This window comes from Lygodium microphyllum, chromosome 5 (assembly GCF_053477565.2).
Source record: "Lygodium microphyllum isolate KBCC chromosome 5, Lygodium_microphyllum_v1.1.10, whole genome shotgun sequence".
In the NCBI taxonomy this organism is placed as follows: domain Eukaryota; kingdom Viridiplantae; phylum Streptophyta; class Polypodiopsida; order Schizaeales; family Lygodiaceae; genus Lygodium; species Lygodium microphyllum.
This window is the reverse complement of record NC_141139.1, coordinates 146035767-146179945: the sequence shown is the minus strand read 5'-3', so window position 1 is coordinate 146179945 and position 144179 is coordinate 146035767.

Below are 144179 nucleotides of genomic sequence, written 5' to 3'. Positions count from 1 at the left end.
ATTCAAAAAAGCATTTTTAACATCCATCTGCCACAATTTCCAACCCTTAGACACTGCCAATGCAATTACCATTCTCATTGTTGCCATCTTGGCAACTAGACTAAAAGTCTCTTCATAATCCAAGTTGTACTACTATGCATATTCCTTTGCAACTAGACTAGCTTTATACCATTCTAGTGAACCATCTGACTTGCATTTTACTTTGTAGACCCATTTGCAGTCAATGGGTACTTTGCCTTCAGTAAACTTGACCAAATCCCATGTTTCATTTTCAGTGACTGCTACATATTCTTCATCCATGGCAACACATTAATTCGCATCTACAACTGCATCATCAAACTTCATAGGTTCTTTGAAACATGTTACTCTAGTCATATAAGCATAATGACGGGCTGAATATCCACTATATGTCAACCTATCAACTGGTTTTATGGCTCCTTCAAACCTTCTTAACTGCGGTTCACTCTAAGCTTGAGGCAGCACATACCTGCTATGCCTTATACCAGGCATCATAACTGAAGGTATTCCCAACACATTATCCAAACTATCACTGCCAGATGACTTGTATCTTGTTGTAAATGGACTAGTTACATCATCAAACATCTTTTCATTTCCTTTATCCAATCTTCCCCTCACTGGCATATCCATGTCAGTGGATGTAGGAGTACGATTACGCAATCATCCTATCCAAGGACTAACCATAGATGAACCATCACCTGTAGGACCACTTATAGAAGTTGAATTTTCAGCATTAGTCGTGCTAAAACTGGTCCATCAAAAACCACTACAATAGGATTACCATACCATGAAGACCGTTTGTCAAAAATTGCATCTCTATTAATCAAGGTCTCAAGATTGGATGGTACATAACATTTGTAAGCCTTCCTATCTTGTGCATAACCCAAAAAAACACTCTTGATAGCTTTTGGATCCAATTTCTTCCTCTTTTCATCAGGAATATGCACGTAAGCAATGTAGCCAAAACACCTTAAGATGCCCAATGTCAGGCTTGTGCCCATACAACTTGTCATAGGGAGTTATATCATGAATCCTGGTTGTAGGAGCTCTATTTAGCACATAAATAGTAGTAACCACTGCTTCAGCCCAATAAGCATTTGGCAAACTCTTTTCATTAAGCATTGTCCTTGTTGATTCCATAAGCACACATTTTTTCCTCTCTGCTACACCATTATTTTGCTATGGTGTATAATTGCAAGTAAGTTGTGTTTTTATACCACATTTGGCAAGATACATGTCAAACTCTCTGGATACATATTCTCCACCTCCATCTAATCTTAAACATGAGATATAACATTCTAGTTCATTTTCAACATGCTTTTTGAAGTCTTTAAAAGCATCAAACACCTCATCTTTTTGTTTCATAATGTACAACCATGTGTATCTGCTGAAATCATCAATGAAAGAGACATAATATCGAGCACCACCAAAATAAGCATTATGAGATAGACCCCATACATCCGAGTGTACTAACTGCAATGGATAAGAACTGTTCTAAGATCATTGTATTTGAACTTAGGTAACCCAAGTATAACCTCTTTTTGTTGCATAGATTTCAAGTCTTAAACATTTACATGGTCAATATATTTATGCCAAATTTCAGTGATGGCCTTTGGGTTATGCAATGCGCCTGGGCCTTGGCAATGTAGAGTTGATAAGACTTTTGATGACATCTCCCCAGAGGAGTTAAAAGTCTTCATTAATGATCTAGGGGTAGCCACCACAAGGGAGAGACAACTTATTATTTTAGAAAAATATTTTGAGCATTGCAGACAGTTCTGCATTGCTCTTAATCCATGAAAGTGCATCTATGGGTGGGGTTCCCTATGGGGGTTGTTATTGGGCCATGTGGTTAGCTCAATGAGGATCAGGACTAACCCTGAAAAGATAAAGATTATAGTCTCTAAGAGTCCACCACACACTCCAAAAGAGGTACACAAATTTTTGTCATTAGTGGGATATTATTGGAGATTTATCAATGTACTGGTAGAAATAGCATTACCATTGACGAACTTGTTATCTTCTAATTGTTTGTTTAATTGGAGCGAAGTATATCAAGTATCCTTTGAGGATGTGAAGCAGGAACTAGCAAAAGCGCCAATCCTAAAAGCACCGGAAGAGGTAAAGTTTTCTATATATTTTCAGTAGCAACAATTTATAGTATCCGCTTCGTTTAGCCCAAATTTGAAAAGAGAAATGGTATCATCAAATTGCCTTTGCTAGTTGTAAATTGGAGATATTTGAAGTCAACTATACTTACATGGAGAAATTGTGCCTTGGAATGGTTTTCGCGACAAAGAAATTTAGGCACTATATTCTCTTTGAGAAGGTGGTATTTTTTACAAAGGTTGAGGGACTTAGACTGTTGATGAACAAGTTGCACCCACACTTGATCATTTAGCAAAGTGGTTAATTACTTTGTAGGAGCCTGATTATGAGATTAAGAGTAAGCCATCGAAGCTATGTGGCATTGTGTAATGTCTTGTGGATTTCAGGGAGCCAAAGGAAATTTTGGTTGAAGGGAGTGACATCGAAGGTCTATTCAAAATTGATACAGCTTCCATCTCTTCCTCCTCTGCAGTTATAACACATTATCTATCTACAGGGGGATTTGGGGCTACTCTATCATAGCTTAAGAAGAGAAAGATTAGGCAGCAAGCACTATGTTTTTTTAATATAGCAAGTGCCTTGTATCGGAAAGGTGTGTACAAGATTTATCGCCAATGTGTAATACCTAATGAGATACAATTATGTCTTGTGAGGAATGCCATTATTTACCATGTGGAAAACATTTTGCTAGATGGTTTACTACCTAGAGAGCTCTCTGTGCTAGATATTGGTGGCCATCAATTTTTCAGAATGTTTTCTGTTACATTAAGCATTGTGATGTCTGCCAAAGACACTGCCAAGGAGAATCATAAACGGCTACTAAACCCTATTTTAGTTATGTTGCCCTTCGAAAAATGGGATATCTATTTTGTTTGACCAATATACCCTTCATCAACTATGCGGAAGCATTATATCATTGTAGTAACAGACTACTTTACAAAGTGGCTTGAAGCTTAAGCAATGATAAAAGATAATGCTAAGGAAATGTTGAGTTTTATTATGGAGCTTTATTCATGATTCTTCTTTAACTTGTAGTAAATACCAAGATGACCAAATGTGAAGAATCATTCCTTATCTTGAGCATCTGTATTTAGGGCAATGTCACCACCAAGGTCGAGTGATCTAATAACGTAAAGGTTATCATGTTATTGAGTGGCAAGATGGATCTTTCATGTGGGATATTAAGGCCTACTGAAATAAAAGTGAGCAAAACAAAAAAAGATTGAAGTGTTGCCTTGCGAGGGCTTAGTGTGTTAAAAGGAAATATATGTTGACCAAGCTATAGGAGTCCTCATCTAGGAGTTCATGGTCTAGTTGTCCTAAGTTGGGTAGGTAGTTCAAGCCACCATCTAGGATGACTTCTTTGATGGTTCTTTTTAGTCAGTCTGTGTTGGAGCAGTTGGTTAGTGACTCGTTTTGGATTTCTATCAAATTATGTTCTGCCTATCCCTTGAGGATTTTCATACCTTGATTTTATCAAGGGGTAGGTTGATATATTTTCGTGTGCTTTATTAATTAATTTGTTTTGTGGCAAAATTTCCTGCTCGATCTCACAGAATGGCTACCCAAATGAAATTTTGAGTTTTTAGTCTTTCTCTCTCCTCTCTCCTACTATTGTGTGTTTCCACGGTTGATTTTATGGAGAAGGGGGTGGGATGAGATACAATATTTTGATCGTGGGATTATGCTAGAGCATGAAGGAGCATAGATTGAGGTTGGGAGGAGTGTTACAACATTTGGTACTTGGATCATAGATAAGTGACTTGAGGGGTAGACATTTTTTATCTGACTTCCGATGCTCCCCCTCAAATGGCGATCTAAAAGTGAACTACTTGTTTGGCCTAACACAAAGTCAATGAAGATGCCTGGCTAGTTTATCAATTCCAAGAGCCTTGGTAAATATCTTGGTGCAATTTTCATTAATGTTATATCTCCACTTTTCCTTCCTCAATGAGCTCCTGCACATACTGGTACTCTATATATATGTATATATATATATATATCTATATATATATATATATATATGTATATATATACATATATATATATATATATATGGGTGAAGGGGAGGGGAGGGGGAAGAGGGTCACTCAAAATATATAAGCATATCATGAGGGTTCAAAGAAAGGGGTTTTTGCATTTCATTTTTAATGTATTTTTTACTTACAAAATGGTATCATTTAAAGGGGGCACTCATAATTTGAATTGAAAAAGTGTATGTTTTATGCATAGAAAATTCACAAATAAGGGGTTTGTTTAATAGGCCTTGAACACACGGGATATAGAGGTTTTACATGTCATGAATTGCCATATCACATGGGTTCAAAGAAAGGGGTTTTTACATTTCATTTTTAATGCATTTTTTACTTACAAAAGGGTATCACTTAAAGGGAGCACTCATAAATTGAATTGAAAAAGTGTATGTTTTATGCATAGAAAATTCAAAAATAAGGGGTTTGTTTAATAGGCCTTGAACACACTGGATATAGAGGTTTTTACATGTCATGAACTGCTGAGATCTCTCTCTCTCTCTCTCTCTCCCTCTCTCTCTCTCTCTCAAAATATCCCTCCTCATTCTCTCACCTATGCTCTCTATCCCCCTCTCATTTACTCTCTTTCTTTCCTTTACTCTGTCCCTCTCTTAAGGATTAAAACTTGGTCATGGGAATTATAGTTATGTACATAATATCCTATTACTTGGGATTATTATCCAAGTGAATCCTGAATACTCAAATTTGCAAGCACATGTAATCGCTTCCTTGTATAATCATTTTATTATTGATGGTCTTGGGTTGTATCTAGTAAAAGAAGATGAGTCTTTACAAAATTCAATCAAAATGTAAGAACATTTTTAAAGACCTTCAAATCCAATCCATAATTTTTTTTAATATGAGTATCTAAGCTCATTTAGTAACTTGCCAAAGACCAAGCCACTTTTAACCAGGTTGTCAAGCCAACTCCTAGGAGTTGTTGCACTAAATAGGTGATATTGATAGCTAATTTCTATGATTTATTCTAGCCTTCCTCAATAGTTACAACACTCTTTCGTAGTAGTCCAACTAATCTAATATCGAGAATTTAATAAATCGGTATATTCTCGCACTTCGTCTCTATCTCTGGTACTAGACACTAAAATACTAAACCTAGGATTTTTATCCCTTCGAGAATTAACTTCAGACCGTAAATCCTATAGTTCTATCTAATTCCTTTTAATATCAAATCAACTAACATTCCTCAGACCCATAAACTCTAATTTTCTTTTAAAAATATTTTCCTTATTCCATATTAGTATAACTTAATACCTCGTCAACACTTTTAATTTGCATAAAGTTAGACACATCATATTTTATAATAATAATGTTCAAAGTAATAACATCGAATTAATTTTCTTTTTCTCTAAGCCCAAGAACATTTCATAAAAGATCCAAAATTATATTCTCTTATTTTCTATACAATGTCCTATTTTATCAATTTAAAAATATAATTTTATCAAAAAATACTGTAATTATATATATAATAATTTTTTAATTTTTAAGGCATATTAAAAATATTCCAAAAAAATTGGATTTTTTTAAAAAAATACTTTCAATAGTATATCCTTTATTTTAAAAATATCACATGTCATAATTGTTTAACAAAATCTTTTATAAAAAATTATCTATATCATTTTTAAGCCATTTTAAAGCATTTTTAACTATTTTTTATTTTTAAAATATAAACTCAAACCTTCATAAATTTTAACAACTATCCAAAGTTGAAAATGAGGTTCAAATACATTTTATAAAAAATCCAAACCAAAGAAATATTTATGCGGAATTACTTTTTTCTATTAAACGAGTTAAGGCACTTACATAAAATATGAGAATCATAATTGCATCTTTGGAAGCCATGTCCTTTGCAGTCCAGTGAAGGGGAGTCTATCCAGTTGTTCTCAACAACGAGCTCATCATTTTCCACTTCCTTGAGTTTTCATTTTCGAATTGCCTTGTTCCCATAGGAATAGTCACTTGTAACTCTTTTAAGACATAATCCTAATTAATTTCAAGCTTAAGAGCCTAGCCTTCATAGTTTCATGTTGACGACTAAGAGGGGGGAGGAGAGTAATGCAATATCTCCATCATCTGTTCATGGAATCAGGAGCGAACTAGAGCAATTGAAAGGCAATAGAGAATTCTCCTACCCTATCACCAGAAGAAGGGGATACATTGAAGCTCCAAATTTGAGATTAGAGAAGAAGACATGTTGATCTTCACGGGAGAGGCATTGGTTTCAATTCTCTCCTCTTGCCCTCTCCAACTACAATTTCCTTGCAATCTTCCTAGTTTTGATGGCTTGGAAAGCCTCTTATCTCTCTCCCTTTCTCCAATTGATGGCACCCCAGGAAGATGATGGCACCCTCCTCTTCTTCAATGAACTCCCCTTGAATTGACAATAAAAGGCATATGATAGTGGTGCGAAAGTGAGAATTTATGTGATGATCAAAAATGCAGGGCAAGGAGGAGGAGGAGGATGATGATGATGGTGATGGTGATGCAAGAAGCAGCAATGCTTGTTGTAGATGATTATGACAGTTCTTTCTCTCTCTCTCTCTCTCTCTCTCTCTCTCTCTCTCTCTGAAAACATTTATAGTATTTTGCTATGATAACTCATTCAATTATTTTCTATTCCATAAGATAACATCACTATTTGTAGCATTTCTATTAGCATCGCTCTATACCAATGCTAATGGTAATATCTACAACAATGAATAGCAACACTTATAACAGTTCTAGTAGCAACACTGATAAAAAATCATCACTACCAAGTATCATTGTATCTTTATTCTCTTTTAGTGTAGTAGTAGTTGTCGCAAGTGTAATAAATCTACTTTTAAGTTTATTCACATTAAGTGATGCAAAAGCTTGAATCCTATCTATACAACTAACTTTGTGTATGTATTTTGTAACATGTGATGAATACATGCATTGTCAAAGATAGCAACAAGAGCTATAGAGATAATTTTTGGCACACTTCAAACTACAGAGGCTCTCTTACTATAGAACAATAGAGTGATAGATTAGAAGATACCTCTAGACTAGTCTGAGGTGGAGGAGCTCAATGACTTGGTTCTAGTTTTAGATATGCATGACACTCAAAAAGCAAAACCACAAACTTTTTACCATTAATGTATACATAACTTGAATGTTTTTGTGATTCTTGTGTCTCCATCTCTTGATTTGCTAACTCTCATGTGTACAATTTTCACTAATAGAATATTATTGAATTATACCATTGCATTGTTATATAAAAAGCTATGTTCTAATTACATCATTGCATTTTTACATAGAAATCCATTTTTTCATAATAGCATTCTATGTTTATAACATTGCATTATCACACAAACAACTATATTTTCTAAATGATATTATATGATTGTTAGTTCTTGAAATCTGACATTGAATCTATTAAGTGAGCTATTTTGGGCACACTTGGACCTGCCTTCATCAGAGTAGCAAACATGTCATTTTGTGATTGTGTTACCTATATTCTTAATTCATTCGTGAGATGCAAGCTTAGTATTTCCTTATTCTAATATGGCATTGCATGCTAATAGTTCCTCCACACTTTTTAATTATAATGCTAGTGTTGCTCCTTGTGTTGCCATCTCTATTATGTGCTCATATTCTTTAGGGATCAACACAACATGTCTCTTTCTTGGTGGTTGTGCAACTTACTACTCAAGGTCTATGTATAACCCATATATTTTCACAATTAGAATATCCATGCACATGGGGTGCTATGGACAAAAGTGATAACAATCCCTTTATTATGGGCCTTACCATAGAAACCTTATCTAAACACATTCTAACATATATCTAGAATGGGCTACATATTTGTATCTTATGCTCCAATCCCTTCTAGAAGTCTCAAATACAATATATAACACAAGAAACACAAAGTTGGAATCCATTTCTAGAGTGCGAGGCAAGCTTCTATAAAATGTAGAAATTGATAATTTATTACTTATTGTTAATGTTGTTTTGATTGTGAGTACATGTCTTTAACACAACACAACATAAGTGACTAATTTGAATATCCATTTTTTAGAGTGCAAGGTATGCCTCTAAGGCACATACAAAGGAAAATAAAATCTAAAGAATACTATGAAGTCTGAGGTAAACCTCTAAAACATAAATGCATCATTGAAGAGATACAAAGCAAGATTGGTTGCAAAGGGTTATGTACCAATATATGGATTAGACTATGAAGAAATATTGAGTCTAGTTGCAAAGATGACTACATTTAGATCCTTGGCTTTGACTTATGGCTAAAATTTCTATCAACAAGATATTAAGAATGCTTTCTTCAATGGAACTTTGAAGAGGAAGCATATATGGAACAACATGAATTGTATTTGCACCCCAAGTATCTACATTATGTATGCAAGCTAAGGAAGGTACTATATGGGTTAAAGCAAGCACTTAGAGCTTGATGTGAAAGGATTAGCAGGTTTTTATGCAACATGGGATTTCAGCAAAGCATGGCTAATTTTCTATGTTAGATACATAGAAGCTAGAATGCTGGTTGTTGTCATCTATATTTGTGATATTATTATAATAGGTACTCTTGAAAGAATGATTATTGAAGTAAAGCATGGTCTACACAAGGAGCTTGACATCAAAGATCTTGAACAGGTACTTTCTAGATATTTAATTGGCACTCGACATGGAATTTAGTTGCTACAAAGTCAATATTCCTTGAAAATGTTAGATAAGTATGGAATGACAACATGTAAGCCAATCGATACACCATTGGATCCAAGCATAAAGGCAATTGATGATGGATAGTATGTTGAGAAGTATGGAATGACAACATGTAAGCCAATTGATACATCATTGGTTCCAAGCATAAAGATGGTTGATGATAGATAGTATGTTGATGATATTACCAAGTCACACTTGGATACAATGAGGATAATATTGAGATATGTCAAGAAGACAGTTAGTTATGGCTTGTTTTATGAAAATGGGATTAAGTCGACATTGTTTGGATATACAAATATAGACTAGGCAAAAAGTGTTATGAATAGGAGATACACCAGTGGTTATGTTTTTTCATTTGGTTTAGCCATGCTGATTTGGAGTAGCAAGAAGCAACCCATAGTTTCTTTGTAAAGTAAGGAAGTAGAGTATAAAGGAATAGCATTGGCAACATGTTAAGACTAATTTTATGTGGCATAGGGATTGAGATAGATGCTAAAGTTATTATGTGTTATGATAATGCCAATAGCACTATGCTTGTAAAGATCCCATTCTATCATGCAAGAACAAAACACATTGAAGTGCACTATCATTTCATTGGAGAGAAAGTCATGGATGGAGAGATAGACTTGGTACATGTCAAAACCAATGACCAAGTTGTGGATATCTTTATCAAAGCATTAGGTAAAAATAAGTTTGAGTACTTTAGAAGTGTACTTTGAGTATTATGTCTGTAAGCTCATTCTAAGCTTGAGTGGGAGTGTTAAGAAATATAACATAGGTTAAGTCATATCCTATGGTTATATGAAAATGAAAAAGAGACTGTATGTAAAGTGTCCTTAAGTCAAAAGTATCTATCTACTTTGGGAGATACTCATGGTGTGAGAATGTAGAAAAGAGAAGAATGAAGAAGAAGAAGAAGAAGAAGAAGAAGAAGATGGATAGAACCTCTATATCTTTTACCATCCCCCTTATGTTGCACATCTAAATCAAATCCTTTCAAACCCTTCAGGCGGGAGGCATCTACTAGAGCATGGTAGCCTTTCAAGTAATCCATGCTTCTAGTTCTTTTTGGACACTCAATTATTTTCAAGGATTCCCATATTTTGAAATGTAATTGTGCTACGCCAGTGGCATAGACTGGCAGCACTTCTTCCATCTTGACCAATGCACTTCTTCCATCTTGACCAATGGCATAGACTGGCAGCACTTCTTCCATCTTGACCAGTGCAGTAACCCATTTGTGATTTGGGTCTTTCAAATTTTTACATTAAAATTTATTGAGCCTGGTATGGACCCCTATCACCACTCCTCTACTACCGCTCTCGTGTTCAATTTAAAGATAGACAAGTGATTTCTTTGGAGGGGTTCACCCTGGGTTCTAACCTCTTGTATACAGAGAAAGTCTGGGGAGATTACTTCATGCTTCAACCAATTAGGTGTGATTATTTCTCTTAAAGGGTCAATCAACCCTTTTGAGCTGTATGAAAGTACTTTTAAGGATCTATTTACCATTTTTTGTTGAGTCTAAACACATTTCCTTTACCTTAGAACTCTTTCCTAAACTAACATGCCTAGCTTAGTCAATATCTACCTTGGATAGCCTTGTCTGTTAACTCCAATGACACTATTGAGCAGTGGGGGTGTACATGAAGTAGGATCAAATTTCCCTCTAACATGCAAGGTATCCTTGGCCTAAGGAAGGGATTCCTCTTCATCCTGCTATCCATGGCTTCTAAATTGCCAGCGTCCTCATCTAGAGGCTTATTGAGATCGTAATCATTGATCTCCTTTTCAAATCCCTCTTTATCCATTATGGCATGCTCAAAGATGTGTGTGTCATTGTGACAAACTATTCTTTCTCTATCTCTTCTTATTAATTGTCTGATGATGGTTGTTTTCCTTCATCCCTAGAACTAGTAGGATGTCTTCAATGTTACTTAAGAGGTATGCATATTGATTCATAATCTTTCTCTTAGAGGTATTTTGTTCTTTGTTAGAAGCCCCTTTAGTTCCCTTATTGTAACCCTTGGAAGACCAAGACAGAAAATCTAGAAAATCGGAAGCAAAAGATAGTGTCCCAAGGCAAGAGGAAGATGGAGGACAAAGGCACACTAAGGAGAATTTGTAAGAAGCTGGGAATACTTAGAATACTAATAATATGCCATGTCACATTGACACTGGTATATAAGGAGAGAAGTTGTAATTTTTCACATCTTTTGACATATCAATACATTTACAATCTTTCTCTCCCTTCTTGCCTCAAGCTTCCATGGCTTCTACATCTTTCCTGTCTTTCTCTCACCAATTCTAGTCTTTCTCTCTCCTCTACAGTCTTTCTCTCTCCTCTTTCTCTCTCCCTAGTTCTCTCTCTGACAAGTGGTATCAGAGCTTCAGTCTTTGATCCATTATTTTCTTCCATTTTCACTCCTATTTTCCTATTTCAAAACCAATTTCAGACAAAAATGGTACAAGACAGTGACTAGTGGAGTGCTGCAGGACAACTACAGTTAGCAATGACTACATCTGGAGTTATCCAAGGTCAGATATGGCGGGTAAAGGCTTAAATGGCTGGACATCATCAAATTTTATGCAAAAATGGAGGTTCAGCCCCAAGATCTGATCATATCTCTCTTACCTCTGATCTTCCTGACCTACAATCACCTGGAATAGAAGCCTTTCAGCATGAGCTTCAAGTTGAGCACCTACTTGCTCAAGATTGAGCAGGTATACAGGCCAGAAACAGCCCCGAAAATTGCGGCGTAATTTTCGGGCTGATTCCAGCCCTGCCCTGCTCCAAGCTTGCTTTCCCTCAGCCTTGGCACTCTTCTTCATCCATTCCAGGCATTAATCTTCAGCTACATTCAGATTCTCAGCAACATTTGAAGACTCCTCAACTCACTTGAACCCTAGGTGAACAGTCCATGGGCAGCCATGAAAGCTTCAGCCCAAGCTTCCATTTCTTGACAATTTCTTGAAGATTCTTCATCCTTTTGGCCCGTGGAATCATTTCAGCAAGGATTCTTCAACAAATTGCAAGGATTAAGCATGGGATGGCTTAAGATTGAAGATCAAGAGCTTCTATGGAGCAAAAATTTGGGGGAAACGGGTTTAATGCTTCAATTTCAAGCATTTGAAGCCTCAAGATTGGTCTCTACCATCAGATAAGCAAGCTTCTTGGATTATTTTGCTAACATTGGACAACCGGGAGCCCTATCAAGCATTTGGCAAGTTATTTTCAGCCATGTCAAGGTATTTCTCTTCAATTTTTAATCTCTCTCATTAATCCAATTGCTGAGCTTAAGCCATTTGACTGAGAGATTAAAGAATTGAACATTTTCATCCAATTCTCAGCCAACCTTTGCTTGAATTCATCTATTCATGAATGCAATGCTTGTCTAATGCATATTAGTTTCAATCAGTGAATGAAGGGCCTTAATCTGAGATTTCAGCATAACATTTGAATCCTATGGACTGAATACATTGATTGATTCCTTTGCTTACTCTAATCCAATTGATTGGTTGATTCTCTTTTGCCTAAATTGGAAAATTGTAAAGGGTAAGTACTAGCAATCAGTGAGTCACTGAATTGCATAGGTAAAACCCTTCTCCCATCTCAAGTTCTTTTATCTCAATCAATTGCATCTCATGAAAGGCTGAATGAATATTTTCCAAATACATATCATGCTGATTGCTTAGTACACTAGCCTCTGCCATGTTGATATTCCCACCGAGGAAAAAGGTGGATGCCGGGGGAGATAGTGGGACAAAAGAGAGGTGACCCTCCCTCACTATCGAAGATCCCGAAGGGGTGCAACCAACCGACCCGGGGGGAACTTTGCCCACCTCCCGGTGATTCGGAGCCCGTGTAGGGAGCCCGTCCTACCGTTTTATCCCTCACACAGGTATAGCGAGTGGAGAATTGAAGATTGAAGACTTTCCAACGACTCAAGTACCTATTGGAGTAAAACAGGGTAAAACAGGGCATTTTCAGGTTACCCACAGGGTATTTACAGGTGGATACAGGTACACCCTTTGATACTGAAGTACAGGTGCAGGTACTACAGGGTACCCACAGGTCCTATATACCCCTTTGCAGGGTTTAGTAGCCTTTGGAGGTTACTTTCTTGCATTACAGGGTCAAAACAGGGCACTTACAGGTCTAAACAGGGTGCATGACTGGACAGTTCAGACTCTGAAAGACAGTTACAGAATTTTCTGTCCTAAACCTGTTATAGCGTGCTATAGCTCATCTCGAAGAGGGCATTGTAAGCTTCGATTCGCACAAAAAAGTTTTGCAATCGGAGTTTTCTAGCCAAAGTTATAGCCGTTTTACTGACAGGGGGTACTGCAGGACTGCACTAGTATGGCAGGGCATAAAGGCAAAAATAAGGTCCAGGAGGACTATGCACAGCAAATCAGGGATTCTATGATGGAAAGCACACTTCAAGAGAACCCTGAAGAGCCTCAACAAGGAGAGATTAGTATTCTCAATGACGCTTTGTGTGCCCATGAACTAAGACATAAGGAACGTCATGAAGCTATTTTGTCAGTAATGGAGCATATGATTTTATCATTTGGTCAAAGAAAGTCTACAATGGAACAAATGGTTTTATCTCATGGACAAACGAAGTCTACGCTTGATAAGTTGATGGAATCAACTACCCAAACCAAGGCTTCCATTGATAAATTAGTAGAATCCAATGCTCAGCTTATGGCAAAATTTTCTCAATTGATGCCATCGCAAACAGGATCAAAAGAAACTAATGAGAAGGCTTGTTCAAACAATGACCCTTCAGTCCCACTTCAGCCATCCAACCAAAATGGTTATGGAGATGGAATCATTGGAAGAAGAGGTATTCCCAATAGTCAGTATGAAGTAGGAGAAGCTTCATAAAGGCATGATGACTATTTGGGCAGTTTGAACGGCGCCAATACTCAAGCTTTTGGACTACATACTCAGCATTCTAGGGGTGCTTTACCAACAGGAAGATTACAGGGTAATTCTCAGCCACCTGTTGGAAGATTTCAATCTCATTTTGGGGGTTCTGTACTTAGAAATTCCGATCAGCTAGTTTTGGGACAACAACCTTTCCATGATAGAGAATTCAAGGATAAAATTGTTTTATCCAAATTCAATGGCCAGTCATCTTCACCATCAGAATTAGAGGAATGGACTTCTAAGATGGAGTCTTATTTCGACATATTTCCTAAAACTGATGACATGAAGATACATTTTGCCTCCCTCCACTTAGAAGGATTTGCTCACACTTGGTGGAGGTATATCAAGAAAGAGAATGTACTTATTGAGAATTGGGAAGCTTTCAAGGCACTTATGGCTGAAGTCTTTGTTTCACCTCTTGAAAAAGAGAAGTTAGAACGAAGATGGTATAACTTGGAACAAAGGAGCCTAAGTGTAAGAGAATATACAAACCAATTCCTCAACTTGACCATGTATGTGGAAAACATCAGTGATGAGGCCAAGTTACACAAGTTCATGTATGGTTTAGAACCATCCTTGTCAGCTGATGTTATGGCGCAGAATCCTACTTCACTTTTCAAGGCTATTGAGCTTGCAGAGCGCTTTGGAAGGAAGTATAGGAAAGGGTCTTCATTTCAGCCAAGTTATGGACAGCCAAGGACTGTTTTAAAGCAAGGGCAAGTTGGTAACAATTATGGCAGCAACCATATGCCTAGTGGGAGCTTACGGATACCAACTTATCCCCCATTTAATGCTTCTAGGCTTCAAGGCAATTTCAGGACAGCAAACAGTCCAAAGGTTGAATTTAAGCAAGGTGACAATAAGCCTAAGTCTACTTCAGCCAATACAAATTCCAAAAATATTCCCATGGATCTTTATAAGGAAAGAAAGGACAAAGGCTTATGCTTCAAGTGTGGAGAAAAGTATACTCCTGACCATGCTTCAAAGTGTGTATACAAAAATGCCAAGCCAAAAATTCAGAGTATGCTAGTTCTTGAGGACCTTGAAAATGACATAGATGAAGTGAATGCAATCCCAATCAATGCTAAAAATGAAGATTTCGAGGATGATGGTGGACAGGAGTACTTCTATGATCCATCTGATTCTTTTTCTTTTGATCCAGGCGGTGATATCCCATTTGATCCTGGTGGATTTTGTAATGAGTTGCTTGCTGCCACTAATTCTTCTATCTCTATGGATGCTTGGACGGGATCTAAGAACCCTAATACACTTCATATGAAGGGAAGCATATGTGGAAAGCCAGTGTTCATCCTGATAGATAGTGGCAGTACTCACAGTTTTGTCAATAAATCCATTTTGTACAAGTTGAATTGTGTTCCCACCGACTTACAGCAGCCCATTAGAGTACAAGTGGCTAATGGTGAAGAGGAAATCAGCACACAGATTTGTCCACAGGTTTCTTTGCAGATGGCTGAAAATTTTGAAGTCAAAGTAAACCTGATCACTTTGGAAATGGGGCCCATAGATATTGTACTTGGTTGTGACTGGTTGATGACCTTAGGCAGGATTACTATGGATTTCTCACAGTTATATATAGAGTTTTTCTCCAATGGACAGCTCATCCGTTTACAGGGGATCCCTAGTAAATCTGATTTTCAGCTTATCACCATTCAACAACTCAAGAAAGAGTACAAGAAGCGCTCACAGATATTTGTATTGCATTTGAACAAAGAAACACAGGATCAGCCCAATAATTCAGCAAACCATCCAGCCTTGACAGCTCTTCTTGAGGAGTACAGAGATCTATTTGAAGTACCTACTTCATTGCCTCCTAAGAGAGCGGTGGATCACCCCATTGATTTGGAACCCAACTCAAAGACGATCAATAAGCCACCTTACAGACTATCAAAATGTGAACGAGAGGAAGTAGCCAAGCAAATCAAAGAGCTTCTTGAAATGGGATTCATTGAACCAAGTTCTTCACCGTATGCATCCCCAGTCTTGTTAGTCAAAAATAAAGATGGATCTTTCAGAATGTGCATTGACTACAGGGATCTTAACAAGATAACAGTGAAGAACAGGTATCCTATACCTAGGATAGATGATTTGCTTGATGAGCTTAAGGGGGCTCGATTCTTCACGAAGATTGATTTGAGATCAGGGTATCATCAGATTCGCATGAGAGAGGGTGATGAGGTCAAGACTGCTTTTAGGACTGATCGTGGGCTTTACCATTTCTTGGTGATGCCATTCGGCCTTACAAACGCTCCAGCTACCTTTCAAAGCCTGATGAATAAGATTCTACAACCTTTCCTCTTTCAGTTTGTTTTGGTGTTCTTCGATGACATTTTGATCTACAGCAAGACTTTTCAGGATCATTTGTCGCATATGAGGAAGGTTTTTGATGTGTTGAGACATCATAGGCTTTTTGCTAAGGAGAAGAAGTGTTCTTTCATGCAGACTGAAGTGGAATACTTGGGACATATAGTCAGTGAAAAAGGAATACAGGCTCATCCCAAGAAGGTGCAATGCATAAAAGATTGGCCAACGCCTACTACTACTACCTCTCTTAGAGGATTTCTTGGTCTATCTTCATTCTATCGCAGATTTATAAAGCATTATGCGGCAATTGCAGCCCCTTTAACTAACAAGTTGAAGAAAGAAGCTTTCTTTTGGGATTCTCTTGCAGATAGCAGCTTCAACCAGTTAAAGGAATTACTTACCTCCGCTCCTATTCTTGTATGCCCGGATTTCTCTAAAGAGTTTACTATACAATGTGATGCTAGTGGCCGTGGCATTGGGGTTGTTTTGCTTCAGGAGCATGGAGTAATTGCATTTGAAAGCCGTAAGCTTACTGATAAGGAGATGACCATGAATGTTTATGATCAGGAAATGTTGGCTATTCTGCATGCAATTAAGAAATGGCACCATTACTTATATGGCAGCCGATTCAGAGTGCATAGTGATCATCGCGTACTCAAGTATTTCCTTACTCAGTCAAATCTTACTCCAAAGCAACGACGATGGGTAGCAACATTACAAAATTATGACTTTGACATCACTCATACAAGGGGCAAAGATAACATAGTGGCTGATTCTCTCTCTCGTATGTGGGCCTACAAAGTATCAGCCATGACGGAATTACATAGTGATTGGATTGAAGAGCTACAAGAGGCATATCTCTTAGATGAGGAATTCATCCAAATCTTTCAGAAATTACAGCAAGGTCTCATGGAAGAAAACTCGCACTACCAGCTTAAAAATGGTCTTATTTGGTGGAAGGGCAAGATTGTTATTCCCTCTACTTCTTCTTTCAAGCGAAAAATTATGGAGGAGATGAATTCTTCGCCTTTAGCTGGACACTTGGGAGTTTTCAAGACTTATGACAGGATCAGCAAGAGCTTTTATTGGAAAGGACTGTGGAAAGATGTCAAGGACTTCGTTATGAAGTGTATGCCTTGTCAGCAAAATAAGGATAGCACCCATAAGCCAGGGGGTTTATTGCAGCCATTGCCTATTCCTACGGGTAAATGGACTCATATTACTATGGACTTTATCACTGGCTTACCTACTACCAAGAAGGGGTGGAATAGTATTTATGTGGTGGTTGACAGACTCACCAAAGCAGCTCATTTTATTCCAACAAAAATTCAGTTTACTGCTTCTCAGGTGGCCAACCAGTTTATGGAGCATATTTTCAGATTGCATGGATTACCACAGGTGATTGTCCATGATAGGGACTCAAAATTTATGAGTAACTTTTGGCAAGCGGTATTTACATCTATGGGTACCAAGTTGGCTCCATCTACGGCTTATCATCCCCAAACTGATGGACAGACAGAGAGAGTTAATAAATGGTTGGAGACTTATCTTCGCCATTTTTGCTATGATGTCCAAACCTCATGGGATTCTTGGTTACACCTGGCTGAGTTTGCCTATAATAATTCCACTCATGCGAGCATAGGAGTTTCACCTTTTGAGGCTTTGTATGGTTACATGGTGCCCCTACCCACAGTCATTTTTAACGAAAAGATCAACCCTCATGGGAAGGAAGAGTTGGATAGAATGTAGACCCTTCTTCAGCAATGCAAGGTGAATCTAAGGAAGGCTCAAGATCAGATGAAGATGTATGCTGATGAGAAGAGGAGGCCTTTAGAGTTCCAGGAAGGAGAGCTGGTTTTGTTGAAGGTGCCCAAATCCAAGTATTCTTCATTGAAAGATGGATCCAGTAATAAGCTTGCCCACAGATTCTATGGCCCTTACAGGATCCTTAAGCGGATTGGAGATTTGGCATACAGACTAGAGCTTCCCTCTTCTACAAAGATTCATAACGTCTTCCATGTTAGTCAGCTCAATCCCTATTATGGTGATCCAGTGGATTTAGTTGATGAGCTGCCACCTATTGATGAAGATGGTATTGTTCAGTACATCCCAGAGGCTGTTATAGGTCAGCGTGAAAAGAAGCTTCGATCACGTTCTATTGTGGAATATTTGATTAAATGGAGAGGTTTACCCTCTGAAGAGGCTTCTTGGAGACCTGATTCAATATTGGATGAGTATCCATACTTGAAGGATACATTGATGGCTGAAGCCTATTGCTTATGGAGCTAGTATTGGTGCAAACTGGTTCAGGACAGCACGCTGTTTTAGAACAGTTTTTATCGTACTTCATTTTCAGAATTGAGCTATCTACATAACCTTAAAGTACTCTTCAAGAGCTTCGTTTTGATATGTGGTACACTTCATTTGGACACTTCTATCAAAAGTTATGGCTGATTTGGTCCAGCAGGGACTGTTATTCCAGCAAGCTGTCTACTTTCTTCTGGAACTATTTGTTGAAGATTCTATGGCTCCAATGGCTTCTAAGGTTCTTCAAATCATGTATATAGCAGGGTCCACTTTCCGTACTTCAAATTCAGCCCTTGTAATGATAAATTCTTCACTCATTCCCTATTTGTAAAGCTGTAAAACAGAGTAGTACTCTGTTCTATCCATCTTTTTTTTAGCGTGCAGCTATGTGAGAGGTAACCATAGCTCTCATCTTAAAACGCTTGAAGCAATAAGCGGTCCATGGGTCTTGGCAATGTGCTCTCATGAGAGTGTCGATATTTTGATTTTATTGTTGGAACCAACAAATTCAAGGTTGAGTGTTTGCATGCTCCAAATCGAGTGACAGAGTAGGAGTTCATCTCTAAAATTACACTTGGTTTAGGTAGAAAGCAAGGGTATCAGAGGCTATTCGATCTCCTTTTCTTGATAATTTAGGTGTTGGAAGATTTAGGAACATTAGTTAGATCAGTGATATGTTGTTTTTTGTGAGTAGGATGCATCAAGGTTTGGGAAATAAGGAAAAAAGAAGAAAAAGATAAGTCTTTGTAACAACCAAGAAACATGAAACAAAGAAAGAAAGGGAAAAAAAATGAAACCTGGAAAGAATAGGAATAAAGAAAATGAAAGAAAGAAACAAAAGGTGAGAAATGGGGAAGAGAGAGCTCATTTGGACACTAAGATATTGAAAGAGAGAGAAATAAGTCGAGGGAGAGCAGCAGGCCAAAGGACCAACAAAGATCTAGGTATCTTTCCCTCGGAGGTTCTAGGTATGATCAGATCTATTGTGCTGAACGGGGATAGGATCATAATTATTCAGGTGTGTAGTTGAGTAAAGCATTATCATCATTTAGTATGTTTTTTCGCCACTTAGATGGCATTTCCAAGACTTGGATGTCGAATGCTCATCGGCTCTCGAACAATCAAGTCCACTCAAACTCAGACAACCGAGTCACCTTAGTCCATTCAGACACTCAGACGGACAAGGTCTACTCAGACTCGAACCAGTTTTGGGCCTCGAATGGCTGACCCACAAGCCTTGGATGGTAGACTCAGACAGTCAAACGAGCATCCCTCATCCAAGTCCGAGTCTAACCACTCAAACTATCACAAAGCCCACTCAAACAGCCAAGTCTAAAACTCAAATGAGCAAATTGTTACTCGGATGGATTGTCTAGAAACAATTCTTGACAATTTTGATCACTCTAGGACCTGTTAAAGCCAACATCTAGCTACCCAATAATCCAAGTTGAAACTTAGACTTGTAGATCTGAGTCCATAGAGCTAATTGTCACCATAAATTTAACCTAATAGTTCAAGAGTTACTGAAATTACTAACCACCAACTACTTATCATTGGTAGAGACTCAATTTGACTGTCTGGGCTGATCACCCATCAAACCACCTATCAAAACCTATGCGGGACCAAACATCTTAGGAGTAATTAGGATTCATATGAAAAAAATGCAACTATATGGAATTGATTGATAAAAGTGTGGATGTGTTTGATTTCATCAAAGGTTACACCTTGCATCATAGACACTTAAGTGCTTGTGAAAACTAGAAAGCCTAATTTCACACAACTCACTTAAAGTCGCACCACTCAAGCATGTAAGCATGTGTACACTTGCAGATTGATTAGATTAACAATGAACACACTAAAGGGGATTAAGCTAAGAAAAAAATCCACCAATAGGAGTGCAACCCTAAAAATCAAACGAGTGACCCAAGACACCAGAGAGAAAGATCTAGGGAAGACAAAACCATCAAACCATTGAGGGAAGAAGGACTAACCAAGATTAAAGACACATCTTTAGCTGGCCTAGTCAACCTCTTAGAAATACTAGTTGGTCAAGAGACAATCACCATGGCAAGTACTAGTTTGAATGAGAATGATCTCCACCTTAACCTTGACCTTAACATATCAGGGTACCCGAATGATATCTAATGACTTATCACATAGTATGATCAACACACAAGGATAACACATGATGGAAGACTTGTAGCCAATATCATAGCCATATTTTGAGGAGGGAAGGAGGCTCATTGCAATGCATAGCGAGCTATAACCAAGAGCAACGCGCTTAGAGGTCATGCCAGGAGAGAGAGCTCAACAAGGTTCACAGGATCATAGCCATCTCAACCAGAAATAGAGCAAGAGGAAATACCAATAGGGAGAGAGTCTTAGAAGTAGATATTATAGTGAATGAGCTACTCATGAAGCGATTGCTAGACAACACCAATGCCGATAAAAATGGAGTAGCCTTGGTAGCATCATTGCTAGCTGGGTTGGTACTCACCCCAAATACCATGAGCCAAAAAAAGATATCCATATTTTCCAAGAAACTCAATAGATAACAAGCAAGCAACGACCCTTATAGCTTCATTGAGTAGTTTAAGCATGTGTGCAAGGTTTACAACCTCATGGACTCCACTCAATAGGCACAAGCATTCAATCTATGCTTAGGATACAAGGGACGGGACTTGATTTACCAGTCTAGATAATACCAAATGCAATAGTTTCAACGATCTAAAGGATCTCTTCATCAAGAGATTCTCAGAGATAGGATACTTTGACAACCTCATCATTAATCTAATGAATGTCAACCAAAAAGACAAAGAGGACACATAAGGCTACATCAATCATGTGAGGAGTCTCTACAAGAGGATAGCTGCACAGTTGAATGACCCAATGAGAGAGTGGTCTCCACTGTATTCATCAATGGGATTTGCAATGAAGAGCTCTATAAGGCCTTAGTGAGCAACTGGAACTTGCAAAGGGATGTGTTGGCAAGAGTCTTTGAGGAGGCTATACGAGTGGATGACTTTCTCAGAGAGAGAAGCTCTAGGGCTACACAGTAAGAGAGTAATATATTTAGAAATGATGAGAAAATCACAGCACTTAGCAAACAATCAGTCCTTAGTAGCGAGCAAGATAAAGGAAAAAATATCGACCATGTTGGGGGTAAAGGCACCTCTGCCTAGCCATCCGTGTATTACTACATTGACAGTCACCGCCACTGCATTGCAGGTGGCGGGCGCCCGTCACCGTCACTTTATTCTTTTCTTTTAGTGACAGTTTGAATAAAGGAAGGCATGGTCACACATTGTGACCGTTGGAGTTCCCATTTCTAGTCTCTCCCTTTCTTGCTCTTACTCTCCCGCCATAGCTCTCGAGTCCAACCTTTGATCTCTCACTCCCTTTCAACTGGTATCAAAACTTTGCTTTCTGACTCTTGAGCTTGGTTCATGGCATTCTCAGCATCCCATCGATTCCCTACTTGCATTGGGTCTCCTTCCCGGCAACCATATCCGACTCCTTCGAGCTCCCATCACTCCCCGGCTTCCCGAGCACCTTCCCGGTATTGTTGGGCACCTTCAAGGCATTACATCAGAGGTATTTGATCATTTTCTTTAGGGTTTACTTCAGTTTTTAGGTCTCACAGGCTGTCAACAAGTTGTGGGCAGCCATAACTCACACCTCTTGGAGCTTCCTTCACATGGATCTTGCTTCCAGCCTATCAAGACTTGCTGAGGCTTAGTGTAGGCCTGCTTTGGCCCTCATTTGTACCCCCTTTGGGGCCCATTGTTGATGCGTGGGACAGCAGACCCCCCCAGCTAGCTCACGTTTTTTTTTGCGCCTGTTTCAAAATCTGGCCCAAAAATTACTCTTTTTGTCATATCTCGGGCATTCGGAACCCGATTCAGGCAAGGTAAGAGTCTAAGTTGGGGTTTTGGCATGCTTCGGACGCGATGGTGATGTCAGCTTTGCCAAATTTTGATGATAGAATCTTCTGCAAAATAGATTTCAGGTGTGAGACAGCATGTATTTGAATGTCTATGCTTGTTTGGGCATGACTACATAACCGGTTTGATACCTATTGCATCCCGATTGATTGGGGGATTGAAGCTACATGTAATGCTATGATTTTGGCCTGATTTTGGGGCTAGAAATACACAGTTTATAATAGTAAATGCACGCTGAATACTTTGTGCTGAAGCTATCTTTCATGCTTTGACATATGCCTATTGGTTTCGGATGTATGTCTTGGGTTATGCTATGATGTATTGATCATCGAGGGACGACTTTGAGCTTGTCATTGAATCAGGATGCTTTTGGAAGCTTGAGATTATTTCAGCCCACACTTATTGACATTGGTATATGCTTTGATAGTGATGCTTCTTGGGTTTATGCATACCCATTGCCTACGGCTTGATGCTCATGTCACGGTTGATTACCCTATGCATACGTTGAGCTTGAGTGCTCATTGAAGCTCCACCTTGAATGCATTTTGGATTATCTGGAGTAGTCTTGGATGTTACTTGGCTTGTCAGAGTTTGGATTGGGATGTATTTGATGTCTTACATGCTTACGGATGCTACATATGGATGCTCTACCGCCTACATGTTCGGGATGTACTATTGATGTATTGTCTTGGACTTATGTCATTGGCACTGTGTCTTGCCTTGGCTTGAGCTCTTGAGCTTGTACATACGACTTTTGTGCCAGTGGGAGCATTCTTGAATGCTTATCAGACATTGAACAGGTGGTACTTTTATGCATTGAGCCGTTACATGCCATTGAGCAGTTACAGACACTTGAGACTTTGGGACTTCTTACCTTTTGGGATGATACATTATATGTCTTGGTTCACTGTATGCTTATAAACTAAGTCTCAGTTTTAAAAAAATGTATCTTTGTGAACTAACACCTACTTGTGTCAAGTTTTGGTAGTGGCATGACCACTTTGCCCCGTTGACTAGGGGGTGTGCCTATTGGCAGATGTTTGTATGACATACTTGGGTGTTGGATTCATGCTTATCGACCGTCATATGCTTATGCTATGCCCGCATGATGCCGGCTTTGGTCTTGGAAGTATTTGATTGCCTTAGGATCCGATTTTAGCAATATTAGCTCTCTTTTATTGAAATCTGAAATTTATTGCAGCAAGCATATATGTATGGACTGACATGGATTTTTCGTGCTAAAACAATCTAAAATGATGTACTTTCACTAGTTCTTGGTGGGCAGCAGCTTTGGTTCCACTTTCTTTGCCATTTTTCCTTGATTTTGGTGATTTTTTAGTCATTTTTTGTAGTAAACAGCAAGCAATTTTAAACTGTCTACAGTCTTCCAGCTTGCATTATGGCGAGTTCATCCACTGATCATGCTATTTTCAACATCACTAAGCTTGATGGTATGAATTAATCTTATTTGAAGAGCCAAATTTGGCAGGTGTTGGTGCAGAAATCGCAGATCAAACCTTTGAGGTTAAGCACGCATCGGCCTGCAACTATGCTAGATGAGGAATGGCTTGAGCTTGATGAGTTATGCAAGTCCACTATTGTATTGTCTCTCACAGAACATGCTCACTATAATGTATTTGAGGAGAAACAGAGTGCATGGTAGTTGTGGGATAAAATCAAGAACCTCTATGACAAGAAAAGTCCAACGAGTCAAATGTATTGGCTAAAGCAGCTTATTGATCTGGGCATGAAGGAGAATGTGATTATGTCTACTCACTTGAGCTAGTTCCATGCTAGACTCAAGAACTTGACTTCGTAGGACATCACTTTTGTAGAGGATGTCACTAGTCTTTTCTTGCTTGGTACTCTTAATGAGTCACGGGATGTATTCCACACTGCATTATGTGCCTCTACTGCTACCTTGAAATTATTTGATGTTGAGAGTGCTCTTCTGCAAGAAGAGGTTAGCCATAAGAATTTGCATGCCTCTCGTGTGTTGCATGCTATGACAGTTAGAGGCAGGAATGATGGATATGGAAAGCATGGCAGTGGCAGTGGCCGTGGACGCAATTCTCAAAAATCTCGGTCCAAATCTCGTGGGAAGTCACGTAGCAAATCCCGTGGCAGGAATGCAGATGTTACTTGTCACCATTGTGGGAAAAAGGGCCCTATTAGGCCACAATGCCATGAATTGTGCAATGAAAGGCGCAAAGATAAGGGGAAAGACAAAGTGCATGATAAGTCTTCTGATCGCAGCATAGTGCCTGCAAAGTCCATTGTTAAAATTGAAGAGATCAATGTTATGCAACCTGAGGATGTTGATGATGATGATTATATCCTTGCAACTTCTTCTAGTACTTTGCAAATGACAGATACACACTCTATGTATGCATAGTATTGGCTCTTGGACTCAGGTGCATCCTTTCATGTGACACCTTGCCGAGAGTGGTTTCATTCATACCGTACTATTTTGGGTACTGTGCGCTTGGGTGATGACAGCTCTCTTGATATTGTGGGCATTGGTGATGTTAGGCTGCAATTTTCTTCTAGTAACAGTTTTGTTATGCAGGATGTATGTCATGTACCTGCTTTAACATGCGGTCTCATGTCAGCTGGAAAGCTTGATGATGCAAGTTATCATGTATCTTTTGGAGACTCTGCATGGAAGATCACTCATGGCAGACTTGTGATTGCGAGAGGTGCCAAGGCTGGCAGTCTCTACCCCTTGATTGTATCATCTTCTTCCCTTGATCATGTTTTGTCTGTGGATTCTATCCCACATGTATCTCTTTGGCATGCCCATTTGGGCCATATGTCTTTGAAGGGAATGAAAATGCTTTCTGGTTTGCAATACTTACCGCCCCTTGATTATGCATGTTTTGATTCATGTGAGCATTGTCTTTATGGCAGGCAGACTAGGTCTACGCATAAGATGTTTGGTAGGCCACACATGAGTGAGCCCTTGGCATTGGTACATTCGGATATTTGTGGGCCCATGCCTTGTCAGTCTATGGGTGGTGCAAAGTATTTTGTTACAGTCATAGATGATTTTTCACGCAAAGTTTGGTCTTATCCCATTAAGCTGAAATCCAATGTCTTGGTTGTGTTTGAGAGATGGCTTACATTGGTTGAGAACCTGTCTGGGTATAGGCTAAAATGCCTAAGCACAGATAATAGGGGTGAGTATATCTCATGTGCTTTTGAGCAGTTTTGTGATGAGAGGGGTATTAAGCGTCAGTTGACCACCCCCTACACCCTCCCAAAATGGTCTGGCTGAGTGGATGAATAGAACCATCCAGGAGTGTGTACACAGTATGCTTAGCCATACAGACCTACCATAGAGCTTTTGGGCTGAGGCAGTTAGTACAGTTATGCATGTCATAAATAGATCGCCTTCTAGTGGTTTGGATTTCCAGGTTGCAGAGGAAGTATGGAGGTTGCAGAGGAAGTATGGACTGGAAAACCCCCTCTTATACGCATCTTTGTGTCTTTAGATGTGAGGCATTTTGCCATGTTCCCGGGGACAAGAGAAGTAAGCTAGATCCCAAGAGTGTCAAATGCATTTTCCTTGGTTATGGGGATGTAGGCGAGATGGGTTACCATCTCTAGAATCCGCAGGTGCAGAAAGTCATCCGTAGTCATGATGTAGTCTTCCATGAAGACAAGATGCATAGGTAGCCTGAGAGAGTTGTTGAGATCCGCATGGTCATATTCCAAGAGGAGCTGAGAGCTCCCACACAACCAGTTGGACAGCCTACAACGCAGTAGATGCTCATGGTCAGGGCATTAGACAGGTAGCTGGGCAGGCAACAGAGCCTGCTGTGAGACGGTCTACTAGAGGCAGACGTCCACTAGATAGATTTTAGCCCTCGATGTATTATGTCTTGGTTACAGATGCAGGAGAGCCTTTCACTTATGATGAGGCTATGCGCAGGGGTGACAGTCACTCCTGGGAGAGGGCTATGCAGTCTGAGATAGACTCCCTGCATAAGAATGACACTTGAGATTTGGTTTCCTTACCTACGAGCAAGAAGGCTTTGCCATGCAAGTGGATGTATAAGCTAAAAAGCACCCCTGGACACCCCAAGCCAGCATACAAGGCTAGATTGGTAGCAAAGGGTTTTAAGCAGGAGCATGGTGTGGACTTTGATGAGGTCTTTTCTCCTGTGGTTAAGATGACCACCCTGCGCTTAGTCTTGGCTTTGGTTGCTTAGCTTGACTTGGATTTATACCAGATGGATGTCAAGACGGCTTTCTTACGTGGAGACTTGTATGATGAGATTTATATGGAGTAACCTAAGGGCTTTGCAGAACCTGGTAGGGAGCACCTAGTGTGCAAATTGAAGAAAATTCTTTATGGCTTGAAATGGGCACCTAGGGAGTGGTATCATAAGTTTGATGCCTTTATGCAATCACAGGGCTACAGCAGGAGTACTATGGATCTGTGTCTTTACATGAAGAAAGCTCGTGATGGTTCTTTATTGATTTTGGTACTCTATGTGGATGATATGTTGATAGCAGGAAAAGCTCATGATGAGCTAGATGCTCTTAAGGCTCAACTCAAGAAAAGCTTTGAGATGAAAGATCTGGGACAGACCGCTCACATACTTGGTATGCACATTACATGTGATAGGCATCAGGGACTCCTCTACTTGTCACAGAGGGAGTACATTCATAAAGTCCTTGAGCGCTTCAACATGCAGGACATAAAGCCTATTGGCTGTCCATTGCCTTCTTATGTGAAGGTATCACAGGTTGATTGTCCGTAGACAGATGAGTAGAGGGCCGAGATGGCCAAGATTCCCTATGCATCCACAGTGGGTAGGTGTTTTTTCTTGGATGTCTAGGGTGCATAAATGCACGGCCCTTTCTACTACAGAGGCCGAGTATGTTGCAGCCAAACCACTGAGGCTTGCAAGGAGGCCATTTGGTTGGATCGTTTGGTTGTTGACCTTGGTATTGATGTTATCCCTGCACTGCATTCGGATTCTATGAGTGCTATTCAGTTAGCCAAGAATCCAGTCTTCCATGCGAAGACGAAACACATTGAGGTGAGGTATCACTTCATATGTGGGGTCATTGAGGACAAGTCTGTTGACCTTGTCAAGATTTCGACTAACCAAAATCCTGCACATCTGCTCACAAAAAGCCTCTCTATAGAGCGCTTTGCCTTCCTCAAGAGGTTGATGGGTGTGGGATGAGATGACGTCTTTCCTCATCCTGTTGTACATGTGTACATGTTGTACTGCCTTTTTTCTTTTTCTTTTCACTCCTCACTGGGGTAGATTCGCCTTTAAGTGGGAGGTTGTTGGGTGTAAAGGTGCCTCTGCCTAGCCGCCCATGTATTACTACACTGACAGTCACAGCTACTACACACTGCAGGTGGCGAGCACCCATCACTGTCACTTTATTCTTTATTCTTTTAGTGACAGTTTGAATAAAGGAAGGCCTGGTCACACATTGTGACTGTTGGGATTCCCATTTCTAGTCTCTCCCTTTCTTGCTCTTGCTCTCCCGCCATAGCTCTCGAGTCCAACCTTCAATCCGTCGCTCCCTTTCAGACCAAACTCAAGTGATAATCTAAAGTCAAGCTGACCAAGCCACTTGCTCCAAGGATCGATATCAATCCAACAAGAATTCCTAGACCACTAGCACCTATGCTGACCTATCCATCAAGTGATGCTCAGGTCTATCCATCAAGTGATGCTCAAGTGTACTTTCTAGAGGAACCACTAAAGGAAGACTCATACATGAACCCTTATGTCTCTTATAATAAGGAGGGTAATCCCATACTGATGGACTTTATTTTTGTGCCAGTTATGTCTTTAGGTAGAGGGAGAGATAGAGACATAGGATGAGGTCAGAACCATGAGGCCAACATGTTGGACGTGTGGCCACCAAGGCATATCTCATCCCACTGCCCTGAAAAAGAGCAAGCAAATAGAGAGAAGGACAACTTGAGGTGTTCGAAATGCAAAGTCACACATCTATTTGTCAATTTCCCTAGGTGGAAACCCTCCATTAATCTAGCAATCATGCCATCTATGCTGCTCGGACTCTTTTGTGTCAAGTCACCCTGAAAACAATGCCATACCCATCCCCATAAATGTCATGGCATGAGCCCAAACGAAGAAAGCTGGTATTTCATCACCTAGCAACTTGGATGTAGTCTCTATAGGAAAGAAGAGCTGGAAAAGGAGAAGAAAGACGAGTGATGCAGAAATAACACTCAAAATAGAGAACATGGCCACTTTAACAAAGGAAAAGCAAGTTATTGATGCAAAAGCAAAAACATCTACTCCTAAGATGAAGGATAAGGAAAGTGCTAAGCTTGGAGAGTTCCCCAACCCCAACCAGCACAACTAAAGGTTGTGGATAAGGTTAAAGAATGGATAAGAGAAGAATAAGCTCACTTGTAAGGTGTTGAGCCTATCATTGTGAGGACAAGATCAATGAACTCTCAACCATCAGCCCACCAATCTCTCCCCCCATGTACTTGAGAGTGGGAGAGCAACATCACCACATGCACAATCACATAGATAGAGCATGGATGCTATGAATAGACAAACTATCCAAGAGCATTGGTAGGAAGCCCATGAAGTGAAGGAGAGAAAGACGGTTAGAAATTTACTCACCACACTTATGTCAACTCGTGTAACACTGCCACTAGGAGAATTGCTTAGGCAAAACCCTGCACTATGGCAAGTGTTGAAGCAATGGGTAGAACAAACTGATAGAGACACGAGCCACAAGACTTGTTCAACCATGACACTATGATACACATACCAAGTCTAACACTGAACTCAATTTTAAGTCCCCACAAGTGAATGCCTTTTAGGAAGTCACTGAGATGCATGTAGTCTTACATGTCATTGCCCTAGGAGAGAGACAACGTGAAAGGGGATAGTAGACACAAGAGGAGTTAGTGTACTTAGCCATGCAATCATGCAAGCTTGGAAAAATCCACCGATAGAAACTACACATTTCAATGTTATTTTAGCAAATGGAGTGAAGGGCAGACTCTTGGGAGTTCTTGAAGGATTGGCCTTTAAAGATGGAATAAATTCAATTCTTCATGAAAGGAGTAGATTGTGATATCCTATTAGGCAGAGGAATGCTCAAGTTATAGAAGATTGGGGTAATGGCCTAATATTATTAGGCAATAGATCAAAAGCAATCCAAGTATAGATGGACACTTGGAAAACCTCACCAGTGGACCTAGATGCCATCTCTGCCATGTTGAAGGGTGACTCAAAGGCCAGAAGTGATTATGGACCTCTAACTAAGTACATTCATTGTCCTGATGAGGATGAGCGTGACTAGATGCATGTCTTCAAAACCATTGATTTGCCATTCTCAAATGATGAGGATGAATATAGGCAAGTTTTAGACTCAACTAGCAAACCCAATAAAGCAACAACTTCTAACCTACCCATAGTGCCCCTATGCATGATAGCTAGGAGTTCCATCAATAGACCAAGACCAATCACTTATCATGTCCCAAATCAAATTGGAACTCCATAGAATCCTCAAGCACTTATCAAGTGAGCTAGTTGGCAGCCCACCAACTACAAACCTAAAGCCTTGCCCCTCAAGGATCTCATGGAGAGTAAGGAGTGGTGATGGACTAAGGTGCATGACTTAAACATATTATACAATTGGGCTCTCATTACAAGTGAGAAAAAACTTGAGGACATGAACCTTGAAAACAACGCACAGTCTGAGTATGAGGATTCCAATAATAGTACGAAGACTACTGTTCCATCAATGAGAGAAGCAAAGAGGAAGTGGAGAACATAGAATATGACATGGATGGAAGAGTGGTTAAGAAATTAGAGTAGACTCTAAACCTTGAGAGGCCAACACTTTTAGAGTGAACAAAGGAGTTGTCAAGGTAGATTGCGATTGAACTTGGCTAGAATACCTAGAGTTAGTAGATTATGAGCAAGCAAATTTACTCCAGCCTAGCACCACATCGTTCATTAGGGGAGTTTTGAGGTCTCAAAAATGCCTTTTAGGAGATAGAGGGAGGGTGCTCTAGACCAGTAAGCGCAAAGCCTCTACTGGAAGTTCTATTTCAAAAAGTACAAAAAATCATTTTACAAAAAGATATATAATAATAATAATAATAATATGACTTTGTATTATCAATATCTATTTTTAGCCTCTTATATTCGTGATTATGACATTCTTTGCATTAATGATATACAGTCCCCACCACTTTTATTTAATAATATATTTAAATTAATAAAGAGCTTGCTACTTTTATTCAATAATATATTTGGATTAATGATAATGGCATGTTTAATCTAAATTCAAATTAATAAAGAGCTTGGCACTTATTTTTTCCCCTCCTTTCTTTTATCCCTCTCGTGTTTTTCCCTGCTTTCTTGTGGTAGCTTAGTCCTCTCTCTCTCTCTCTCTCTGTCTCTCTCTCTCTCTCTCTCTCTCTCTCTCTCTCTCTCTCTCTCTCTCATATGGATACAAAAAATTGACCTTCAACAAGGTGTCCAAGCTCCCAAATCACATCCATATCAGTGTTTAACTCATTCCAAAAAGATGGAAGATGGATTCCTACAATCATTAGCAAAGGCAATTGGATCACCACGCAACAGGAAAAACGTGGGAAAAGGCAAAGATATGAGAGCTTGTTCATCTCTGCCTTGAAAGGGTAGAATCCGAGATTTCAAGCTTGGATTAAATAAGAATAGCATAAAAGAAGTTCTAGTGCAACATGTGTTTATGCATATAGAGCTATATTTGAAACGTGGGAGTTCAAATCTTCCAATGCATAATCCAAATTGTAAGAATTTGATTCTTAAAGTCTTTCTTTTATTGAACTTGGTCTAAGGTTTTCTATTAAAACATTTTTTCATTTGTCTTGTATATGTCTATCCCTCTAATCTTGAGGAATGGCAACCGATCGAGTCTATTGTTGATTTCATTGATGTGATACATGGCTTGATTGGAGAAAAAATGTACAAAGGTAGAAAGAAGACAGAGCTTTCAGAGAATGAAATATTCTTCTATGAACATTCTTATATTGTCCCCATGCAGCGTAGCCAATGGGGATCAATATCCCCCTTCCTTTGCCCGATTTTTCAAGCTTTGAGTAACCTTTGCTAGCTACCAATTAGGGCTATAGATGTAAAATATTTTTTGAGATGTAGAGAGCATCAAAACCTAGTATCTCAAGTAGGCTAAACCACTTTGTTCATACCTATTAATATATTTGTTGATTTCTTTACTAATGTTAAGATAAGAAGATCAAAGTCCATGCTTTCAATGAAGAGACTAGCATATGATCATGTTATATAATTTGTTGATGAGGGATGGGACACTAGGACAAAAGGAAAAATTATACGTAAGATAGATCAAGACTCTATAGCTTGTAAATATATGATTACTACTTAAATTTTCATCCTTAATTTTTATTATAGTAGATGGCATTATGTTGGTGGTAGTCTGGTTGCTTTAGACCAAAATCTTGATACTTTAAGCAAAGATCCTATAGTGGATCTTGATGTTTGGTACAATGAAAACATTATTGCAATCCTAAAGGTTAGATCATCATGTACGCTAAATCAAGTGAGGATGGATTTACAGAATGAAGATATTGAACTACCATACTTATTTATGTTTCAACTTAATAACAAATGAGTAAGTTTTTATATCATATTATATCCAGTTAGGTATAACTATCATCGTGATGAGGACACTGCAATCAACAATATAAACTAAAACTATGAAACTTATTTATGGTAGTTTTTAGAATAAATTTTCTTAGTATATTCCAACCATATTAATAAAGACCTTACCTGCAACTTGTCTATATTGCATTGTTGCAAGTAAGTCAGAAGGCATAGGAGGCCTTTTCTCTAGCACTTCAATCAACCTTCTTATGGCTCTATACCAAAAAGGTAATATTTTAGAGTAACTACAAAAGAAAGATCAAAATATTTAGAGTATCTACAACAAAAAGATCAAAATATCAAGGAGACCCTAGATTATATAACTTACAACTTTCCATTTCCATGGCTTCCTTTTATAAAATTGATGAGAAAAAAATGCCTCTCCACACAGTCTATTCCAATCACACTCCAGTGAGAATTGAAAACAAAAATATTTTAATAATCTAGCAAAAAAAGATCTCATAAAATCTAACAAAATATCAAATTACTTACTTTTCATTGTATGGAATTAGAAGAAGCTCCAAAGTTTTAAAGTCAATTGAATTGAACCAATGGTCAAATGCACTTGCATCAAGCTCACTCCTTATATAATATGAGATAGATGGATCAAGAACCTCAATCTTTTGTTGTATATCAATGGGGAGCTCATGCATTACACACCTAGCAAAGGAATGGAGATGGTGAGCATCAACATGAAAGTCTATTGCTAGAAAAATATAGTGAGTAAAAATAAATTTTTGTATACTATACCTCATCTCAGTAAGAAGAATAGAGCCATTTACTTCTCTCACTTTATTCTTGAGAATTTTAACATAGTCAGAGTCCAAAAATACCATATCAGATCTTTTGTTAATATCACCAAGTAAAAAGAAAAAAACATTAAAGTCCTTAGGGTTAGCCCTTTCAAGAAGGGTAGATAACTCCTTTTTAAAATATGGGAGTTATTCTGCTTCCTTTTCTTCTTCCTTCTTTCTTTTATACTCTCTCCATTTATCTGTCTATTCTTCTGTGGCCTTTTCCTCTTTCTCATATTGTCTTGTGTCCTTTTCATGGGTGACATCTTCAACCTTAAGACTTGGATCATTTTTCTTCTTTCTATATGGAGGCACATTTAAAATATTGAAAGCCTTCACATTAGAAAGGGGGGCTAGCTCAAGAACCTTTGAAAACATGTATCTCAATCTCCTAAGAATTATCCTTTCTTTATCCATAAGTGTAATCCTATGTGCATGAGCATCACATATATAAGAATCTTGGAAAAACTCAATCAAAAAATCTTTTGTAGCCTCCTGAATACAGTTGCGAGCTATGCTAGTCCATCTAAAACTATCAAGACTATGTGTCGGGACTGAAAAACAAGCCCAACACTGGCTACAGGCACTAGTCGAGCCTCTCTGACACTCACAAGACAACCTCACACAGCCTGGTGGTGACGGCCATGAGCATCCAAGGGAAACACTACCCTAACCTAATGTGCATCTTGTGTTTGTTTTAAGTTGTAGTCCAATGATTTCACTTTCCTTACTCCTTAGAGAGAGATCCCACACATGTTGGTGTAGTACACCAATGTAATATAAACATAAAGGAGGCACCCCTCTTGCTAAATGTCATGGCCCCACTGCAACTCTCCTACACCTTAGGGATTGGCCCCAAGATGCGCTGCACTAACACAAAGCACATACGAACACACTCTACTCATATTTATCTCAAACATTCTAGGGTATTAAATTTTCTCACCTGACAATTATCCAAAGATTTGATTGTCTAGCCTACAGCTTGGGTTTCCTCACAACTCAGCGTAGGTCGTGTATCAATTGCTATACATCCAGTACTTACTATGTGATATGCATAATGCAATTGTGGATTACACACCTTGTGCTCAAGTATTTTATGATAAAAAAACCAATCACATGAGGTGCAAAACTAATCCTTTAATGATTTCCAAGCTACTCGTAATTGTGACGTTGCTAGAGACTAGCACTGAGTTTCCTCGTGCTACTAGTCTCTCTGACATTTAAATGGTGATCGGCCTGTATGGTATGCATAATCAAATAAATCAAAGTTTAAAATATTTTCAGCAACCACTCACTTTTACAATCCCTCTTCCCTCCTACCGTTTAGGTTTCGTATTTGTTGGGTAGGTATAATGTTCATTTTTATATAGTTTTTCATGTAAAAATCGATAAAAACATACTCTAACATAAAAACAAGGCTCTAGCCTTGTTATACATTCACAAACATAAAACATATTTTTTCTTAATTTTTAGGTGCAAAAACTTTTTTCCTTATTTTCTCTCATTTATTTGTTCATAAAAATGTGGTATTTGCTTATTTATGTGTCTTAACGGATCATATTTGACTGAACATTGGTTTTTATCAAATTTTCATCCCATGTGAACTTCATTCTCCAACCCGAAAACAGAAGAAACCCTCATTTTTCCTCTTAAAATACACATTTTGGGTTTTTAATTTATTAATAACTACTATGTACGGCTATACAAGTTCTACATTTTATTATGTGCAGCCCTCAAACATACTTCAAACATGATTCATACAAATTTCATTTCCATGTACACATCATTTAAGCCATCAAACATCAAAACAATGAAATTTTCTTTGTAAAATTGAGCATACCACTTATTTGCGTATTGTGTGGTCTTTTAAATGGTTTTGGGCAGCCAAGGAACCCCTCATTAGTTCGGATAGCATTGGGCATTGGCTCTCATCCTCCTTTTGATCTTGGAGCAATCCGGTCCATGCCGGACAAGCATCCTTCATTTCCCTTCCTTCTTAATTTTCTACGTGTGATCAACCCCTTAGAAGAGAGAGGAGGAGGAGAGAGAAAGGATGAATTCTGTGCTCTTCAACCTGGCAACCATTGCGCGAGTGGAGATTGGCGATTGGAGATGAGAAAATGCTGGAGTTCATTGTTGTGATCAATTTGTGGAGTTGCTTTCATGCCCACAATGGCCTCCATCTCCAAATCTCCACGTGAAGAAGGGAGGCAGCATTTGCACGTTGCACCGTTTTGAAAAATCCCCCCCCCCCCCACAAATCGATTTTTTTAAGGGGCCTAAGGTACCCCGCAATGCCCAATTTGTCTTAAAACTTGGCCCATTTCCTTTTGGCTCTGCCCAACTTCATTTCTCAATTGTCTGACTTCTGTTTCAAGTTGTAAAAAATCCCGCCTGATCAGCTCGACATCCCGAATGGTTGGGAAGTTGCTCTAGCTCGATCTAGTGTTTGGAAAATTATGAAAAATCTACAAGTGCTCATAATTTTCAGAGGTTATTGTACATATGTCTTTAAAGGTTAAGTGTTGATTAATGCTTGTTATGAAAAGTGAAACTCTATTTAAAGGATCGGTAAGTCATCTCATTAAGTTATTGGCATAATATATTTCTTTAAGGAATTTCACTTATGTTGGGTAAGATAGCCCAAATGGAAAATTCATGCCTTGCTTAACATGTTGTAAGGAATGTACTTAACACTTCTTTATGGGGAGGAGAATCCTCATTAGAATGTAAGGTTACCTTAGGATATGGTCTACCTTGGCTATAGAAGCTGTGAGCTATACGATGGTGTGATTGCCATTGCATCATTTGATATACTTTTGAAATGATTGTTTGTGTTTTCTAGAATCTAGATCTCTGATTGAAAATATAGAAAAAAAAAAAGAAAGGATCACGTTAGGCTACCCCCAAGCTAGTTGCGAAACCCTACTCCAAGAGGGTCATGGTTATCACTACGAGAGGCTTAGACCGGCTCTCTAGGTGAAACGTCTATCTTTGTAGGGATAGTCTCGAGCAGTAGGGAATGTGGGTGCTAGGGGGGCCTCTAGTTGTAAATCCTGCATTACTCCTAGAATCTAACAAGACCCTTCACGACCCAAGATGGGATAGTGGAACCCTAAATACTAGTTACGAGGGTGGAATCTTGGTGGACAGAATACCCTCGTGGAATTCCGTGTATGTTCTGTAGGATTGAAATGATGGAAATTTCAATAAGCTTCCAATATAATAAAGGAATTTGTTTTATTCAAGGATTGTTTGAATTGTATGTGTGTTCGTGAGATAAATTCATGAAGGAATATGTGAGTCAGTGGACTAATTAAGGAAGCTAGTTGTGTATGTTCCAATAAATGTGATGTAGGTAATTAGAAAACTAAAGATGATTCCCTCATTAAAGGAAAGCGGGTGGGTGCCCGCCGACAGGTCCACCATCCAATGGTAGGGTGGTCATGGTTAGCTGGGAGCTTTTCTAAATCAGCAATAGAAATAGAAAGATGATAAATTGCCAACTAGTCATTAGGTAGAACCGAATTGCATTGTTTTAGGGGACTGGAATGTAATTTTGCCTTATGGGTAGGAGGGTTGACATATCCCACTCCCCTCCGTCTCCCATTTTCTTTGAACCAAGTGCAATGGCAAGTCCTCTTCAGATTAAGTAATCCTATAGAAGTGAAAACTCAAAATTATTGACACTAGCTGGCTACTAGGAGACCCATCTAATTTTAGGAACCCAAAAATTCAAGACGATCCTAGTGGATTTGGCCAAAACACTTCTGTTGTGATGTAGACTCAATGGGGTATAAGTGACAAACCTTGTGATGTTCCAAGGGAACACTGGGGTAGCCTCATTTGGAAAACCTACTGATGGACTATAAAAAGGTGCGCCTTGGAATGAGCCTAGCGGACACCTCACAACATGTTATTACTTTGGCAATAGCCAAATCTTGGAGTTTGTAGCAAATGGATGTAACAAATGCCTTCATGTATGGTGAATTTCAAAAATATATTTATATGGTGTAGCTAGTAGATAATGGGGATTTAAGCATACCACATATATGTGCAAGTTAAAGAAGGTGCTTTATAGCCAAAGCCAAGCACCTAGAGTATGGTCTGACAAGATTGGAGAGTAGATCGGAGAATATCTTATCAACATTTGATTTTATGGTTTTGATGCTTATCACTCACTTTATGTGAGAAAGGGAGATGTAGACTTGGTTACCATAGTGATCTATGTGAATGATTTAATTATTATAGGTAACATTGACACTAGGATTGTTGAAGTTAAGGACCTCTTGAAGAAGAATTTTGAGATGAAGGATTTGGGTGAGTTGAGGTACTTACTTGGTATTAAGGTGATCAGATGTGATAATGGTATATGGCTCTCCCAATGGCAAATGGCTTGGATGTGTTATCCAAGTATGGCATGAAAACATGTAAGCCTCTATCAATACCATTGGAGAAAAATATAAATTTGAGTACTGAGTTTGAGGAGTGATAGAAGACCCTATATATTCAGGAGGATAGTAGGATAGTATGGCACAATTTGGGGAGAGATACAAGACCCCATATATTGCCAAACTTGAGTTATGCTATTGACCTTGTCAATCAATTTATGTAGATACATGGAAAGCCTCATTTGGATGCAGTTAGATGCATACTGAGATATGTGAAGTCCACTTTGCATTATAGAATTCTTTATGAGGCAAGTAAGGATATACGTGTATTTGGATACACATATGAAAATTGGATTGGTAGCATGTCTAACAGAAGATCTTCTAGCAAATTCATGTTTTTCCTTACTAATGTAATATAGTTATGTGGAGCAGCAAAAAGAAACCTACAATTGCTTTATCAAGTACAGAGGCTGAGTACATAGGTGCTGTTATGGTAGCACGTGAGGTGTTGTGACTGCCCAAAAGTTATTTGGTGATTTAGATATGTAGGGAAATGATCAACTACTTATTCACTGTGATGACATGAGTAGTATACAATTAGCTGGGAACCTAGTATTTCAAGTTAGAATAGAAAAACTTGAGGTGCATTACCACTTTGTGAGAGAGAAGGCAGTTATAGGAGAGAATGACTTGGTATATCAGCACACAAGATCAAATAGTTGACATTTTCACAAAAGAAATTGGGCATAGAGAAGCTTCAACAATTTTAACGCTTACTTTGAGTTGCAAAGATAAAATTTGAGCTTGAGACGGAGTGTTGAGATGGCAAGCTCAATATGTGTAGACATTGATGATGGACCACCTGGTTAGATGGGTCCATACATCTACACTTAGTACATTGGTGGTCATTGTGATCCTCACATGGCCTATGACTTATTACTTATTATAATTACTTTGTTGCACCTACATAGAGCCTAAAAGTTATAGCACCAATCAATTAGTATAGTTAGTTATGCACGGTTTGAGTTAATAGGCCACTTTCCTTTATGTTGTATCTTATCTATACTATGTATATTGTGTGTGAAAGAAGAAGGAAAAAGCCTGTAAGAAAACCTTTTGGCCTCAATCTCTCTTCTTATTTTCTTGAGTGAGATTCCTCTTGTGTGTATGGTATGTGTTTGGCGTAGCATCTCAAGTAGCTTCCCCACCACATGATTCTTGATAGAAGAGGAATACATAAATTCCTTTGTCTAATAAGACAAAGAAAGGCATCTAGTCCTTATGGATTATCAACTAGTTCCTATTATGATGCTACGACAAGGCCTTGGGTGAGGGATAACCCCCACCAAAGATCCTAATCATGGTGCCCACAAAGGCAAGAGAAAGTAAAAGGAAATGATGGAAATCAACACTGCCCAGAATGTGGAATTTCACATATGTATTCCAACTGTCCATAGCATAAGGTTGATAGTGGAAAGGCCATTATGCCATTTTCCCCCCTAAGCTCATTCTCACTGTGGAAATGATTAAGGAAAAATACTATATTCTCATTATTGTCCATGTGCAATTGCTTGTGATCAAAGCAAAGCAAGAGGAATCAATCTTGAGGGGCCAACAACCTTGAATGGATTAGTTATTAGCAAGAAAAGTGCCAAGAAATAGAGAAGCGCTAAAATCAAATTAAAAAGTGAAGGCCTCTCCTCATTATCACCTATTATCAGTATCTCAAGCCCCAAAAGTGCCACATAGCACCATGTACCGAAAACAAGGCGCTAGCAAAGGACTGTTGGGGGTAAAGGCGCCTCCCCCTAGCCGTCCGTGTATTACTACACTGATAGTACCCGCCACTACACACTGCAGGTGTGGTGGGTGCCTATCACAGTCACTTATTCTTTATTCTTTTAGTGACAGTTTGAATAAAGGAAGGCCTGGCCACACATTGTGGTTGTTTGAGTTCCCAGTTTTGAGTCTCTCTCTCTCTTGGCTCTTGCTCTCCATCCACCATAGCTCTAACTGCCAAGATTCTTCCTCCTGGGTTCCACTTCCCTTTCAATTGGTATCAGAGCAAAGGCATCAAAGCTTTCTTGACATTCTCTTCAGCCCAGATTTGAAGAGCTTCAACTCGAGCTTCAATGGTAGCCATGGCACCTCTAGTGATGCCCAGATGTTATGGGATGCTATGTCTATGCTTTGGGACTAATTTGGAGCAGATTTGAGCATTGTTTGAGCTTCATTTAACACTAAATTGCTTGTTGTAATACAATGGGCTGAAGCTCATTTACTTGGCTTATGCATTGGTTCATGGATATAGGGTGCTTACTAGGGGTTTTGAATGATCATACCGATGTATTTGGAGGTTGTCAAATACTTCTTCTTGGTTCCAAAATTATTTTGAGATTGGATTAGGCTTTGACTTGGTCGTCCTTCACTAGCATTTGGCTTCAATTGGCATGCTTTGTATCAGTTTATGCCTATTGTCATTGCTTAACATTTAGGCTTCTTGCATTCATGTTTTGGTCAAATATGGATGCCATTTGGTTTGCCCATGCTTGACAGTTACTTGGAGCTTCATCTTCAGACGTATTTGAGCATTTTGGATCTATAGGGCATTACATTTGGTTTTCAGTTACATGCTCTTTGAATGCTTTCAGGCTTATGCTTTACGGGGCTTGGGATTTATGCTCCAGATGTATCCTACTGGGATTTGGCATGTCTGATGCTATGTATTTGATGTATTGGAGAGTTGCTTACTCTCTTTGCATGTGACTTCACTTCCAGTGGGAGCCTCTTGGTATATTTGGATGTACACTGAGTCTTATTTATAGATGAGCTTGAGCTTGTGGGACAATTACATGCATTTGCTCTCTTGAGAGCTTTATGTATGTAGTTTGTCTGTAGTGGGCTGATTTGATATGCCTATTGGAGCAGGCACCTATCTCTCTCATAGGTTTTTCAGTTTTGTATGCATCTTGGATGGTTATGTATTGAGATTCTTGCTCTATTATTTGTGCTTGTGCTTGGTCTCTTCTCTTACCCCGAGACCCATTACATGCATGACTTCTAGACCTATGAGATATCTCTTACCTGACAGGTGATTGGTTTGACAGTTCTTGGTACCTTCTTGCCCCTAGAAACTCACTGTTGGATGTATCTTGCTACATGGAAATTGCAATGACATATGTATCAGCCAATAAAGCACTCTCAACATCTCTGATTTCGAGCCCATCAAGCTTGTTTATGCATATGGAAATTGCACTTCTATGAGGGTAATGCTTACTATTTGATGTTATCTTGGTAATATTTGGGGATAGGTGCTTCTCTTGGTGAAATCCACCCTTTCAACCAGTTTTAGCAGTGGTTTCAGTGCATTTTTTGCTAAATACAGCAACTTGTAATTTTGCTTTTTTGCTTTGATTTGGGACAGTATGGCTGATCATCTGAAAGATACAACACTCTTTAACATTGCCAAGTTGGATGGTACTAACTATGGGTATTGGAAGTCCCAAATATGGCATGTTTTGGTGCAGAAGTTGCAGATTAAACCCTTGCATTTCAAGGGTGTTAAACTTGAAGATATGGATGATGATGTTTGGATGGAAGTTAATGAGTTATGCAAGTCTACCATTATTTTGTTACTCTCAGAAGAGGTCCATCATAATGTTGTTGAAGATGAGAATTAGAGTGCATAGGATATATGGGAGAAGATTCAGGAGCTCTATGCGCAACAGAGTCCTGCGTCACAGATGTATTGGCCGAAGCAGTTAATGGACCTTCGCATTAAGGAGGGGACCTCCCTTTCATCTCATTTCAGTCAGTTTCATGATATCATGAAGAGTTTGCTGTCACAGGGTATTGAGTTCAAAGACAACTTGCACCTATTCTTTCTGCTTGGCACCTTGCTTGAATCATGGGATGTCTTTCATACTGCCATATGTACAAACAAGCTTGATGGGCTAGAAATCAGAGATGTTGAGAGTGCTTTATTGGTTGAGAAAATCAACAGGAGAAACAATGATGCTTCCCGCTCTTCACATGCATTGACCGTTAGAGGTGGCAGGCATGGCAAGCATGATAATGATCATAAGGGCACAAACTCTCAGTTCAAATCACGTGGTCGCACTAAGTCCTATGGATGGAAGTCTGATCTTACCTGTCATTATTGTGGAAAATCAGGACATATTAGGCTGTAGTGCCATAAAATGCGCGATGATAAGCACAAAGAAAATGGAAAAGAAAAATTGTAGGAAAATTTTTCTAAGCGCATTACTATACCTGCAAAGTCCAGTGTGAAGATAGAAGAGGTTAATGTCATACAGGACATTGATTCAGATGATGATTACATACTTGTCGCTTCTTCATGCAATGCCTTACATACTTCCAAGATACATTCTATGTATGCACAGTGCTAGCTCTTGGATTCGCGTGCATCCTTTCATGTGATACCCTCCTGTAGAGATTGGTTTCATACCTATTGTACCATGTCTGGTTCTGTGCCTCTTGGGTGATGACATGTCTCTTGACATTGTGGGCCTTGGAGATGTTAGGCTACAGTTTCCTTTTGGTAGTTATTTTGTTTTGCATGATGTATGCCATGTACTTGCATTGACTTGCAGCCTTATATATCAGCTGGATAGCTTGATGATGTAGGATATTTTTTGTATTTTGGAGACTGTGCATGGATGATTACTCGTGGCAGGCTTGTGCTTGCAAGAGGTGCCAAGTCTGGCAACCTCTATCCCTTACTTCTATCTGGAGCTACATTGGATCATGTTTTGTCTGTGGATTCTATTCCCCATGTATCCCTTTGGCATGCTCATTTGGGGTATATGTCTCTTAAAGGAATGAAAATGCTCCGTGCTTTGCAATATCTTCCACCTTTTGACTCTTTGCATTTTGATTTTTGTGATCATTGTTTGTATGGTAGGCAGACTAGAAATATGCATAAAAAGTCTAGTAAGAAACTCATGGGTGAGCCCTTGGCTCTTGTGCACTTAGATGTATGTGGGCCCATGCCCTGTTAGTCACTTGGTGGAACAAAGTACTTTGTTACTTTGATAGGTGATTACTCATGTGAGGTTTGGGCTTATCCCATAAAGAGAAAATTTGATGTCTTAGACACGTTTCAACGTTGGCTTGCATTGGCAGAGAACCAGTCTGGGAAAAGGCTCAAATGCCTAAGGTCAGATAATGGGGGTGAGTATGTATCACGTGCTTTTGAGAAATTTTGTGATGAGTGGGGTATTAAGCATCAGTTGACCGCCCCTTATACCCCACCCCAGAATGGTATGGCTGAATGCATGAATAGGACCATTTAGAAAAGGGTCCCTAGCATACTCAGCCAAGTTGGCTCACAGCATCACTTTTGGGCTAAGGCAGTTACTACTACAGTGCATCTCATTAATAGGTCGCCTAGCAGTAGCATTGACTTTCAGGTTGTAGAGGAGGTATGGGCAGGCAAGCCCCCCTCTTATGATCATTTGTGTGTCTTTGGATGTGAGGCATTTTTCCATGTGCCCAAGGACAAACGCAATAAGCTGGATCCTAAAAGTGTCAAATGCATTTTCATTGGCTATGGAGATGTAGGAGAGATAGCTTGCTATCTATGGGATCCACAGGCATGGAAAGTGATCCACAACCATGATGTCATCTTTCATGAGGAAAAAATGCATATGCAGCCATAGAAAGTAGTTGAGGTATGCAAAGTTATCTTTCCAGAGGAGCCACCTACTCCCATTCAGTTTGCTCCACGGTTAGCCAGACAATGTGCAATATCACCTGATGCTCATGGCCCAGATGTTAGACATGTTGATGTTATATAGGATGTTGGTCAGGCAGCAGCAGAGCCTGGATTGACGCATTCTACTAGAGATAGTCGACCTCGTGACCGTTTTGCATCCTCTATGGATTATGTGCTGGTTATAGATGCAGGAGAGTCTCTCACTTATGATGAGGCTATGCATAGGGGTGATTGTCACTCTTGGGAGAGGGCTATGTAGTTTGAGCTTAACTCATTGCATAAGAATCAGACTTGGGATTTGGTTTCCTTGCCTCAAGGTAAGAAGGCTTTGCCATGCAAGTGGGTGTATAAGTTGAAAAATACCCATGGATACCCCAAGCCAGCATACAAGGCTCGATTGGTTGCTAAGGGTTTTAAGCAAGAGCATGGTGTTGACTTTGATGAAGTCTTTTCTCCAGTGATCAAGATGACCACCCTACGCTTAGTCTTGGCCTTGGTTGCACAGCTTGACCTGGACTTGTACCAGATGGATGTCAAGATGGATTTTTTACATGGGGACTTGAATGATGAGATTTAAACGAACCACGTTCCCTAAAAGGCTTAATTAATGAAGCTGACTTTAAGTGTCACACATAAATGTGGTAGGACCTAGTTAAAAAACTAAAGATATTAAGGGAAGTGGGTGGGCGAAACCCCTGACGGGTCTGTCCTACGGCGGCAGGGTGGTCCCAGAGAATTGGGAGGCTTTTCACAATATTTTACCGTCGTTTGACCTTTAGGTATTTTTAGGTTAGAACCTGATTCATGCCGTTTTAGGGGACTGAAATGGGACTATGCCCTACAGGTAGAGAGGTTGAGCTACCCATCCCTCTCATTTCCCATTTTCTTTGAACTAAGTGCGGCATGGGTTTGCTTCGGATTGGGAATCTCTGCGTAAAGTAGGATGTCTAGGATTTGACATTAAAATGCTGTTAGGAGACCTTGGCCACTAGGAGCCCAAATGCATCCAACAAACTTGAAATGTCTTCAACGGACCTCCGTGGCCCCCAACGTCTAGGCATGTTGGGAGATCCTATTCTACATAAAGAATTGAATTTGTGGTACCATGAGATTTGGACCAGTTACTTTTGCAAGGAAAAAGAGACTTCTATTGGACAGAAGGGATACATAATTTCTCCTGTATGGGTGGGAGACAAAGATTAACTTGAAGATAAGTTAAGGAATTTGTTTGAACTTGTTTGTCAATAGATTGCTTTGCTATGTTTTCATGTCTGTGCTATAAGTTATGCAAGCAAACCTTGCTCCCTAAAAGGCTTAATTAATGAAGTTGAATTTAAGTGTCGCACATAAATGTGGTAGGACCTAATTAGAAAACTAAAGCTATTAAGGGAAGCAGGTGGGTGGAACCCCCAACAGGTGTGTTCTACGGCAGGGTGGTCCCAAAGAATTGGGAGGCTTCTCACAAGATTTTACCATCGTTCAACCTTTAGGTATTGTTAGGTTAGAACTTGATTCATGTCATTTTGGGGGACCAGAATGGGACTATGCCCTACGGGTAGAGAGTTTGAGTAGCATATCCCTCTCATTTCCCATTCTCTTTGAACCAAGTGCGGCATGGGTCTGCTTCGGCTTGGGAATCTCTACGTAAAGTAGGATGTCCAAGATCCGACGTTAGAATGCTATTAAGAGACCTTGGCCACTAGGAGCCCAAATTTCAGGTTGATCCTAGTGGGTTTGGTCGTGAACGTTCTATTGTAAGGAGGATTCGAGAAACCCTAGGCAACAAAACTCGGAACATTCCCTGGGAGTGCCAAGAAGCAACACTTAGATTCGTTTCTTGATAGACTGCTAAAAGCATGCCTGGACAGCCGATGGGCGGATACCTCACACTCAGGGAGTTCTATATTTTAAGCTCTTGGTCCTAAGCACTTGAGGATCTTGTAGGGTCCACAATATCTTGGACTTAGCTTCTTAAATTCTCCTGAAGACAAAGAACTCTTCTTTGGATGGACACGAATGAAGACCATGTCTCCCTCTTTGAAGATTCACTCTTACCTTTTCATATCAGCATACGCCTTTTGTTGATCCTTGGTTGCTTGAATAATCTTGATTTGATCATCCATTTCTTCTAACATTTTTCTCGAAGCTTCTACCCTTAGAGTAGGATCAAAAAAATTAAGTGGCATACGGAAATCTTGACCATATAGTGCTTGAAATGGAGTCATCTGAATAATTTGATGATAGAAGGAATTATAAGCAAGTTCCATAAGGGTAGATATTGAATCCACCTTTTAGGTTCCTTGCTACAATATGCACATAAAATAATCCTCAATCATCTGGTAAACTCATTTTGTCTACCATCAATTTGTGGATGATAAGTAGTGCTAAAACAAAGTTGGATTCCAATGGCTTCAAATAAACTTTTCTAGAAATGTGATATGAAAAGAGAATCATGGTCACACTAATGATCCTTTTAGACAACTCATGTAACCTAAAAATCTATTTTACAAAAAATCTTGCAATATCTGAAGCTTTGTAATTGGTTTTTGTTGGAATAAGATGAGAAAACTTTGTTAGCATATCTATTATCATCATCAATGAGTTATATCCTCTTTGCACAGAAGGTAACCCAACTACAAAGTCCATGCTAATAAACTCCCATTTTATTTGGGGAATGTTAAGTGGCTGGAGTTTTCCTGGTAACTTGACATGTTCAAATTTTACCCTTTGGCAATTTAGACATTCAGTGATATACTTAAGTACATCACCCTTGAGTATTTGCCAGTAATAGCTTTTCTTGACAACATTAAGAGTTTTTGCATACCTCAAGTGTCCTGAAAAAGGAGAGCCATGTGCTTTCCAAAGTATCCTTCTCTTGAGAGTCTGACTTTGAAGGAATGCATAGTCTCATTCTGAAATTAACAAATCCTTTATCCTTATTAGTTGAGAATTCTTGATACTTCATCTTGAATTTGTGATCTTGTTCCTTATTCTTAACTTCCCAAAACAATTCTTGATAGTCTCGGTCCTTATTTACTTCATCCTTAGTCAACTCAATGATAGGATTAGTCGGCATTGATAACATTGTAGCCAAAGTTTCTGCCCTAATTGGTTCTTCAATGATAACAGCATTAAGAAAGGCTTTACGACTAAGGGCATCTGCTACTACATTTTCTTTACCAGGTCTGAACTTAATTTCAAAGTCATACTCATGCAAAATTTTCATCCACCGTTGTTGCCTCATATTAAGATCAAGCTGAGTAACAATCCACTTAAGAATTTTATGATCTATGACTAAGGAAAACTATTTCCAAGCAAGTAATGTCTCCATAATTTGAGAGTGTGAATCACAACTAACAACTCCAGGTCATGAGTAGCATAACTCTTTTCATGGGCTTTCAACTTTCTTGAAGAGTAAGCTATAGGATGATCTTCCTACATTAGTATGCATCCCAATGCAAGAGAGCTGGCATATGTGACAACTTCAAATTCCTTGCTTAAGTCAGGTAGCCTTAAGATAGGAGCAGTTATCAAATTATGCTTTAGTTTCTCAAAGCTAGATTGTTTAATTAGCATCCAAATAATGGCAACTTGGTTTTTCAGTAGGTCTGTAAGATGCACTGCAATTTGAGCATTGTTTCTTATGAATATCCTATACCATCCTGTTAGACGTAGAAAACTTATCACTTCCTTCATAGTGGTCGGGGGGGGCCAATCTTGAACATCTTTGGCCTTGGCAGGATCTATAGATATACCTTCAATAGACACTATGAATCCCAAGTATTCAATCTTCCTTTTGAAGAAGGCACACTTCTTCTTCTTCTTGGCATACAACTTGTGTGTTCTCATTGTGTTTAGGACAATGAGAAGATGTGGTTCATGATCTTCTTCATCCTTAGAATAAGTTAGGACATCATCAAAGAATACAAGAAAAAAATCATCGAGATGAGGTCTAAAAATGTCTTGCATTAACCTATTGAAGGTGGCTGGGGCATTTGTCAACTCAAATGACATCACAATGAATTCAAAATGAACGTATCTTGGGTTGAGGGCGGTTTTAGGAATATCTTGATTCTAATCTGATAATATCATGACCAAAGACGATCTTAGAAAAGATCCTTACTTCTTGTAGATGATCAAAAAGCTCGTCTATCCTTGGGATCTTATTCCTCACTATTACATCGCCCTCAGTAGTGGATACAAAGACGGAGAGTTCCATCTTTCTTCATTTACAATAATATTGGGGCTCCCCACAGTAAACTACTTGGACGAATATACCCTTGTTATAGCAATTGTTTGAGTTGCTCTTTTAGTTTGATGGCTTCAAGAATCCTGAGGAGGTTACTTATTATAAATATATGTATGTATCACGTGGGTTAAACATAAGGGATTTTTAAAATACCATTTTTACACATTTTTTACATATAGAAGTGTCCCATATAAAGGTGTTACTTACAGATTGAATAGAAAAGGGTTATATTTTATCAAGGGAAATTTCACAAATAAGGATATTTATAAATAGGCCTTAAACACACATAATATAGAGAGTATACATATAGTGAATTACTCACGTTAGGAATAGACATTTTGTAAAGTCCTTTTGCAACTGGAGCGGCTCCTAGAACAAGTTTCATCTCATGATTGACTTCTCTTTCCGAAGGTAGCTCAATTAGCTCTTCACGAAATACGTCAGTGTATTCTTTTAACCAGGATGGTTCTTCTTCTATCTGATCATCTTGATTTACCTTGTTAAGCTTGATCAAGTAAACATGTAATCCTTTCTGCATATCTTTCACAATTTGAGAAGCTTTTGCTAATTGAACCTTAGGTTTCCCTATTTCACCTTGGGTAGTTTCTATTTCATTGTTCAAATCCTGAAATGTGACTTGACCTTTTCCACAATTGATATGAGTATCATTGGGAATCAACCAATCCATTCCCAATAAACATTCATAAGTTCCTAAGTTCATTACTCTGAACCTCATACTTGAAAGGTTTCCTTCTAGGTTAAACTCTACCTTGACAGTTTGCTATGTAGAAAGTACTTCCTTTCCATTTACTAATTCCACAAGCAGTTTTGATGCATTTATTGTATCTATTCCCAACTTCTTATTACACTTGGGTGAAATAAATGAGTGTATACTTTCACAACCAATCAAAACTTTAAATGATTTGCCTTGGTGACCAGCTGGTGTCTATATTATCGAATATTGAAGATTTGGACCCTTGTTGTGGAATGCCACATGAACAATTTGCTTTTTCAATATCTTCTTCCATAATAGGGTTTTCCTCCTTATTAATCTCTTTAAGGGTAATATTTGACATTCTTTCTCTTGCCATAGCTATTTGACCACAGCCTTGGAGAGCCTTGGCTTTACCTCGAAACTGGCCTTAGCAATGGTTTCCACCAAGTTTTAGACAATCTCTCTTAAAATTTCTTGGCTCATTATAGTGAAAGCACCTAAGAGTATCCATGTTTTCTTGGGTAGGAAAAAATTTGCCAACTACATTGGATTTTGCATTTTTCTTCTAACTTTAGTGAAATTGACCTTGGGTTCTTTTGGCTTAACCTTTGAAACCTCCTTTGTTCTGGTTATTGTAGCTCTAGAACTTATTATTTTTAGGCTTTGATTGTACTTCCCGCACAACAAGAGCAGCTCGAATTAACGCATCTTGGATATCTATTGGGTTCATTGATTCCAAACAAGTGTTCAGAGGTGAATTTAGCCCATTGTAGAACTTGGACACTTGTTGAGTAGTATCCATGGAGGGCACATATTTAAGAAGTGACACAAACTTGGAGTAATATGCCTCCAGGGTCTATCCCATTTTCTTCAAATTAAAGAACTCATTCATCTTCTGGGTGTGATAAGCTGGAGGTAAGTATCTTCCTTTTACAGTTTCTTTTAGCAAATCCTAAGTAATGGTATTTTTAGGAACACCTTGATCTCAGCACCACTACTTCAATCAGAGTCGAGCTTCACCAATTAATCATAGCTTAGCTTTCATGGCTTGGTTGATTGGGACAACTCTAGCAATAGTAGAATAATCTTCCATGGATCCGATCCAAAATTTTGCACCAACTTCCACATTCTCGCCTCTCCCGTCAAAAGATTCCTTTTCTCTTAGGCTTCATTGGGAATTATTGTAGATGTGAGATTTTGGAAAATTTTCAAAAATTCCTAAGTTAAACTTTACAAAATTTATATAGCGTTAATATTAGAGTTTGTTACTCATATTATTTCTCTCTTAATTTATTGAAACAATTTTAAATAGAACTATTTTCCCATTGCTAAAGTTAAATTGCAATTTCAAGAATTCCAAGGGAAAGTAAGGTCCCATTGTTTCTTTGATTGATAAAGTATCAATCAGTATTACAATAGATGTACAAGGTAATCAAATGGGAAAAAATACATTATTTAGATAGCTCATAGGCTCATCTTTTTTTTTTCTAAAAAGGATTCCCTAATACAATCTAAGCATGGCACTTTGATACATCCTTTATGAAGTAACTTAAGTTTTGAGAGTAGATATCTAGGAATCTATATTTTTGAGGGAGAATAGGAAATCTGTCATTTTCGTAGTTGCAGTGGCTAGAGCAACCTATGACTTTTATTCTATCACTTGGAAGGATCTTTATAACTTCCTCATAGATATACAAGTTTAGTTTGATTTTCTTGCCCCTAGTATATATGCTTGAGTTTACACTGGCTCACAAAATAGATAGATCTTGAAAACTTTAAGATCTTCCATACAAATCACCCTTTTCAGATTATTTTGAAGATAAGCTAGACAGCTTGCATTGATATAGCAGCATCCTCTCTTAATCACCCACCATCTTTCATGATACAGAGGCTCGGGGTTGTACAACAGATCTAATATCTATATCATCTGATTCCTCTAGGCAAGATTGGATGAATGTATAGTTGAATAAACATTACTTGGAAGATTAAGAATCATTTCCAAGATTCATTACTCTACCATAATTCAAAAACATACATTGATGAAGCCTAGGTTGTATTTATAATCCAATTTTCTTTTTCTTATGCTTACGTCATTTTCTATTCAAACGAGTGCTCTCATACCAACTATGCTATGTCCGCTAGGCTCAATCCAAGGCGCACCTTTTTGTAATCCATTAATAGGTTTTCCAAATGACGTCGCCCAATACTCCCTTGGAGTATCACGGGGTTTGTCACTTATGCCCTACTGAGTACGGAAGAGTTCTAGCTGAGCCCATTAGGATTGACCTAAATTTTTGGGCTCCTAGGGTCTCCTGATAGCCAGCTAGTGTCAATAATTTCAAGTTCTCACTTCCTATAGGATTACTTGCAGACTTGCCATTGCACTTGGTTCAAAGAGAATGGGAGACAAAGGGGAGTGCAGTACATCAACCCTTCTGCCCATAAGGCAAAATCCCATTCCAAATCCGTAAAACAATGCAAGTTGGTTCTACCTAGTGACTAGTTAGTCAATTTATTGTCTTCCTATTTCTATCACAGATTTAGAAAAGCTCCTAGTGATCTAGGACCACCCTACCATTAGACGAATCCATCAGAGGTCATGCCCACCCACTTTCCTTTGGTGACCGTATCATCTTTAGTTCTTTAATTACCTACAACACATTTATTGAAAGATATACAACCATTTTCTTTAATTAATCTGTTAAATCAGATTCCTTCACGTAGTTTATCTCATAGATATGCATACAATTCAAAAACACCTTGAGTAAAACAAATTATTTTATTATATTGGAAGTTTATTACAATTTTCATTTTTAGGATCTTGCAGAAGATATACAAAAATCCACGAGGATATTCTACCCACCAAGGTTCCTCCCTTGTAACTACTATTAGGGTTCCAAGATCCCATCCTAGGTCACAAAGAGGCTCGTCATATTCTAGGAGCAATGCAAAATTTATAGCCAGAGCCCCCCCTAGCACCCACATTTCCTACTGCTCAAGACTATCCCTATGGATAGACATTTTCTGCTATAGAGCCGGTCGTCTAAGCCTCTTAAAGAAATAGCCATGACCCCCTTGGAGTAGGGTCTTACAACTAGATTTGGAGAATCAACTTGGTGCAATCTTTCCTTTTATCCTCTTTGTTAATGCTTTTAAATCAGAGATCTAGATTCTAGCAAACACAAACAATCCTTTCAAACATATAATGATATAATGACAATCACACCATTGTGTAGCTCACAGCTTCACATGGCCAAGGTAGATCTTGAACCTAAGGTAACCTTACATTCTAAGGAGGATTTTTCTCTCCATAAAGAAGTGGTTAGTACAAATATTTCAACTTTATTAAGCAAGTCATGAATTTCTTATTTAGGGCTAGCTTACCCAACATAAGAAAATTTCCTTTAGTTGATACTTAGAAAAATATTGTGACAATAACTTAATGAGATGATTTACAAGACCTTTGAATAGACTTTCACTTTTTAAGCATTAATCAACACTTAAATTAACCATTGTCACATTTGATAATAAATACATAAATTCCTTTACGCATTTTTTGCAATATCCTCCTACAACTATTTCCATCATGATTCTATGAAATATAATCTCCATTAATCTAACTACAATTCATAGGTAGTATTTAATTGTTTATGCATATATTAATACACCTCTAGATGAAAGCTATAATTTCATGTAAGTAAATAAGGAAGCTAATATTTTATGTACTTAATTTTTACATGGATGATGTCCATGTAACCTAACAAGTAGTTCTTGTACCATTTAATACAAAAGCTAACATTTTATATAAAATTTTAGCAAAAACCTTATTATTTTATGTGGCGATATGAAAATAATAGCCTATTTCTAAGTCTTGATCAACGTGGTTTGGCATGATGACATTGAGAATTTCATCTTTGCTTGCACTCATGTTTGCCACACCCGATGTCCCATTGGTAGTGGCAACTTCGGTAACCTCAAGCACTCCCGTATCTCTAATAATACCCATTCTTTGATCAGTTGCAGTGGATCTCATGGTCTTTTCGCCTCGTTGCTTTGGAGCCATCGTTTGCGAGCAAGTTCAAGAGATAGAGAAAGATGAATGAATTTTGAGATGGGAGAGCGTGAGAGAAGATTTCTGAATTGAAGACTGAGACAGGGGGAGGTTGAGTTAATTATTTCCCTCTCTAAACCTCTCTTTGATTCCCTCTCTTACAGCCTCTTGGGATCTTCTTTCCTCTCTCTCTCTTTCTAACTCTCTCCCTCTCACAGCCTTTGGGGGGGTGGTGGGGGGGGAAGGTAATTCTTCTACCTCTCTTTCTCTACCTCCCTCTCGCAGCCTCTCGGGATCTTCAACAAGTAGATTTGTGTGACATGTCTTGGGTGACCAATGATATGCGATAGCATTAGTGTAACTTTGTTAGCATAGCTTTTTTGAGAGGGTGCTTATGGGGCTTTTGTTGGGTTATATTAACCCTACTCCCATAAACCTATGTGGCATGACCACTTTTGTGGGGGGGGGGGGGGGGTGGGGTCTCCCTCCCCCCACTATAACCAAGTGCAACCCAAGTCTCACAAGATGGATGATTTTGAGAAGGTGCACTGCCACTACATGGAGTGCCTTAATGCACTATGGCACTAGAAATTTTATGGTGAACCATTATGATTAACATTACTATTGCAACTGTAGCTTGAGCTATTTTTATTAGAAAGCTTACAAGTTTTAGGCTTGTGTTTGCTTTCTTTTGTTTTAGACTAGTTGTGGCCTTCATTTAGACTATTTTCAAGGAGACAACAACATTTTTTGCCTCCTCTGTGGTTATCATACTTCTAATGTTGAAAAACATTACATTTTTTGTTCTTTATTAAAGGGTGCAATGTATAGTTTGGAAAAAAAAAGAGCGCCCTTCTTCTTTAATTTACTAGAAAAAACTCTTCTTTCTCAAAAAAGCAAGATATCCATACATTTCAAGGCTATTTGGACCACTTAATGGAAGTTAACAATGGGCTTTTTTGGACATGCACCACCTTGTCACTACACTATTGTATAAATAGATGCCCTAAAGGGCAATGCTAACAACAGTACTATAGACTTAGTTTTCTCATATTCTAAGGGTGGGTTCAAATCATAGCAAATGGACATTCAAAAAACATGGCGTGCCAAGGCAAACTTTGACATGTCAAAAAAACATTGCAAGTTATCATGTCCATTAACATTTGAGTGTGATGCCAGGAGGCACATTCCACGGTGGATTCCGTGAGGTTTTACGGTGGATTCCGTAAACTTAGATGACCGGGGCTCATACGCAAAGAGGATTCTTTGTGCGAGAAGTTGATGGGGACGCCTGTCCTTTTCGGGCGTTTCATTAATTTAGTGTGTACATGGGTGATTCCATAGCGGGTGATTCCGCAAAATGCATATTAAATTAATAAGCGTTTATGAGTTTAGAGTGCGCACTCGTAATAAATTAAGGTTAGGATTTATTTCTAACCAATTGATTTATTTATGTAGCTGAAGACTGCTAGGTATTCACTTTTGTCGGTTTAATTGTGTTATTTTACTAACGATTGTGAATGCTTCAATTGATGTGTAGAGATAGCAGCAGTGGCGGAGGAAAGCATTGGAGTCTAGCGGGTTTTTCGATCTTTGGACTATATTTTGATAGGCGCCACGCCTATATTTTGTTATGACTATAGAGACATCGATTATTTATTATTATTTTGTATGCGCTTATGCGCCTGGATATGTTATTTCTATTTGGACATTGAGATTGGGCGTGCCAAACACTATGGGCACCGTCCATTAGCTTTATTTTCCTATTTTTGGTAGAAAGCAAACTCAAAAGCTAAAAGCTTGTCATATTTTTGTAATTGGGCTATTTTTGAGCATAAAGATTGGAAATATACATTAAATACATGCTTTGTGAAGCGCTCACACAAGGCATGGGGGAGATTGAACCCAATTTGTCTCTTGTCTCATGTCGTGCTTGCTTTTACATTGGTTTTTGTGCTAAAAAGTAGAGTACTTTGTTCTTGGGGACCTTCCAGGATTCACCACGTGAGCTATCTGCGTCCGATCTGCGCACCAGTGGTATCAGAGCGGAGCAAAGATCAAGGGCTTCCAATCGCTACCAATCTTGGGCGAAGGCGGAGCTCCAGGAACAAACGGCCTCTACAGTCAATCTCGTCGCGAACTGTCGATACAGGCAGACTTCTGGCGATCAAGAACCCCTATTTCCACTCTCAGATCGCGAAGGACCAATCTCTGCAGGCGGAGGACCACTTCCTCATCTCCATGAACAAGTCGTGATAAAACAGTAAGAAGCCATATCTATTTCTTCAAAAAGCTTAGTTTAAAAGCTTAATACAAAGCTTAAGAAGCTTATTGAGATTCAAATCTTCAAATCGTCAAACAAGAGAAGGTTCCGAAATTTCCGCGCAGTCAAAACGCGCCCCCCCCCCCCTCACGATCAAAAAACGGCGGCCTGTTTTAAGCTTATTAAGCTTAAGCTTAACTAATTAAGCTTAAGACACTTCAAGCTCTGCAAGTCAGTGAAGGCAAACAAGTCTGCAAACTCCGGGTCTCGCACTCCAGAAGACAAGTTCAGTAAGTCACTTGGAATCAAGTCCTGCAAGTTCTACAAGTCGGCTAAGTTCAGCAAGTCAACAACCCTGCAAGTCTGTTAAGTCTGCAACTCTGCAAGTCAGACTAAATCAGAACTGACTAGTGCTTAAAACTCATAGAAGACTTGTTCGTTTGCAAAAACTCTGAACTGGAAAGTTGTTCGCAGCAAGCTGTTCTACCTATTTGCAAGTTCGTTGAAGTACTTTCAGCAAACGGAGACAGAAATATTTCAGAATTTCTGAAAATTGAAGAAGAAAATACCCAAAAATACATAGCCTTGTAACCCCAAATTTGAGCTACGCTCATCCCGCTAACTGATTTTGAGTGAGAAAGGTTTGTTGAGTTTTACAGGATGACTACCCCACATATGGATGATCCTATGGCTGAAGACGATCTACCCGAGCCTACCATGGAACAAAAGCTGGATCTTATCATGTTGCAATTGGACGAAGAGCGAAGAGCTAGGCAAGCCTTGCAAGCGCAATTGACAAAGCTACAAGGAGCGTCCACTGACAAAGAAGAACCTCAAGCTGAAGATCTGATTCGCCGTACCATCGACGCCACTCTTGAAGCACAAACCATTCGCAAGGAATCCAAGATAAGTAAACGAAGTTTCAAGTTTCGTACTTTCAATGGCATAAGAGAAGGAAAGACTATTTTATCATTTATTAGCCAGTTTGATGACTATTTCCATGAGGAAACTTATCCTGAGAAAGATAAAATCAAGTGTGTTACTAATCATCTGATAGATAGAGCATCACTTTGGTGGACTGTAGTCCGCAAGAGTATAGAATGTCCTGCTACATGGGAAGATTTTAAGAAGAAGTTCATGCAAAATTTCCTTCCACCGCAATTTCATGAGAAGGCTATTAAGCAATGGGATTTACTTCAACAGCGCGACCGTGAGCCTATTCCACAGTATACAGAGCGTTTTTGGAATGCACTCCTACAGCTACGCATGCTTGAAGACGTACCAGAGACGACACATGAGCGGAAGTATATGTCTGGACTTCTTGGACATTACTACGCTGAGGTGAATATGTTCAAGCCTGCTACCCTTGAAGACGCCATCTCCTTAGCCCACGATACTGAAGATAAGTTACACGGAAGAGATCGACGACCACAGCCATTCCAAGCAAACGGTAATTATGGATCTAAACAATTCAATTCAAATTTCAGAAGGTTTAATCCAGGTCGTTTTTCCTCAACATCTTTCTGCAAGAATTGGCCTAAACCAAGTGCATTACCATCCACTGTCAATCCAAATCCTAAGCCTATCCAACCAGCAAATCCAAATATACCCAGACTCCCAGCCATTGCAAATAATGTGACCAAAGCCAAGCCCATCGTATGCTACAAGTGTCACCAGCCAGGGCATCTCGCAGCAAATTGTCATTCAAAGAAGCCATCAGCACATATCAACTACCTTGGAGCTATGGACGAAGACGAGCATGAGGATATGCCGGATTTCACTGAAGAAGAAGATGATCCTACTACTACTTCCGACACTTTACCAGGTATGCCTACTTTACATTCATTGTTGACTATGAAATGTATGGTGCATGGAAAAGAAAGAACTATACTGCATGATGATGGTAGTACGCATGACTTTATTTCAGCAAAATTGGTAAAGGAATTGAAATTGCATACTGTACCTACGCACTATCGCATAAAAGCTGCATTTTTAGGCACTAGGTACAATGGCACACAAGAAGTTCAAGATTTAGAAATTCAAATTGTTATTGAAAGAAGAAATTTCTTAGTTGTCCCATTACAGTCTAGCGACATTATTCTAGGAATGCCATGGAGACACCAACATAATCCCAATATAGATTATTCCACACACACAATGACTATTAATTTTCAAGGAAAATCTATTACATTATTTGGTATGCATGCATCTCATATGTTTCCACTGCTTTCGCATACTCAAGCAAAACGTGCACTGCGCAAGAATACTAAATCATATCTTATTTGGGTGAATGAATTGCACGCAAAGGAAAATCATATGCACCCTAAGCATAAGGAATTTCTCGCATATTTTAAGGATTGTTTTGCAGAAGACCTACCACCAGGTTTACCTCCATCACGTCCAGAAGACCATAAGATTGACCTAATACCTGGCACACAACCACCTTGCAAAGCCCCATATAGGCACAATCAAATAGAGCAAAAAGAAATCCAGAGTCAAGTTGAAGAATTACTAAATAGAGGTTTAATTCGACCTAGCAGTTCCCCATTCGGTGCACCTGTGCTCTTAGTCAAGAAAAAGAATAATACTTACCGGATGTGTATTGACTACCGAGCATTAAACAAGATCACTGTAAAGAATAGGTATCCTATACCTAGAGTTGATGACCTTATGGACAAACTGCAAGGATCTTCTATATTTAGTAAAATTGACCTTAAGTCTGGATATCATCAGGTGAGGTTAGATAGATCCGACATATTTAAGACTGCATTCAGGACACAGTTTGGCCACTACGAATTCTTAGTCATGCCATTCGGATTAACTAATGCACCTGCCACTTTCAGTAGAATGATGAACCGTATTTTTCTAAAATATCAATATTGTGTGATTGTTTTCTTTGATGATATTTTAGTGTTCAGTCAAAGTGAAAAAGAGCATTATGAGCATTTATCATTAGTTTTTCAATTACTGAAAGAAAATCAATTGTTTGCAAATCCTGACAAGAGTGAATTCTTTAATACAGAAATAGAATATCTAGGTCATATTGTATCAAAAGAAGGAATAAAAGTTGATCCTAAGAAAATTGATGCAATATTGCATTGGCCTATTCCTAAAAATGTACATGAATTACGCTCATTCCTTGGTCTTGCTAGTTTCTATAGGAAGTTTGTACGTAATTTCTCATTACTTGCTTTACCATTGACCAAACTTCTTAAGAAAGGCATTGTTTATCAATGGATTGAAAACCAGCAAAAATCCTTTGATTTACTCAAACGTGCATTAACCAATGCCCCTGTTCTACAATTGCCCGACTTTAACCGACCATTCTTTCTAGTTGTGACTGATGCTAGCGGATCAGGAATAGGAGCCGTGCTAATGCAAGACAACCATCCAATAGCATATTCTAGTTCTAAGCTGAAACCCTCTGAGCTCAAATATTCCACTTATGACAAGGAACTCTTAGCAGTTGTACAAGCATTAAAACAATGGAAGCATTATTTAATGGGTTCAGAATTCATGATAAAGACCGATCAGCAAAGCATTAGACATCTACTTAGCCAACCCCAAATTTCTGACCGTCATATCAAATGGGCTTCATTCATTCAAAGTTTCCATCCTATCATCCAATATCAACCTGGAAAAGAAAATGTAGTTGCTGATGCATTGAGTAGAAGACCTGCACTTCATAACATTTCTATCATATCTTTTGATTCTTTGATTGCTATGAAAGATACATATCACCAGGATATTACTTTTCATTCTGATTGGCAAAAATTAGTTCAAAATAATTTCATTCCTGTTGATTCATTGTCATATAATGATGGATTCATGTTCTTTGAAAAGAGACTGTGTGTTACTATTCCATTCCGATCTTTTGTTTTGAATGAAATTCATTGTCCCCCATATCAAGGTCATAGAGGTATCATTTCTACATTACACATGTTAACTGAAGATTTTTATTGGCCGCATATGGATGCAGATGTATCTAATTTTGTTTCTGAATGTTTGATTTGTCAAAGAATAAAGAGACATCATGGTAAACAGTATGGATTATTAATGCCTTTATCTATTCCATCTAAACCTTGGGAACATATATCTATGGATTTCATTACTGGCTTACCAAATACTAAATCTAACCATGACATGATTTGGACAATTGTAGATAGATTTAGTAAGCAAGCATATTTCATTGCATGTAAGAAAACTTTAACAGCATCACAAGCAGCACAGTTATTTTTGAAAACTGTTTTTACTAACCATGGATTGCCGAAAGTGATTATTTCAGATAGAGATTCTAGATTTTGTAATAATTTTTGGATTACACTGTTTGCAAATCTAGGCACAAAGATTGATTTCTCATCTGCATTTCATCCAGAAACAAATGGACAAACAGAAGCCACAAATAGCACTATTCTAGATCTTTTACGTGCATACACTATCTCTAAACCTCAGACATGGGATACTCATTTACATCTATTACAGTTTGCTTACAATAATACACCGCACACATCTACAAAGAAAGCACCTTTTGAAGTTATTTATGGATATAGATTATCTACCCCTGTTGCCTCTTTGTCTAATAGAATACAAAGTGCCGATGATATTGCTGTTATGCATAACACTATTTTTGATGAAGTAAAGGATATGATTGCTAAAGCCCAACAATCATATACCAAACAAGCCAACAAGAAAAGACAAGCCATGAATTTCAAAGTTGATGATTATGTTTGGCTTAGAATAGAAAAGCGTAGACTGCAAAGTGTAGATAGACATCCAGTTGTCAAATTAGCCCCTAGATTCTACGGACCATTTAGAATCATTCACAAGATTAATGACAATGCATTCAAGTTAGAACTGCCATCCCATTGGAAAATTCATAATACATTTCATATTAGTTTATTGAGACCATTTAGAGGACAATTACCTATCCACCCTGTTTATGAAAACCCACCTTTACTAGAAGAAGAGACTGAAATACTTGAACCAGAAGCCATTATAGACACTGACTACATGACCACTAGAACTGGCCGAAGGTACTCTAGATATCTCGTGAAATTTAAGAACCATCCTGTAGAGGAAGCACAATGGATGCACGCTAGAGACCTAAATACTTTCCCCACTCTGTTAGCTCCACATTGAGCTAATAGCAATTGAGGTCAATTGCTATCCCACCCCGGGGGTATGATGCCAGGAGGCATATTCCACGGTGGATTCCGTGAGGTTTTACGGTGGATTCCGTAAACTTAGATGACCGGGGCTCATACGCAAAGAGGATTCTTTGTGCGAGAAGTTGATGGGGACGCCTGTCCTTTTCGGGCGTTTCATTAATTTAGTGTGTACATGGGTGATTCCATAGCGGGTGATTCCGCAAAATGCATATTAAATTAATAAGCGTTTATGAGTTTAGAGTGCGCACTCGTAATAAATTAAGGTTAGGATTTATTTCTAACCAGTTGATTTATTTATGTAGCTGAAGACTGCTAGGTATTCACTTTTGTCGGTTTAATTGTGTTATTTTACTAACGATTGTGAATGCTTCAATTGATGTGTAGAGATAGCAGCAGTGGCGGAGGAAAGCATTGGAGTCTAGCGGGTTTTTCGATCTTTGGACTATATTTTGATAGGCGCCACGCCTATATTTTGTTATGACTATAGAGACATCGATTATTTATTATTATTTTGTATGCGCTTATGCGCCTGGATATGTTATTTCTATTTGGACATTGAGATTGGGCGTGCCAGACACTATGGGCACCGTCCATTAGCTTTATTTTCCTATTTTTGGTAGAAAGCAAACTCAAAAGCTAAAAGCTTGTCATATTTTTGTAATTGGGCTATTTTTGAGCATAAAGATTGGAAATATACATTAAATACATGCTTTGTGAAGCGCTCACACAAGGCATGGGGGAGATTGAACCCAATTTGTCTCTTGTCTCATGTCGTGCTTGCTTTTACATTGGTTTTTGTGCTAAAAAGTAGAGTACTTTGTTCTTGGGGACCTTCCGGGATTCACCACGTGAGCTATCTGTGTCCGATCTGCGCACCAGAGTGTTTGGCATGGTGTAGGTGGAAATTTTCAAAAAGAAGAGTTCCAATGAAGGATTTGAACTCCCATCTCTATCTATCTCACCTACAGTCACCAATGGACAAGTTTCCCAATGATGTGTGGAGGATAGAATTGATGTTCCTTCAATATTCCACCCATAACCATGGATTCTTGGAGTGAGTTGGGGTGGCCATCAACTGAGTCTAAATTGGCCCTAAATGTAATGAAAGAGACCTAACTGTCCTAACTAAGGGGAAGGAGAGAGAGAAGGGATGTAGGAGAAGAGGGAGAGGAGAGAGAAAGGCAAGAAGAAGAGAGAGAAAGAGGGAAAAAGGAAGAAGAAGAGGAAGAAGAAGAAGAAGCCATGGAAGCTTGAGAAGGTGAAAAGAGAGTTTCTTGATAATTTCTTTGATGCCACAAAATACCCTCTTACACCTTATATAGCGTCAGTGCGATTGGTATGTTCCCATGCCATGTTCTCGTGATCCCCGTTCATTACAAACCATCCCGTCTCATAAAGTTTTTGTCCTCAAAAACAAGGGATGTAGTCATTGATTGTAAGGGTGTGCTGTAGGAAATCAACCATAACTTTATGTGAGAAACTCCGAATGGGATAGTTGAGGTGTCGCTATGGATCCCATGAGATGTACTTTCAGCCCATGTAGGTGGGGTAGGGCTGTAATCAGGTCAGGACCAAAACTGTTACAAAATAGAGGGCTGTCCAGGAATTACTAGTGTGATGTCCCAAATGGTATGGGTGGAGAAAAACAGCCATAACTTCCACTAGGGAACTCCAATCAGGGGAGGTGTTGGCACAAAGCTCTGGAGGTGTACTTTCAATCCATGTATGGAGGATGGGGCTGAAAATGGACCAGGACCAAAATTGGTGCAAAACAGGTGGTTGTCCAGATGCAGACTGCAGCCCAAAACAAGTGTCATGGTTTAGTTCCAGCCAATACGGCCTCCTTAAGGTGTGGAAATTCATCCAAAATAGATGTTGGGCGCCAAGAGGCTTCCTCTATTGGTAGGCCTTACCATTTGATCAGGTATTCATGTATGGAACGGGTGTGGAGTTGCTTTTCACATTGCCCAATGATCGCTTCAGGAATACACTGGATAAGGCCCTCCTCATCTATGGGTGGTAGCTCCTCTACATGATCTTTGGAAGTGCCAATGAAAGGTTTCAATTGGCTCACATGGAATACATCATGGATCTTAGTAGTGGGAGGGAGTTGGAGACGATAAGCCAAGTCCCCGACCTTTTTAATGGTTTTGTAGGGCCCATAGTAACGATGTGCCAACTTGTTGCAAGAACCATCCTTTAGTGTAGCATAACGGGACTTGGGGACCTTGAGGAGTACCAATTCACCCTCTTGAAATTCAAGGAGTCTTCTTTTTGCATCAGCATGGAGCTTCATGTGCTCTTGAGCCCTTTTGAGGTTTACCTTGCATTGTTGAAGTAAAGGTTGCATGCGGTCCAACTCTTCTTTTCCAAGAGGGTTGAGCTTTTTATTGAAGATCACGGTAGGAAGGGGCACCCGATAACCATACAATGCTTCGAAGGGAGAGACTCCAATGCTCGAATGATTGGAGTTGTTGTAAGAAAATTCAGCCAAGTGTAGCCATACATCCCAAGAATTTTGCATGTCATGACAAAAATATGGCAAATAGGTTTCAAGCCACTTATTGACTCTCTCGGTCTGCCCATCCTTTTGGGGATGATAGACTGTAGACAAAGCCAATTTGGTCCCCATGGAGCTGAAAATTGTCTGCCAAAACTGACTCATAAATTTGGTGTCGCAGTCATGTACTATGATGTGGGGTAAGCCACGCAACTTAAAAACATGCTCCATAAACTAAGTGGCAACTTGAGATGCTGTAAACTGGGATTTTGTAGGGATGAAATGGGCTGCTTTAGTGAGTCGGTCAACTACCACAGATATGCTATCCCAACCCTTCTTGGTTGTAGGTAAACTAGTGATGAAATCCATGGTAATGTGGGTCCATTTTCCTTCAGGGATAGGTAAGGGCTACAACAATCCACCCCGTTTAAGAGTGCTATCTTTATTTTGTTGACAAGGCACATATCTAGACACAAAGTCTTTAACATCCCACCATAGGCCTTTCCAATGGAAGCTTTTTGAAACTCGATCATATGTTTTGAAGACCCCTAAGTGGCTAGCAATCGGTGAAAAATGCATCTCTTCAAGGATCCTTTGGGTGAAAGGAGAGGCATGGGGAATCACAATATGGCTATGGATCCAAATGAGGCCGTTGTGGAGCTGATATTGGGAGTTGTCATCCATGACACCTTGCTGTAATTTCTGGAAAAGAGGGCTGAATTCAGCATCAAGCAAGTATGCCTCTTGGAGCTCTTCAATCCAATCATGGTGGAGCTCAGTGATGGATGAAACCTTGCATGCCCACATGCGAGAGAGTGCATTAGTCACTACATTGTCCTTGCCACGAGTGTGGGTAATATCAAAGTCATAGTTTTGTAGGGTAGCCACCCATCTACTTTGTTTGGGAGTGAGGTTGGGCTGAATCAAGAAATATTTGAGTACACAGTGGTCACTTTTCACCTTAAATTTGCTGCCATACAAGTAGTGATGCCACTTTTTGATAGCATGAATGACTGCCAACATCTCCTGATCTCATAGACATGCAACTCTCTCTCTTTATCATTCAATTTCCAGCTCTCAAATGCTATTACCCCATGTTCTTGCAGCAAGACTGCACCAATACCTCGTCCACTAGCATCACACTGGATGGTAAAATCCTTTGAAAAGTCGGGGCATAGAGGATGGGGGTTGAAGTGAGCAAGTCTTTCAGAGCGGTCGGCCAATTCATCCCATAGGAAAGCCTCTTTTTTCAACATGTCTATTAACGGGGCTGCAATTGTGGCATGGTGGTGAATAAATCTCCGATAAAAAGAGGAGAGACCAAGAAAACCATGCAAGGAGGTAGTGGTAGTGAGGGTGGGCCACTCCCGGACACATTGCACTTTCTTAGGATCATCTTGGATGCCTTTTTTACTAACAATGTGTCCCAAGTACTCAACCTCTGTTTGCATGAAGATACACTTGCTTTCTTTGGCAAATAGCCAGTGCTCTCTTAGTACGTCAAAAATTTGTCTGACATGCTTCAGATGCTCATGTAGTGACTTGCTATAAATGACTATATCATCAAAGAATACCAACACAAATTTGAAAAGCCATGGCTGCAATATTTTGTTCATTAAGATCTGAAATGTGGCGAGTGCATTAGGGAGCCCAAATGGCATGACAAGGAAATGGTACAAGCCATGGTCAGTCCAAAAGGCTGTTTTGACTTCATCACCCACCCTCATTCTAATTTGGTGGTAATCGGATTGCAAATCAATCTTGGTGAAGTAGCGTGCTCCCCTGAGTTCATCAAGCAAGTCATCAATTCGGGGGATGGGGTATCTATTTTTGATGGTGATCTTATTGAGATCACGGTAGTCAATGCACAACCGAAAGGATCCGTCCTTTTTCTTAACCAATAGAACCGGAGAGGCATAAGGGGAAGAGCTACGCTTTATGAATCCCATTTTAGTGAGCTCCTTGAATTGCTTTGCTACTTCCTCTCTCTCACATTTAGAGAGTCGATATGGGGGTTTATTAATGGGCTTGGCATGGGGCTCCAAGTCAATCGGGTGACCCACCGATCTTTGAGGGGGAAGGGTAGTGGGGGGCTGAAATAGGTCCTCATATTCAGCCAAAAGCGCTTTTAGTGCTGCATTTTGCTTCCCCAAGGTGTGTTGGTCATCATTATCCTTATGCAAATGCAAGACAAAGATTTGGGAGCGTTTCTTGAATTCCTTTTTGAGTTGTCTTGCTGTTATAAGCTTAAAATCTGCAATTTCTTCGATTCCCTCCAAGTGTACAAGCTGCCCATGCATTACAAAATCCATATACAGCTGAGAGAAGTCCATAGAGATTTTTCCCAACTTCTGAAGCCAATCACATCCCAAAACAACATCCACGAGGCCCATATCAAGGGTAATTAAGTCCACCTTTGCTGTGTAATTTTCGGCCAGCATAAGAGACACTTGTGTGCATACATGGGAGCTCACTTCCTCATTTTCCATTGGCCACTTGAACCCGAAGAGGTTGCTGTAATTCAGTGGGAACACATGTTAAATGGCCAAGAGACGATTTATTCACAAAATTGTGTGTGCTGCCACTATCTATGAGGATGTATACACTCTTGCCATCAATGTTACCATGTACTCATACGGTGTTCGGGCTCCTAGAGCCTGTCCATGTATCCATGGAGATCGAGCAAGCTGATATAGTGGTGAATGAGGGGGTGCCAAGGGTCATTCCCAAGCATGTCATCAATGGGGCAACCACTGGGGTCAAAAGGGAACCCATTCAGTGAGACATAAAACTAATCGGTATCAAGATCCTCTTCATATTCAGCATTTTCAGCAAGTGTCATCATGGGAGAGTTGTCATGCAAGTCCTCTTCTAGCTTGTCACTATCTTCTAGCATGTACATGCTATTAAACTTGACAATGGTGTTCTTAAAGAGGCATTTGGATGCATGATCAGTTGTGTACTTATCCCCACATTTAAAGCACAAGCCTTTGGCTTTTCTATCCTTGACAACTTCAGGAGGAATGAATTTTTGACCATTAGGACTGAAGCCATTCCTTGTCTTATTTTCAACATACTTTGGGTCACTTTTGGAGGGTGGTGCTGTCCCAAAGCTGCCATATTTCCTTTCAGCATTAAAAGTAGGGTAAGTAGGGATTTTGGGGCTGCCAATCTCTGCATTGTTGCTGTGATAATTATTAGCATATGGGGGTTGCCTGATAGGATATCTTTGATGTCTTGCAATGGGCTGCATGCCCTCATTGCGATGTTATTTCCGACCATAGTGTTCAGCCAATTCTATGGCTGCAAACAGGGTGGCTAGCTTTTGAGCCATTACATCAGCTGAGAGATGCGCATCTAGTCCATAAATGTATTTATGCAATTTGGCTTCATCACTGACTGCCTCAACATTCATGGATAGGTTCATAAATTGGTTGGTGTACTCCCTCACGGTGAGATTTCGCTGATCAAACTAATACCATTGCCTAGCCAAGCGTTCTTTTTCCACCGGGGAGACAAAAACTTGGATCATATGCATCTTGAACTCTTCTCAATCACGAAACTACTGATTTTCTCTTTGAACGAATCTCCACCATGTGTGGGCAAAACCTTTTAAATGAAGAGAGGCAAAAATAATCTTTGCCTCATCAGTACGGGGGTAGATGAGAAAATAGGCTTCCAATTTAGAGGTCCATTCCTCTAGTTCAGCTGGGGATGAGGACTGCCCATTGAATTTAGTAAACATAATCTTGTCACACAGCTCATTTGGGCTTTGCTGCCCATGAATGCCATGTGCTACATGCTGCCCATACAAGCCTTGCAGTCCAATCCCCGGCTGTCCAAAATTTCCATGGGGGCCATATTGCCCTTGCATTACATGAGGAACAAATTGCCCATTAGGACCTTGCTGTCCAAAATGTCCATGCTGTCCATTGCCATATGCATGCTCCCCATTGCCATATGCATGCTTCCCATTGCCATGTGCATGTTGCCCATGTACTCCATGCATTCCATGTTGCCCAAGATTTGCATTGGAGCCATTCCCCTGATTGTGCAAATAGCTTCCGTTACAGGGGAGTTGTGGTGCCAAGGATGGGCTTGAAGGATTCGTAATGGGGGAGGGAAGGAGGGGTTCATCATGTTGGGTGGAAGGCTCACCCGTCTCATAAGTGCTATGGGGAATGCCATGGGTACTAGTGAGACCTTGTGGGCTACGTCCGGTCTCCAAGGGGGGAGGGCGGTTAGCCTCACGGGGAGGGACATACTCCTTGGGTCAATCTGAGGGGGGGCAAGGGCGGGGATGAGGGCACCCATGCACTCTATGAGTAAGTCCATCTTGGCCATCATCTTGGAATGATGGTGATCTTGGCAGGTTTCCGTCTCCTTGTGGCGTTGCTCCATCTCTCGATGTCATTTGGCATGATGGCTCTCATGTTGGCATAAGGTTTGGTTAAGCAGAGATAAGCAGTCTATCTCGGGGGCACCCTCTTCAAACATGTCTTCACGATCTCCTCGGCTGAGCTAGGATCATTCATTGAGGCATGGGAGTCCCTTATTTCACGCTGAAAGTCCTCCTGGGCCTTTGCTTTACCCTTGTGGCCTGCCATCCCAAGTGTAGTCCACCAGACCCCTTGTTACGGAAATGACAATATCTTGAGCTAGAAAGCTCCGATCGCCAAAATTTTTAATTCAAATGAAAGCCCTCAGTCCCCTCTGTGAGGCCATGTAAAAATATCTTTGGCATTAAATGATTAGGGCTTTTTTGTAATCACTTTTTGTGGGCTGACTATGTAGGACTGATGTCTGTCCCACAGTACCTCTGTGCACAAAACTGAGTGTATCTCCCAAACCGTAGGGTGGAATAGGGAGGTTTTTAGTTCATATCAAAAGGAAGTATTCCCTCTTCAAATCAAGCTATAGAGTTTGCACTCAGTCACACAATAAGGCTTTTCTATAATCAACTTTTGCGGGCTGACTATGTAGGATTGATGCCTGTCCCACAGTACCTTTGAGCACAAAACTGAGTGTATCTCCCAAAACGTAAGGCAGAATGGGGAGGTTTTTAGTTCAAATAGAAGGGGAGGATGCTCTATTAGAAACAAGCTATAGAGCCCGCACTCAGACACACAAGAAGGCTTTGTTGTAATCAACTTTTGCCGGCTGACTGTGTAGGAGACTATCTGCAATACCCTGCAAAGACTCCCTCAAGGAGCATACCTTATCCCAATGGTGAGGGTCTTATCCCAAACATCTAGGGCCTCAACGGTGGCTCTCAATGCCACATAGAGCCATACATCCTTTGCATTTGTCATTCATTGCTGAGACCATTTCCATAACTGCATACCCTGCCCTTCTTGCATTGCATCCACCATACATTTCCAAGTGATACATGACATTACCAATGCATGTAGAGGGCTATAGTCTCAAATGATCAAGGCTCAGGCTATTCCATCAAATGTACCTACATCTGCAATAATTCTTTAGGCTTCGGATCACCGGGAGGTGGGCAAAGTTCCCCCCGGGCCGAGTTATGCACCCCTTCAGGGTCTTTGATGGCAAGGGGGGGTCACCCCTCTTTTGTCTTGCCACCTCGCCTGGCATCGGACTTTTTCTCACCCAGAATATACATGGCAGACATTTATTAATTAAACACCCAACATGAGATGCATTTTAGGAATCAAAATTTTGGGCTTTTCATGAAGTGCATGGAATTGGAATGGGGAATAGGGATAGAGAGCTTACCGGCAGTGACTCATTGCCTACTCACCCTTATACAATGGATTTTTTTAAATCAATTCTTGGCTCAGCCAATTCACAAGAAGTCAAACGGGTTATGGGTAAGAAAAAATATAATCTCAATGAAGCTTCATCATGAGTAAAATCCATTTCAATGCCATAAGATCAAAGGGAAATGACTAAGATTAATATTCAAACAAGTGGATAGGATTCAACAAGAGGCTTAAATGGAGAGAATGAGAACCAAGAATCGGTTACCTTGAGTCTTTTGGAGAAAAAGGCAGCCACTAATGCCACTTCAGTCCTTCATGAGAGCTCCAATTTGATCCCGCATGCTCCATAGCTCCAAAATGGTTGTGCTCTGTCAAGAAAGGATGAAGTAAAGCTTGGGGAAGAAGGATTCTTCCATGGGGAAAGGGTATTGCTTGCATAGACTAATCAAGGGGGTGATTCCTTCCAAATGAGCACTCCATAATGCTTTATTGCTTCCAAGAAGCCTTCAAATCTTGAGAATGAGCTCCAATGTGGCTGTAGCTTGGGGTAGGATGGCTTAGGACCTTCCCATGAAGAGCTCTTGCTGAGATTGAAGCTCTACTTCCATAGCCATGGCTGCCCACAAGTGCATGTCTTCAAATCTTGCTTCTAATCTTCTTCCCGTGCTTCTTGATGGCTGAAATCTTGAGCTAGGCTTGAAGAGGGACTCTCGGGGACCAAGAAAAGACCAAAATCTTCAAGATTTTTGAGCTTCATGCCAAGGTTCCATGGCTGCCATGGACTGCACAAGATCAGGGTTTCTTGAAGTGGAAAGATGAGTCCAAGAGTTGAGGAGGAAGCCTTCAATGTTGCCCCAGAGACCTGCCAAGAGCCAAGAATGAGATCCAGGGAGGAGAGGAGGGCTGGGGAGATGTCCAGCAGGCCAGGAAGCAGCCCATTTTTTGCGCTACAAATTTCGGGGCTACTCCTGGAGGGTTGGGGATGACCACCCAGCTCAGCCGTGCTTGATCAGTGGCTCTTGAGCTTCAGAAGGTTAAGGGGCAAGGCTCATGCTTCATGGAACAAGGGGGAGAGCAAGATTTGGGGCTGGTTTCCTCCATGGGAGCTTGCAGGCAGCTTGTGGAAGGAGGAGAGAGAAGGTCTTCTTGAAAAGTAACTAAGCTTTTGGCCTTCTCTAACTGTGCGACCCTCCTTTTTGCCCAAAACCCTCAAGAAACTTGCATGAAAATTAGTGACGACCTGTCAAATTTGTCTGTCCACCTCCAAATGTGTCCATGGTTCTTGGGAAAGCTCCAAGAAAGACTGCCATAGTCTTCAAGAGGGCTGACGGCCTGCCTGAGTACTCCTATGTACCTGTGAGAGAGATGTAACTAGAGTTTTCTAACTGTGGGAAACTGTGAGAGCCCTAAATCTATGGGAAAAGAGAAGGATCAAGGACAAAGCTCTAATACCACTTGTAATGAAAGAGACCTAACTATCCTAACTAAGGGGAAGGAGAGAGAGAAGGACTGTAGGAGAAGAGGGAGAGGAGAGAGAAAGGTAAGAAGAAGAGAGAGAAAAAGGGAAAAAGGAAGAAGAAAAGGAAGAAGAAGAAGAATCCATGGAAGCTTGAGAAGGTGAAAAGAGAGTTTCTTGATAATTTCTATGATGCCACAAAATACCCTCTTAAACCTTATACATCATCAGTGTGACTGGTATGTTCCCATGCCATGTTCCCATGATCCCCATTCATTACACTAAACCAGCAGCAACAACAAAGATTTCATGAATCTAAATTAAGCACTACTCTCACGGATCATCTTGGAAGAGACATCGGTCCTCAGTCACCCTTTCCTCAAAAGGCCTCCTTGCTTTATTTCATGAATTGTTTGTTATCAACCTTTTTAGCATTCAATCTTATAACTTTCTTCCATATTTTTCCTCTTCACACACAAAATAGCATGAATGCATTCAAGCATACCCATATGCAAATGAAACATATATCCATACATTTTTGGCACACACCATTACACCAAAGGATACACTATTCAATTTACATAGAATGATCACTTACAAGTACATATTATGCACAATGTATATATACTAGGCCCAAGGAAATAAATAATAATAGTAGTATACATACACAAGGACTTTCGGACATAAATATATTCATATCTAAAAAATAAATATAAATATTTAAAAAATGCATCAAACACTCTTCTTTTTCTCACCTCTCTTAGTAAAAGATAAACTATACTCACACCATTTCAATAGGACGAAGGGTTAACCATCCCACTCACCCCGCCCTTCCCACCCCCCCTCTCCTCCCTCCCCTTCACATTTACTAAAGGGGGAAATCAATGGAGGCGTATCCCTAATGTACATGCCTATGCATCTTTTGGAAAGAACCCCTCCCTTGCACTCATGTGATTTTGTAAGTTATCCATGATGAGTCCCCCTAGGCTCCATGGCTCACTTATTAGCTAGAATACCTACATTCTTCCCATCATTGGACATGTTGGTTTCAATTAGGTTCATACTATATGGGTCTGCATTAGGTATTCTTTTCAATTGTTGCTTAGTAGGTTTAGGTTATCATTGTTCCTCCTTATACAGAAGTTGCTTTTAAATGCCAAACAGTGTGTTAGCATGCATTGTATAGAAAACTAGAGAAAAAACCTATTCAAATGGGAAGTAGGAGGATTACCTTTCCCCACTGAAAAATGATCAATGGCTAGGTGGACCTAATACATTAGGTGATTTCCTCATATGAAAGTTTAGGACAAGAGCTATACATTGACCTCTCCTAAAGGTTCAATCTTAGATTTTGGTCACACACCATTTTAGGGGAACTCAAATTAGATTTTTTCTTATGGACAAAGAAGTAGAGTTCAACTCTCCCTCATCTCTCATTCACTATAAATCAAGTGAAGCAATTGACTTTCTCTTAGTCTTGAAGGATTACAATGTGATTGCCTAAACTAAGCACCAAAATGCTCACTTAAGAGCACAAGAAGAGAGATCAAGGAAAAAACATTTTTTTGCTTATTTTTTTCTTCTTCTTTCTCATATAATATAACATACAAAAAGTATAGAATAGATATAACATAAAGGAAAGTGGCTTACTATTTGTTCAGTGTTGAAATGACTTGTTTTTTGGCTGATTTTTATTGTTTTTGAGAGCTGAATGGTTGATTTTATGAGATGATTGATTGGTTTGGAAGTGGTTTGAGAGTGTTTTGAATGATATTGATTATGTTTTTGAAGTTCATGATGTTTATTAGTAGAGATATGAGATTCTGATATGTTCTGATTGGTTCTGTATAGCTTCTGTTTTGTTATGTTTTCTTTCTGTATGAGGGATGGATTGATGATTGATGAAGATTGAGATCTTGTGAAAGCTTATTGAGTGATTTTTGATGGTTTGGAATGGTTTGAGTATGAGTTATGAGGTTTTGATAACCTTCTGTAGGTCTTGTGTAGAGCTTCTGTCTCTATTTTGTTCTGTACTGTAACTGTACTGTAGCTGTTCTGGTACTGTACTGTGACTGTTCTGTATGCTTCTGTATGTGTTCTGATGGATGAGAGTGTAGCTTGAGAAAGTTTTCTAGCCTTGGAAAGAGGTGAATACAAGTGCAAAAGAGCTAAAAGAAGTGAAAGAAGTAGCTGCTGAAGACTCAAGTAAAGACTGGAGTGAAGTGACAGTGGAGAGCTATGAAAGGACACTGTAGTGGTTCTGGTGACTCTTCATATCAAACATACCTCTTGGGAGGGGTATCCACGACCTAAGAAGGATTATTGTGAGTGATTATGAGAGATTTTAGTGAGGATATGATGTATTATTGATGGAGAGAGAGAGTGTGTGTGAGAGATAGCCAATTCTATTAAAATAGAGTGATTATATATGAGAGATTGAGAGAGAAGACTATGAATATATTAAAGATGAATACCATGTGATGTATTTCCATTCAAAGATGGTGTATTCCTTTGACTTCTTTGTTATATTGATGGATTTTATAAAGATATTGAAGAATATGGTTGATTCTATCAAATCCGTGGGAGATCTACATGATGCTGCATGAAGATTTGTTGTGCCTGGTGTTCTTTTCTTCATTGTGATCATATGAAACCTAATAAACAAGCTTGTTGATGTTACAAGATAGATTTTCTTGCAAGAGAATTCCCTTTTCCTTGGTGTTCCTCTTGGGGCTCCACTATTACATATTGCATAATTGACTATACTAATCGACTAGTGCTATATAACTATGCCAATTATAGATAGATGTAACTAACTAAATATAATAAGTGGAAAGTTAGAGGCCATCTGAGAATCATAATGACCATCGACATGTTGAGTGTAGACGTGCAGAACCATCTAATCAAATAGTACATCATCAATGTCTACACATGTTGAACTTGCCATCTCAACAATTATGGCCTTGGAGGTGCGTGAATGAATTTTACTTGCCACAGTGTATAATTGGGCAAGACCATAAATTTGAAGCCACAGTTATTGAGAAGAGTCATTTCAAGCATACTTATCATTGATATAAAGACTTAAGCTTACTTTCCTCTTACAAATAGTTGCTAGAAAGCAGTCCCATTCGACAACCTAAGAGAGAGCATATAATATTACTTTATTTTCCAAGAGTAACTTTGAGAGAGAGAGAGAGAGAGAGAGAGAGAGAGAGAGAGAGAGAGAGAGAGAGAGAGAGAGATTTTGGGGAGAAAAACTAACCCTCCCTACCAATATGCCAATTTTTGGAGAAGTAGACCATAAACTAGTCATGAAACCCTCTTTAGTGGTCCCAAGTACCATATGTATAAACTATGGAAAGCTCAGTTGCTTTCAGGATTTTTAGGATAAAACTATCAAACATCTTACGTTCACATGAAATATAATTGGGAACCTTTTGGGATTAAAATTTTACTTTTTGGCGAGAATAGAAAAAGTCATTTCCTAGTGAAAAAATAGCACTCTATTAGTGTGGTACTTTTGGGAGAGTCCCAAGCACTACATCTATGGAGCATAAAGTACTTATGTAACTGCCTTTGAAGAGACCTTTGTAGCACATGTGTGGAAAAAAGGATAAGCTAATTTAGAGGCATCCTAGTACAAAATAGAAAATAAAGAATAGGGATTTCAACTTGAAATATGATTGGTATCTTTTGAGATAAAGAAATCCTCTTCTGTGAAAAGTAAAAAATGATATCACTTTTAAGAGATGCCTCTAAATCAGCTTTTGGATGGGACCTATCACTCTTCCATAAAGAAATCCTCTTCTCTAAAAACTTGTTGATGTGTCTCTTTTGGAAGAGTGATAGGTCCCATCTTGGAGATGAAAAGGGTTGTTAAGAGGTTAAAAAGAAAGGGAAAGCCCATTCATTAGAGGTGGAATCTTCTATAAAAAGTGGTTAGATCCTCCCATTAGAAAGCCTGTGTAATGTAGAGATATGTGTTGTACTCATTTTTTTGCTAGTTGGCATCACCTTATAGGTTGCAAGTAGATTAGGTGTCTCCCCTTGGCACTTTCTTTGTAGTTCATGTAGGTGGTTAGCTATAGAGAACCACATGATGAGGATCTACAAATCATTCCTTTTGGAGATTTTGTGTCATCAAAATGGAAGGTTGGGTGGTGGCTAGACCCATACATACCCTTGGTTGAGAATCATGAATGGAACACCTCTATAGTTGGGGATATTCAATCTTTTGATGATAGTCTTTTGATGAGCTAGAGTGGGATCTTGGAGAGTGGCTTTGCCTAGCCAGAATGGTCACCCATAAGCTATTGTGCTTTCTTGGTCTCAACAACTAGGATCAACAAACACATTTTGATGTAGGAGAAGATGGATTGGACAGGGCCCTCACACAAAAAGCATTGGGTGGATGGAACACCTCTATAGTTGGGGATATTCAGTCTTTTGATAGCTAGAGTGGGATCTTAGAGAGTGGCTTTGGCTAGCCATAGTAGTCATCAATAAGCTATTGTGCTTCTTGGCCTCAACAACCAGGATCAACACACGTATTTTGATGTAGGAGAAGATAGATTGGACAGGTCCCCCACACAACAAGCATTGGGTGGAGCATAGCATCATTGATGCTTCTCATTAGACCTTTTAGCAATGCTTATGGGATAGCTAAAGGCTACAAAAGTTATGTTTCTTCATTCGCCTTCTCATATAGGGCGATTCTGAAGTAAGGAGTTGGTTAGCTCAAATGCAACAATATAGACTCACAACCATTGCCCACATTAGTACTAGGAAACTCCAAAGAGTTACCTCTATTTTTGTGACATATGCTAATTTGTGTGGAGGAAATTTTCCCATCTTCTCTAATGAGTGATACATAGTTTAAGCTATGAATCTTTGGGGGACCTTTTACTAGTAGTCCATTAGCCATGGATTCCACCTACTATATGAGACTGATATCATGACATGATCTTTATCATAGAGATATGCTCTTATGTTGTGGTTAACCTAGAGGCATTGCCCACCACTATCTAGTAGTATTAGAGTCCATAGTAGCACGACCTAAGTTGATGAGATTATCTAGAGCCTCATAGCGTGGCACATCCGAAATACGTACTATCAAATAATTTTTGGCAACAAAAGTCACTCAATTTTCATGAAAGAGACTAGAAGGGAGAGAAAAAAGGAGAGAAAAAGACTACAATGAGAGAGAAGGAGAGAAAAGCCATGAAAGCTTGCAAGAGTTAGAAAGATGAAGAGATTGTTTTGATTATTTCTGAATGTTAAAACAAATACAAGTCTCTTACATCTTATACCAATGTCAGAGTGACTTTGTATTCTATTTTTCTAAATATTTCTCAAAGATTAGTCTCCTTAAACCTTTACATTTCATCCCAACCCTAAGGTTTTTGCCTTGTAAAAATAAAATGCAAAGTTATTACAATGGCTAGAATAATAGGTAAGACGGAGTAGTAATGTATTTTCAGCCTCATAAACATACAAAAGTGTGTGGGAAAAAATCAAACTTTGGCTGAAATGAAGACTAAGGTAGAATCCTCTTTAGTGTACAGCATTTTGATGTCTTTAACAAGAACTTTAGCCACAAATTCTTCATTAAAAAGTGTTTGCATCTAGTAGACAACTTATTGTATAAATAAATCCTAATGGATAAAATTTGAGATAACTCTCTAAGGGTTGGTCTAAATGAGGTGTGGCACCATATAAAAAAGAAGCTCTTTTAGAGTAATTTCAACCTATGTAAGTTGCATTTGGCTGAAAATAGGATAGAATCGAATTTGTTGAAAAACAAACTGTTGTCTAGGTGTTACCTACAATATAGCAAGCCCAACTGTGACTAAGTCTTAGCCAAGAGTGCATCTTGAAGATAGGAAAACTCTTCCAATACACATGCATGCCTCTAAGAAGCCTCCTAAGGTGCTAAATACTTCCACTTAATCAAGTACTCAATGATAGATATGGAGCAAAGCTTCTTTTATTCCTAACCTAGGAAGTATACTATATGAGACCTTCTTCATCAAAAGGCAGTATCTCATTCACATAACCAACCTAAGTGCTAAGGTGAGTGCTAATGAAAGGCATAAGGTGGTTGATGTGAAAGACATTATAAATCTTTGTAGAATATGGAACTTCTAATCTCTAATCCAAGTCTCCTATACACTTAAGGATCTTGTATGACCCATAGGACCATGAGTAACCTTGTTGCTTGAGCCATCCTCAAAGTAGAATATCGAGACTTAGGTACTTTTAGTAATACTACTCTTCTTCTTAAAACTCCTTAAGGTGCCTCTTCTCATCAATATACTTCATATGCTCTTGGGTTTTCTTAAGATTCACTTTGCTCTATTGAAGAATTGACTACATTCACTCTAACTCTCTTTCCCATGAGGATTAGTCTTCTCATTGAAGAGAAATATAGGAAGAGGCACTTTATAGCCATACAAGGCTTTGAATAGACAAAATATACTACTTGAATGGAGAGAACTATTGTAGGAAAACATAGCCAAGTGTAGCAAGGAATCTCACACATGATCAATATCATGAAAGAAGTATCTAAGATATGTTTCCAACCACTTATTGATTCTTTCTCTCTAGCCATCAGCCTATGGTTGATAAGTTATAGATGGAGCTAGCTTAGTGCTTATAAAGCTAAAAACCACTTGTTAGAAATTACTCATGAGCTTATAATCCCTGTCATGATAAATGACCTATGGTAATCCATGCAATTTAAAGATATACTCCATAAACTGATTTCCACAAATCAGATGGTGGGAGGAGTTGTTTGAGCAATTGTATCAAATACATACAATACACACAAGAGGAAGCTCACTCAAGATTATAAGAAGAGACATGGATGCTAGAACATTTTCTTGCTATTTTTTCTTCATTATTTCACTCATAATACAATGTACAAAAGCATCAATAAGATATAATATAAAGGAAAGTGGCCTACTGGGTTGAACAACACATAAGTGATTGTACTAATCAACTAGCACTACAACTATGTGAGTTGTAGATAGTTGTAACACTCCCCCTCAAGCTCACCTACATCCCTACAACTCCAAGTAACCTTTGAAATCCTCAAAGCTTCTATCCATCCAATTCCTTTGTAAAGATATCAACTATTAATACAATATTAGTGAGTTTGGGAATCTCCCAATTTCCATTTTTTTAATACTAAAAAGGTGGCACCTAGATAACATGCCCATAAGTTTCTCAAAACCATATGATATGACCTATCATTGGAAAGCGCTTGAAAAATGTAATCTATTGAGCTATAGAGCACTCGATTTGGAGTTATAGTGTTCATGTTATGACAAATCCAAAGATTTGACCACGTGTCCTAAAATTATAGGAAATTCCCATATTCCCCAATATGGTGTTTATTTGATCCTATGTGCTAATATGTACCAGGTCGGTCTCTCTTGCAAGTACCTTCTCTCTCAAAAAATGGTAATGCACCTCAATGTGTTTTGTCCTAGCATGGAACACTTGGTTCAAGCCAATTATATACTTCTCATGCTGCCCCAAAATGAATGACAAGGGAACTATTTTCCTACACATCTAAATGACCCTTTAACTTTTGTAGCCATATCATTTCATATGCTATCATATTAGTATCTCTATACTTAGCTTTTATACTCAATAAAAAAAACATTGGTTGCTTTTTACTGAAATACCAAGGGAAAACCTAAATCCACCAATAGATCTTTTATCAAACTTGCTGCCAACCTAATTTACATTTTGTGTATCCAAATACCTATACATCCTTGCCTAGCTCATAAAAGAGTCCATAATACAAGGTATAAGTCACATATATCAATATATATCTAATTGCATCAAAATGAGGCTTCCTAGGTACTTGCATGAACTGACTCACAAATTCAAAACCTAGCCTTAAGATGGTCATATAGGTCAAACTCCTTACTATCTTTTTGAAAATAGCAGGGCCTTCTACCTTATCCCCACCCAACATCAACACTTCACTTTATATTTTTCTCCAATAGCACCACGGTAGAAATTAGGGGAAAATTTTAGCCCAAATGCTATTTTTTGGAGGTTTTCTTGATTATTGGGCTATGGCTTGAAACTCAAAAAATAGGCTATCTATACAAATCATTACATATTTTCACCTAAGATTTGTCCAAAAATATCTCAAAAATAGAAATTTTTGTTAACATTTGCCCAATTTTTTGAATTCATTATCATTGATCAACCAAAAAATTTCCCATATATCTACAAACTAAAAATCAAGGGGATTCCTTATTTTTTACCTTGAATAGTACTAAAAGAGGCTCACATGCTCTCATATCATACTTGGATAATATATCCAATCCATGCTATCTTTGAGATGAGCATATACCATTAGTATATCTAATCACCTCAATATCAAAAAATTATCTCATCTCATCTGGATGCTTCATCTAGAAGTTTGTTTGAAAAGGCCCTTAACATTAGCAATACCACTATCACTATCACCTATAATAATCAAGTCATCCACGTAGATGACTGTGATGACCAAACCTACATCACCCTTCCTTACATAAACTAAATGATCTGCATCAGAAACATAAAAGAAAATGTTGAAAATATACTCTTTGGTCTTGTCAAACCATGATCTAGGTACTTCTTCATAGAACACCTCCTTTAAATTGCACACATATATGGGATGCTCTAAATTCTCATAACCTATTGGTTGCTTCATATGAACATCTTCTTACAAATCACCATGCACCAAGAAGGCATTCTTCACATCCATTTTCTCTAAACCCCAACATTTGGCTATTGCAAAAACAATCATACATTTGACATTTTCCATCTTAGCAAGTGGATTGAATGTCTCTTCATAATCTATGCCATATATCTATGCATAGCCTTTTGTAATCAATCTAGACTTATACATGTCAATAGAACTATTTGCATTGTGCTTTATTTTAGAGATCTACTTACCACCAATAGCTTTCTTGACCATGGAAAATGGTACTATATCCCAAGTCTTATTGGCCTCTAGTGCATGTAACTCCTCATCTAATGCTACATCCCAATGAGCATGAACCGTATAGCCTCATGGAGTTTACCTTATAAAACATATAAGATACCACATGAATTCAAAGCTAAGGGTATTTTATTTAATAAAATTTACAATATTATATTTACAAAAAGGAAATTTAAATTATAATTTGAAAAAAACTCATAAGTTAGTAAAGTAAATGGGGTCATTTTATGGCCTTATAGCATGTAAAAAATGAGTATTTCTTAATACCCTTTGAATCCACATTATATAGATGATTTTTTATAAGTGCACCCTCTCTCAACAACCTTCTCAAAAGAAGTAGTCTCAATATCCTCACTTACCTTTATCATATAAGCATAATGGTGAGGTGTATAACCCTAAAACGAATTCTTCTAACATGGTATCTCACCTTACTAGACATGTGTACCATTGGATCACTCAATGGAGCCTTTGCATTGTTGTCTATACATCTAGTGTCATGAGACAAAAGAAATATCAAGCTCATCATTCAAACTCTCTAATCCACTAGAGACTTCATTAAGAATTACATGACTAGTAGATGCATTATTACCATTTGACACTTTTTACATCACTTTGTCATTACCTATAACTCTAGTAGGTACACTTGAAGATGTGGGATTACTTTTTAGTCTCCTAGAAAAATAATTAACTATAGATCTGTGACCACAGTGTGTCTTTGGTGTCTACTAAGAGTTCATAATTTTTACTTTTTTTATCTACATATGACTATCATGATTATCAACATCATTTAATGTATCTCTACTAGATGTATACCAACTACTTATCTCATAAAGAATAACATGCCTACTCACTTGACCTGAAACTTGTCACTAATAAGGTTATAATAGTGATACCCTTTTTTCTTAGTATAGTATTAGAAGAAAATATTATTTTTATCTATTGGGTCCAATTTCTTCCTTATTTCATCAAGCACATGCATATTTGCAAGATAATCAATCACTTGCAAGTGTGATACTCAAGTTTTTTACCTATAAATTATTCTTCAATAGTCATAGCATGAACTATAGCTCTAGGAGACCTATTTATAATCTAGATAACAATATGAATAACCTCACACAAGAAATGCTTGGAAATATTATTTTCAACCATCAATGCCCTTGCAACTTTTTTAGTATATCTATTTTTTCTTTCTATAGTCCCGTTTTGTTATGGGGTGTATCTGTATGTAAATTATCAATTTATCCCATGAGACCTCAAATTTTTATTGAACTCATTTGAGAGGTATTCTCCCCCTTCATTTGACCTACTACACTTAACTTTTAAGGAAATTTTTGTTTCAACAATACCATTGAATACTCTAAAGTGCTCAAATAGTTCACTCTTTCTCTTCATGAAATATGCATAGAGTTTCTTAGAGTAATCATTAGTAATAAAATACTTACTACTACCAAAAGATACATTCTAGTAGGTCTCAAGTCATCTATATGCACATCAACAAGTAGGTTCTTACTTAGATCTTTGTCGTGCAAAAATAGTTTCCTTTTTTGCTTTCCAAATTGGCATGTTGCACAAACATTATATTATTTTGCATCTCTAAATTTAGACAAATCTATAACCAACCCTTACTATTGCATTAATTTTAGTCTTTACATATTTTCATGTGCAATATATTTGTGACGTATTCCAATATCTCCAATCACACATTTATCTTTAGCACATATAATAGCATTTATAGTAGAAAATTTAGCATTCAAAGTAAAGATTGACTAACTTTTTTTCCTTTTGCAACCAACTTGCACTTATTATAATTTAATTCTTTTAAAAAAATAGCATTTTGTATAAATCTAATCTATAGCCCTTGCTCTACCATTTGACCAATAGATACCAAATTCTTTATGATGGATAACACATGTATTTCACTTGAAAAAAACTTTGTTTACCATCATGCAAGGATAAATGAACTTTTTAAATATATATATTTAAATGACACAAATCATCATCCATCTCTAAATTACTTGGAATTTGTAAATCTTAAATCTCTCAAAACCATTCAACATGGTTGGTCATATGATTAGATATGCCAAAATCAATATACCATACATCATCACATGTCCCCTTTCTTGTAATGGCATTCATCATATGTAGCATGGCAAACAAATACTATTTTTTATTATCATTCTCTCTTCAAGATAATACATGATTTTCTTGCTATAATTTGCCAATGTAAATGTCATCATTTTTATCGAACTATCAAGATACAATATGACCTACTCTTCCACAATTAAGCAAAAAATATCAAAATTGCTAGAATCTCTATTGGGCCATTCACCACTTCCTCTAGAGCTTCCTCTACTTCTATATTTACCATGGCCTCTCAAAATTTGAATATCACTAAACTGTTGATTTAACATGTTTTGCTAATTAATGCCAATATGAGCCATATTATGGCCTCTTGAAGAGGATCTACCACATCCCCTTCGTGAACTTGAGTAAAATTCTTGGACCGATTCACCGCTTGTTTTATATGATTCATCCTGGATATTGGCATTTTTAGTGATCATGAGAGAGACCAACTCATCAAAGTTTATAAAAATTTTCTATATATACACAAAAGTAACAAAAGGTTTTTTATCATAATTACTATTTAGGCAAAACAAAGTAGATGAAACTAAATCCTCATCATTTGGTATTTACATTAATAGTGCTAAGGCATTTGTAATGCTCCTCATACACAAAATATACTCATTTGTAGATATCTTCCATTTCTTCAAAGTATTCAACTCTTTCTTGAGTTGAATATTTCATGACTTTGTATTTACTAAACACGTATTCTCAAAGGTTTTCCAAGATGCATGTGAAGTTTTTACATTTTTGATATGTCCTAACATAGTGTTATCAATGATCTCTAGTTTATTTTCTTCTCTTGAAGCAAACTATGTCTTTGTGGGAATAAAATGAGCTTCCTTGGTAAGTCTATCAACCACACATAGATATTGTTCCATACCTTCTTAGTCATAAGCAAGTCAGTAATGAAATCCATGGTTATCTGCATCCATATTTCTTCAAGCATGAGCCTAGGATTGTAATAAACCACTTGGCTTATGAGTGATTTCCTTATTCATTTGGCATGGAATGTACCTAAAGACATAGTCCTTCACATCCTTTCACAATCCTTTCTAGTAAAATCTTTGAAATTCTATCATAGATTTTTAAAACACCTAAGTGTCTAGCTATGGGTGAAGAATCCATCTCCTCCCATAATATTCAACTTAAATAAGAAGCCCGATGTTAATATTTTCATTATACCATATGATGCCATTTCTAAATTAAAAATGAGAGTTTTCCTCCATAATTCCTTACTATAATTTCTATGATACATAGCTGAGTTTTTCATCCAAAATATAGGCTTCTTGCAAATCTTTAATACAATGAATATAATAACCATGAAGCTCAATAATTGTTGAAATTGTGCATGCACACATTCAATAAAGAGGATCAACCACTATATTTTTCTTGTTCCTCATATGTGTAATTCAAAAGTCATAGTTCTATAGTGTAGCCACCCACCTTTGTTGCTTGGGAGTGAGATTTGACTGGGAGAGGAAATACTTGAGGACCTTATAATTACTCTTACTCCTAAATTGGCTACCATAAAAATAATGGTATAACTTTTCAATTCCATAGAGAATAACCAACATTTCATGGTCATACACATCGATTGCTATTTTATTCTATAAGCTTAGGAATCTCAAAGGTAATAACATCATGCTCTGGTAATGATGCCATAATACTAAATAGTAAAATTCTTAGAAAAGTGTAAAATAGGAGTAGAAGTGAGTAAATCCTTCAACTAATTGAAGATTTTATCTGCAGTGGCATCCTTAAGAAACACTTCATTCTTAAGTCTATTAAACAAACGGGGTTGTAATATTCACATATTTCTTAATACATCTATGATAGAATGATGATAGACCAAGAAATCTTTGAAGGGAATTTGTATTTGCAGGTGTTGTCCAATCTCTAACACACTACACCTTTTTAGGGTGAACTATAATACATTCGTCATTGACAATATGTTTTAGGTATTCCATCTTTGTGTGCATAAAAGACCACTTGCTTTTTCCTTAGCAAAGTTTCTATGGTATCTCAACATGGCAAATACCTTCCTCATGGACAATATATGATTCTCTAATGATTTGTTGAAAATAGAAATATCATTGAAGAATACCAAGACGAATTTGAAGAGAAATGATTGCAATATCTTATTCATCAAGATCAAGAAAGTGGCTAGGATGTTAGTTAATCCCAATGGTATAACTAAGAAATGGTAAAGCTCACAATTAGTTCCAAATGCTCCTTTAATCTCATCACCCTCTCTCATGAAAATTTGGTGGTAGCTTGACTTCAAGTCTATCTTCATGAAGTACTTTTTCCCATTCAACTTATCCAGCATGTTGAGGTACATATTATTTGCTGATACCTTGTTGAGATCCTTGTAATCTAGGCACATCCTAAAGGATTTGTCTTTCTTCTTAACCAACAAGACCAATAAAGCAAGCAAAGAACTAGGTTCAATAATGAGTTCCATCTCCAATAACTCCCTGATTTGCTTGGAAACCTCTTTAAGTTCACATTTAGACAGTATATAAGTTGTCTTATTCATTGGTTTTGAGTGAGGCTCTAAATCAATGGGGTGATCAATTTCTCTTTTAGGAGATAATGTTATAGGCGCTTGGAATAAATCCTTGTGCTCCTCAAGAAGAGCCTTCAATGTTTAATTATTTGTTGATTCTTTAGACCTCTTTATTTAAGTGTAATATAGTTATTTGATAGCACTTTAAAAACTTGTTCTTGAGTTGATTTGCAGTGATAAGCTAGAAATCAAATTTATTATGGATTCTCTCCAAATGAATAAGATACCCATCATTGATAAACTCCATATACAACTACAAGAAATCCATAGTCATCTTGCCTGATTTCATCAGTCAACACCCTAATACCACATTTGTGGGTCACATTTCCAAAGCAATCAAATTCACATTTGCATCAAATTTTCAACCACTTGTATATGAGCTTGTAGTTGTATTTGGGTGCCAATTTTTTCTACTCCATTGGCTACTTATATCTCAATGAGTTATTGTAAATCTATGGATAGATATTTGAACTTTTCAATGGTTGTCTTATTCATAATACTATTACCATTGTCTATCAAAATAAAGAGAATTTTTTCTATGGATGTTGCCCTAGATGTTGAGTGTATTGGTGCTCCTAGAACCTAGCCATGCATTGTTGAGATATTGAGCTCCACTCGTGATACGCCAGGGTGACCATTGTGTATTTATGTCACCGACTTGTCAGTTGCAGATGCGGTTGGTACACCGCCCATGAAGAATAGCTAGATGACAGCTATCCTTATCTACTCTAGTTCGTGGCTCAGTAGTATGCCACCTTAGTTAGTTGAGTTTGGTTTGAGACCCATATATAGGGTTCTTCTATTTCTTTGTAAGAGAGTTCTTTTGGCTTACACAACTAAGAAGAGGAAAACTGTTTTCAGCCTCCACCTCTGTGTGTATTCCCCCATTGTGCAAGCAAGAAAGCTACAAGTGAGACTCCTTCTTTCTCTCCCACAATCTTGACATGGTATCAGAGCCTTGTTCGTGGTAAGGAGCTCAAGAAAGCAAGCCAAGCTCGCGGTGTTCTGGTAAGAGGAGCAGTATTGCTTTCATTTTCTGTTTTGGGAGCAGATCTCTGCAGGTAGCACAACCGGAAAGTGTAGGAGTGCATTGTCTCAGGTTGAGACGCCCTTCGCGGTGAAGCAAGAGACCTTGTTTTTTTTATTTGAGGCCATTTCGGGGCCTGTTTTGGAGGCGGAAGTTTTCTGCACACACTCAGGAAAAGGCCCAGTTTTATGCTGTGCAGCCACTGTTCTACAGTTCGGTGAAAAGTTACTGTAGAAATTGCATCGTATGCTTGTGCGCAGAGACATTGGGAGTTACAGAATCATCCCTGTTGCCTGTTGATGTAAAATCGTCACTAGGAAGTGATTGTGTGGTCAAATACCACTTTCGTCAGTTTTGCAGATTTGCCTTTGTGAGGCTGAAGCTGTGTTCTTTGCAGTGACATAATTTCTTGTAGTGTTCTGTAATGGCGTCTGATTCTCTCTCACAGATTGTCACTGAAAAGCTTGACAAGAATAACTTCCAAGCATGGAAGTTTAGAATGACGAATTTCCTTATGGGAAAAGGATATTAGGAATTTGTTGCAGGAAATGAAGAAGAACCAGTTCTTCCTGATGTTCCCAATCAACAGCAAATGCAGGCATTTAAAGCATGGCATGAGAGAGCCAGGAAAGTTATGTATTGGCTGTCTATCAGCATTTCAGACTCTATGATTGTGCATATTCAAGATGCAAGTACGCCAAAGGAGGTATGGGATACTTTTTCAAAAATGTATAGCACAAATGCGCAAGCTAGGAAAATGCAGCTCAAGCAAGAGTTGCACAATGTGCAAAGAGAAAATATGAGCATCAATGACTACCACATGAAGGTGAAGAAGATTGCAGATGCACTTGCTTCCATTGGGTCACCAGTGGAAGATGATGATTTAGTCTCAGTGACCTTGAATGGTCTAGGAAAGGATTATGCACAGTTCCGAACATCCATTTCCGTCCGTGAAAGGTTTCCTGATTTTGAGGAGTTGATTGCTCTTCTAATTTCTGAGGAGCAGAGAAATGGTGGTGCATCTTCTTTAGGAGGAACTTCAAAAGAAGCTGTCTTCTACTCAAATACTGGAAGAGGTAGAGGCAGAGGTAGAGGAGGCCGATTTGGAGGCCGTGGTAGAAATCAGAATATGCAGCAAACTCAAGAAAACCAGTCCTATGGAGGAGGACGTGGTAACTCTAGAGGCAAGGGGAGCCAAAGAGGTCGTGGTGGATGGCAGAGAGGCCAAAATGCAAACAGTAATGTTGAATGCTACTACTGTGGTAAAATGGGTCATATAGCTAAAGACTGCTATAAAAAGCAGAATGACATCATGAATGGAAAACTGCAACAAGGGAATTATGCAGCTTCTAGTAGACAGGGTGATGATAGAAATGAGCATTTGTTTATGGTGCAGCACATGAACAATTCTGTGACAAGTGCATAAGAAAGCAATGATGTTTGGTATGTTGACTCAGATGCATCAAACCACATGACAGGTCATGCAGAATGGATGGAGGATACAAGGAAAATGGAAAAACCAGGATTTGTGGAGACTGGTGATGATACTGCACATCCTATTGTGCAGATTGGAAAAATTCCTTTGTCTATGCAGGATGGGAAAAAGAAATACCTGTCCGATGTATTTCATGTCCCGAATATCACCAAGAATCTGAATTTTGTTGGTCAAATGGTTGAGCAGGGCTTGCAGGTCAGATTTAATCCTCATGGATGCTTTGTTGAGGATATGAAAAATAAAGGTCGCTTGATAACAAAAGGAAAGAAGAAGGGCAGAATGTTTACGTTGGATGCAGACATGTCTGAATTGAGTGCAGCAATGTTTGCACATGGGACCGGTGTAGTTGCAGATATTGATATCTGGCATAAACGCATTGGTCATGTTAATGTACAGCGACTTAAATCAATGCAGGCCCAAAATATTGTTGTAGGATTGCCCAAATTCAAGGTTGCAGAAATGCATAAGGTATGTGAAGCCTGTCAGTTTGGAAAACAGGCAAGGAAACCATTTCCTAGACATGTTCAAGAGAGTGAGAAACCATTGGAATTAATCCACTCTGATGTGTGGACTACTAAAGCTGCATCTCTTGGAGGCTGTCATTATTTTGTCACTTTTACTGATGACTATAGCAGAAAAATTTGGGTGTATTTTATGAAAAAGAAAAGTGAAGTTTTTGGGCATTTCAAAACTCTTAAAGCTATGGCTGAAAAAGAAACAGGTCTGCAAATAAAATGCCTAAGGTCAGATGGAGGGGGAGAGTACCTCTCAAATGAGTTTGCAAGGTTCCTGCAGGAGCATGGCATAAAGCAGCAATATTCATGCAGTCATACCCCACAACAAAATGGAATTGCAGAAAGGAAAAATAGGCATATTGGAGAGGTATCTCGTGCCATGCTCAATGAAAAAGACTTGCCAGATTTTTATTGGGCTGAAGCAGTTGCTACAGCAGTCTACATAATGAACAGGACTCCCACTGCAGCAATACATGGAATGACTCAAGAGGAGAGGTATACTGGTAGGAAACCAGATATTTCTCATTTGAAAATGTTTGGTTGCATTGCCTATGTACATGTGCCAGATGAGTTGAGATCCAAGTTGGATCCAAAAGCTGAGAAGTGCATCTTTATTGGTTACTCTCTGCAGCAAAAAGGGTATAGATGCTATAATCCTTCTACTCATAAGTTTACAGTGAGCAAAGATGTTGTTTTTTATGAGATGAGTAGCTGGTATAAACCAGTAAATGTGATTGATGATGTAGATGCACAAAATGGTAATGCTGCACAGAATTCACAACAGCAGTCACAAAATATTAGTGGACCTGGAGCGTCCTGTAGCAGTGGTTCACATTCTTCGCCATGGACAGAGGCAGATTGAGATCAGGAGAATCTTCTCAAAGTAATGCAGATAGTGGTATGCAGGTATCACGAAAAGGAAAAGAGAAGGTTGATCAGCCCATGTTGATGTGAATGAAGGTCACTCTTATGTGGATGGTGAATCCAGTGGCTCAGAACAGAGCATTGATGATGAGCTGGGTATTCCTTCTATTGTTACACCTGGAGTAAGGAAGACCAGGGATGTTTTGAGAGCACCTGGGAGTGAACCTACTTTGTGCAGGTCTACGAGAGCTAGGCATCCTGTGGATAGGCTGAAATATGATGGATTTACAGCCATTCACTATGCATATATGGTCAAAGTGATACAGGAACCAGAACCCACTTCTTTTGAGCAAGCCATGGGAAAAGAAAAATGGGAGAAAGCCATGGATGAAGAAATGGATGCCTTGGAAGCAAATGCTACATGGGAATTGGTACCTTTGCCTAAAGGTAAAAATGCAATTGGCTGTAAGTGGATTTATAAGGTGAAGCACAATGCAGATGGTTCTGTGAATAGATACAAGGCAAGATTAGTAGTCAAGGGGTATGCACAAACATATGGCATTGACTATGAAGAAACATTCAGTCTGGTTGCAAGGATGGCAACCGTAAGAGCAGTCATTGCTATGGCTGCATCAAAGGGATGGTCTTTACATCAGATGGATGTAAAGAATGCCTTCTTGCATGGTGATTTGCAAGAAGAGGTCTATATGGAGCAGCCAGCAGGTTATGTGCATGCTATTCATCCTGAGTTTGTTTGCAGGTTGAAGAAAGCCTTGTATGGCTTGAAGCAAGCACCTAAAGCATGGTCTGACAAGATAGGACAGTATCTTGTCACTATTGGCTTTCAGATTTCCAAGGCAGATTTCTCACTTTATGTGAGAAAAACAGAGAAAGGTATTATGCTACTTGTCATTTATGTTGATGATTTGATTATGACAGGTGACAGTGATGAAGATATCCTTCATGTGAAAATGCTATTGAAGCAGAAGTTTGAGATGAAGGATTTGGGAGAGCTGCGTTATTTCTTGGGCATTGAGGTGATTAGATCACCAAGTGGGATACAGCTCTTGCAGAGGCAGTATGGATTGGACATGCTGTCCAAATATGGGATGACAGGCTGTAAGCCTATTTCAGTTCCTTTGGAGCAGAATGTGAAGCTGAGCAGCACAGATGCAGGTGGGCTTCTAGAAGACCCTACTATGTACAGACGCATAGTGGGAAGTTTGATTTATATGTTTATTACCAGGCCAGATTTGAGCTATGCTGTTGGATTGGTAAGTCAGTTTATGCAGGCTCCAAGAAAACCACATTTGGATGTGGCTAGAGGCATACTCAGGTATGTGAAGTCCACATTGCAGTATGGACTATTTTATGAGACTGGGGTTCAAATATAGTTGCATGGATACACTGATGCTGATTGGGCTGGTAGTATTTTTTATAGATGATCTACCAGTGGATATGTGTTCTCTTTTGGGAGTGCTGCAGTCACTTGGAGCAGCAAGAAACAGCCTACAGTTGCCTTGTCCAACACAGAGGCTGAGTACAGGGGTGCAGCAATGGCTGCATGTGAGGTAGCTTGGTTGCATAAGCTACTTTATGATATGCATCAGTCTACAGATGGGCCAATTGTCATTTATTCTGACAACATGAGTAGTATACACTTGGAAAATAACCCAGTCTATCATACTAGAACAAAGCACATTGAGGTGCATTATCACTATGTGCGGGAGAGGGTTTTACTAGGTCTTATTGATCTAGTTTATGTCAGCACAGAGGATCAGGTAGCTGACATATTTACGAAGGCATTGGGTGCAGAGAAGCTGCGCAAGTTCAGAGACCTGCTTGGTGTGTAGGAATTGGGATTGAGCTCGAGGGGGAGTGTTGAGATATCGAGCTCCACTCGTGATATGCGAGGGTGACCGTTGTGTATTTATGTCACCGACTTGTCAGTTGCAGATGCAGTTGGTACACCGCCCATGAATAATAGCTAGATGACAACTATCCTTATCTACTCTAGTTCGTGGCTCAGTTAGTATGCCACCTTAGTTAGTTGAGTTTGGTTTGAGACCCATATATATGGTTCTTCTATTTCTTTGTAAGAGAGTTCTTTTGGCTTACACAACTAAGAAGAGGAAAACTGTTTTCAGCCTCCACCCTTGTGTGTATTCCCCCATTGTGCAAGCAAGAAAGCTACAAGTGAGACTCCTTCTTTCTCTCCCACAATCTTGACATGCATTTCTGGAGATAGAATAAAGTGTAGTGATAGTAGTGTGTGACTCAATCCTAGCTAGATCAAAAGGTATATTTCCATCTAGGTCAATGGGAAAGACATCTAATGGGTCATAAAATTGGTTATGATCAAAATCCTCTTCATAAGCTACCTTTTCAGCATGCCCTACAACATTTAGATCCTGAACTTCTTCTTCTTTCACATCCTCAAGGATAATCACATTATAGTTATTTGCTTTTGTATTCTTGAAGGTACACTTTGAAGCATAGTCAACTATATTCTTTTTCCCACATTTAAAACATATACCATTTTCTTTTCTCTCTCAAAAAATATCCATGGATATGAATTGTGTTTCACTAAAGTGTTACTCAATCTATTATCTCCTTTCTTATTCTCAAATTTGGGGATGATTGCTACCTTAAAGTTATCTTACTATCCTGTTTCATTAAAGAATAGTTATGTAGAGAATTTAGGGCTACCAAATGATATTCTAGATCCACCAAAGTCTCCCCAAAAGTTACTCTATTTATTTTTATCCTTATCTTTTCCAAATGAGGGTTTAATAGTGACACCCTTTTGATACTTTTGAGCATATTGCTCATCTAATGATATTACCAAGAAGAGTGGTTGAGTTTTGTGCCATAACATTTGCTAAATGACTAGGATCCAAACCATAGATATACTTATGCAACTTAGTATCATCACTCATATTCTACACATACATCATAAGATTCAAAAATTGATTACTATACTCTCTAATGGTCATGCTTCTTTGATCTAATTGATACCACCTTCTAAGTTGCTTCTCCTTTTCAATTGGAGATACAAATACTTGGGCCATTTGTGCTTGAAAGTCCTCCTAAACATTAATTTGCTCATTTTCTCTCTTCACATACATCCACTATGTGTGTGCAAAGTCCTTTGGTTGAAGAGTAGTGAAATGAAACTTTTGATCATATGACCCAGGATAGATGTTGAATTAGGACTCAAGCTTGGATGTCCATTCCTCTTAATCAGATAGGGAAGATGAATGCCCACTATATTTTGTCAATACAATCTTATCATGGATCTCTCTTTCAATAACATATTGCTACCCATTAGAAGTTTGGGGATGCATGTCCAAGTAGCTTCTATTGGGGAGTGCATTATTATAGGAATTCCTTTAATAAGTTGTCTAAAATCTTCCAAAAGTTTGTTGTACCCTTATTCATTGGGTATTTGATGCATGGATAATCATGATAGGCCCCCCATTTTTATGACATTGTTCTCATGTTTCATAGCTATTATTTGGAATCTATTTCCATCCAATTATTTTTGGTTGAAAATTTAAACTTGGGGGCTAAAATGACTATTTTGTTTCTATTTGATCCCTACTCTCTCTGTTAGCCATTTGCATTGCAACAATCTATGGAATTTGGGTTGTTAGCTTGTCCAAAGAGTCCTTTGTGGATTGAGCCATGCATTTGATTGTCTCCTTGGTTTGGCTACTTGACTAATTCATTTGTTCCACCATTTGATCAAGTTTGGATACTAATGCAAGGTGATTGACTGAATGTCTTGTCTTGTGATTGCATAGGGTGGTATTAAGTGTGCTATAGGCCACATATTTTTGAGACTTCTCATTCTCATATGGTTGCTCATCCAATGCATCTCTAGAATCTATATTTCTTTCTTAAACATCATCATAAGCTTTTTTTACCTCTATTACTTGCCATTTTTTAGTGTTATGCAAATAAACCCCCTATCACAATAATGGAATTATCTTTTGATCCCAATTTGTAAACAATATGTTTTTTTATTCAAATCAATGGCCAAGGATGAGCTCTTTAGGATAAGATATCTTATATGTCATTAAAATTCGGAGAGAATATTTTAAAATTTTTCTTAATGGTTATAAGAACAATCTAATAACATGTTGTAGCCTTATTTTAGAGATTTAACAACACATAGGCTTTTTATAGAGTGTTTAAACACTATAATAATCAGTATGAGATTTATGTATGTTGAGAATAACTTGGTATGCCCTATAACGGACCTATATAAGCTCAAAAATATCATGCAACACCTAGTAATGTTTGAGAAACACCCTCAGGGGGGGTTTGGGGGTCACCTTATAGAACATGTAATTTGCCACATGAGTTCAAATGAAAGGGTATTTTATTATGTTGAATTATATTTTTCCAAAAATATAAGGGGCTCATAAATGCACCTCATGTAAAATTTACATTAGGAGTCTTTTTATTCAAAAAATTTCAGAATCACACTTTTTTTTTTGGGCATGGGGTGGGGTGGGGTGGGGGGGGGGGGGGGGAAGGGGTGGGAAGGGGATGGGGGTGTGGGTGTGGGTGGGGGGAAAGATGGGGGAGGGGAATCAATACTTAAAGGTATACATGTTCTCATGAGACAAATATTTACAACTTGTCATATCTTTTCATCCATATGAATTTACCTTATGTTCATATTAAAATCTAGACAACTTCCAAGTTTGAGGATTATAGGCAACACATGTGCTTTTATTGAGTGAGGCAAAGCATCCATAGTTGTTCCCTCTCCTTGAAATTTTATTAGCATCTCCATTTAGGGCATGTGCTAGTAAAATGGTGACTGGCAAGGCGGTGCATGACTCAAAAAAATTAGCCACACTTTACTCAAGTTAAGTGGCTCACTATCTTGAGTAAAGTGGCCCACTTTCTGAGTTAAAAGTTGTGGATCTTGAAAAAAAAGGAGTCCTTAAAATTAAGCATTGGCTACATCAAGGCAAATCAAAAGTATTGGAGGAGGGAAATCGAGTGGTTGCTCGACTCACTTAACCTTGTAAACTATCATGGATAGTGGTCAAAATAGAAGTGGTACAATGGTGTAGTAACAAATCACATCTTCGTATGGATAGCACCCCCCCCCCCCCCCTACATAGAAGGCAAGAAGATCAGCTAATCATTGTCTTCCACTCATGTTAGGAAGCTATAGTTAAGATGCAGACCTAACTTTAGTCACATTTGCAGAATCTGGGGCATTGAATTGTCAAATGTTGAGATTGTGGGGGCACTTATTCATCTTTGGAACATTAGGGCTCCTCTCATCAGAGATAGAGTATTTGGCTAGAAACTCATTTCAAGTGCTCTTTTTATAAGTTAATAATTAAATAATAGAGGTATTTTAGATGGCCTCTGTGTTTGTGGAGGAGTGGAAACACCTTCACACTTGTTTTGGGATGGTTTCCATGCCCCCCAGATTTGGAGAGAGATTCTTCCCAAATTGTGTCAATGGGGATTAACAATTCACAACCCAAAATTTTATATCATAGCCTACATAATTTTTTTGTTAACATAACTAGGTGATTTACACTACATGAGATATGATAGGGATGCATTAAACTCCTCTTAGGAGAAGGAGATGGGCAAGTTGTCTAGGCTGCAATATGGCCAAAAGTTGGTGGTATCTTAGGGGACTTTGTAAAGAGAATCACTTTCGCAATAATGAGCTAAGTTAGCTAGCCAAATGGCTTCCAATTTTGTAACCCAAATATTCTTTTTTGACACCATTAATAATAATACAATACTTAGTCACCTCCAAAAAATGAGTCCTTGATTTTAGGTTAACGCATACTATACCATCAAATGGCTGCCTCATGGCTTGATACTAAAGACGAATTCTCTCCATCCTTTCCTACAATTAGAGATGTAGGAGAGGAGGTATCATCATCATCATCATGATTCACCATTATCATCAATCAAATCATCATTCTTACTAGTAGCATTTCTACAAGTCTCAGTAAGAGAGATGGTCTTGCAATCGATAGCTACCCTTTTCATTCAATCAAATATCAAGAAAGTGAAGATGGAGTCATTATGGATGCAATACTTTAAAAATCCCTTCCTATGGGGGGACAATTACAAAAGTAAGTTAGTTTTCCCTGATATATCTCATCATGGCATATTCAACCTCTGCAAAACATGAAATTCTATGAGCTATCATAGAGATATTGCTTTTTCTCTCACCCCATTGCAACAACAGGAGGCTAGTGCAAAGGTCTCTAGATTTCAAGCACAAAGTGATAGTAGAGGCCTTGTGGTTGGATCACTAATACAATCCAACCTAGGTTTTTGAAGAGCCTAGAAAAATGAGTCAACGTCAATACTTGAATTGTACGAAGTGGAGCCTCAAGAGGAGAAATGAGCTATCTTTGGATAGGAGATTGCTCATGTTGTGGGACTTTTGAAGGCTTGGGCAAAGCAAACCAATCAATTCAAGAGCACAAGTCTAAATGAGGACATTTGTAAACGGTGCTTACTTGAAAGAAGCCCCTATGCTACAAGCATTTTAATAACTATGTATGCTAAATGTAGTGCTCTTGCAAAAGCACAACAAGTACTTGATGAAGGTATTGTTCATGGATAGATTCTCATGACCTGGAGTAATTGTAGGATATGCACAAAATGGCCATGATGATGAAGCTCTAAAATTCTTTGATATGATGCAGCATGAAGGTCACTTTCCTCATTCAGTCACCTTTACATGTGCATTGAAAGCCTATACTTGTGTAGAAGCACTCAATAAGGGTGAATGAATTTGTGATGAGATTATCAGATCAAAATTGTTGGAGAAATATGTTGTACTCATCGGAAATGCTTTGGTGAACATGTGTGCCACTTGTGGTGCGTTGGGAAAAACACAAGGAGTGTTGCTTAAGCAAAATATTCCCTCAAAAAATGGGGACATTGTAAAACTTTTGCAAACGAACTCCAAAGCTATTGAAGATTATATTTTTAGAACATGCTCTCCAAGATTTTTCTATTGATATATGGGTTGTTACTGCTTGGAAGTGGAACAATGAAGTTACAACAAATATTCTTTTTTGCTTAGGAAATATTACAATTGCATTTTTGCAAACAATACACATTGATAAAAATGTTATTAAAAATTTTTCAAATGTATACTTTTTTGGGGGGAGGTGTGGGATAGAGGGGGGTGTGGGGTGGGCAAGGGGATGGATGGGGGTAAAGGTGGGGGAGAGGAGTCAATAATTAGCCTTGAGATGGGGTTGATAAATTAACACACCAACATCCGTGCATGCTTGGAGAACAACTCACTTGTATCTACATATATAATTATTTACCTATACCTTTTTTATATTTCTTAACTAAAGTATCCAATGGAGAATCACATCCTTATGTAACATAGTTAGGATTATAGGGTAAGCTCCCACGAAGAACCCATCCTACTACTGCTATCCCGATAAGAACTCCTTATGGATAATCACATCCTAATGTAACATAGTTAGGATTATAGGGTAAGCTCCACCAAGAACTCATGCTAATACTGCTATCCTAATAAGAACTTACACTACTACAGTCTTTAACGAGATGTGCTATTAACAAGAACTCACACTACTTGTGTTGGGACATAAAACGGGCCCGACACTAGCTATAAGCACTAGCCATGCCTCTCTAACACTCACAAGATAACCCCACACGGCCTTGTGCCTAAGAGCATCTAAGGGACACACTACCCTAATTGCTAATGTAGATATTGCATTTGTAGTGAACCGTAGTCAAAAAATTTCCCTTCCTTACTCCTCAAAGGAAGATCCCACACATCCTGGTGTAGTACACCAACATAATACAAACATAAAGGAGGCACCCCTCCCAGTTGAATGGTGTGGCCCCACTGCAGCTCTCCTACACCTGGGGGATTGGCCCTAAGATGTGCTGCTCTAACATAAAGTACATACGAACACACTTTCCTCTTATTTATTTCAAATATTCCAAGATAGAAATGTCCTCACTTGACAATTTTCCAAAGATTTAGGCATCTAGCCTACAACTAGGATTTCCTCACAACTCCACGTAGGTCATGTATTTCACAATCATTTGCTATGCATCCAGGAGTTACGATGTGACATGCATAATGCACTTGTGGATGACACACCTCGTGTTCAAGCATTTTATGATTAAGAAACTAGCCATGTGAGGTGCACACCAATCCTTTAATGATTTCCAAACTACTCATAATTGCCGCGCTACTAGAGACTAGCATCGAGTTTTCTTGTGCTACTAGTCTCCTTAACTCAACCGTCCTATATGTTATGAACAGACAAATAAATAAAAAATTACATCATTTTCAATTGACCACTTTCATAAACCCTCTTCCCTCCTACCGTTTAGGTTTTGCATTCATTGGTGTGTAGGGTTCATCTTTATGTAAATTTTCATATAAAAATCGATAAAAACATACAATAACATAGAAACAAGGCTCGAATGCGGCTTATCCCTCATGCTCCAGCCTTGGTATACGTTCACGAACATAAAATGTATTTTTTCCTCATTTTCTAGCTGCAAAAGCTAAAATTTCCCCTTATTTCTCTATTTTTCCATATTTATTTGTTCATAAAAATGTGTCATTTTCAGATTTATGTGACTTGACTGATCGTATTGATTGAACACTAATTTTTATCACTTTTTTATCTCATATACATTCCATTTCTCAACTCGAAACATAAGGAATTCTCATTTTCCTTCATTTAAGATGCATTTCGGGTTTTTGACTTATTAATTATGACTATGGGTTTCACATTTTTTTCATGTGCAGCCCTCAAACATACTTCAAACATGATTCATACAAATTTTCTTTCCATGCGCACATCATTAAAGCCATCAAACATCAAAACAATGCAATTTTCTTTGTAATAATTGAGCGTACCGCTTATTTGCGTGTTGCATGTTTTCTTGAAATGGTTTGAGGCAGCCAACAGACCCATCATTTTTTCCCCAACTGCACTGGACATCGCCTCTCATTCTCCTTTCAATGTTGGAGCAATCCGGTCGCGGACAAGTATCCTTCATCTCATCCTCTTCTTGATATTTTTTGTGTGATCAACCCCTTAGAGCAGAGAGGAGGAGGAGAGAGAAAGACTGATTTCTCACCTTTGCATCCAAGCAGCCATTGTGTGAGGCAGAGGCAGAGGCGGTAATCGGGAGTTAAAAAAATGGAGGAATGGTCTGATGATCTCTGTTTCATATGTTTTTTGTGGCCCCCCATGAGCCTCTCATCATAATCATTGCCAAAATGGAGGTGGTGGCACGGTCTACAAGCCATCGATTCGAAATGGTGCCCCCCCCCCCCCCCCCAAAATGCCCATGCCCAATAAATTTTGACTTTGGCACTTTTTGTTTCCCTTGGCACTACCCACCTCATTTCTCCACCGTTTAGCTTCCGAATTTAACTCTGAAAATTTTTGCCTGGTTGACTTGGGATCTTGCACTGCTAACCACTTGCTTTGGCTTGATTTGACATCTAGAAAAATTATGAAAAATATGCAAGTTCTCTTTGAAACCACTTTGAAATCTTGTCTTCAGTGGCTTGTAAAAATTGCCACATCCGTCTTTGCTGCTTTTGATGAGGTCAAATTCTATCTTAAATTTTCTCTTCTCCAAGTCTTTCCTGCACTTTACCGGGCTTAAAATCCCGCTCTCAGCCTATTGCTACCCCATACATATACCTTCACCAACCACACAATGTGCACCATCAAGGATATTTTAACATTTGCTAGCCATAACAATGGTTGGTTTATTATCTTGACATTAAGTCTATGTTTCTCAATGTAGATTTGAAGATGAGATTTATGTTGAGCACCTTCCTTAGTTTGCATGGGTAGATGCCAAGGGATAGGTGTACATATTAAAGAAGGCTCTTTGTAGCTTGAAACAAGCTCTATCTACATGGAATCAAAAGATTGGCACTTTCTAAGGGATGGGTTGGGGTTTTGAAGATTGGAATCTAATGTCAATCTTTGTGTCCACATCTTAGGTGGTTAGGGGATTGTGTTGTACTATACACATGGATGCGCTCATTATGATATGAGACCACACACAAATGGTTCAAAAGATCAAGGCTCAAACTAGGATTTTGAGATGACAAAAGTGGGATTGTTACACTTTTTTCTTGGCTTTGGAGGTCACCATGGACAACTTATGGCCAACATGGCCATGAGATATCCCATAAGTTATTTATGGGAATGCATGTAGAGTAGCAGTCATGAGGACATATTGGGGTTGAAGGATCTTGAGTACCTGTGTCGAACATCTACACAAAGCTTGAGTCCAACGTCGGATGTGTAGACAAGGTCCTTACTGAGTTCATCATTCACCTTGCGTAGCTCGACATATATGATTAGAAGCTTAAAGAAAATGATGCTGAGCTATAAGAGTACTTCGCTAAGAGCTTTCTCACTACCATCCATGCCATCCTCCCCTCGAGGAAAGCTAGCAAGGATGAGAAGTACTCCTTGCACAAGTTTCAAGACATTGAGCGGATGGACCTTAGGGCTCATGCAAAAGAGATTTAAAGAATTTGGACAAGGAGGCTCAATCAAAAGAGCATGACAGGCACAAGAGTGAGGGTGGCAGGCATGAAGTTGAAAAAAAAGCCATATATGAGCATGTGGTAGAATTTAAGAGAAATCTTATCTAACATAGAATCATTGTATTCCATTTAGTACCATTGTATTTCAATGCTGATAGGAAGCTTGTCATCTAGCATAGAATTATTATACTTCAGATATGGGAAACCCCCTCAGATGCATTATTTTTCAATGTTGGCAAGCTACCTCCTTACATTTAAAAGTCCAAGAAGTCCTTTGATATCTCAATTGCATATTTAACATGCATCAAAAAGGGTGATAGGGTAAATGTCTTTCAATTATTAACAATCCCTCTTCCTTGGCTCCTCATCAGTCATTCACCTATCCCACCATGTAGGTTTCTTTGCTTTGACATATTAGATTCTAGTTCTTCCACACCTTGCCAATATAGATTAGCAAGAATACTGGCATGCCTTTTTGGTTTGGATATTGCTCTCATCCCTCATCATCTTCCACAGCCTAAAATATGAGAATACACAACAATGGAAAGCACAACCCTTGTTCCTTTACAAGCCCCCAAATGACATCATTGATGAATGATTAGATGGGAACTGAGCCATGACATGTATTGATGGTGCTTGCACCCAATACTATCTCCTCTTTCTAATCATTGTGCATCAAAGCATGGACATATATACTATGAATGCCATCTCCTCTTTCTAATCATAGTGATATGTGCATCAATACATGGACAAAGTTTTCTTTTCAATTTTCTTTAGTGTCTACAACCTTGATGTCCACATCTTCTTCCAAGGACCTAAACTGAAGTTGAGTTGGCCAAAATCGTTGGATTGCACACAATGGCCAAATATTTACATGTAGTGTTGCAACCTTTGGGACATTATAGCAACCTATTTTTCATAGCATCTGTGCACGCCATAATCATCATAGATGAGATATTGGACACTCTTGCTAAACAAATCGGTAGCCTAGGTGTGGTTGCAAGTGGAGGGCTATCGGTCCTTCTCCGTGAGAACCTCCTTGTTGGAAGGACTCGCGACACCTCCTTGAGATGCCCTTCCTTATCAGCCCCACCAATTTTTCACTCCATCTCTCCAACTTGATGCAACATCAGTGTCAATCAGCACAGTTGTAACCTAGGCAGCTCCTCCACCTTCATCATGCAGCTCCTCAACATCAATGAGGGCAACCAGTTTGATGTGGAGTCATGGAGAGAGTGTCAAGATTGTGGGAGAGAAGGAAGGAGTCTCACTTGTAGCTTTCTTGCTTGCACAATGGGGGAATACACACAAGGGTGGAGGCTGAAAATAGTTTTCCTCTTCTTAGTTGTGGAAGCCAAAAGAACTCTCATACAAAGAAATAGAAGAACCATATATATGGGTCTCAAACCAAACTCAACTAACTAAGGTGGCATACTAACTGAGCCACGAACTAGAGTAGATAAGGATAGCTGTCATCTAGCTATTATTCATGGGCGGTGTACCAACCGCATCTACAACTAACAAGTCGATGACATAAATGCACAACGGTCACCCTCGCATATCACGAGTGGAGCTCGATATCTCAACACTCCCCCTCGAGCTCAATCCCAATTCCTGCACACCAAGCAGGTCTCTGAACTTGCGGAGCTTCTCTGCGCCCAATGCCTTCGTAAATATGTCAGCTACCTGATCCTCTGTGCTGACATAAACTAGATCAATAAGACCTAGTAAAACCCTCTCCCGCACATAGTGATAATGCACCTCAATGTGCTTTGTTCTAGCATAATAGACTGGGTTATTCGCCAAGTGTATACTGCTTATGTTGTCACAATAAATGACAACTCGCCCATCTGTAGGCTGATGCATATCATAAAGTAGCTTATGCAACCAAGCTACCTCACATGCAGCCATTGCTGCACCCTTGTACTCAGCCTTTGTGCTCGACAAGGCAACTGTAGGCTGTTTCTTGCTGCTCCAAGTGACTGCAGCACTCCCAAAAGAGAACACATATCCACTGGTAGATCATCTATCAGAAATGCTACCAGCCCAATCAACATTAGTGTATCCATGCAACTGTATTTGAACCCCACTCTCATAAAATAGTCCATACTGCAATGTGGACTTCACATACCTGAGTATGCGTCTAGCCGCATCCAAATGCGGTTTCCTTGGAGCCTGCATAAACTGACTTACCAATCCAACAGCATAGCTCAAATCTGGACTGGTAATAGTCATATAAATCAAACTTCCTACTATGCGTCTATACATAGTAGGGTCTTCCAAAAGCTCACCTGCATCTGTGCTCAGCTTACATTCTGCTCCAAAGGAACTGAAATAGGCTTACAGCCTGTCATCCCATATTTGGATAGCATGTCCAATCCATACTGTCTTTGCAAGAGTTGTATCCCACTTGGTGATCTAATCACCTCAATGCCCAAGAAATAACGCAGCTCTCCCAAATCCTTCATCTCAAACTTCTGCTTCAATAGCATTTTCACATGAAGGATATCTTCATCACTGTCACCTGTCATAATCAAATCATCAACATAAATGACAAGTAGCATAATACCTTTCTCTGTTTTTCTCACATAAAGTGAGAAATCTGCCTTGGAAATCTGAAAGCCGATAGTGACAGGATACTGTCCTATCTTATCAGACCATGCTCTAGGTGCTTGCTTCAAGCCATACAATGCTTTCTTCAACCTGCAAACAAACTCAGGATGAACAGCATGCACATAACCTGGTGGCTGCTCCATATATACCTCTTCTTGCAAATCACCATGCAAGAAGGCATTCTTTACATCCATCTGATATAAAGACCATTCCTTTGATGCAGCCATAGCAATGATTGCTCTTACGGTTGCCATCCTTGCAACCAGACTGAATGTTTCTTCATAATCAATGCCATATGTTTGTGCATACCCCTTGACTACTAATCTTTCCTTGTATCTATTCACAGAACCATCTGCATTGTGCTTCACCTTATAAACCCACTTACAGCCAATTGCATTCTTACCTTTAGACAAAGGTACCAATTCCCATGTAGCATTTTCTTCCAAGGCATCCATTTCTTCATCCATGGCTTTCTCCCATTTTTATTTTCCCATGGCTTGCTCAAAAGAAGTGGGTTACGGTTCCTGTATCACTTTGACCATATATGCATAGTGAATGGCTGTAAATCCATCATATTTCAGCCTATCCATAGGATACCTAGCTCTGGTAGACCTGCGCAAAGTAGGTTCACTCCCAGGTGCTCTCAAAACATCACTGGTCTTCCTTACTCCAGGTGTAACAATAGAAGGAATACCCAACTCATCATCAATGCTCTGTTGTGAGCCACTAGATTCACCATCCACATAAGAGTGACGTGCATTCATATCAAACATGGGCTGATCAACCTTCTCTTTTCCTTTTCGTGATACTTGCATACCACTATCTACATTGCTTTGAGAAGATTCTCTTGATCTCAATCTGCCTGTCCATGGTGAAGAATGTGAACCACTGCTAGAGGACGCTCTAGGTCCACTAATATTTTGTGACTGCTGATGTGAATTCTGTGCAGCATTACCATTTTGTGCATCTCCATCATCAATCACATTTACTGGTTTATACCAGCTACTCATCTCATAAAAAACAACATCTCTGCTCACTGTAAACTTACGAGTAGAAGGGTTATAGCATCTATACCCCTTTTGCTGCAGAGAGTAACCAATAAAGATGCACTTCTCAGCTTTTGGATCCAACTTGGATCTCAACTCATCTGACACATGTACATAGGCAATGCAACCAAAAATTTTCAAATGAGAAGTATCTGGTTTCCTACCAGTATACCTCTCCTCTTGAGTCATCCCATGTATTGCTACAGTGGGACACCTGTTCATTATATAGACTGCTGTAGCAACTGCTTCAGCCCAGTAAAAATCTGGCAAGTCTTTTTCGTTGAGCATGGCACGAGATACCTCTCCAATATGCATGTTTTTCCTTTCTGCAATTCCATTTTGCTGTGGGGTATGACTGCATGAATATTGCTGCTTTATGCCATGCTCTTGCAGGAACCTTGCAAACTCATTTGAGAGGTACTCTCCCCCTCCATTTGACCTTAGGCATTTTATTTGCAGGCCTATTTCTTTTTCAACCATAGCTTTAAGAGTTTTGAAATGCCCAAAAACTTCACTTTTCTTTTTCATAAAATACACCCAAACTTTTCTGCTATAGTCATCAATAAAAGTGACAAAATAATGATAGCCTCCAAGAGACACAGCTTTAGTAGTCCACACAACAGAGTGGATTAATTCCAATGGCTTCTTACTCTCTTGAACATGTCTAGGAAATGGTTTCCTTGCCTGTTTTCCAAACTGACAGGCTTCACATACCTTATGCATTTCTGCAACCTTGAATTTAGGAAATCCTGCAACAATATTTTGGGCTTGCATTGATTTAAGTCGCTGTACATTAACATGACCAATGCGTTTATGCCAGATATCAATATCTACAACTACACCGGTCCCATGTGCAAACATTGCTGCACTCAATTCAAACATGTCTGCATCCAACGTAAACATTCTGCTCTTCTTATTTCCTTTTGCTATCAAGCGACCTTTATTTTTCATATCCTCAACAAAGCATCCATGAGGATTAAATCTGACCTGCAAGCCCTGCTCAACCATTTGACCAACAGAAACCAGATTCTTGGTGATATTCGGGACATGAAATACATCGGACAGGTATTTCTTTTTTCCATCCTGCATAGACAATGGAATTTTTCCAATCTGCACAATAGGATGTGCAGTATCATCACCAGTCTCCACAAATCCTAGTTTTTCCATTTTCCTTGCATCCTCCATCCATTCTGCATGACCTATCATGTGGTTTGATGCACCTGAGTCAACATACCATACATCGTTGCTTTCTTCTGCACTTGTCACAGAATTGTTCATGTGCTGCACCATAAACAAATGCTCATTTCTGTCATCACCCTATCTACTAGAAGCTGCATAATTCCCTTGTTGCAATTTCCCATTCATGATGTCATTCTGCTTTTTATAGCAGTCTTTAGCCATATGACCCATTTTACCATAGTAGTAGCATTCAACATTGTTGTTTGCATTTTGGCATCTTTGCCATCCATCACGACCTCTTTGGCTCCCCCTGCCTCTAGAGTTACCAAGTCCTCCTCCATAGGACTGGTTTTCTTGAGTTTGCTGCATATTATGATTTCTACCACGGCCTCCAAATCGGCCTCCTCTACCTCTGCCTCTACCTCTTCCAACATTTGAGTAGAAGACAGCTTCTTTTGAAGTTCCTCCTGAAGAAGATACACCACCATTTCTCTACTCCTCAGAAATTAGAAGAGCAATCAACTCCTCAAAATCAGGAAACCTTTCACGAACTGAAATGGATATCCGAAACTGTGCATAATCCTTTCCTAGACCATTCAAGGTCACAAAAACTAAATCATCATCTTCCACTGGCGACCCAATGGAAGCAAGTGCATCTGCAATCTTCTTCACCTTCATGTGGTAGTCATTGATGCTCATACTTTCTCTCTGCACATTATGCAACTCTTGCTTGAGTTGCATTTTCCTGGCTTGCATATTCGTGCTATACATTTTTGACAAAGTATCCCATGCCTCCTTTGGCGTACTTGCATCCTGAATATGCACAATCATAGAGTCTAAAATATTGATAGACAGCCAGTACATAACTTTCCTAGCTCTCTCATGCCATGCTTTGAATGCCTGCATTTGCTGTTGATTGGGAACATCAGGAAGAACTGGTTCTTCTTCATTTCCTGCAACGAATTCCCAATATCCTTTTCCCATAAGGAAATTCGTCATTCTAAACTTCCATGCTTGGAAGTTGTTCTTGTCAAGCTTTTCAGTTACAATCTGTGAAAGAGAATCAGACGCCATTGCAGAATACTGCAAAAAATTCTTTCACTGCAGAGAACACAGCTTCAGCCTCACAAGGGCAAATCTGCAAAATTGACAAAAGTGGTATTTAACCACACAGTCACTTCCTAGTGACAATTTTGCATCAACAGGCAACAAGGATGATTCTGTAACTCCCAATGTCTCTGCGCACAGGCATACGATGCAATTTCTACAGTAACTTTTCACCGACCTATAGAACAGTGGTCGCACAGCATAAAACTGGGCCTTTTCCTGAGTGCGTGCGGAAAACTTTCGCCTCCAAAACATGCCTCGAAATGGCCTCAAATCAAAAAAACAGGGTCGCCAAGGGCTAAAGCCCTTGTCCCGCAGCATATACTGCCCTCTTGCTTCACCGCGAAGGGCGTCTCAACCTGAGACAATGCACTCTTGCAATTTTCGGTTGTGCTACCTGCTGCAGAGATCTGCTCCCAAAACAGAAAATGAAAGCAACACTGCTCCTCTTACCAGAACACCGCGAGCTTGGCTTGCTTTCTTGAGCTCCTTACCACGAACAAGGCTCTGATACCATGTCAAGATTGTGGGAGAGAAGGAAGGAGTCTCACTTGTAGCTTTCTTGCTTGCACAATGGGGGAATACACACAAGGGTGGAGGCTGAAAACAGTTTTCCTCTTTTTAGTTGTGGAAGCCAAAAGAACTCTCATACAAAGAAATAGAAGAACCCTATATATGGGTCTCAAACCAAACTCAACTAACTAAGGTGGCATACTAACTGAGCCACGAACTAGAGTAGATAAGGATAGCTGTCATGTAGCTATTATTCATGGGCAGTGTACCAACCGCATCTACAACTGACAAGTCGGTGACATAAATGCACAACGGTCACCCTGGCATATCACGAGTGGAGCTCCATATCTCAACAGAGAGTTGGCTGTGGTGGCTAGCATTGAAGCACCAATTTTGGAGGATGTCAAAATTGGTCATCAGATGCTTGACACTACCTAATTTCAATAGGATACATGAGTTTATTTATGTACCTATTGACAAAGACACAATAGGGACATGGGTAGACACAAAGGCAGAGACAAGGAGTGGGATAGGGATAGGTACAAGGACATGGATAGGGACAGGGATAGGGACAGAGATGGAGGCTGGGGTTCCAAATGAAATGATCAGAAACATGACGACCATGACAGTTATGGTAGGGCTACTAAAGATCATTATAGGAACCATGACAAAAATTATGAATATCGAGATGGTGATATAAGCTGGAAGAATGGAGAGAGAGGAGATCAAGACTTTTAGGGTGCCCCTCAAGAGGTAGATCTTTTTGTTGTATACTATGACAATCAGGTCCTAGTGGTGATTAGGGAGACTCGGCAATGGTTGATACAACTTTAAAGGAGATCATCAGGAGGAAGAAATTCTAGTAATTGAGGCTTAAGAAAGGCTTGCGTCTACAAGTGAGGCCGGTCAACCTGACGAGAGGGTAGTGTCAACTTGAATACGTTTTCCAACATGATTATTAGAGAAAAAAGATGGAAAAAACTAGTAGCAATAGACAAAATCCATCTGGATCAGGCTTTACAAGTAGCAAGTTCTCTAAAAAGCAAAGCCTATACTCAACACATTTGATTCATGGTTCATTAGAAGGTGTGTCCTCAAATGGTATCATATTTATTGTTTGCTTGAAAGCATGTTGGACTATGATTTGCTATAGCCTATGGTAGTAAAGGATCCAAATGCATAGAAATTGTTCTTGCTTCCGTTATTGTGGATAATTGCTTGTACTTTGGTTTGTCTTCATCAAAATATGCACTTACACCGACACTTGATGCCTGCATTGAATGCTCATGTATTTGTGCCATCTAATTGTATGTGTGATTAACTTCTTTGCAAATTGCCAATGGTTTAATTTAAACTACAAGTGGTTTTCATATGTTTGCACCAGATTGGCCTTCGTGCTGGGAGATTTACATGCCCCCAACTGCTATGTGCATGCAATTTCATCCCATCAACATGATGAAATCTGTAAACCCCACACACAAAAAATCAAATTTATTTGCTTGTACTGTCTTGGTCCTATAGAGATACATGCAACCTTGGAACCACACTCAAATGTTGGTTTTCGAAATGTGTTATCCTCTACTTGTAGCATATTGGATATTGCAAACAAAGGACTAAAGTACTTCACAATCAATCATGTCTGGAATTTGCATTCTATAATAGGGACATTCACAATCATCATGACTAGAATCTGCAATCTATAATTATATAAATTCATTATCACAATCAGACTAGGACCAAAAATGTCGTTCCGCAATAAGTTTGAGGATATCACCAGGTGATGTTACATTTGGCTCTAATGATAGATAGCTTGCATGTAGTATGACAATTGTTGGAAACACTTGGAATATTTTGTGATGTTTGTAGGAGATAATTGCTGTAATTCTTGTTTCCCCCCTGTGTTGAGAAATAAGGCGTTGCATAAGCCTTATCCTATGGTTGTATTAAGTAAGTGTGTGAGAGGTTGTGTAAAATATCCTAAAGGTCAAAGTTTCTATCACTTTGTAAGATACTTGGAAAAAGTGGATGTTAGAGAAGATAGAATGTGAAAATTCAAGAAGAAGAGAATGAAGAAAGCTTGAGCCTCCATATCCATGTCTTAACTACCTTCCGTTGTGCATCCCCATCAAACCTAGAGCAAAAGATTGGAGCGAGGAGTGCATTGAATCAAGGTCCACATTGGCTTGAATGCTTGTTGTTTGCCATTAAAAACAAGTACAAATTCCTATCTAAATCACCCGCAATAGGTCTATGGATTGGATTAGCTGCTAAAGCTCGAATTTGGGGGCAAGTGAAGCCTACATTGGATGCATTTGGTAACCCAAATGAGGCTAGAAATGATGTATGACAGTAAGACATTGGGTGTGGGAGTTTTGGTCTTTTTTTCTCCCCATCTTCTTAGTAAATATGTAGATGTAGATGCCACAAAAACAAAGTGATGAATACGATATTAGTAAGCCATACTAGAAGTGGAAGTGCATTAGATGCTTGCAATCTTGCATTCTTGTCGTGTTTGGACTGCTTCTCTTCGATTGACACTTCATCAATCAATTGTGCTCCCATTCAACACCTCTATCCAAGAACACTGGCTTGCTATCTTTAAAAAGGCTGAGGAAGCAATGACAAGAAGAGCAAGAATGAATGTAAAAAGAACCTATGGAAATAACACACAGATATTGGGATGGAGCTGGTCATCGACGTGTAATTGAGGTTCGTAAAGGAGACTCGATAGCTGAATTTTTACAGGCAGTTCAGCAGCAACTTGCATTAAAATTTTGAGAAATTTGAACAGATTCAGTAGAAAAATTTGTTGTATATAAAGGGGCTCACGATGATTTCCTTTTTTTTGGATAAGGCTTATTGAGCCTTAAACACTAAGGCTTACAATTCACAATTGCCTTGTGTTCACATTGGACATTGAAAGCTGCCTATCATGAGGAGCTACTTTCACATTGGAGTGTCCATGAACTGGTTATTCTCTGAATTGGTTCCCAGTTAAAGATTTCACACTACTACAGAGTTGAGCTGGCTGTTTGAAGGTTAAAAAATTGTAGAACGATTCCAGAAAAATTTGTGTAGCTTTAGGTTGACTGGGACTTCGTTCTTGGCACAAAAAACTGTAGAAAAATAGCAAAGACAATGGTCAATTTTAAGCCCATATTTTGATGCTTTTTGGATCATATGAGCATTGTTTGAGCTCCATTTTGGATGGTTCTTACTGGATAGCCAATGTATGATGTATGGGCATCATGTATGAATGTATGTGATAGCATTTCAGCTTATGTATAGCAGCCATTCTCTTGAAAGGGAATTTAACATGAATTTCTGGCCTATTTTTGGTGCATTTTTTGTCTTGGGTTGACCATTTGAGGTAGTGGATTGGTTCATGTTGTTAAATGCTTGATTGGGATAGCACATATTGCTTGTTTTTTGGAAATTGCAGCTATCAAAATGTTAGACATAGCTCAAATTACTTAGATTGTTGGAGATAAACTGACTAAGGACAACTGTAGTGTTTGGTCATACAAGATGGAGAACTTTCTAATGGGGAGAGGTCGTTGGGACCTCATTACAAGTGATGATGCATGTCTAGAGCTTCTTGAGGAGCCCATGAAATAGCAAAAGAAGGCATACAAGGATTGGACTAGAATGAATAGGAAGGTTTTGCATTGGATCTCTATATGCATACCAGAGACTTTAATTATGCATATCAAGAAGGCAAATACTTGTAAAGAGGCATGGGAGATCATCGAGAAAATGTATGGGACATGCACACAAGCAAGGAGGATACAACTTAATCAAACATTGCATGCAAATTAAGCAAATATTGCATGGAGCATGGAGAGGAAACTGTACTATCAATGACTATGTTGCAGAAATCAAACAGGTTGCAGAAGATCTTAATCTATAAATGCACCAATGGATGATGATGACTTGGTCTCAGTCACACTTAATGGAGTTGGCCAAGTATATAAGTCTTTGGATACCTCTATTTTAGTTAGAGGAGGCTCTATGCCAAACTTTGAAGAATTGATTGGTTTGCTACTCACAGAAGAAATAAAGTCGGGTTTGAATGTATCTAGTCATAGCAAGAATGCAAGTGGAGATAGTGTCTTTTATCATTAGAAAGGGTGTGGTAGCCCACCATTTAGAGCTACAGACTCATCTTATGTCCATGGGGGTGATAGCTTTGCATGCAGTCGAAGTACCTCTGGTTGTGGTGGTTTCATGCCAAGAGGCAGGGGGAGAGCTTACCCTAGAGGCAAAGGATGGTCTACTCCTCCACATAGAGATGGTGCATCTAATTATTGTGGGCAATGTGGGCATTTTGAAAGGGAATGTTATCACAAGAAAAATGCTATGCCTAGGGGTCAAGGAAGGACTCAATATAACCATTATGCAGGTGGTGATGGAGGTGTAGGTTATGGATCTAGAGGTGGCTTTGCTAGAGGCCATTTATTTGCCATGGAACATGTACTAGGGAGCATGACACACCCTCCTAATGAGAAGGATTAGTTTTTGGACTCAGGGGCTACAAATCACATGACTCATCATGTTGAGTGGTTTGACACAAAGCAACAAATGCAGAATGGAGAATATGTGGTTACTGGGGATGATACTTTGCATAAAATTACTGATTTTGGTAGTGTGCCACTTGTCACTAGAGATGGAGTGGAAAATAAGCTTGGGGATGTACTTTACATACCTACCATCACTAAAAACTTAGCATCAATTGGACAAATGGCAGACCAAGGAATGTAGGTGAGATTCAATAGATATGGATGTTTCATTGAGGAATTTTGAAATGGAAGGCTTGGTAGATTGATTGCAAAAGGGAAGAAACAAGGCAGGTTATTTGCCTTGGATGCAGGTACTCCCATCATTCAGAATTCTATGTATGTTGCAAGTGGGCATGGTCAAGATAAGGACGTTGAATTATGGCATAGGAGAATTGGGCATGCAAACCTACAAAGACTAAAACAAATGCAAAGTAAATAGGTGGTTCGTAGTTTGCCTCATTTTGGTTATGTTAATTTTTATCTTTTATGTGAGGCTTGTCAATTTGGCAAGCAAAATAGATTACCATTTCAAAGAGGGGGAGAATCAGCAATTATCCTTTGGAGATGGTGCATTCTAATATTTGGGATCCATGTCAGAATGTCTCATTGAGTGGGAGATACAGGTTCTATATCACCTTTATTGATGACTTTAGCAAAATGACTTGGGTGTATTTCATGAGCATAAAAGCAAAGCCTTTGAAAGATTTTTGGAGTTTAAAGCTATGGTTGAAAAACACTTTGGTTGTTAGATAAAACTCTTGAGGCTTGATAATGGAGCAGAGTACATGCCATATGAATTATCAGACTTTTTGAGAGATCATGGAATCAAAAGATAGGTGACATGCAGATACAAACCTTAGCAAAATGGTGTGGTAGAAAGGAAGAAACCATGCCATTGCAATTATTTCTAGGGCAATGATGAACCAAATGAATATGTCATTGACATATTGGGCAGAGGTAGTCCATACTGCAACGCATATCATGAACAAGACACCTACAACATTGACTCATCATGCATCACCATATGAAAAGATGTATGGTAGGACACCCATTGTTCCTTACTTCAGGGTTTTTGGATGCGTTTGTTATGTTCATGTTCCTAATGATTTGAGAAAGAAGATGGAGCCAAAGGCTATAAAATGCATCTTATTTAGATACCCTACTGACAAGAAGGGTTACAATTGCTATGGTCCAATGACTAAGGAATTTTACATTAGCAGGGATGTCAAATTCAGTGAGTATGAATCATGGTACAAGCCCAAGATTGCAATGGACTTGGATTTCTATGAGAGTGGTGTTGATGATGCTCATGGGAAGAAAATTTCAGCAAATGGTAAGCTTGGAAATCAACACTTAGAAGATATATTTGGACCTTATGAGAATGCAAAAAGCAGTGGCTACTATAGACCATGGAGTGGCAGGTTGAGGAGTTCACAAAAGTGTGCAAAAATTGCAAAAGGCAAGACATCTATGGCTGAAAGCTCAGCGGATGAATCTATCGATGATGAGTATGACATTCCTCATGTAAAAAAACCGGGTACTAGAAGTGTAGGAAAACGTGTGCCATCACATGCAAGAGCAGTTGAGACACCAGGTAGTGCACCTTGGTTGAGGAGATAAAAAAGGATTAGCTATCCTATTGATAGATTGACATATAATGGGTTCATGAAGATGCATTGTGCTTATATGGTTTCTTATGTACAGCATGTAGAATCTACTTTCTTTGAGGAAGTAGTGCAAAGCAAAGAATGAAGACAAGCTACGGATGAGGAGATGGATGCACTGAAGAAAAACAAGACTTGGGATTTAGTGCAGTTACCTCATGGAAAGAAATCAATTGGTTGTAAATGGGTGTACAAAATCACATGCAAATCAGACGGTTCTCTAGAAAGGTATAAAGCAAAGCTAGTTGCAATGGGTTATGCACAAACATATGGATTGGATTATGAGGAGACATTTAGTCCAGTGGCAAAGATGACAGAGTGAGATAATTGCTTTGGCTTCTATATATGGTTGGAAATTGTATCAAATGGATGTGAAAAATGCATTCTTGAATGGGAATTTAGAAGAGGAAGTGTACATGGATCAGCATAAAGGGTATTTGAATCCTAAATATACGCATTATGTATGCAAGTTGTACAAGGCATTATATAGACTAAAGCAAGCATCAAAAGCTTAGTGTGAGAGGATTAGCAGATTCTTGTATAACATGGGATTTATTTAGAGTGTGGTTGATTACTCACTCTATGTGAGACATACAAAGGATGGCATGGGGTTATGGTTTTCATCTAGGTTTATGACCTCATTATTACATGTACACTTGAGAGGGAGATTGCTAAAGTTAAGCATGGTCTTCATAAAGAATTTGACATAAAGGAACTTGGCTTGTTGAGATACTTTTTGGGCATTGAGGTCATTGATACACCTCATGGTATTTGGTTGGTACAAAGACATTATTCTCTTTGGAGATGTTGGAGAAGTATGGCATGACAAGATGTAAGCCAATGGATACTCCCTTGGATCTGGTGCGCAGATCGGATGCTGTACGCTCGCGTAGTGAATGCCAGAAGGTCCCCAAGAACAATAGAACTGTACTTTTTGCACAAATTACAAGGTAAAAAGCATGAACGACAAGAGCAAGAGACCAATTGGGTGCAATCTCCCCCCATGCCTTGCGTGAGCGCTCCACAAAGCATGTATTTTTTTGTATTATTCATCTTCAAGCTCAAATAATAGCCCAAATTACAAAATAGCAAGCTTTTAGCTTTTGAGTTTGCTTTAACACAAAATAGGAATAAAGCTAATGGACGGTGCCCAAAGAGTTTGGCACGCCCAATACAATGTCCAAGTAGAAATAACATAATCGTATGCCCATGCGCATACAAAATAATAATAAATATCCAACACCTCAATAAATAGGCGTGACAAAATATAGGCGTCATGCCTAAGGTGTGCGCCCATCAAAATATAATCCATAAATCGAATACTCGCTATCCTCCAATGCTTTCCTCCGCCACTGTTGCTATCTCTACACATCAACTGAAGCATTCACAATCGTTAGTAGAATAATACAATTAAACTGACAAAAGTGAATACCTAGTAGTCTTCAGCTACATAAATAAATCAACTGGTTAGAAATAAATCCTAACCTTAATTTATTACGAGTGTGCACTCTAAACTTATAAACGTTTATTAATTTAATATGCATTTTACGGAATCACCCGCTATGGAATCACCCATGTACACACTAAATTAATGAAACACCCGAAAAGGACAGGTGTCCCCATCAACTTCTCGCACAAAGAATCCACTTTGTGTATGAGCCTCGGTCATCAAAATTTACGGAATCCACCGTAAAACCTCACGGAATCCACCGTGAAATATGCCTCCTGGCATCATACCCCCGGGGTGGGATAGCAATTGACCTCAATTGCTATTAGCTCAATGTGGAGCTAGCAGAGTGGGGAAAGCATTTAAGTCTCTAACGTGCATCCATTGTGCTTCCTCTACAGGATGGTTCTTAAATTTAACTAGATATCTAGAATATCTTCGGCCAGTTCTAGTGGTCATAAAGTCAGTGTCTATGATAGCTTCAGGTTCAAGTATTTCAGTCTCTTCCTCTAACAAAGGTGGGTTTTCATAAATAGGGTGTACAGGTAATTGGCCTCTAAATGGTCTTAATAAACTAATGTGAAATGTGTTGTGAATTTTCCAGTGAGGTGGTAATTCTAACTTGAATGCATTGTCATTAATTTTATGAATGATCCTAAATGGTCCATAAAATCTAGGGGCTAATTTGACAACTGGGTGTCTATCTATACTTTGTAGTCTACGTTTTTCTATTCTCAACCAAACATAGTCATCAACTTTGAAATTCATTGCTTGTCTTTTCTTATTGGCTTGTTTGGTATATGATTGCTAGGCTTTGGCAATCATGTCTTTAACCTCATCAAAAATAGTATTGTGCATATTAGCAATATCATCAGCACTCTGAATTTTATTTGACAAAGATGCAACAGTTGTAGATAATCTATATTCATAAATCACTTCAAACGGTGCTTTCTTTGTAGATGTGTGTGGTGTATTGCTATATGCAAACTGTAATAAATGCAAATGTGTGTCCCATGTCTGAGGTTTAGAGATAGTATATGCATGTAAGAGATCTAAAATAGTGCTATTAGTGGCTTCTATTTGTCCATTAGTTTCAGGATGAAATGCAGATAAGAAATCAATCTTTGTGCCTAGGTTAGCAAACAGAGTAATCCAAAAGTTGTTACAAAATCTAGAATCACGATCTGAAATAATAACTTTTGGCAATCCATGGTTAGTAAAAACAGTTTTCAAAAACAATTGTGCTGCTTGTGATGCTGTTAAAGTTTTCTTACATGGAATGAAATATGCTTGTTTACTAAATCTATCTACTACTGTCCAAATCATATCATGGTTAGATTTAGTATGAGGTAAACTAGTTATAAAATCCATAGAAATTTGTTCCCATGGCTTAGATGGAGTAGACAAAGGCATAAGTAATCCATACTGTTTACCATGATGTCTCTTAACTCTTTGACAAATCAAACATACAAAAACAAATTTAGATACATCAGTGTCCATATGCGGCCAATAAAAATCTTCAGTTAATGTACGTAAAGTAGATATGATACCTCTATGACCTTGATATGGGGGACAATGAATCTCATTCAAAATAAAAGATCGGAATGGAATTGTAACACACAATCTCTTTTCATAAAACATAAATCCATCGTTATAAGATAATGAATCAATAGGAATCAAGTTATTTTGAACTAATTTATTCCAATCAGCAATCAAAGAATCAAAAGACATAACATAAATATTATGAATGGCAGGTCTTCTACTTAATGCATCAACCCTACATTTTCTTTTCTAGGTTGGTATTGAATGATATGATGAAAACTTTGAATAAAGGATGCCCATTTGATATGTCGGTCAGAGATTTGGGGTTGGCTAAGTAAATGTCTAATACTTTGTTGATCGGTCTTAATCATAAATTCTAAACCCATTAAGTAGTGTTTCCACTGTCTTAATGCTTGTACAACTGCTAATAGTTCTTTGTCATATGTGGAATATTTCAGTTCAGAGGGTTTCAACTTACAACTAGAATAGGCTATAGGATGATTATCCTGCATAAGTACAGCTCCTATTCCTGATCCACTAACATCGGTCACTACTAGAAAGAATGGTCTATTAAAATCAAGCAACTGTAGGACAGGGGCATGGGTTAATGCATGTTTCAATAAGTCAAAGGATTTCTGTTGATTTTCGGACCAATGATAGACAATACCTTTCTTCAGAAGTTTGGTTAATGGTAAAGCAAGTAAGGAAAAATTACGTACAAACTTCCTATAGAAACTAGCAAGACCAAGGTATGAGCGTAACTCATGCACGTTTTTAGGTACATGCCAATTCAATATTGCATCTGTTTTCTTAGGGTCAACTTTAATTCCATCAGATGATACAATATGACCTAAATACTCAATTTCTATTTTAAAGAATTCACTCTTTTCAGGATTTGCATACAGCTGATTATCTTTTAGTAACTGGAAAACCAATGACAAATTCTCATAATGTTCTTTCTCATTTTGACTAAATACCAAAATATCATCAAAGAAGACAATTACACAATACTGATATTTTAAAAATATACGGTTCATCATTCTACTAAATGTAGCAGGTGCATTAGTCAATCCAAATGGCATCACTAAAAATTCGTAATGGCCAAACTGTGTCCTAAATGCAGTCTTGAATATGTCTAACGTATCTAGTCTCACCTGATGATAACCAGACTTAAGGTCTATATTACTAAATATAGCAGAGCCTTGCAGTTTGTCCATAAGGTCATCAACTCTAGGAATGGGATACCTATTCTTTATAGTGATCTTATTTAAAGCTCGATAGTCAATGCACATACAATAGGTATTATTCTTTTTCTTGAGTAACAGAACAGGTGCACCAAATGGAGAACTACTAGGTCTAATCAATCCTCTATTTAGTAATTCCTCAACTTGACTCTGAATTTCTTTTTGCTCTATCTGGTTATGCCTATATGGTGCTTTGCAAGGTGGTTGTGTACCAGGAATCAAATCTATTTTATGGTCTTCTGGACGTGAAGGAGGTAAACCAGGTGGTAGGTCGTCGGTAAAACAGTCTTTAAAATGTGCAAGCAATTCTTTATGCCTAGGATGCATATGATTTTCTTTTACTTGCAATTCATTCACCCAAATGAGATAAGATTTACTACTCTTGTGTAATGCACGTTTAGCTTGATTATGCGAAAGCAGTGGAAAAGCATTAGATGCATGCATACCATACAATGTAATATGTTTTCCTTGAAAATTAATATTCATTGAATGTGTGGAATAGTCTATATCTGGGTTATGTTGATGACGCCAAGGCATACCTAAAATAATGTCACTTGACTGTAATGGAACAACTAGAAAATTTCTTCTTTCAGTGTATTGACCAATTTGAATCTCTAAGTCATGCACTTCCTGTGTACCATTATACCTAGTGCCTAAGAATGCTGCTTTAATACGATAATGCGTAGGTACAGTCTGTAACTTCAATTCTTTTACTAGCTTTGCTGAAATAAAATCATGAGTACTACCGTCATCATGCAAAATAATCTTTTACTTTCCATGCACCAAAAATTTCATAGTCAATAAAGAATGTGGAGTTGGCATACCTGGTAAAGTATCCGAAGGAGTAGTAATGTCGTCCTCATCTTTTGTAAAATCAGGCATATCTTCATGTTCATCTTCTTCCATTGCTCCAAGGTAGTTGATATGGGCAGGTGGCTTCTTCGAATGGCAATTTGCTACTAGATGTCCAGGTTGGTGGCATTTATAGCATACTATTGACTTGGCTTTGGTTACATTGTTTGCAATGGCAGGAAGTCTAGGGACATTAGGATTTGGCTGTGGAATAGGCTTAGGGTTTTGATTGACATTAGATGGTAAAGCAGGTGGTTTTGCCCAATTTTTACGGAAAGATGATGAAGTGAAACGACCTTGATTAAATCTTCTAAAGTTTGAGTTGAATTGTTTAGATCCATAATTACCATTGCCTTGGAATTGCTGTGGACGTCTGTCTCTACCTCGTAGCTTGTCTTGAGTGTCGTGAGCTAGTGAAATGGCGTCTTCAAGAGTAGCAGGCTTGAACATGTTAACTTCAGCGTAGTAATACCCAAGGAGTCCAGACATATACTTGCGCTTGTGTGTCGCTTCAGGTACATCTTCAAGCATGCGTAACTAGAGTAGTGCATTCCAAAAACGCTCTGTGTACTGAGGAATAGGCTCATGATCCCGTTGCTGAAGAAGATCCCATTGCTTAATGGCTTTCTCATGAAATTGTGGAGGAAGGAAATTCTGCATGAACTTCTTCTTGAAATTTTCCTAGGTAGTGGGACAATCTATACTCTTGCGTACTACAGTCCACCAAAGAGATGCTCTGTCCACTAAATGATTAGTGACACACTTGATTTTATCTTTTTCTACATAGATTTCCTCATGGAAATAGTCGTCAAACTGACTAATGAATGCAAGAACAGTTTTTCCCTCTCGTATGCCATTGAAAGTACGGAATTTGAAACTTCTTTTACTTATCTTTGATTCCTTACGGATGGTTTGAGCTTCGAGAGTTGCGTCGATGGTACGTCGGATAAGATCTTCAGATTGAGGTTCTTCTTTGTTGGTAGACGATCTTTGTAAATTTGCCAATTGAACTTGCAATGCTTGCCTAGCCCTTCGTTCTTCATCCAATTGCATCATAATTAAGTCCAGCTTTTGCTCCATCGTAGGTTCAGGTAGGTCACCTTCAACCATAAGATCATCCATATGTGGTTCTGTCATCTTGCAAAACTCAAAAGACCTTTCTCACTCAAAATCAAGTTGGCGGGATGAGCGTAGATCAAGTTCGGGAATACAAGGCTTATATATTTTTGGGTGTGGCTTTCACAAGCTTCGGAAAATCTATGTTTTATCCTTCTTCATATGCTGAAAATGCTTCAGCAAACCTGCGTATGCGTAGAGTACCTTCCAATGAACAACTTTGCAGTTCGGAGTTTCTGCACAGGAACAACCCTTCTATGAGTTTTGGATAGAAGTCAGTTTTGACTCCAATTGACTTGTCTGACTTGCAGAGTACCAGACTAATGTGACTTGCAGAGTTTGTTGACTTGCAGAACTTGCTTGCTTTACGAAACTTGCAGAACTTCAACTTGATAGACTTGCTGAATCTGAGTGATTGTGTGTGACTTGAAGTTTGTGATGACTTGGCTGATTAGAGCTTAAGTGATTAAGATTGGTAGCTTAATGGACAGCCAACGGCGAAAATCGTGGGGGAGGGGGGCCATTTTTCAGCCCGTCGAAAAAATTGCGGGCATACTCTGATACCGCATGAGGAGATTTAGAAGCTTAAAGCTTCTCTTAAGCTTTCTAAGCTTTAAATTTTAAAGCTTGGAAGATATGAAAATAGTAACTTATCTCTTTGTTCTTCACGACTTGATGAAGAAGATGTAGGAGTGGTCCTCCACCTCTGCAAACCGGTCCTTCATGATTCAATGATGGAAACAGGGGTTCTTGATCGCCAGAAATCTGCCTGTATCGACCGTTCGCGACGAGATTGACCGTAGAGCCCGATCGTTCTAGGAGCTCCGCCTTCGCACGAGATGGGTAGTGATTGGAAGCTCTTGATCTCAGCTTTGCTCTGATACCACTGGTGCGCAGATCGGATGTTGTACGCTCACATAGTGAATACCGAAAGGCCCCCAAGAACAATAAAACTCTACTTTTTGCACAAATTACAAGGTAAAAGGCATGAATGACAAGAGCAAGAGACCAATTGGGTGCAATCTCCCCCCATGCCTTGTGTGAGTGCTCCACAAAGCATGTATTTTTTTGTATTATTCATCTTCAAGCTCAAATAATAGCCCAAATTACAAAATAGCAAGCTTTTAGCTTTTGAGTTTGCTTTAACACAAAATAGGAATAAAGCTAATGGACGGTGCCCAAAGAGTCTGGCACGCCCAATACAATGTCCAAGTAGAAATAACATAATCGTGCGCCCATGCGCATACAAAATAATAATAAATATCCAACGCCTCAATAAATAGGCATGACAAAATATAGGCGTCATGCCTAAGGTATGCGCCCATCAAAATATAATCCATAAATCGAATACTCACTATCCTCCAATGCTTTCCTCTGCCACTACTGCTATCTCTACACATCAACTGAAGCATTCACAATCGTTAGTAGAATAATACAATTAAACTGACAAAAGTGAATACCTAGCAGTCTTCAGCTACATAAATAAATCAACTGGTTAGAAATAAATCCTAACCTTAATTTATTACGAGTGCGCACTCTAAACTCATAAACGTTTATTAATTTAATATGTATTTTGCGGAATCACCCGCTATGGAATCACCCATGTACACACTAAATTAATGAGATGCCCGAAAAGGACAGGCGTCCCCATCAACTTCTCACACAAAGAATCCACTTTGTGTATGAGCCCTGGCCATCAAAGTTTACGGAATCCACCGTAAAACCTCACGGAATCCACCGTGGCATGGAATCCACCGTGAAATATGCCTCCTGGCATCAGGATCAGAACATCAAAATGGTAAATGATGGGAAATGTGTGGAAGATGTGACTGTGTTTAGAAAGATGGTTGGTACTCTTATCTACTGAACCACCATTACAAGGCTAGATTTTAATTATTTTGTTGGATTGATTAGCCAATTTATGCAAAGACCATGTAAATTACATTTGGACACAATGAGGAGAGTTCTAAGGTATGTGAAGAAGACAATTAGACATGGCTTATTCTATGAGAAGTGAATAAAGCCTACCTTGTTTGGGGATACTGATGTAGAGAGTGGGTAGGTAATCTTATGGATAGGAGATCCACCAATAGTTATGCATTTTCATTTGGATCAGCCATGGTAAGTTAAAGCAACAAAAAGTAACCTCCAATTGCTTTATCAAGTATAGAAGCTAGGTATCAAGGTATTGCATTGGCAGCATGTGAGTAGACATGGCTAAGATTAGTTTTATGTGACATGGAGATTGAAATTGATAGTGGAGTCATCATATATTGTGATAACATTAGTAGCATTATGTTTGCAAAGAACCCAGTCTACCATGCCAGGACAAAACACATAGAAGTGCACTATCACTTCATTAGAGAGAAGGTCATTGATGGAGAGGTTGACTTGGTCCATGTCAAAACAAATGACCAAGTTACTGATATCTTTACCAAAGCATTAGGTAAAGATAAGTTTGAGTATTTTAGGAGTGCACATGGAGTAAGCTCATTCTGAGCTTGAGGGGGAGTGTTGAGAAATAAGACATAGCATAATCCTTATCCTATGGTTGTATTAAGTAAGAGTGAGAGGCTATGTAAAGTATCCAAAAGGTTAAAGTGTCTATCACTTTGTAAGATAATTAGAAAAAGTAGATGGTAGAGAAGATAGAATGAGAAGAATGAAGAAGAAGAGAACGAAGAAAGCTTGAGCCTCCATATCCATGTCTTAACTACCTTTCATTGTGCATCCCCATCGAATTTCTTATCTACTTTCACCTGTGTGATTATGTCATTGCTCTCACTAACATTGTCATTGTGATACAGATATTTCAACCCACATGGCAAAGCTTGCATCTTCTCTTGCCATGTGATATCCCGACTTTAATTTAAAAAAATTTCAACTTCTCGCAAAATAAACTTCAAGAACTCTAAAATCATTAAATAGAGAAGATCTCGAGCAAAAAGACATGAGGATCGTAACCCAATATTATTTGGATTGACAAGGGTTGTAGCCACTCGTAACGAAAGTTACTGTGTGAATGAGAGTTATGAGTCATATTAGTCATTAGTGGTCCAAATATACTAGATTTTTGAACAAAACTATTTTTTTTATATTTTGGATATTATTTATTATAAATATCCTAAAAATCTATAAAAATTTCTAGAACAAGGTGTCATGTAAAAAACAAGTGGCTTTTTCCATTAGTTTTGGAGATTTAATGCCAAAAGAAGGATTGGCAAAATCGCACTCGTCGCGATCGCAGTTTACACGCAGCAAACAACAAGTCGAACAGGGAGGAGTGATCTAGAAAAATTCTAAATAGATGTCCTAGGGTTTTACCCCCCTTTTGAAGCCAAGGAAACCATTAGATTTGTGGTTTGAGCATCAGCTTGCTGATTTTGCCAAGATCTCCTCCATAAAGGACTCTTATTCTTAGCCACAACCCTTCCTCTCTAATTTAGCCTATAAATAAGAGGCATGGGGAGCAATTGAGAGTCATCCAAGCAAGAGGGGAGAGACCCTTCTTAGGAGTATAGAAAAAGAGGGAGTGAGGCAAGAGAAGTGCGAGCACGAGAATTTCTCATCAAGAAGACAAGGAGAATACTCCGTGAGCTCTCAAATTCAATTCCTCTATCCCTTTTATCCTATTCCCTCTTGTGGAATCAAGATTCTTCTCGATTTCTCGAAATCTTTGGTGATCACTTTTTTTCCCCCTCCATCAATCAAAATTCCATCAATCTAATTACCCCCAAGCTCCTTCGCCAAATTTCCCTTTTTTGCAATCTCATGATTAAAGACCATGGCCCTGAAGAAGAAAGCTATGAAGATCGTGAATGCAAGAGCTATCAATAATGCCCCAGACACAATTACTACAAATGGAATGGCAAGTACAAGGATTACAAATGAAGCTGCGAATACCATCAACCAAGCACCCATCATGGATCTTCATGTACTAATTTTCCTAAATAAAAGTAGCTAGCATGCCTTCAGCTCATGAATAGGCAACACAAGCTACATGCAAAAAATAAGATTTTATTCTATTCTTGCATATAATTTCTTTGAGGAATTCTTAATCGCAAATTCTAAGGGGTAACTTGGGTATGTACAAGATGAACCTATGCGAGTACAAGGAAGGCATTATGCCCTTAAAAGATTTAATATTTCTTATTTTTGTGTTAATCAAATGGAATCTTTGAATCACAAATGCTAATCCTTGATATATAAGAGACCTTGAGATGCAATTTCCAAATGATAATGTTCGTAATTAAACTAATCAAGATTTTCTTTTATTGTAGCAAAGACCTATGAAACTCTACTGGAGTTATCCTCAAGTATGAAATTCTTGCTTAAATTCAATCCAAACTAATCCCCAAGGAAGAGGGAATCTAGGAAGACTATTGGAAGGTATTGCTATTTATGTTGATTTGTCTCAAAGTTATTTTGCCAGTTAAGCTGATTTGTCTCGACGTTATTTTGTCACTTATAGTTATTTTGCCACTTACGCTACATTGCCTCGATGTTATTATTTTTGGAAAGAAAAGATTTGTCTTGGAAATAAACTTTTTAAGAGTTTATGTATAATGCATTTAAAATAAGATGTTTGTGATTGTAAGCTAGGTACTAATCTTTTCTAAAATCATTAGGCTAAAAGATGGATGACTGAGCACAGATCGCCGGGACTGAGGTAGTATTTTGGTGAACACAGAACACCAACTGAGGCAATGTTCTTGATGGCGGTAGACCTCCCCAAACCCAACGTGCATAAAACCTACTCCAATGGGTTTTTCTTTTTTTATTTCGTGTTACTGAAGGTAGACCAATCATGACGTGAAAGGTCTTGTTGTGAGGAACTCTAGTCGACAGGAGGAGGGGAGGATACCATGGGCCTCTAGTCATAAATTCCTTAGGCTCTTATGAACTTCCAACTACCCTTCGATTTCCAGATTGTGTTCTGGACGTTCCAATACTAGTTGGGGAAGGAACTTGAAGAGAATAATACTTCGAATAGAAAACATTGTAAAAGTCATTTTTCTAAAAGGAACTATTAAGAAGGAATTGCTTTACTCTATTTTTTGTTGTAAATTAAAGGTGTGTAACAAATTTGTATCAGGAGATAATTCAAGGAATCTGATTTTATATGTTGAACCAAAGTGGTAGGTAATTAAATAACTAAATCTAATCTCTTGAGAGAAGCAAGAGGATGGACCCCCTAATGGCAGATCTAAACCTATGGCTGGGTAGTCTTCTTGGTAAGCTGAGAGATTTCCTAAGAAGAAATAAAAGTCACACTTGATGGACCATTAGAAACCAGAAAGATAGACTCACATCACTTTAGAATCCCCTTATATAAATTAGTCGCTAGTAATAGATTAGACTAGAAAAACTCATGTCGATCCTTGTGGGATCAGCTGGAACTTCCACTGCGGGGTAGACTCAAGCAAGCCTAGTTAACAAACACTGAGGGTTTTATCAAAATCTTGGACGGCGCTTCGTAGGACATCTCTTGATGGGCTACTAAGAACGTGCCGCCAAGGAATAGCTTAGGCGGCACGTTACATGCCATAATGCCTTCATTCAAAAAGTACACAAGTAGAACATGTTCATAGCATAAAATATGCTTCTTGATTTTAAAATGTGATTAGTATTTTGGTTTTGCACATCCTCCATATGATGAACCCGTAGTAGTGTTCAAACATGATAGTGTTGCAAAGTTTTTCTATCATTGAATGGGTTGCCATATGGATTTATGTCAATGCTAAAGTAAACAATTTTTGTTAGCTCTCAGATTTATTTATGTTCTGCAGTGTTTACAAAACAACAATGAAATCAAATGTGTATAGGTTGTGTCTTGTACTTCTATGATTACATAAGTGGTGGTTAACAAGTGGTTATGAATACACTTCTATAGCTATGTGACAGAGATGCTATGAAGCAAGTTCCTTATGGTTTTAATAGTCCTAGTATTTGGATTGACCATACTATGAAAACATTCAGCATTGCTTGAATAAACTACTCCATGAGGTCATCCTCCTCCTCTCTATAATGCTGCAATGATGGTTGCAATAGTGACCCTTGCAATGTTTTCGATGAACTGACAATTCGTATAATAAAGGATTGGATTGTTGGTAGGGGATGTCTAAGGATGGACCTGTTGTGTTCTCTTCAATGTGATGCTACTGTAATTTGTGAATGAGACATGTTGAGTATCTTTTTCTTCTTCCCAAGAAAATTCTATTTTTCCTTATGCTGTAGATCCTCCATTACAAATGCAGCCTTAGGAGCCTCTTGAAGATAGTTCAATAGAGAATGGGCTAAAAGTAAATTGGGAAGATGTCCAAGATGTAGTATTTAAATTTATAAAGAGACAGAGATCGTATAAGCAAATGATGGAATCATGCACTATTGCAACTCCATCATGACATGAGCCTCCATCTGTGCCACAACCTTCAAATTTTGTTCCAATATCAAGGAAGGCGGATGCCATAGATGAGCTGGTGAAGAGCATGTGATATCTTTGGATTAAAGTGGCTAAGATTGATGATCTTGGATGAGCTTGTCCTTCACAAGCTCCACCTGGGAAATATTATGTGAAAATATGCATTTGGTGTGATAGCCCTGAGCATGAGCACAAACATTGAGAGTTATTTAGAGATACTAAGAGAAAGAATTTGGTTTTCTAAGATCACGATGGAAAGATCTGTACAATTGAGATAGATATGCCTATAGCTCCAAATTGCAGTAAAGGTGGAATGAAGAAGATACTTGAGGATATATTTGCATGGTTAGCTTTTATTGTTAGGGACACTTTGACTTATGGGTCATAAATTGAGAAGAAGTCAAAGGAAAAGAAGATTGCATAGCAAAAGTGAAATAGAGATAAAAGTGATACATGTACTTTGGAGAAATCAACAAGAGGGGATGAACAACCTCCTCCTCCTACTAGACTTAGATTTGAGTTAATGATGAGAGATGTGCAAAACAACAGAGTGATTCAAGATTATGCAAACACTATAGATTCAAAAATTCTTGTAGATATTGCAAATAAGTTGAAAATTGAGATACAAGATGATACCAATCAACAAAAAGAGTTGGTTATTTCAGCAAACATAGTAGAGGGCTGATGTATTTCAGCTAAGAGAACAGGGGACTGATGTATTTTACCCAACAGAGTTGCAGAGTATTGATGTCTTTTAGCCAAAAAAATTTGATGTTGATGTATTTCAGCATACACAATTTGGGGATGTTCTGACGCAGTCCATAGAGAAGAGTACTCATATTTATGCTTGAAATCCCTTTGTAACTTGGCAATATTTTATGCTTGAACTCCCTATGTAACTTGGAAATATAAGAACTTGACTCTTTCCACATTATTTTTTACCAGCTCATGGTTGATAAGGTATAGCAAACTATGTATACCTCAATTTTCATATCAAGTAACTATCAATTTCAATTCTCTATCTACATAATCACTATTAAGGAAATTATGCATCCAATACTTCATAAGAAAAATTCGTTATTCATAAAGAATAAGTAGTGATTCAACTTCAGCAAGATTTACTTGTTGATCCAAAAATATTGGACCACTTGAGCTAGTATTTGTGAAGAATAAAGATACTTGATCTGCTTAGTAGACCAGTGGCATTGAGAATGAAACTCATTTCTCTCAATACAAAGTTTACAATAGAGACCAACACCTCATCTAAAAACAAGGAAGTGAAATGCAAAATTATGAATGAGATACTTCTTCAAGTGGTCTTGGTACACTTCTAGATGTTCCATTATAGAGGCAATGTTTTCTTTGGACAATGCCCTTCACATTGCTCTTCCTTCCTTCATTTTTTGAACTACCACTACCCACAACATTCTAAAAGACTTTGATAGGTACTTGTGCTTGCTACTTTGCTTGAAATCTTTCCTTAGATTGAATTTTTTTTTACTTATACCATATGCATTACATATCTTCCAATAAGCATTTGTGGCAATGGAAACTATAATGGGAAGGAATAATTACAATAATGTAGTAATAACATTAATGATAGTTATTTTTAGATCACCAACAAAAAGAAGTTTGTATCTCTGAGAATGGCATTCATTAGAAATGTTTCACTTGTAAATTCATAGAATTAATAATTAAGGAGATATCACTAAAAAGAGTAGCAATACCACTATAGCTAGTGGCTTGGTACTACAAGAGACTGATGTGGCAATATGAAAAGTAGTATCACACATGGCCTCCTCACACTTTATCAACTCATATGTTCGCATGAAGTTGCGAATCTCATGATTTCCTCCAATCCCTGCACCATAGACTCTATTGAAGAAATTTGGATGGTCTTCATCTCTATGTAAAATATTCTCTATTTCATGGTTTCTATGGTCTCCCATCTCAATCTAGCTTTGGCATTTCATGTCGAGTTTACCAAAGATGTCGAGGGGCAGCAATGTTTAGCCACAATCCACAGTGGATCAAATAAATTGACAAGACAGGAGACAAGGAAGAGAGACTAAAGTGAACCTTTTCTATTCAATGAAAATCTCTGGCAAGTACAATACATTATTTAAGCCAAAGCCTAGACCTCAATATAGATACAAGAACCTTTAAATACAATGATCTCAGTAATCCCAACCAAATACCTTGCTGTACACTTGATACAATGAAGAAGTCCTAAAACTCTCTTTCGATACAAAAATCTTTCTCTCTTGCTTGTAGAGACTAAGATACGTGTAAAACATATTATAGAAGACCCCAAAGCTGCCCAAGATCCTTGCTGTTTACACGTATTGCTATAGGTAAACTCAAGATGATCTCTTGACTCAAGGTGTGTATCCTAGGCAAGCCTTGCCCTTGGGGAAGTTACTATATGTATATCCTCTACATCACATGCGTTCAAGGCCTATTTATAAATACCCTTATTTGTGAGTTTTTCCTAAATAAAACATAGCCCTTTTCTATTCAATATATAAATAATCCCATTATATTACACCCTTCTATATGTAAAAAATATATAAAAATTGTATTTAAAAAATGCATTATTTCGAACCCACATGATGCACACATATATTCATGAGTAACTTACCTGAGGGCTTGTCAGGCATAAGGTACCTGAAATTACTGCAAGTCAATGCATACCTACAATATCTCTGTAATAACTCATGAAATTAATCGCCCAAACCTTGCATAGATAATCTTTGCCCCTATTTATAGATGTTCCTTGCAATTCTCAGATTTACCTTCTCAAAATCATGTGATCAGTCTCTAAAGCAAAAGCTGAAAGCTTTATGCTTTATACAAATCATAACACACCCTCCAAGCAATCGTGGGAATCAAAATCATAGTGTGTGTATCCTCAATCAATACCTTGCATCCATCAGAATTAGTCTCTCTTTGCTCTAAAAACTGTCCATTAGGACTATCTTGTAGAAAACTGCTCATATATTTTTATCCATAACTCAAATCACTGAGCTTTTTGAAGCAAAAATGTATATGAGGTTCCAATCTACAATTTTCATGAGATACCAAGACCAAATTCATGCATTCATCCATAATTAGGGCACACACCTCATTCATCATCTATCCATCACATCATAATCTCTTATTCCATCATTCTCCTCTTCAATTTTAACCTCTCCATAGTTGTCTACACCCCAACACAAAGGATGCCTCAATTTGTGGAGAACTCTCTTGTGTTGTCTAATGTTGTTGCCTTGTTCCATCAGCTTTAGATTGTGTTTTCAAGGCAAATCTAGTAGCCTAGCTACTACTACACCTTTGACTCACTGGAAACCTTTTGTATGTTGGTGACATGAAATTGTGTATTGATAATCATTCTCTAGGCAATTTACATTTTTCTTTTTCTCTCTAGCTCCCAACCCTAGTTTAGAGCTACTATCATTTTAGTGCTACTTGTGGGAATAAAGTATTCTTCAAGAACTTGCTGAAGTTGTGATCTACTGCTATATGTGATGCAATCAACAATTCTTGAGGTGCTATATGGGAATGCTAGAATCATCACAATCTCATCAAATACGAAATGATCATGATTATGACTTATGCTATAGATAGCCTAGAAAATGTATAAGCTAATTGTAACTACCTCTATCTATTTTGTATTAAACCTAAAATCCTACAATCCAACTCCTTGAGATATGCATTAAATATTGTCATAGAGAGCATGTATTTAGAGTGGTAACTTTAGATCAAGACAAAAACTCAATATTTCTGTGTAAGAATGTATAAGGAGATGGTATTTGCTATTCTCTTACTTCAATAAAGACAAGTCATCTTTTAAAAAAACAAACATTAGGGCCAAAAACGCTTCAAAAAAGGCACTTGTAAGAAAATGATTAAGTTGCTAATTAGTTGAGATTTTGGAAGAATGAAAATGCCAAATTTGGTTGCTTAGATGTGATTAATTAGAGAATATTGAATTCATCAAAGAGCTGAGCCATTAATTGTCCCTCAAATTTAATTTATGTCATGGTCACCTTTTTGGCTGTTTTTTGTCTTGGAACTTGGGAGAATTTGTATTTTTGAGAAATGTCCACCTATATCGGGATTTGTCTACTCCCTCGTCTTCTTTTCAAATGCTCTTTCTCCATTCTCTTTCACCATTCTCTTCTTTGTGCTCACTTTCTTATCACTGTGATCGTTGATCTACTAAAATGTTTAGCAACACCTTTGCAAGTGATACAAATGCGAGCACATGCAAATACAAACTTACCATCCAACTAGATCCAATTTATTAATCTTTGAGAAGTATACATCGTCGAGTACTAACAGATGAGATGGAGGCCAATAGATTGCGAACTCAAGGAAAGAAACATATAGATTTGTGGGTAGATGGAAATATTTATCCAAAGGATCCTTCAACAGGTAAACCTCCTAATTTTTTTAATATTCATGACTACGTGAGATATGTTGGGGAAGGTTATCATGGGATGCTTGGGTATTGTAAAAGGTTATACTTTGCATCTTACACATACATGGCTCAGATGAATGAAATGAGAAAAGCATTATTTATTGCACAGACAATCATTTTTGAGCTTACAAATAAGATTGATGTTTTGGAAAATGCTAATAAGTCATTAAAAGACAAGTTAGCACATTTAAAGAAAACTCCAATAGGATTAAGAGAGAGAAAGATACCATTAAAAAATATAACTAGCTTATGTGAGAGAGCAAAGAAAAGAAGATTGAATCTTGCAAAGAAATATGCCTCTCACATGTCGGGTATTAATATTCAAGAGAGTGAGGAGAGAATCAATTTTTTAAAAGAGACCATAAATAAGAATGATATTTTGAGGATTCTTAGGTCACCTCAAAATATGGATTTGAGAGGCCCAACTCTCAAAGAATTAGTGAAAGACTTAAAGGACACAGTAAAACCAAATGAAATTGTAGAGACATGTGATACTGTGGACATTAGTCGAAAAGGTTATCGGGCTATCTCAAGATTATGGTTTAAAAATCTAAAATATAATAGAATAACTGCATTTGAGTTACCTCAAGCCCTAAGAGTATCGGTTGCAAGGACTACCATGAATCGTAAGATTCCACAAGTTTTCGGAGAATACATTCATATTGAAGCATCTATGCCATATGAAAAGACAAAAAGAAAATCTAGTTTTGAATACAATGTATTTAACAATATATGGGTTGATTTAAGAAGAGTACAGATTGCAATGGTTCACATGTATAGACTCATGTTAAAGGAATGTCACGGTGTTTTAAAGTTTGCCTTGAAGTTAGATGAAGCACAGATTCAAAAAGGACAAAAAATGGAAAGAGTCAGCATTTGCATCATGAATAGGGCATTGGAATACAGCAATGGTGGGGGTCAAGCACTAGTGCATAAGTTCCAGTTTGAGATGAGATTTGTTGGGTTGGTGTAGCTCAGGTACCAATTGAGAATCATCAAACACTGAAATGGTTGTTTACTCATACATGTATTCCAAACATTATTAAGTCTCAAAGTGAAGGAGAAATGTTGGTTGTTGATGGGGTTCATAATTTTAGTGCTGACTTGAAAACTATCAAATGTATGCTTGGAATATGTAATGGGAAAAATGCAAAATATCCTTGTACTTATTGCATGGAAAGTGTTGGGTCTAAAAATTGGAGCAACTTGCACCCTATAAGAAGAGCCCCAACTAGAGACTCTATAGATCTAAGTTTTTAAAAAAACAAGGAAGATATATGGGATCCAATTCTTTCAATTCCTCTTACTAATGTTCATATATGTACTTTGCATGCAGAGATTAGAATTATTGATAAACTTCTCAGGTTGCATCTTGACTATGCATACTCAATTAAGCCTTTGTCTTTATCGAATGAGTGTATTGACAAATGTGAGTTTACTCTCCAAAATGGGTTCTCATGGAGGTCAAGTTCATTTAAGAATAGATCGAACACTTTCAAGGAAAACAAGAGATGTCTTGGGCTGATGTCTCAATGGGAGGCTCAAAAGCTAGACGTTTTTTAGGTAACCATACAGGAAAACAGATAAGCATTACTTGGGAGTATTGGAGAGAGTTGTGTGGGATAACAACAAACGTTGCAACCACACCACAACTTGCATTTCTAAGGATGGAGGTTTGGAGACACGTTGATATCTTTCTAAAGCTCCTCAAGCAACAAACAAAAATGTGCACGTATCCAGAAGAGCTCAAATGTTCGATTACAAATCTTGTTCAGGCAATAAAGGAGGCATGGGGAGAAAAAGATATCACTTTTTATTTGGTAAGAGAGAATATTTATCCAAGCTTTCTTCGATAAAATTTCCATTGGCAGAAAATGATTGTTACTCTTATGAATTTGCAGCATATCCTTCATTTCCATGGGCCTTACTTTGCGGAGGAGCAAGGCCCCCTCGCAACTTATAGCGGCCAAGGCATGGAAAATCTCACTATCAAGCACCTACAAGTTTTTATCAAAGCACAAGACATGGAGGTGGAGTTACAAAAAGCAATGCTCTTGAGGAGCTATTCAATTGGTTTTTTTTACGACAATTTCAAAGAATAAATACTTCAATTTAAGAATTCATAGTATTTTTCGACGACAACTTCAAAGAATGAATATTTTAACTTGAGAATTCAAGAAAGGAAAGTACAATGCTAGCTCTCAGGAGCCTTTACATCATCCTCCCTTTCTAGGATATTTCCTTTATAACACATAAATTTTCTTCTCTTGTAGCCAACTATTGATTTTATATCAGTTCGGTTTGCTGCCAAAGTATAAGATGAGAGGGCCAGAAAGTATCGTGCTCTAGAAGCAGAGAAACCAGGACCATAACCAAAAATCCTAATTGACGCAGTCTTCTCCAAAAACATCACCTTGTGTGCATTGTATTGTAACCTAGAGAAACCAAGTAGCCTTGTAAGTGCCTTGATACATAGTATAGGCCATGTTGCTTCCTCTGAGAAGATATTATGAAATACCAAGAAAACATGCGGATCAATCCTTGCTAAGCAATGGCCAAGTGCAACATCTTTCAGTGAACTAATACCAACCCTTGTCCCTTTACCCCGTCCCAAGAAGTGATCAAAATCTTCAATCTCCAACTGTAAAAAAAGATAAATGTCAAATGAATGTTGAAATCAAACATATTAATGATATACATCTTACAAAATTTGAGATAATAGTACCAATTGATTTTCATCATTTTCCAGCTTAGTTGGATTCCATATGTTAATTAATGATTGTGCCTCATTGGTATCTTCCAATTCTTTAACATATTGTGACTCTTCTCTTCAAAAATGGGAAATTCCAAGTCGGTCTTGAAGGCCGTGGAACTTCTCTTCAGTAATCCCATACTCTTCCTCAGCATTCTTTGCCTTACAAAAAGAAAGAGAAAGGGCATCCCTTGCTTCAATAAACTTGTTGTCTGTAATTTCAGTGTCAAGTTTAAGGAACTCTTCTTTCGATTCATTTTCAACATCAACAATGCCATTTGCAGCATCAGAAGCCTCTGGCGAAACAATAATCCTCCCTAAGATTGAAGAGCCTTTGAATGTTTGATAGCAGTATGTATTCCTTGTCCTTGATAGGGAAAGTTGAAAGTGAAGCAACAGTATAAAAAGAAGAGTCACATACAATATCTGCATTTGCATGGTTTTCTTCAATAATGGTCTCGGCTTTGAATTGAACAACATCTAGTTTGCCAGCAATATTTGCTTCTTCAGAATGGCATGGAGTTATCTTATTACGGAGCAATACAAAGTATATTTCCTAGAATGAGCAAAACAAAACAAATCTAAGGTACAAAACCGGTCAAGAGAATGAGATATACACTTTCTTGAAAATAGAGCCTTCTCTGAAGGTGAGCTCCCAATAGGTATGTGAACATATTCCTTTGCATCCTTTTCAACTATTGAAAATGAAAGACTTTCAAACTCAGCAAACTCCTCCAGGAAAACTTCTTACATGAGTTCAATACATGGTCAATATCCCAGTCAGGGTTGAAAATATACTTTGTAGCTCCGTAATAAGATAACTCCATGCCATTCTGAAGAAGAAAGTCTAGGAGCCTTTCAGATGGAGAAACCTCTGTGATTTGAGACAATCCAGAAACCCTCAATGGTGACTTGCCGTTGATTGGAGACTTCTTAGGCATTCCCATACTTGCTATTGAACAAGGGAAGGAAGCTGTGAGAATTTCGAGGGAGAAGGCAGCATAATCAGAAGCTCTTGTTGACCCTGATGACAATCTTCTTCTTTTTTTAGAAGGGGTGTCAGAGAGAGAACTAAGGAGAGAAGAAGAGGAGAGAGAAAGACTGCAAAGGAGAGAGAAAGACTGTAGGAAGAGAGAGAGATAGAGTGACGAGGAGAGAGAAAGACTAGAATTGGAGAGAGAAAGACAGGAAATATGAAGAAGCCATGGAAGCTTGGAGCAAGAAGGGAGAGAAAGATTGTAAATGTATTGAAATATCAAAAAGATGTGAAAAATTACAACTTCTCTCCTTATATACCAGTGTCAATGTGACATGGCATATCATTAGCATTCTAAGTATTCCCAGCTTCTTACAATCCATCCCTTCCCAAAAGTTTTTGTCCCCAAAAACAAAACTAGAAAGAGCTAAAGAAAAGATGGATGGAACAGAGTACTACTCTGTTTTACATCTTTACAAATAGGGAATGAGTGAAGAATTATCATTACAAGGGCTGAATTTGAAGTACGGAAAGTGGACCCTGCTATATACATGATTTGAAGAACCTTAGAAGCCATTGGAGCCATAGAATCTTCAACAAATAGTTCCAGAAGAAAGTAGACAGCTTGCTGAAATAACAGTCCCTACTGGACCAAATCAGCCATAACTTTTGATAGAAGTGTCCAAATGAGGTGTACCACATATCAAAACGAAGCTCTTGAAGAGTACTTTAAGCTCATGTAGATAGCTCAATTCTGAAAATGAAGTACGACAAAAACTGTTCTAAAACAGCGTGCTGTCCTGAACCAGTCTGCACCAATACTAGCTCCATAAGCAATAGGCTTCAGCCACCAATGTATCCTTCAAGTATGGATACTCATCCAATATTGAATCAGGTCTCCAAGAAGCCTCTTCAGAGGGTAAACCTCTCCATTTAATCAAATATTCCACAATAGAACGTGATGGAAGCTTCTTCTCACGCTGACCTATAACAGCCTCTGGGATGTACTGAACGATACCATCTTCATCAATAGGTGGCAGCTCATCAACTAAATCCACTGGATCACCATAATAGGGCTTGAGCTGACTAACATGGAAGACGTTATGAATCTTTGTAGAAGAGGGAAGCTCTAGTCTGTATGCCAAATCTCCAATCCGCTTAAGGATCCTGTAAGGGCCATAGAATCTGTGGGCAAGCTTATTACTGGATCCATCTTTCAATGTAGATTCAACAAAACCAGCTCTCCTTCCTGAAACTCTAAAGGCCTCCTCTTCTCATCAACATACATCTTCATCTGATCTTGAGCCTTCCTTAGATTCACCTTGCATTGCTGAAGAAGGGTCTGCATTCTATCCAACTCTTCCTTCCCATGAGGGTTGATCTTTTCGTTAAAAATGACTGTGGGTAGGGGCACCTTGTAACCATACAAAGCCTCAAAGGGTGAAACTCCTATGCTCGCATGAGTGGAATTATTATAAGCAAACTCTGCCAGGTGTAACCAAGAATCCCATGAGGTTTGGACATCATAGCAAAAATGGCGAAGATAAGTCTCCAACCATTTATTAACTCTCTCTGTCTGTCCATCAGTTTGGGGATGATAAGCCGTAGATGGAGCCAACTTGGTACCCATAGATGTAAATACCGCTTGCCAAAAGTTACTCATAAACTTTGAGTCCCTATCATGGACAATCACCTGCGGTAATCCATGCAATCTGAAAATATGCTCCATAAACTGGTTGGCCACCTGAGAAGCAGTAAACTGAATTTTTGTTGGGATAAAATGAGCTGCTTTGGTGAGTCTGTCAACCACCACATAAATACTATTCCACCCCTTCTTGGTAGTAGGTAAGCCAGTGATAAAGTCCATAGTAATATGAGTCCATTTACCCATAGGAATAGGCAATGGCTGCAATAAACCCCCTGGCTTATGGGTGCTATCCTTATTTTGCTGACAAGGCATACACTTCATAACGAAGTCCTTGACATCTTTCCACAGTCCTTTCAAATAAAAGCTCTTGCTGATCCTGTCATAAGTCTTGAAAACTCCCAAGTGTCCAGCTAAAGGCGAAGAATGCATCTCCTCCATAATTTTTCGCTTGAAAGAAGAAGTAGAGGGAATAACAATCTTGCCCTTCCACCAAATAAGACCATTTTTAAGCTGGTAATGTGAGTTTTCTTCCATGAGACCTTGCTGTAATTTCTGAAAGATTTGGCTGAATTCCTCATCTAAGAGATATGCCTCTTGTAGCTCTTCAATCCAATCACTATGTAATTCCGTCATGGCTGATACTTTGCAGGCCCACATATGAGAGAGAGAATCAGCCACTATGTTATCTTTGCCCCTTGTATGAGTGATGTCAAAGTCATAATTTTGTAATGTTGCTACCCATCGTCGTTGCTTTGAAGTAAGATTTGACTGAGTAAGGAAATACTTGAGTACGCGATGATCACTATGTACTCTGAATCGGCTGCCATATAAGTAATGGTGCCATTTCTTGATTGCATGCAAAATAGCCAACATTTCCTGATCATAAACATTCATGGCCATCTCCTTATCAGTAAGCTTACGGCTTTCAAATGCAATTACTCCATGCTCCTGAAGCAAAACAGCCCCAATGCCACGGCCACTAGCATCACATTGTATAGTAAACTCTTTAGAGAAATCCGGGCATACAAGAATAGGAGCGGAGGTAAGTAATTCCTTTAACTGGTTGAAGCTGCTATCTGCAAGAGAATCCCAAAAGAAAGCCACTTTCTTCAACCTATCAGTTAAAGGGGCTGCAATTGCCGCATAATGCTTTATAAATCTGCGATAGAATGAAGATAGACCAAGAAATCCTCTAAGAGAGGTAGTAGTAGTAGGCGTTGGCCAATCTTTTATGCATTGCACCTTCTTGGGATCAGCCTGTATTCCTTTTTCACTGACTATATGTCCCAAGTATTCCACTTCAGTCTGCATGAAAGAACACTTCTTCTCCTTAGCAAAAAGCCTATGATGTCTCAACACATCAAAAACCTTCCTCATATGCGACAAATGATTCTGAAAAGTCTTGCTGTAGATCAAAATGTCGTCGAAGAACACCAAGACAAACTGAAAGAGGAAAGGTTGTAGAATCTTATTCATCAGGCTTTGAAAGGTAGCTGGAGCATTTGTAAGGACGAATAGCATCACCAAGAAATGGTAAAGCCCACGATCAGTCCTAAAAGCAGTCTTGACCTCATCACCCTCTCTCATGCAAATCTGATGATACCCTGATCTCAAATCAATCTTCGTGAAGAATCGAGCCCCCTTAAGCTCATCAAGCAAATCATCTATCCTGGGTATAGGATACCTGTTCTTCACTGTTATCTTATTGAGATCCCTGTAGTCAATGCACATTCTGAAAGATCCATCTTTCTTTTTGACTAACAGGACTGGGGATGCATACGGTGAAGAACTTGGTTCAATGAATCCCATTTCAAGAAGCTCTTTGATTTGCTTGGCTACTTCCTCTCGTTCACATTTTGATAATCTGTAAGGTGGCTTATTGATCGTCTTTGAGTTGGGTTCCAAATCAATGGGGTGATCCACCGCTCTCTTAGGAGGCAATGAAGTAGGTACTTCAAATAGATCTCTGTACTCCTCAAGAAGAGCTGTCAAGGCTGGATGGTTTGCTGAATTATTGGGCTGATCCTGTGTTTCTTTGTTCAAATGCAATACAAATATCTGTGAGCGCTTCTTGTACTCTTTCTTGAGTTGTTGAATGGTGATAAGCTGAAAATCAGATTTACTAGGGATCCCCTGTAAACGGATGAGCTATCCATTGGAGAAAAACTCCATATATAACTGTGAGAAATCCATAGTAATCCTGCCTAAGGTCATCAACCAGTCACAACCAAGTACAATATCTATGGGCCCCATTTCCAAAGTGATGAGGTTTACTTTGACTTCAAAATTTTCAGCCATCTGCAAAGAAACCTGTGGACAAATCTGTGTGCTGATTTCCTCTTCACCATTAGCCACTTGTACTCTAATGGGCTGCTGTAAGTCGGTGGGAACACAATTCAACTTGTACAAAATGGATTTATTGACAAAACTGTGGGTACTGCCACTATCTATCAGGATGAACACTGGATTTCCACATATGCTTCCCTTCATACGAAGTGTATTAGGGTTCTTAGATCCCGTCCAAGCATCCATAGAGATAGAACAATTAGTGGCAGCAGGCAACTCATTACAAAATCCACCAGGATCAAATGGGATATCACCGCCTGGATCAAAAGAAAAAGAGTCAGATGGATCATAGAAGTACTCCTGTCCACCATCATCCTCGAAATCTTCATTTTCAGCATAGATTGGGACTGCATTAACTTCATCTATGTCATTTTCAAGGTCCTCAAGAACTAGCATACTCTGAATTTTTGGCTTGGCATTTTTGTATATACACTTTGAAGCATGGTCAGGAGTATACTTTTCTCCACACTTGAAGCATAAGCCTTTGTCCTTTCTTTCCTTGTAAAGATCCATGGGAATATTTCTGGAATTTGTATTGGCTGAAGTAGACTTAGGCTTATTGTCACCTTGCTTAAATTCAACCTTTGGACTGTTTGCTGTCCTGAAATTGCTTTGAATCCTAGAAGCATTAAATGGAGGATAAGTTGGTATCCGTAAGCTCCCACTAGGCATATGATTGCTGCCATAATTGTTACCAACTTGCCCTTGCTTTAAAACAGTCCTTGGCTGTCCATAACTTGGCTGAAATGAAGACTCTTTCCTATACTTCCTTCCAAAGCGCTCTGCAAGCTCAATAGCCTTGAAAAGTGAAGTAGGATTCTTCGCCATAACATCAGCTCACAAGGATGGTTCTAAACCATACATGAACTTGTGTAACTTGGCCTCATCACTGATGTTTTCCACATACATGGTCAAGTTGAGGAATTGGTTTGTATATTCTCTTACACTTAGGCTCCTTTATTCCAAGTTATACCATCTTCGTTCTAACTTCCCTTTTTCAAGAGGTGAAACAAAGACTTCAGCCATAAGTGGCTTGAAAGCTTCCCAATTCTCAATAAGTACATTCTCTTTCTTAATATACCTCCACCAAGTGTGAGCAAATCCTTTTAAGTGGAGGGAGGCAAAATGTATCTTCATGTCATCAGTTTTAGGAAATATGTCGAAATAAGACTCCATCTTAGAAGTCCATTCCTCTAATTCTAATGGTGAAGATGACTGGCCATTGAATTTGGATAAAACAATTTTATCCTTGAATTCTCTATCATGGAAAGGTTGCTGTCCCAAAACTGGCTGATTGGAATTTCTAAGTACAGAACCCCCAAAATGAGATTGAAATCTTCCAACAGGTGGCTGAGAATTACCCTGTAATCTTCCTGTTGGTAAAGCACCCCTAGAATGCTGAGTATGCAGTCCAAAAGCTTGAGTATTGGCGCCGTTCAAACTGCCCAAATAGTCATCATGCCTTTGTGAAGCTTCTCCCACTTCATATTGACTATTGGGTATGCCTCTTCTTCCTATGATCCCATCTCCATAACCATTTTGGTTGGATGGCTGAAGTGGAACTGAGGGGTCACTATTTGAACAAGCCTTCTCATTTGCTTCTTTTGATCCCTTTTGTGACTGCATGAGTTGAGAAAATTGTGCCATAAGTTGGGCATTAGATTCTACCAACTTATCAATGGAAGAATTGGTTTGGTTAGTTGATTCCATCATCTTCTCAACAGTAGACTTCGTTTGATCAAATGATAAAATCATATGCTCCATTGCTGACAAAATAGTCTCATGACGTTCCTTATGTATTAGTTCATGGGCACACAAAGCGTCATTGAGAATACTAATCTCTCCTTGTTGAGGCTCTTCAGGGTTCTCTTGAAGTGTGCTTTCCATCATAGAATCCCTGATTTGCTGTGCATAGTCCTCCTGGACCTTATTTTTGCCTTTATGCCCTGCCATACTAGTGCAGTCCTGTAGTACCCCCTGTCAGTAAAACGGCTATAACTTTGGCTAGAAAACTCCGATTGCAAAACTTTTTTATGTGAATCGAAGCTTACAATGCCCTCTTCGAGATGAGCTATAGCACGCTATAACAGGTTTAGGACAGAAAATTCTGTAACTGAATTTCAGAGTCTGAACTGTCCAGTCCTGCACCCTGTTTAGACCTGTAAGTGCCCTGTTTTGACCCTGTAATGCAAGAAAGTAACCTCCAATGGCTACCAAACCCTACAAAGGGGTATATAGGACCTGTGGGTACCCTATAGTACCTGCACCTGTACTTCAATATCAAAGGGTGTACCTGTATCGACTTGTAAATACCCTGTGGGTAACCTGAAAATGCCCTGTTTTACCCTGTTTTACTCCAGTAGGTACTTGAGTCGTTGGAAAGTCTTCAATCTTCAATTCTCCACTCGTTGTACCTGTGTGAGGGATAAAACGGCAGGACGGGCTCCCTACACGGGCTCCGAATCACCGGGAGGTGGGCAAAGTTCCCCCCGGGTCGGTTGGTTGCACCCCTTCGGGATCTTCGATAGTGAGGGAGGGTCACCTCTCTTTTGTCCCACTATCTCCCCCGGCATCCACCTTTTTCCTCGGTGGGAATATCAACATGGCAGAGGCTAGTGTACTAAGCAATCAGCATGATATGCATTTGAAAAATATTCATTCAGCCTTTCATGAGATGCAATTGATTGAGATAAAAGAACTTGAGATGGGAGAAGGGTTTTACCTATGCAATTCAGTGACTCACTGATTGCTAGTACTTACCCTTTACAATTTTCCAATTTAGGCAAAAGAGAATCAACCAATCAATTGGATTAGAGTAAGCAAAGGAATCAATGAATGTATTCAGTCCATAGGATTCAAATGTTATGCTGAAATCTCAGATTAAGGCCCTTCATTCACTGATTGAAGCTAATATGCATTAGGCAAGCATTGCATTCATGAATAGATGAATTCAAGCAAAGGTTGGCTGAGAATTTGATGAAAATGTTCAATTCTTTAATCTCTCAGTCAAATGGCTTAAGCTCAGCAATTGGATTAATGAGAGAGATTAAAAATTGAAGAGAAATACCTTGACATAGCTGAAAATAACTTGCCAAATGCTTGATAGGGCTCCCGGTTGTCCAATGTTAACAAAATAATCCATGAAGCTTGCTTATCTGATGGTAGAGACCAATCTTGAAGCTTCAAATGCTTGAAATTGAAGCATTAAACCCGTTTGCCCCAAATTTTTGCTCCATAGAAGCTCTTGATCTTCAATCTTAAGCCATCCCGTGCTTAATCCTTGCAATTTGTTGAAGAATCCTTGCTGAAATGATTCCACGGGCCAAAAGGATGAAGAATCTTCAAGAAATTGTCAAGAAATGGAAGCTTGGGCTGAAGCTTTCATGGCTGCCCATGGACTGTTCACCTAGGGTTCAAGGGAGCTGAGGAATCTTCAAATGTTGCTGAGAATCTCAATGTGGCTGAAGATTAATGCCTGGAATGGATGAAGAAGAGTGCCAAGGCTGAGAGGAAGCAAGCTTGGAGCAGGGCAGGGCTGGAATCAGCCCGAAAATTGCGCCGCAATTTTCAGGGCTGTTTCTGGCCTATATGCTGCCCAATCTTGAGCAATCTTATGCTCAATCTGAAGCTCTTGAAGTCAGGGATCTATTCCAGGTAGATTTTGGTCAAGAAGATCTGAGGTAAGAGAGATATGAGTAGATCTTGGGGCTGAACCTCCATGAAACCTGCAGGAATTTCTAGGAAAGGGGAAAGAGAAACCCCTCTTTTCAAAGTAACCACAGTTTGTTCTCAAACTAAGCCCGGTTAACCATCCTTTACCCTAGTTACCTCCATTTTTGCATAAAATTTGATGACGTCCAACCATTTAAGCCTTTACCCGCCATATCTGACCTTGGATATCTCCAGATGTAGTCATTGCTAACTGTAGTTGTCCTGCAGCACTCCACTAGTCACTGTCTTGTATCATTTTTGTCTGAAATTGGTTTTGAAATAGGAAAATGAGAGTGAAAATGGAAGAAAATAATGGATCAAAGACTGAAGCTCTGATACCACTTGTCAAAGAGAGAACTAAGGAGAGAAGAAGAGGAGAGAGAAAGACTGCAGGAAGAGAGAGAGATAGAGTGACGAGGAGAGAGAAAGACTAGAATTGGAGAGAGAAAGACAGGAAAGATGAAGAAGCCATGGAAGCTTGGAGCAAGAAGGGAGAGAAAGATTGTAAATGTATTGATATGTCAAAAAGATGTGAAAAATTACAACTTCTCTCCTTATATACCAGTGTCAATGTGACATGGCATATCATTAGCATTCTAAGTATTCCCGGCTTCTTACAAGGGGTTACCTGCTCTTGGGAGCCTGCAACATCCTTAGGTTCAGACATGAGTGAAAGTACGATACAGTGCGAAAGTGTGCACCCACTTCATGAGTGATGCCTTCTCGCTTCCTATTTGCTAATCTACGATACAATGCAAAACTGGCCAAGTGACCTCAAGAAAAATATGTCCTCGCTTTGTATCAAGGGGTACACAAAATGGCGCAAATTCATATAAGAAACACTGAAAGTGGACCTCAACTCTAAACAAGCTTGTAAATTTGCAAAAATGTCATAAATGCCTGACCACATTGTTTATATAGACCGAAAAATATTTGCCACGTGCGAAGCCACGTAGATAGCCACGTGGGTGGCCTGTGCAAAACCGGGACAATTAAACACTCCCACGTGTCACGTACCCATAGGTATAAAAGATCGATGGTAGCTTACGTGGCTCACTTTTCAAATCCAGAGCGTGAATACACAGCCACTTTGAGATCAACTTCACCCTATATCGGTCATCGCAATCACAACGCGAGCAAGTGTTTTTTTAACCTGCACTTCAACAGATTCGCGTTGTATCAGTCACTGCAAATACGGTGTGAGCAGATGATTTTTAAACATGCACTTCATTGTATTTGCGCCATATCTGTCATGCAAATACAGTGCGGGCATGTGCTTTTTAAATCTACACTTCATTGTTTTCGCGCCGTATCGGTCACCACAAATATGGCGCGAGAAGTTGCTTTTTAAAACTGCACTTCACTGTATTCACATCGTATCAGTCTATGGCTCGAGAAGTTAAACCGTGCTTTATTCCTATTGCAAATATGACGTGAGGAGTAACATTTTAGACCCACGGTTTTCTCCTATCGCACCGTATCGGTCATCCGCAAATATGGCACGAGGAGCTTCATTTCAAACCTGGGCTTTTTCTCCTATTGCACCGTATTTGTTGTTTCTGTTTGGGTTACTTATGGTTTTTAAATATTCTAACTAGTTTCATTTTTTACTCATGGTTTTTAAATGTTCTAACAAGTCTCATTTTTTTGCAAGTTCATGGCTAGGACAAAGCAGACTGCAAGGAAGGTGTATATAGACAACAAAGAGAGTGAGGAGGAGACAAGGCTTTTAGCTTCTCAATCTTTCCATCCTGAGATCCCACCTACCCCCGGTTTCCCTCAGTCTCCTACCATGGAATCTAAGCAATCTAGTGCAGAGACAGTGTCTTCTCATGCCTAGAGTAAGCTTCATCATGTACAGTCCCCTACAACAACTGCTAAGTTTCCAAACCTCCCTAGAGCTCCTATTCAACAAACAGAGCAACATGGACCCTCTTATGCCCATGGAGAAGAAGATCCTTCCAAGTCGAAGAGAAAGAGAAAGTCTAGATTTTTTTATGTTCAGAAATGTTTTAGTGAGATAAGGAAGGCACAAAGAGCTACACAGCATGTGATTCCAAAGACAACATTTATCAGAGTTGTCAAAGATATTTCTTTTAGATTATCAAGGGTGTCCATTGAAGCTGGCATGCAAAAAAAATGGCAGCTTGAAGCAATTCTTTGCCTTCATGAGGCTGCTGAAGTCTTCGTTATTGATTTTATGAACGATGCTTACATTGCTACCGCCCACGCTCATAGAATGACTTTGATGAACAAAGACTTTAGTATGGTCAGCAGAATTAGGTATAGGTTCGACAAGGTATTGAGGCCCTTGCCCACTATACTGATAAAAAAGCATTTGAGATCCGTAACATTCCTCCAAAATTGTCTAGGAGAGTGAAACGGCCAATGATTGAGGACATGACACATTTACACCCTGCAAAGACCATAGAGTCAGAGGATGAAGTTTGCAAGAGAAGAATCGTTGTCCTTGGTCCTGTCAATCTGAAGAGAATGGGGGAGGTATACGGGCAAATGGTTGTGAATGTCTCTTGCACTTCTTCAAAAGACTATCTTAGTATTTCCCCTGAGGACAAAGGAATGTTTGTTAAGAAAGATATTCAATTGTCAAATTCAGTAGTCTTTTGTTGTATAAGGTAAGGCTTTTTGGCTCAATTTTTTTTTAATGGACTGATAGTGTTGTTTTGTTCATTGCAATTGACATTCATTTGGTTTTACTATTGGTTTTGGGGTGTTGATTGCTTCTCTTAGCCAAGAAATCTCTAAAACTATATTTATAATTGATCCACTGTTAATAGTGGAATTTTTTTCAAAATCTTGTTCAAACATAGAATTATTTTTCAGATTGTTTGATCCAATTACAAACTACCATATTTTTTTTCTTTACGTTGAAAGGTATGCAATTTTGCAAAGGGTATAATGTATACTTCTTTATAGTATGCATTTCTTACTAACATTTTACTTTGCAGAGGACATTGGAGCTTAATATATATTGATATTCTCACTCGAGAAATTATCCTTATGAACTCTCTTAGGGGTATCCATGGTCAAGAAAAAATGTGCGAACTATAACCTATGAAGGATCAATTCAAAATCTAAGCATAATTTAGCACTCTAAAATTTGATGAACCATGTTTTAATTTGAATTGTATAGAAGGGACCATGAAAATGCATCTTCTCTTTGAATTTTAGATTTATACAAGGGATATAACTACTACCTCTGATATTCACAAGAGGGGTATATAAAATGATGCAAAAATTTTGAAAATGGGTTTTTAAAGTATCTTTTGAATGCACGTTATATAGAGGGCTCCTACAAGGTGATGGCCTTTGAGGAAACACCCCAAAAAGGACTAAAACGCACTCTTTCATCTATGTCCTCTTATGACCTATCATCAAAAGGAAAGGATATGGTAACTTATAAGTTATGTATATTGATCACAATAAATGCCCTATTTCTTTGTTCCAACTTGTGTCTCCAATGTTCTTCTTAGTGTACTTGTAGAAGGGATAAAGTTGTGGCCAAGGGCTCTCTATATAGGCTTGGAATCATCGAGAGGGTGAAAAGTTCCCCCTAGGTTGGGTTGGTTCACCCCTTTATGTTCTTCAATAGTGAGAGAGATTTCACCATCCTTTTGTCCCACTATCTCCCCCATCATCCACCTTTTTTGTCAGTGGATATTCTCAACATGGCAAGACATTCTAGACTAAGAAATTTTAGCTTTGATGATGTGTAAGGATTGAATGAAAATAAAGTATTGGATTAGGGCTTTACCCTTGCGATTCACTGACTCACTGATGGCATTAGCTCACCCTTTACAATTTATTTTGAAACACTCAAGAATCCCAGTATAAGATCATGGTTATTGAATCAATGTACAATACTTTTGAAATGGAGCTTGATCAAAATGAAAACGAAGCTAAGAGTTGATCTAGTAGGTTCTCTGATTTAACATGGAATTGAAGCCTATGGATGAATCAATCTCTCACCATCAAGCCAATACATGCTACAACAAGCAATATTAGAGAGATTTTAGAATAAAATGTAGTGGATTACTTCTTTAAATGATTGTAAAATCTTATTGAATCAAGTAGAATGAATCTTCAACTATATGCATTAAGAATTTCCCCCAAATTACTCATCACTTCCATATCTCCAATGTCAAGTAATCAATCAATCTCAGTGCTTGTGAATCAAGATAACTTCAATATAAAAGAATCTTCAACATTATAGAGTACTCATGATGATAATAAGACTCCCCCTAGGAGTCCACCTATAAGAAATCATCTATATTACGTGCGTTCAAAAGATATTAAGAAATACTCTTTCTTTACATACTATAAGGCTTTCAAATGACCCCTTACAAAACTTATGAAATTTTTTTAACTTGTTATTTAAAGATAAATTTTGCAAATATAATCTAGTTAAAATTACTAAATATAATACCCTTTTTTTAAAAAACTCACATGGTATCTTACATGTTCTATAAGTTGGACCCCCGACATAGGAGCTTGACATGAAAAATCCCCAAAACATTAGCCAATAGTGGTCTCTTGATGTCCAAATAGCTTGAAAGCTTGCAATCTTGAGGTATGATCATTGTAGAGGAGTGTGTAAGAGAAATTATTGACAAATCTTCAAGAAATTGAAGCTTCAAGAAGATAATGGCCATGACTACCCTATTGTATATTTAGGGCTTCTAATGAATGAAATAAAAAAGTAAGAAAATATGAAGAAATCTTGCTATGGAGTAAGATTATCAATTACTTGATGTGTATAGAAGAGATGAATTGTTGTGGATCACTAAGATGTTTCTTGTAAACCAATTGAAAATGCAACATAAATTTTGAGCTTAATTCTAGGTTTTATGGTAACCATTACACATCAAAATTGTACTCTTTCTTGTGAAGAATCAAGCTCACTGACTCTTGACAACTGTAGATGAGTTCTCAGTCATGTGTGCTTCAATAAGTGAGTTGGGACATTAGGCACTGTGGTTAGGAGTTAGACCTATGGTTTATACCATTGTAGTGAAGTGTGTAAGGTTGTGTGATGAATGAATAATGAAGAAGAAGCAACAAAGTACTCTACTCTCTAAGCTCACTCTATGCCTATGTCTCTTTCTCCCTCTCCAAATTTGTAACATGGTGTCACAGCCATGAAGCCATGAGATCTTGAGGGCCTATGAACTCAGCATTGGTATCGTGCGAGTTAGAGTTTGAAGTCAAGAGATGTATTTGATCTGCAAAGGTTCATTGAAACCATAGCTATACTTGGACTGGTCTGTGTTAGAGATTTGGCACATCACATTGGTAAAGAGCTTATGGAGGCTTGAAGAGAGGGTTAATGGCAAGCATTAAAGCTTGTTATTGAGATCATTTAGGACCAGCAAAGTAGGCAGCAAATTAGGTTGAACTGGGTAGATTGCACTTATTTTTAAATGTAAAAAAGGGGGCAAAACTAAGCATGCTATGCCTTGGTGATTGTGGGCACTTTGACTCTTTGTACTAGAGCTTTTTTAGCCTAATGGGATACCAATAATTCCCAACATTAGTTACTTATAAGCAGTGTTGCATCGGCCATATCTAGATAGTGTGAACAATCTTGAATTGCAGCTAGTTGTGATAGGGGAAGATCAGG